Consider the following 134,998-nt stretch of genomic DNA (forward strand, 5'->3'; position numbering starts at 1 on the left):
ACACCACACACACCATGCACACCACGCACACTCACACACCACACACACTCACACACCACACACACTCACACACCACACACACACCACACACGCCATGCACACCACACACACACACCACATACACCATGCACACCACACACACACACCACACACACTCACACCACACACCATGCACACCACACACACACACGCCACACACACACACCACATACACCATGCACACCACACACCACACACAGTTGCACACCACACACACCACACACCATGCACACCACACACACACCACACACACCATGCACACCACACACACACACCACATACACTCACACACCACGCACACTCACACACCACACACACCATGCACACCACGCACACACACACCACACACACTCACACACCACTCACACCATGCACACCACACACACCACACACACACACCACACACACACACCATGCACTCTCACACACCATGCACACTCACACACCATGCACACTTACACGCCACACACACCATGCACACCACGCACACTCACACACCACACACACCACACACACTCACACACCACACACACACACCATGCACACTCACACACCGTGCACACTCACATGCCACACACACTTACACGCCACACACACCATGCACACCACGCACACTCACACACCACTCACACCATGCACACCACACACACACCACACACACTTGCACACCACACACACCACACACACTCACACACCACACACCACACACACTTGCACACCACACACACCACACACACACACCACACACCATGCACACCACACACACACCACACACACCATGCACACCACACACACACACCACACACCATGCACACCACACACACTCACACACCACACACACTCACACACCACGCACACTCACACACCGCACACACACCATGCACACTCACACACCACATACACCACACACACTCACACACCACACACACTAGCACACCACACACACTCACACACCACACACCATGCACACCACACACACGCACCACACACACCACACACACCATGCACACTCACACACCACACACACCATGCACAGCACGCACACTCACACACCACACACACACACCACTCACACCATGCACAGCACGCACACTCACACACCACACACACACACCACTCACACCATGCACACCATGCACACTCACACACCACACACACTCGCACACCACACACACTCGCACACCACACACACACCACACACACTCGCACACCACACACCATGCACACCACACACACCACACACACACCACACACCATGCACACCACACACACCACACACCACACACACACACCACACACACTCACACATCACACACACTCACACACCACACACACTCGCACACCACACACACCACACACACTTGCACACCACACACACCACGCACACTCACACATCACACACCATGCACACCACACACACCACACACACTCACACACCACACACTCAGACACCACACACACTCACACACCACACACACCACACACACACACCACACACACTCGCACACCACACACACCACACACACTTGCACACCACACACACCACACACACACACCACACACCATGCACACCACACACACACCACACACACTCACACACCACACACACCACACACACTCACACACCACGCACACCATGCACACCACAGACACACACACCACACACACACCATGCACACTCACACACCACACACACTCACACAACACAGCCACTCCTACAACCCCACCCCACCACTGAAGCATTGCCAGACTCCCCCTTCCCATGGACTGGTGCCATCGAGCTGGCAGCAGTGTCTGTGGGAAGGGCCCAACTCTAACTGGGAATGGGAAGGCTTCTCCAGCAGGGCTTACACTGGATTGGGGGCTCCCCAAGGCCCTCACCTTCAGCTCCGAGAGTTTCCCCCAGACCTGCCCACCCGACGGGCCTCAGCACCGGCACCCTGCCTCCACCAGGTCACAGGTGAGCAGCAGCTCTACAGTCCATGGTGGCCATGGAGTGTCTACGGCCCTTCCAGGGCAGCAGCAAAGTGGAAGGGAGCCAGAGACGTTGACTTGCTTTCTTTCCTCTGACACGGAGAACTCGGGCACAGGTGGAGCCCCAGACCTGAAAACGGAGAACTCACAATTGGCTGTGTTGCTACATGCAGGCCACCCCCAGACTTACTCACTGGCCGACCACTCTCTGGGGCTCATGGAGCACGATGGCCCCAGTTGGGACGTGTGAGGAGCTTCTTCATTTGAAGAGGGTTGGGGGCTTGGTCACGTGGGACTGCCCAGGAGGGGCTGCGAATGTCAGTGTGAGTATGCTCACATAGGGTCAGCCCGAGTCAGTAGAATCACCTACAAAAACTCCCCGAGGAACTGCTGCCCCCCGCCCCTGTCTGGCCATGCCCAACACAGGGATGAGCAAGACACACCCCTGCCCTCCAGCTGCTCCCACCTAGGGGACACTTTGAGCTGGTACTGAGGATTTAGCAGAGTTGAGGGAGGGCAGCTGCCTCGAAAGGACCACATGGCAGCCAAGAGAGCGGGCAGCATGTGCCAGTCAGTGACCAGCTTGCACCGGGACAGCCTGTGGCTCTCTCAGGCACAGTGAGGACTACTCGTCTGGCTCCTGGGGGCTTATGGAAAGGGCAGGAGACCAGGAACTGGGTTTGGAATGCTGGAATTCCCCCAGGGCTTCCAAAACCAGAGCAGAGGCCAAGAGCAGGGACAGGCCAGCCAGCATGCTGCCGCCACCACCTGGGTCCAGGCCTCCAGCCACCCCTGTCCAGGCAACTCAGGTTCAGATTCAGAGACCCAGGACAAGGCATTTGATTAGCCAAGCCCAAGTCATATGCCCACCCCCTAGGTGGGCCCAGGCAGAAAGAAAAGAGCTGGTCCCTGTGCCTTCAATGGTGCGACAGGGCCCTACTTGCCACCAAAATTGCAAACAGTGAGGGATCCTCCCAAAATCCCTAAGAGAACTAAGAGGAAGGGCCACTGCATTCTGCGTAGCCAACAACAGCGGGTCCAGAGGAACTGCCAGGCCTACGGCACTATCCCATGATTGGTCTGGGGAGGGCTGGAGAACCAGGCTAGGAGGCTTTGCAGAGAGGAATGAGGTTCCAAACCCCACGAGTGCTGAGCAGGGGAGGGCTCCCCTGTGGCTCCCACCCACAACTGAGTGGGCACAGATACTGTGGGACTCAGGGTGCTGCCACAAGAACCGTGGTCATATAGCTTGGATATTTGTCTCCGCCCAAATCTCATGTGGAATTGTAATCCCCAATGTTGGGGGTGAGGCCTGGTGGGAGGTGTTTGGGTCATGGGCACAGATCCCTCATGAATGGCTTGGACTATCCCCTTGCTGATGAGTGAGCTTTCGCTCTGAATTCACAAGATCTGCTCAGTTAAAAGTGTGTGGCACCTCCTCCCCTGCTCACTCTCTCGCGCACTCTCTCTCTCTGTCTCTCTCTGCCTCTCTCTCTCTCTGTCTCTGTGTGTGTGTGTGTGTGTGCGTGTATGTGTCTGGCACGCTCGCTCGCTCGCTCCTGTTTTCACCATGTGAAGTGCCTGCTCCCTCTCCCCCTTCCACCGTGAGTAAAAGCTTCCTGAGGCCTCCCCAGAAGCAAATGCTTGTACCATGCTTCCTGTACAGCCTGCATTTAAACCTCTTTTCTTTATAAATTACCCAGTCTCAGGTATTTCCTTATGGCCATGCAAGAGTGGCCTAATGCAGCCATCACTGATCCACTGAATCTGTGGCCCGTGCTTCTTCCCACCTTGGGCCTCAGACTCAGTGGGCAGTGGGTGCATCTGATTGGTGGAGCCCAGGTCATGCACCAAAGCCCTCGCTGCAGGAGAAGCTGGGAGAATACAGACTTGGCATTTTCTGCTCCTCGTGAGAGGCCTAAATCGGCCAACAGCATCCTACTGCCCTGAGAATTAAACCTGACTCCTCCCCATCCCCACAGGACCCCAAACAGTCTCTTCCTCCTCACCCTATTTCCTCAATTTTCAGCACAAAAATGCCAAGCTCCAGCCCTTCTAGGGGCCAGGGTATGTGCCATGCCCTTGACCTTGTTAAAAAGAAATGTAATTAGACCAAAAGGCTGGGACAGCTCCCATGCCCTGGATTCCTACACAGGCAAACTTAAGCCCAACGTAAACAGTAAAGCAAAACACAAGTTTGGCCAAGGAGAAACTGCCATCTAACCTCTAACTAGGGACCTCCCACCATATCCCACCCAAGTGAGGCAAACGCCTCACTGCAGCTGATTCAGGAACTCCTTTCTCTGCCTCCACATTCCTCCTCCCGCTCTTTACACAGCTGCAGTACAGCTCTCTGAACTCCCCATCACCAATGCTGCCTGATCCGTGAACCCTTTCATGCTCAAATAAACTTTATTAAATGTATTGCATCTAAAGTTTTTCTTTGAACAGACTGCCAGTCTTTGCCCACTCGCAGCCTCCAGCTCTCAGCCTGAGTCTCACCACTTTGGAGAGCACCCGGGCTCCTGCAGGTCCCCCCTTCATTCTGCGCCTGCCTTGCCTCTCCTCTTCCTGGATAGCACATCTCCCGTCTCAGGTGGAGGTCGGATGAATGTTTGCACCCATCCTCCCGGAAGCCCCACTAGGCTCTAGAGATTTGAAGCTGCTCATTATTGTTCCATAGTGACATTTTCAAATTTTAGGATATCTCAAGTTTTAAAACATTTGGGGGTTTTAGGAAACCCCTGTAACTCTAATACTGGCTTTCTCATTGTGGGTGCTATTGACCTTGTGGACAGGACTGATCTTTCTTGCATGGCCTCAGAAACACGTGACCCACGTTCAGAAGTCCTGAACCCTAAGGACAGAATGCCAGTGGCAACTTCCCCCGAATCAAGTAAACAACCAGCATCATTCCCACACATTTTTAAAAGCTGCAGGGAACAGGACACCACCAATCTAAGCACTAATGAAACCCCAAAACTTGACAATTCACCTATAAAATATAAGAAAAGCCCTTGCCATGCCCTCGCATGCTGGTCAAAGTGCTCTCACTTACACTCTTTTTGGAGATGTTCCCCAGGGGTGCTGGGCAGGAATATGTTTTCTCTCCTCCATGCCCACCCCATCCCCAGCCAATCCCCCTTCCCTAGTTTCCCACAGCAGAAGCGAGAGCGGCTGGAACACGGAATGAAATTTATTGAAGAGAAACATATACTGAAACTATTGAAGAGAAGGAAACCACAATACAGAGAGAAACTGCAAACAGCCACCACAGGCCACAGGTCCCGGGCCCCCTCCTCCTTGGGTTCCTGGCAAGGCGCCTCATCTGCTCCCCCTCCCGCTGCTGCCCCCGCTGCCACCTCCCTCCTTCCCGAGGGCCCCAGGGTCTGCCTTTTGCCAGGACAGTGGACTCTGGCAGTGTCCACTGGCTTCAGGGAGCCCCCTCCTGAGCCCATCCCTACGGCCCTCACAGGACAGTCACAGAACACTGGGAAACACCAGGGAACGCCCCAACAGGCTGAGGAAACTGAGTCACAAGTAACAACAGGGGTGAAACGCCAAAGCATAGTCCCTGTGGAGCCTCACGCAGTCCCACTCTGCCCCGGGTCCAGTTCTTCTTCCCGCAGTCACGGTCACCATCGTGGTCACAGGGTGAGCGTCCGCCATGCCCTGGTACCTCCTTCCCGCCATCTCCTGGGACTGCGCTGGGGGCCTCCAGGGAGAAGCTGCTCAGAGAAGAACACACACAGCTCCACGAGAACAAGCAGCCCCTGGTCTAGATCTACGCCAGGAAAGCAGAGGTGGTGCTCACAATGCAGGACAGCAGCGAGCAGAGCCTGGGCTCGCAGGAAGCTCACAGCAAGTGCCCCGGGCCCAGAGGTGGCCGCCTGCATGGGCGCACAGTACAGGACTTTTCGCAGGAATGATGGCTAGCAGTGGGTGGGCGTCTGCTGGGTGCGTGGGTCACACAGGTGAGGGTGAGCTTCCCGGAACAGGGGGCAGCCTGCCCTGGAGATGGCAAGTGGGCTGACCCCTCTTGAGAGACCCAGGCAGCTGGCAACCTTGAGAGGGCCTCTTTCCCCCTGTCTCTCCCAACTCAGGGCCTGGGATGGGGGCAGACATCTTCAGGTGCCCCCACCCAGGCCACAGCTGGCCACTCAGGGCTCCCTCCAGGCCAGCCCCCCATGGTGGCAGGGTTTGGGGCTGGGGCTGGGTGTGCTGGGTGCAAGGGAAGGAGGGACGGGCGCCTCTCCCCACCCCATTTTGTATCAAACGTGGTCATCTGGGTCACAGGGAAGGAATGGGGGTGGTGGCCAGAGCCCCTTGGGGGAGGTGGGGGCCCTTACTCCTGATGTGGGGTGAGGGACTGGCCCTGGCCTGGCCTCCATCTGCCTCCAAGGCACTGCTGCCTGAGAGGAGAGAAGGCCCCGGGGCCCTAGGAGCCTATTTGCCCTGGGAGGACTTGGGCCGGCCCGCCTCCCCGGCCCCGTCCTCATCCTCGTTTTCAGGCTCCTCCAAGATGGTCTGGAGCCCCTCCAGTGGGGGTTTCCTGGCTTCCTGGCCTCTCACCTGGATGAGGCCCTCCGGACCCCAGCTAAGACCTCCTGGGAACACCCAGACAGCACTGCTTATCCGGGCTGGGGAGGAGCCCCAGGGGACCTCTATGGGCCTTGCCTGACCTAGGCCTTTGGGGCCTGCAGGGGCACTTTCACCTTCCCCAGCGGCAGGGGCTCCCCTTGCAGCCTCTTTGGTGGCAGAAGCAGCCTCAGCAGCATCTTCTGCTCCGGGACCAGCCTCGCTGGCATCCCCCTGGGCTGGGGAGGCCTGGGCAGCAGCTGGGTCTTCACTCTCCACTGGGGCCACTGCCCAGGCCACACCCTGCCGGCTCCTCGCTGGGGAGGCTGCCCACGCCTCCATCTCCCGGATGAGCCGGAGCAGCCTCAGGAAGCCAGGTGGCCTCCTCTCCAGCTGCATCCCTCTCAGGGTATCCCGGAGTGCCTCGCTGGGGCGGGCCCGAAACAGCACCTGCTGTAGTCGCAGGTAATTGGCCAAGGCTGGGCAGACGGCCCCCTTCTCCACAGCCCTCTGCAGCAGGCCTTCCAGGCGCACCACGAAGGCAAACAGCCCCTCCTGGGGCCCCTGTGTGCAGGTCAGGAACTTCAGCCTCGAAGTCATTCGAGTGTCCTGGTTCCTAAATATCTGCCCCAGTGCCGCCAGGCAGTCCAGCGCGGACAAGTTGGTATCTTCCTCCAGGAGGCCGCTCACAACTTCCAGGGCCGGGCCACCCAAGCTCTCCAGCAGCCACCTCTTTTTCTCCCTTTCCGATGCATGGTACCACAGCTGCAGCATATCCTTGGCGTGCTCCACCCAGCTCTCAAAGGACTCTTCCTCGCAGCCTGGCTGCTCCCTCCCGGAAAAGGGTCTCAATTCCCGGTAGGCCCTGTTTTCCAGCACAGCCTGCAGGGTGCAGCGCCAAGTCTGGACCCAGGCTTTTGTTACATTTGTCCCTCCTGCCTCACCCACAGCTCCTGCCTCACCTGCAGCTCCTGCCTCACCCGCAGCTCCTGCCTCACCCGCAGCTCCTGCCTCACCCGCAGCTCCTGCCTCACCTGCAGCTCCTGTATCACCTGCGGCTCCCTCATCTGACTCTCTTGCCTCTTCTGCAACTCTCAACTCATCTTCAGCTCCTCCCTCACCTGTGCCTCCTGCCTCACGTGCTGCTCCTCCCTCACGTGTGCCTCCTGCCTCACCTGCGCCTCCTGCCTCACCTGCTGCTCCTCCCTCACCTGCGCCTCCTGCCTCACCTGCTGCTCCTCCCTCACCTGCTGCTCCTCCCTCACCTGCTGCTCCTCCCTCACCTGCGCCTCCTGCCTCACCTGCTGCTCCTGCCTCACCTGCTGCTCCTCCCTCACCTGCGCCTCCTGCCTCACCTGCTGCTCCTCCCTCACCTGCTGCTCCTGCCTCACCTGCACCTCCTGCCTCACCTGCGCCTCCTGCCAAACCTGCGTCTCCTGCCTCACCTGCTGCTCCTGCCTCACCTGCTGCTCCTCCCTCACCTGCACCTCCTGCCTCACCTGCGCCTCCTGCATCACCTGCGCCTCCTGCATCACCTGCGCCTCCTGCCTTACCTGCAGCTTTTGCTACTGCTTGACCCTGGGGCTGTGCAGGAAAACTGGGCATATCCTGAAACTCAACATCAGGTACTTGGGGCAGGAAAATCACTTTCCAGGGCCCCCCATTGCCTGATATTTGATGGGGAATCAAGCTTCGGTTTAAATACTCAGCGAACTCCACCAAGGCTGCCTTGGCCCCGAGCTCCTTTCTGAAGTGCTTGGTGAGTACTCGGTACCTGCCCAGGGGCGACAGGGCAGCCCGCATGGCCTCCTGGAACTCATGTTCCTTGCAGTCATCAGGGATACCCAGGATGAGCAGGGAGCGCTCTGCGTTCGCACCCATCCACCTGCACCAGTCCCGAAGCATTGCCAGAGCCATCGCAGAGGACTTGAGGGAGGGAGCCTGATCAGACAGGAATGTGTGCTGACTGTTGCAGTCTCTGACACAGCCTGTGAGCGCAAAGAGAGAAGCTTGTTTGTGCCAAACACTCACTCCCACCACTCATCTGCCCCTACATGTGTGGGGGTGGGGGGGCAGGGCTGGAGCTCCTCTGCCTCCTTGTTTTGTCTCTTTGATTTTAGTGAAATTTTGATGGCAAAATTAAATTTATTTGCAAGATACAGGGCTAGTCACATTTTCTATGTTACTTGGTGCCATTTGTAGTAAGTTACTTTTTTCCCCCACAAAGGAATTGGGAAGCTTATCTAAGTTTTCAAAACTTTTGATAAAAACTTGTTCACAATATTCCCTCTTTATCTTTTTAATGTCTATATGATCTGTAGTAATATCCTGTCCTTCATTCTTGACATTGATTAGTGTTCATTCTCTCTTGTGTGTGTTGTGTGTGTGTGTGTGTGTTGTTTTTTGTTTGTTTGTTTTTTGAGACAGGGTTTCACTCTGTCACCCAGGCTGGAGTGCAGCAGCTCGATCTCGGCTCAGTGCAGCCTCGACCTCCTGAGCTCAAGCGATCCTCCCACCTCAGCCTCCTGAGTAGCTGGGACTACTGGCACACACTAACACACGTGGTTAATTTTTTGTACTTTTTGTAGAGAAGGGGTCTCACTATGTCACCTAGGCTGGCCTTGAACTCCTGGGCTCAGGCAATCCTCCCGCCTTAGCCTCTCAAAGTGCTGGGATTACAGGCATAAACCACTGTGCCTAGCCCCCTCTCATCTTAATTAGTCTTACTAGGGTTCATTAATTTTGGTACTCTTTAAAAAGCCCAATGTCGGGGTTTACTGATTGTCTTTTTTATCTCTGTTATTTCTTTATTTGACTCATTCTGCGTTTACTTTTGCTTTTGTTCGAGCTTCTTTAAATGGACTGTTCGGCCATTGATTTTATGTTCTTTCTTTCTGTTATGAGCACTGAAAGCAAGAAATTTTCCTCTGACCACTTCCTTCCTTCCAAATGGCTAGTAATTTGGGTAAGTTGAATGTTTTGTGCAGTTTGAAATATCTTGTAAGTTCCTTGGTGATTTCATCTTTGACCCATGGATTTCAAAATATCTAGACATATGTTATTGTTATTAATTTCAAATAAAATTCCACTGTGATCAGAGAACTTACGAAAACGTGCGATCCTTTTCAGTTTCTGAAGATTTTTAAATGGCTCGACATATGGTCTATCTAAGTGAATGTACAATTTGCCCTTGTCATGAATCCGTATTTTCTACAGAGGCCAAGGTCTGCCCCCTTCAACCACTGCAACTCCTGTCGCCATTCCCCACGAAGAGGCGACCTGAAGCCTTTCCAATTCCACCTGTAGGGGGCCAGGCTCCTCAAGGCACTGCCACGTCCGACAGCCTCCAGGGGGCGCTCACCATCGCCTGTGCCACGGGCCGCCAGGCAGCCTCCGGCTCCGCACCCCGTGCACCCTTAGGCATTGGCCCTCCTTCCAGCCCATCCCCCACCGCGCACCAGGGACAGTCCCTTCCTGCCCCCAACGTGCCCTTCCACACCGGGCGCCCCCTACGCCCAGCTGGCAGCACTCCAGTCTAGCCCCGGGCAGCAGGGCGTCCCGCGTGCTTAGACATGAGCCTCCCTCCGTGGCCTCCCCACAGCCAGGGGCCCGACAATCCCGCCCCACACCCCCAAGTCAGGAGCCCCCATAGCCCACAGAGGCAGGGCGCCCTCCACTCTGGTCAGCCCTCCACCGGGCTTAGGAATCACCTCTGCCCTCACCCACCCAGCCCTAGGACCTGACCACGGCACCCTCCAGGAGCCCTCCCATCTCGCTCCTCAGACCCAGGCTGGGCCACCCTCCGTCCCACCCCACGCTTGGAGCCCGCCAGCCTGCTCTCCCACGTGGCGCCCCCCAGCCCCCTTGCCCTCCCACTCCAGGGAGCCCCCTCCCGACCCCCAGCCCCGCAGCCGGAAGCCCTCGACACCCCCTCACCCCAGCACTGGGCGAGTCGCCCTCCCTCTTGCCTCCTCTACCCCGCGTGCTCGGCGACCCTCTCCGCCCAGGGACCCAGGGGTCCTCCTGTGGCCACCCCGCCCTGGGGAACCCCTCCCTCAGCCCTCCTTCCAACTGCCCTCCCGAGGGGGTCTTCCTTGGTGGGAAGCCCACGGTGACAGCCACGCTGCACCTAAACCAGGCCAGACAGGACCGCCGACCCCCAGCTCCGCAGCCGGCTCCTCACGGCCTGCCACACCACCCGCCCCCCTACACCCCAGGAACCACCTGGGCCGCCATCCTGAGCTCCGGCAACACCTCCCGGGCCTGGGTCCTGGCAAACCCCCACGGTCTACTCACTTTTTCAAACTCTGGGCAATTCCGGGTCTCTCAGTGGGAAGTCAGATATCTGGGTCTCTCCGAAGGGTCTGAAGAGATCACCTCAGCTCCGCAGCGTGGAAGCGTGTGGCTCTCTGAGGCACTTGGCGCCAACAGCCACCCGGGCTCCCAGAAACCCCTGGTTCTCCCGGAAGCCACAGGGAGTTCCGAAAGAAAGTTCCAGGCCGGTGTCGCTATGCAAGGCAAATGATTGGATAGGGAGAGCACGAGAGAGGAGCACGTGGGAATGCACTGTTGTTACCATGACGACTACACGTGAATCAAAAGGTGGAAAGGCTCGAAGCCCAGAAGCGGCAGGCACACCGATTGACCCTCCGCCAATGGAAAGGCCTGCCCACGAGGATCGGGGGAGTACATTTGCAAAGCGAAAGTTCATTACGGTAAATCGGTCCAATTTTTTCCACTGTTTGCTTTCCAATGTGCTTGGTAATGTCATAAAGAGATCCCATGTTTTGTTTTGTTTTGTTTTTTGTTTTGTTTTGTTTTGTTTTGTTTTTTGTTTGGTTTTTGCTTTGTTTTTGTTTTTGTTTTTGTTTTTTTAGACTGAGTCTTGCTCTGTCACCAGGCTGGATTTTTTTTTTTTTGAGACTCGCTCTGTTGCCAGGCTGCAGTGGCGCAATTTCGGCTCACTGCAACCTCTGCCTCCCGGGTACAAGCGATTCTCCTGCCTCAGCCTCCCGAGTAGCTGGGACTACAGGCGTGCACTACCACGCCCAGCTAATTTTGGTATTTTTAGTAGAGACGGGGTTTCACCATGTTGGCCAGGATGGTCTCCATCTCTTGACTTTGTGATCCGCCCGCCTCGGCCTCCCAAAGTGCTGGGATTACAGGCCCTATGTTTTTATTGATCCCTTTTCTAGTAGTAACAATGACTGGGGCAGGAGTGTTAAAATCTCCAATTATAATTGTGAAGATGCCGATTTCTGTCTTTATTCTGTCAACTTTTGTTTTATGTATTTTGAAGCTCTGAAGCTCTGTTATTGGGTGCAAACATATGTATGAATTCGATGTGTTCCTGATTGATTCTTGTATCATTATTACCTTTTATTTTACCTTTTCAGCAATAATATTTTGCATTGTTTTCTAGTGGTTGCTCTAGGGATTCCTACATAAATCCTTTACTTTTCACTCTCTACTTACAGTTTACATTGTACCACATCACCTAAATTTAAGACCATTTTCATTATATAGATTACTCCCCCCTGCAGCCCGTCCTTTGTGCTATAGTTGTCATATATATATCTACATGTTATAAACGCTACATTATTTATAATTTTACCTTAAACTGTCATGTGTATTATAAATAACTTATAAAGATAAAATAAATATTCCTTAATATTTACCCACATATTTTGTTATTCATTTCTACCCAAAGTTCGAGATTTCCTTTTTTTCCTTAAGATCAAAAGTCTTTCTGTAGCGTTTATTTTAATGCAAGTCTGTTGATGAATTCTCTTAGCTTTCATGTATCTCAAAACACCCTTATTTCACCTTCATTTTTGAGGAGTATTTTCCCTGGATATAGATACAGAGTTCTGAGTTGAAAGGATTGTTTTTTTTCTCTCACCACTTTAAAGATCCTGTTCCATTTTCTCCTGGTTTCCTTTACTTCTGATGAGAATTCAGTAGAACTTGTGAATGTTCTCTTCTTTTTTGAGTTGCATTTTACTGTTTTCACAATTCACTCATTACTCTTTGTTTTCGGTACTTTGACTGCAATGTGCCTACACATGTTTTTTCTTTGTATTTATCTTCCTTGGAATTCACTGAGATCCTTGAATCTGTAAATTATGTCTATCTCCAAATTTTGGAAATTTCAGTCATTATTTCTTCGAGTAGTTTTTCTTCCCCATTCTCTCCCTTCTCTCCTAGGAGTCCATATACACATTCATTAGACCTCTATATATTGTCCCACAGCTCACTGAGGTGCCCTTTTCATTTTTTCCTCTTGGTTTTTCAGAAAGGATTATTTCTATTTATCTGTAAGTTTGCAACTCACCTGTCTTCTACAATGTTATTAAGATCATCCAGTGAAGATTTTACTTCCGATGTTGTTTTTCAGTTCAGAACTTACACTTGGTTCTTTACTTACACTTACAACTTACACAGTCCTTGATTTATGATGGTTTGACTTATGATTTTTCAACTTTACACTGGCTTTACTGGTACATCACCCCAACCCAAGTCAAGGAGCATCTGGGTTTATCGGGATATTAAACGCATTTTCAAATTACCATATTTTTGACTTACTACTGGTTTGTCAGGACTTAACCACAGTAAGTCAAGGAACATCTATAGTTTCTATTTCTCTTCTGAAATTTCCTATTTTAAAAAATTCATAATCAGTGAGCAATGAGATGGGTTTAAAAAAAAAAATGTTAGGTGACTGGACATGGTGGCTCACACCTGTAATCCCAGCACTTTGGGAGGCTGAAGCGAGCAGATCGCTTGAGGTCAGGAGTTTGAGATCAGCCTGGGAAACATGGAGAAACCCCATCTCTACAAAAAAATACAAAAATCAGCTGGATGTGGTGGCACATGCCTGTAATCCCAGCTACCTGGGAGGCTGAGATGGGAGGATTGCTTGAGCCTGGGAGGTGGAGGTTACAGTGAGCCATGATCACACCACTGCACTCCAGCCTGAGTAACAGAGCAAAACTCTGCCTCAAAATAAATAAATTAATAAAGTATTAGGAGCATGCTTCTTCTTTTTTTTTTTTTTTACACAGTGTCACTCTGTTGCCCAGGCTGGAGTGCAATGGTGTGATTATGCCTCATTGCAACCTCCACCTCCCAGGCTCAAGCAATCCTCCCACCTCAGCCTCCCAGGTAGCTGGGACTACAGGTGCATGTCACAATGCCCAGCTGAATTTTTTGTATGTTTTGTAGAGACAGAGTTTCACCATGTTGCCCGGGCTGGCCTCAAACTCCTAGGCTCAAGCAATCCACCCACCTCAGCCTCCCAAAGTGCTGGGATTACAGGCAGAAGTGTGCTTTATCTCCTTAAGAATATATATATTTTTTAATATTGTGAATTACTAGGGTCATCTCAGGGGCTGGATTCTCTTGAATGCTTTTTTCCTTGAGTATCAGGACAATTCTTGTTTCTTTTAGTAATCTAGCATTATATCCTAGACACTGTCCATAATGAGTTCTAGTAGATTTGGCTTCTTGGTTTCTATTTCTCCAAAGATGGGTCATTGTTTGTTATTGTTGTTGTTGTGGTGGTGGTGGTGGTGGTGGTGGTGGTGGTTTGTTGTCTTAGTAGACAACTAACCTAGCTAAACTCACACAGAGTCTCCCCTGTATTGGGTACCAACTGCAATCTCCAGACTCCGTTTCCACGGTATTGGGCATCAGCCGAAACCTCTGCTCAGTTCTTTTCTTGGACTCTGCCTCATGTATTAATAGCTCTGGGGTCAGCCAGAGATTTGGGCAGAGTGTACAGGCCAAACACGGGGCTCCTCCACATGGTGCTTCTCTGCTCCCAAGTGATACTCCTCCTGCTTTCCCTCTCCCGTGGCCATCCCAAAGTCTACTCTCTGAGTCTCTGAGTTTTGGTCATCCAGCACGGCGTCCTCTGTGGCCCATGCCACATGCAAGAAACTCACCTAGTGCCGGTCACTAGTGTCTCTTCTTCGAGGTGTTAACCCCCTGTGGTTTCTGCCTCTACTGCTTAGTCCCTCATGCCATCAGAAGGTTTTGTTGTTAGTATTTAATCCTGGTTTCGTAGATGTCATCTATGGGAGGGTTGGTCTGATAGGAGTGACTCCACCATTACTGAAGGCAGAACCTGACTTAAGTTTTAACAAGATCCCTGGGGCCAACACTATGGCAAGTTTTAACAAGATGCCCCGGATGACAGTTTCACTGTCGCCTCGTGAGTGACCCTAAGCCGGAACCTCCCAGCTAAGCCACCAGGACTAATTTGTTATGTAATGATAGATAACTAAGACTCTAACCCCCACTTTGCTTCAAGTGTTGTCGCCTCTCCAACCCGTCCTCTCATTCATGGGACCTGATGCAGTTATCATAGGTGACTAAAAAGAGGATTTGAAGAATACGTTCACAAACTCTGTGATACTCCCCTTTCAAGAGGTGTAGCTGGATCCCTCTCCCTTTGAGTGGAGTCTAGACTTAGTAACAGATAGAGTTCAGCAGAATCTGTGGGCTGTAACTGGCAAGCATGGCTTCTCAGAGAAGGCAGCGTGTGTCTTGGGTGCTCTCTCTTACCTTCTTGCACTTGTTTCCCCTTTCTCCTTTCCTCCCGTGCCCTTTCCTCCCTCCTTTTCCCTTTCCCCACCCTTCACTCTGTCTCCCCACACACACATAGATCCCCCTGCCTCTCTCACTCTCTCTCTCACCCCCCAAAATAGATCACTGTTTTGCAGGAAGCCCTGCTATGAGCAGCCCTATGGAGAGGCCCACGTGCTGAGGAACTGAGCTACTTGCCAACAGCCACGTAGCCACGTGAGTAAGCCTGGAAGTGGATCCCTCAGCCCCAATTAAGTCTCAGAAGCTGCTGCCCTGGATGACAGTTTTACTGTTGCCTCGTGAGTGACCCTAAGCCAGAACCCCTCAGCTAACCCATTGGGAGTAATTTGTTATATAACAATAGATAACTAAGACTCTAATATCCCCTTAATGCCCAGCAGTCTATAGTGGCACGGTGAGATTTCCTCCAAGCCTACTCTTCTGAGCAGCATTGTCTTAGTAAATGGCACCAAAAGTCACCCAGGGAGGCATTGCCGGGTGGGTCATCAATCCCACAAGTAATATAAAGCCTCTAAATATTCATAACCGTGAACAGACACCAATCTTAGAGGAAAGATGAAGTAAGAAGAGTCAAAAAAGGACTCTGCAGAGAGCTGCTCAAGTTCTGAGAAGCAAACCAAGGGCCAGTGGCATCCTGAGCCCGGGGAGGGGAGCATTTAAAGACTTAAACGTTAGACCTAAAACCATAAAAACCCTAGAAGAAAACCTAGGCATTACCATTCAGGACATAAGCATCGGCAAGGACTTCATGTCTAAAACACCAAAAGCAATGGCAACAAAAGCCAAAATTGACAAACAGGATCTAATTAAACTAAAGAGCTTCTGCACAGCAAAAGAAACTACCACCAGAGTGAACAGGCAACCTACAGAATGGGAGAAAATTTTCGCAACCTACTCATCTGACAAAGGGCTAATATCCAGAATCTACAATGAACTCAAACAAATTTACAAGAAAAAAACAAACAACCCCATCAAAAAGTGGGCAAAGGATATGAACAGACACTTCTCAAAAGAAGACATTTATGCAGCCAAAAGACACATGAAAAAATGCTCATCATCACCGGCCATCAGAGAAATGCAAATCAAAACCACGATGAGATACCATCTCACACCAGTTAGAATGGCAATCATTAAAAAGTCAGGAAACAACAGGTGCTGGAGAGGATGTGGAGAAATAGGAACACTTTTACACTGTTGGTGGGACTGTAAACTAGTTCAACCATTGTGGAAGTCAGTGTGGCGATTCCTCAGGGATCTAGAACTAGAAATACCATTTGACCCAGCCATCCCATTACTGGGTATATACCCAAAGGACTATAAATCATGCTGCTATAAAGACACATGCATACGTATGTTTATTGCGGCAGTATTCACAATAGCAAAGACTTGGAACCAAGCCAAATGTCCAACAATGATAGACTGGATTAAGAAAATGTGGCACATATACACCATGGAATACTATGCAGCCATAAAAAAGGATGAGTTCATGTCCTTTGTAGGGACATGGATGAAATTGGAAATCATCATTCTCAGTAAACTATCGCAAGGACAAAAAACCAAACACTGCATGTTCTCACTCATAGATGGGAATTGAACAATGAGAACACATGGACACAGGAAGGGGAACATCACACTCTGGGGACTGTTGTGGGGTGGGGGGAGGGGGGAGGGATAGCATTAGGAGATATACCCAATGCTAAATGGCGAGTTAATGGGTGCAGCACACCAGCATGGCACATGTATACATATGTAACTAACCTGCACATTGTGCACATGTACCCTAAAACTTAAAGTATAATAATAATTTAAAAAATTAAAAAAATAAAAATAAAAATAAAAAAATAAAGCAGTGGGAGATTCAAAGGCATCGGTGGAGAGCTAGTCCCTCAGGGTTCTTAGTTGCACACAACAGGAACAGACTGGCTGATGGAAGCCCAGGGAAAACCAGCTAGAGGGTATCCCACAGGTGTACCTTGGGCCTCACACTCAGTGGGTAGTGGGTGTATCTGATTGGTAGAGCCTGGGTTAGGTGACCATGCCATAGCTACAAGGGAAGCTGGGAAAGCCCAGACATTTTCCACTCCCCTTTTGGGAGGGAAGCTCCCCATCAGGTGAGAGAATTGCATGTGCAAAGTTCCTGGAGCTGGAAGGGACATGGAGAGTATTGGGCTGAAAGGTCGGTGTGACTGCAGGGTTGGGGATGCCACGCAGCAATACTGTGGAGGCCAGACAGTGCAGGCCTCATGGACCTCAGAGGGGTTTCATCTTCATCCTGAAAAAGCTGAGAACTCACTGACAGATGTGAAGCCAGTGCTGCACATGCACGCACAGACAGGTATTTGTGTGAGTGACACGAACTCATTGCATTCTAAAGAGTTATCTCTGGTTTATTTGTGGAGAAAGTATTTGGAGAGCAGAGTGGATGCAGTAAGACTAGCTAAGGGTGGCTGGAGTTGTCCTGTGAGAGATGACTAGCCTAGATGACATCAAGGGCAGTGTCATGGAGCAGACAGACAGGGTCCGTTTAACGACCTAAAACGTGCAGAGAACTAACCAGACACCGTGAATGACGGGAGGTGGAGGGTGGGCAAAGGATGTATCCCCACTTTCTGGCCTTTGACACGGGCGTGTTCCATTCACTGCAGCTGGGGACTTGGTAAGAGCGCTAGCCCTGGCACGAGATCACAAGCTCAGTTTTGGATGTGTGCATTGGCGCATCCAAGTGCAAATACCAAAAAAGCAGGTGCATCCAGGTGGGGACATGCCAGGCACTGAGGCTGGGGAGGCCAGCCAAGAGGCCAGGCACAGCCACGCTCCAGCTCAGCCTCCAGGCCAGTAGATGGCTAAGCCTTCTCCTCTGCCAGGAAGTCTTGGCAAGGCTGGGTGACTCTTCAGCTCCTTACCCTTGGTGACCCTCCCGGCTTTGGTCCCTATCACCTGAAGGAATGTCTGGAGACTAGACACTGCTGGCTGCCCTCCCAGCAGCCATTCCCCCTCTTTTTTCCTCAGTGGACTCTTGCTTGTTTTAGAGTCCGGGTCTCTCTCTGCTGCCCAGGCTGGCATGCAATGGGGCCATAATAGCTCACTGCAGCCTCAAACTCCTGGGTTCCAGTGATCTTCCCACTTCAGCTTCCCAAGTAGCTTGGACTACAGGTGCATGCCACTGTTCCCAGCTAAAACTTCTTTACGTTTTGTAGAGATGGGGCCTCACCATGTTGCCCAGGCTGGTCTCAAACTCCTGATCTCAAGCAGTCCTCCTGCCTCAGCCTCCCAAAGTGGTGAGATTACAGGCATGAGCCACCATGCCCGGCTAGAAGCCCCTTTTTGTTCCAGCCTCTGTCCCTCCCCCACGTGGCTCAGGGCATGGTGACTCCCATCCCCAAATCAACAGGTGGCTCCTGATTGATTCAAATGCAGCTGCACATGTGTTCCTGGGGCAACTGTTAGTGATCCCAGCAGTCCATGGCCCAAATGGCCCAGTCAGACCAAAGGGAAGTTTTCAGATTTTATCCACAGAGGAGGGGCCTCTCTTTCCTTGAGCAGGAACAAGGAAGCACGTGATCCCAGCGGACACTGACAGACATTCTCTAGCACACAGGCAGCAACCTGAAGCCAGAGCCAAGACTTGAGGTTGGAAAGAGGCTGTGGCCTGGGTGACAGCTCAGGACAGTGAAGCCACTAGAGGGGGCACAACAGGGATAGCTGTGGCCACACTGGGAGGGATAGTTGAGAAGCAGTTGTGATCAGACTGGAAGTGTCAGTGAAGGGAGAGGGAGGCCGTCCTGGGGGGGACAGTGAGAACGGCAGTGGCCACACTGAAGAGGATCAGCAGAGGGCCAGTGGTGGCTCCCCTCTGGGACATTCAGGAACCGGAGCCACAGCTGCAGCCATGAGAGAAGCTGCCACTCAGGCAGTGGACGGCCACCTCCTGGGGCAGGTGCCCAGCTAAGCTGCAGGCCCTCAGGCTTCTGAAGGCCAAGACGGCCTGCCCTGAGGCCTGGGCATTGCTCCCTCCTGGCACCCAGGCCTGACACTATTGCCCCTACCGGCCTCACCCTGAGAGTCCCATCAAGCCTCAGGGGTCCCAGGGTTGGACAAACTGGCCCACATGACACAAGGCATTCTCCATGCCATGAACCATGCAGTACTCCGACCCTTCTGCAGGGTCAAGGAGCAACCTGTGTGACCTGAGGCATTGCCGCGTGCATTCCATCCCCTGCTTTCCCCAGAGCCACTGTCTCCTGGGACTGCAGCCTGGAAGTCCCCTCCTCCACTCACTGGCTGCACCCCATCTACAGCACTTTTCTGGCAGGGGGGCGGAGGCAGGAGTTGACCAAAAACAGCTCATCCAGTCCAGACACACATCCTGTCCCCACAGGAGCTCATAGTCGCTATCGCCCTCAATGGCATATTCCCAAGGCTCTGCATGCAGCCCAAGACCACCTCCCTCCAAGGGCGCTCCAGCAGAGCAGTCAGCCACAGCTCAGCTGACCCCTGGGAGAGGTGCCGCCCTGACCCCTGCCCTGCTGTGAAGGTGGCTTACAGCCCCCTTTGGCCTGGCCTTCCCCCACTTGCTCGCTCACTTCCCACAGAGAGCTTGGCTTCACCCTGGACCTCCCTGCTGGGCTCCTGGGCACCTGCTGTGGCTTGGGAGACCGGCTGCCAACCTGCCCCCAGGAGGGGGCTGCCTGTGGCCTGGCGGGTGCCCACGGCACAGTGGGCAGCACCACAGCTGTGGGAAAGCGCCCACTCCCCTGTCCCCCGGCTACCTCACCTGCCCGTCCTGGGCCAGCCTAGGACAAGGGGAGAATGGGAGACCAGAGCTGGGGAGCAGCCAGGCCAGCCGGACTGTGAGAGGGCTAGGCGTGGTGGGAACCCAGGGAGGAGAGGGGACCTCCCCACTTCCAGACCCCAACTCTTCTTCCCCAGGTTCTGAATCCGGGTTTGCTGCCCGGGAGCCCCTGCCCCTGCCTAAAGCAGGGATGGAGATACCTCTCTCAGGAGGCCCCAGGCCTTAGGGCCGCAATAAGGGGAGTGGAGAGGAGGAGGGAGGGCCGTGTGAGGACCGCCGGCGGGGCCGGTGCTCCCTGTCATCCTCTCTAGGTTGGGCGTGTGTTTGCAATTCTTTACAGTAAAAAACTGAAAACATGCTGGAAGGGAGATTGATCTCCCGACAGGATCGTGGGCTTGTCAATGTCGTCGTCACTTGCTCTAGGCGTCGTGCTCTTCAACTGACCGTGCTGCCGCCTCCACCACCAATGTGTCCGTACACACAGTGCAGGCAATGGTGCACACGGTGGCCCCTGCTCCCCCATTTCTAGGCTTGTGTGGGACCCGCAGCCCAGTGCACATGGCCCTTTCTCTTGCACTCCCAGGGGCAAGCGGGGTGCACTCCCAGGGGCCCCCTTCCCCTGCCCGAGGCACACACTCCCCAGCCTCTATGAAGGTTGGCCGCTCACACTCTCTGGAAATGAGCCAAGGACAACAAGAGCTGCCTTCCCAAGGTCGCCCCAGTCCCCACCAGGTTACTGGATGATGCGGGTGCAAAGGTCCCCCCGCCCTCCACCTCCATGGCCCAGGAGGACTCTGGGCTCAGCCTATTCCGTCGTGTCGGAGTGGCCTGGGCTGCCGCAGCAAATGACCACAAACCGCTTGGCTTCAGCCAACAGGAATTGACTCTCCCAGTTCTGGAGGCTGGAGTCCAGAATCCAGCGTTTCCTCCGGTGGCTCTGGGGGAGGATCCTCCCACCTCTTCCAGCTTCTGGGGGCCCTGGGCACTCCCCACCTTCGCCTCCACATGGCCTTTTCTGTGTCTGTCTCTCCTGTCTCTTCTAAGGAAACTGTCCTTGGATTTGGGGCCCCCTGGATCATCTAGGTTGCTCTCATCTCCACATCCTCAATTTAATGACATCTGCAGACACCCTTTTTTTGCATACAAGGCCCTGTTGACAGGGCCTGGGTGTTAAGATATGGACATATCTTTCAGGGGGCACCAACCAGTCACCCCACAACATCTCAACAGCCCAGGCCCCAGCCTGCCCAGCCAGAGCCCCGGTGAAGGGACAAGCTTGGGCACCAGGACACACAGCCGAGGGCCACCGGGAGCCTCCCTGCCTCTGCTTCGGGAAAGGGGCTCCGAAGCTGTCCCTGCACTGGGCCCCCTGGGGGCCCTCCTCCCTGCAACCGGAGGTTCCCTGAGCAGCGTCCTCGCCCTTCCCCTAGGCCCCGGATGGACGACTTTCCTTCTGGGAGCACAGGCTTGCCGAGGGCTCCTTGCTGCGGGCTAAGTGCTCCTGGCCAGGGCCCAGGGTCTCTGAAGAAAAGAAACCCCTGAGCTCTGGTTCAGAGGCCAAGGGGGCTCCCGCCTCGTGCTCAGTTCCCAGTGGCCGGGGCTGGGATATGTGATGCGGCTGATTTTTCCCTGCTGCTTTTCTTTTACGGTCTTTTTCATACGCGTCACTATTTGTCAAAGATCTCACAATTGTCATCAGAGCAATATCCCAACCAACCCTGGACTTCAATCCCTGCTCTACCACGTGGAGTATGACCCGTTGGAAAATGACAAACTCCAGGTGCGATCCCCTCTGGTAACCTGAGGGAAAGCCAGATACACCCAGGTCTTGGCTTCTTGCACTTCCCTGACCTCCTTTTTCCCCTCCTCGCGTCTCCACACCATCCTTCCTGAGTCACCTTTCACCTCTTCCCCGCTTTCTGATCCTTGCCATCCTGGGTCACTCCTTTACTGAGTGACCATGGCCAGGGTACTTGGTGCTAGCTGCCCTGCAGAGGTCCCGGGGACCCCAGCGAGATGAATAACTGAATGAATGGACGTAATAATGCCCAGGGGTCTAGCCCATGGGAGGTGTTCTGCCAACGCGGGTCCCTACCCTGTCCCCTTCAGGAACCGCGGTGCGCTGACCACTTCGACCCCAGCCTTCAGAGCAACCCAGACAGAAAGCGGAAGTGCCTCGGGGCGCGTGGGGAGCCAGGCCAGACGCCCCTGTGGGGCGGGCGCGGGGCGGGCCGCCATCCCTCTGCGCCGCGCATGCTCCATGCCCCCCCCCCACGCGCCCCGTTCCCACGCTGCCGCCGCCCCGGCCCCGCCCGCTCCCGGCCCGCTCGTCGTCGGCGCACCAGACTGAGACTCCCTTTCAGGACGCTGTTCGCGAGCGGTACCCAGAGGCGAAGTAGAGACAAGCCCAGGAGCCCCCACCCCCCGCCCGCGTTTCCCCGGGACGCGGCCTCGGAGGGCTTCTCGGAGGAGGCGGCGGCCTTGGCCTCGGCCGGCCAGGGCAGGAAGGGAGGCCGCGGCCGCCCGCCGAGCCCAGGTAGGAGGGCCGAGCTGGGCCGCAGGGGTGCGGGTAAGCGGGTAAGGGGCCCGTCTCGGCAGGGTGCAGGTGGCGAGGGGGACGAGGGAGCTGCGGCGGCGGCGACAAGCAGGGACGCCCTGGGAGGCGGGCTAGCACTGAGTGGCCGGACCAGCCCTCGGGGCCGCCCCGTACCAGGGGCGCCGTGGGAGAAGAGCCATCCAGGGCTGGGCGCTGGGAGCCGCGGCCCATGTTTGTCAATTTCTCTCCTGATTGGTTTCCAGCCACGGGTCCCGAGGCTGGCTAAAGAGCATCCTGTCGCTGATCTGCCTGGTGAGTTTGGATTTTGCACCTCTGGGTGTGAGAGTGCTGGGCAGACTGGCATTGTGAGGTTGTGGCACTGCTGCCCAGGCACCGGCCCTGAGGGTTTCCAGATGGGGGCAGGATGCCCAAAATTGTGCTCCAGAGGGTATCAGGTGGGGGATGGTGCCTCGCGGTGGTGCGGGATGTTAACCAGGTGACTGGCATGCCACGGAAAAGCATAAGCTTAGCCAAGCCAAGGAGGAAGCGAAGGGCCAATGGAAGTGCTGGGCAAGAGTGAGAGAAGGAGCCAGCCGAGCTGGGCAGAAAGCGGCGCCCAGCGCTTCCCTACAGGGCTAATTGTGACTGATTCAATCCCACACATACCTCCTGAGCAAGCATTTGAGATCTGCCAGGGACACGGCGGTAGTAAGCCCTGCCCTGTGGTTCTCGTTCTAGTGGCTGAGCGCAGACAATAAGCAGAAAATGTTTTCCATTGGTAATTACAGAGTCTGTTAAAAGACAGTAAGAGCCGGGGAAGGGAGGTCTGGTTGCCAGTTAAGGTGGTGTGGTTAGAATAAGTCTCATTTCAAAGGCAACATTTCTACCAAAACTTGAAGGTGGTCAAAGAGCGAGGCATGTGGTTATGGTTTTGGAAGAGCATTCGAGGCACAAGGAATCCCCTGTACAAAGGCCCTGAGGCAGGAGTGGCCTGGCTCAAGGGAGCAAGAGTGTGGCAGGAGCAGAGGGAGGTGCAGAGGTGGGAGGAGGGTTCGGCAAGGTCAGGAATGGTTGTGTGAGTTTACTCCGAGTGACACGGGCATCCCAGGGATAACTGTGAGCAGAGAAGGACAGGACCCGACCCGCCTCTTAGAAGGATCCCTCAGCGAGCAGCCTGGGTGGCCCCCTTTTGGCTAGGTTAGCCTCTGCCCCCAGAGGGCAAGGCCTGCCCAGCTGCAAGGAAGCTCCTCAGAGGACTTTTTCAGGCTAGGCTGCATGGAGGGCCCCGGTCGCCCCATACAGCACCCAGGTCGGGCCTTGGCTCTGGGTTTCTCCAGTTTCCTTCTCCAGCCGTTCTGCCAGGTGGGCAGCAGGTGACTAGGGCCTCAGGCCGAGGAAAGCTGGTGGGGCTGAGAGAAGCAAGATCCCCCAGGACGGAAGAAACCCAACCAAAGTGGCGATGCCTGTCCCTTGTTGTGGATGAAAAAGCCCAAATTCCTGCTCCCACCGAGTGGGACTGCTAGATGCTTTTCTGATTGTTGTTTGTTTGTGTGGGTTCTTTTTTCTTTTTCTTGGAATATCTCCCCATCTAGTGGTCGTCTTAAGGCATCCTGCTAGAGCCGGGTCTCCCCTTGGTTGGCCAGGCTTCCTTGCAGGCAGTGGCCCTGCTCTCATCCCCTTCCCGGCCCTCCCCGCGTGGAGCACCCCGCATACTCAGTTCCACCCATAGGCTAAGGTCCACAAGCAGGGGTCCCGGGTCCGAGGCCCCTCGCAGAGGTGGAGCAGCCCTGGAGGGGCTGGCAGTGGCACCGGTCACCCAGGTTGATGGGCCTTTCTGGCTCCTTACCTGAGGCGCCGAGGTCTGGTGGATTCTCACCTGCGTGCCCAATGCTGTGCCTCGGGGAAGCCTGGCTTCAGAGCCCAGGATTATCCTTCTGCTTGGCCTCTGCTCTGCTGGTCCCCAAAGGTCACAGGGTCTTGCCGGTCCAGCTGGAAGAAGCTGCTCTCTAGTTCCGCCAGGCGCCTTCCAGGTGCTTCTGTCCTCAGATGCACGGAGTAGTGCCCACCTGGATGTTATTTGAGTTCTATGTGCACAGGGTTTGTCATGTCTTTCTTTCCAGGAGTTGAAATTGTAGATGATTTTCGGGAACTAGCTCTCAAGGACAGGCACTGCTCTGGGTGACGGCTTGGTGTGGCCAGCACCTCCGCTGGGTCTTCCGATGCTGCACTTGAGTGCGGGTCTCCGTCTCTGGGCGGACTCCCGCCGATGGGGTGTTCACTCAGGGGGTCACCACTCAACAGTGCTCTGCTCCCTTGGGGCTCAGACCTGCCTCAGTAATCTTGGGGTGGAGGGACTAGAGATAACTCCTCCCCCTTTCAACTTGTCCAAAATGGGTAATGAACTTTCAGTACTGTTATGGTAGGGAAAAAAATGAGCTTATGCTGCTTTTCAAAACAATAATTTTATACTAGTCTGAAAGCACTGGCAAATTATCAGTAATACCTCCCCACGCACCTTTAGTTTTGCAGGGCTCCCAGTGACTGACAGTGTGTTATAATGAAATGAGGTGTGGCCTGCGGACATTAGAATGATTTTACCTACAGGAAAATTTCTTTCCACTCCTTTTTGATTGAGGTGAGATTCACACAACATAAAAATTAATTTTTTGAGACAGAGTCTAGCTCTGTCGCCCAGGCTGGAGTGCAGTGGTGCAATCACGGCTTGCTGCAACCTCAACCTTCCCAGTTCAAGCCATCACCCCACCTCAGCCTCCCAAGTATCTGGGACTACAGACACGCGCCACCACACCCAGCTAATTTTATGTATTTTTTGTAGAGATGGGAATCTCACTATGTTGGCCAGGCTGGTCTCCAACTCCTGAGCTCAAGTGATCCACCCACCGCGGCCTCCCAAAGTGCTGGGATTACAGGTGTGAGCCACCACACCCGGCCAAATTAACCATTTTAAAGAGAACAATTCAGAGGCCATGTAGTACATTCACCATGTTGTGCAGTCACCACCTCTATCTGGCTCCAGAACATTCTCATCGCCCCATAAGGAAACCTGTAGACCCATTAGCAGTCACTCCCCATCCCCCCAGCCCCAGGCACCCACCAATCTGCCTTCTGACATGATGGATTTACCTGTTCTGGACAGACATGTTTTATGAGAGTTAAAGGTTCTTTGGATGACAGGACCCTGGGATAGATGAAAGGCACAGCTTTTTGTTCTGTATAGCTCTGAACGAGAGAAGGCTGCCAGGCAGGGCCACACAGGGGTTAGACCCAGGGACAGGGAAACAGCAGCTGGGGCCGGAAGGGGCCAGCAGAGGCGGGTGGCTAGGTTTCTCCGGCTTCCTTTGGATTGATTGAGTTGCATAAGTTTTCAGGCTCCAGGGCATAGGGGCTGTCCCTACTTGTCTGGTGCCTGGCCCCAGAGTGTGGGGGCCCAATGAGGCAGGGGCCGTTGGAGTGTATGTTTGGTGGCCCTAGAGAGAGGGAAATTGTAAGAAAAGTGGTGGGAGTGGGGACTTAGCAAACTGCCCTCGAAGGGCATAGTGATGACAGGTTTTAGCCACTATTTCAAAACTAGGTCAAGACGGCTCTTGGGAAATGTGATTAACATCACAAAATGGAATCATACAATATGTGACCTTTCAAGTCTGCATCTGGCTTCTTTCACTGAGCAGTGTCCTCAGGGTTCATCCACATGGTAGCATGTGTCAGAATTTCCTTTCTTTCTATGGCCAAATACTTTTCCATTGTATATATAGGCTCATGGTGTTGGTCCATCCATCCATCGATGGACATCTGGGCTTCTTCCACCTTTCGGCTGTAGTGATTAATGCTGCTGTGAACACGGGTGCACAAGGGTTTGTGTGAACCACCTGTTTTCAATTCTTTGGGGGTATATACCCAGAAGTGGAACTGCCAGGTCATATGATAACTATGTTTAACTCATTGACAAGCCACCAGTCTATTTTCCATAGTTTTTTTTCTTTTTAATCACCATCTTGCCTTTTTTGTGTTAGCTTTTCTCTCTTTCTCTTTGTGAAAGGTTTTAAAGTAAGTTGCATTCCAGTCCCTCCCCCAAATGCTTCAATATGCATTTCTTTAAAAGGGACATTTTCTTCCATGACCCAGTGCCACTATCCATCCAACACACGAGCAGTAATGATCCCCTACTTTCTTCCGAGGGCCACCCCATAGTCACCCCCTCCCAATGATCCCTAATCCCTTTGATGACTCTCTCATTTACGCCAGCGTCTCATTGACGACCCCTCTTGCAGTTGGGTGTTGGGCCCCTTAAATCTCTTTTCATCTAGAACAGCCTCTCTCCCCAGTCTCCTTTCTCCCCCCCATGACACTGATTTGCAGAGGATACTGGACCCGTTGCTCTATGGAACAGCCCACTTTCTGGGTCGGGCAGGTTGCTTCCTTGTGGTGTCATCTATTCCCAAGGGCCTCTGGACACTGGACATTGAGTGCCAAGGCTGCGTTCAAATCCAGTCATATGGCTTTGGTAGGATACCTTCCTACTGCATCCTGGCAGCAGGACTGTCCCACCCTATGTCCCACTGCTAAGTTACATTACTCTCTCGCAGCCCTCAAATAATCACAGGATGGCATTTTGATATGTGATACCCCTTTCTCTCTCAAGTCTTTAACCTAGTGGTTTAGCATCCATTCCACCTTCAGGGATTCAGAACATCAGCTTATGTATCTTGGACCAATGTTGGCTGGCAGGTCATCATGGATGATAAGGGACTTTGGAGCAATTTAAATGCCAGGCAAATACTATGGCTGTCCTTCTCTATGCTCCTGGGACCCTGTCCCCTCTCCCTCTCTCCTGTGGCGTTGTTGGCACAAACAAACTGTAGTCACCCATTGGAACATCAATAAAAGCTTGGAGACCAACAAAACGGAAATCCCAGGCAGAGAAGCAGAGAAACCAGGAAGTAGCTGGTGGGGGCGTGTGCTGAGAAAGGAACAATCTTTTACCCCCCTGTCTTAGTCCTCCTGTGTTGCTGTACAGGAATACCAGAGGCTGGGTAATTTATAAAGAGAAAAGGTTTCTTTAGCTCAGGATTTTGCTGGGTGGAAAGTTCAAGACTGGGCGTCTGCATCTAGTGAGAGCCTCAAGCTGCTTCCATTCAGGGTAGGAGTCGAAGGGGAGCTGGTGGCGCACGGCATGTGCAGAGATCACGTGGCCAGAGGGGGCACAAGATGATGGGAGGAGCCAGGCTCTTTGTAACAACCAGCTCTCACAGAGCAAGGACTCACTCACCCCTGAGGGAGGGCATTAATCTGTTCATGAGGGACTCACCCCCATGACCCAAACAACTCCCATGAGGCCCCACCTCCAACATTGGGGATCAAATTGCAACGTGACGTTTGGAGACTCAGATATCCAACCCACAGCACTGACTGCCATCTGGCATTGAGAACTGATGTGGAGAAGTCCTGAGGCCGAGGTGAATTTTGTCCACTTTGTCAATTTCATGTTCCCTACTCTTAGCCTGAAACTCAACTTCCTACTGTCCCTCCAAGGTCCCACATGGCGTCATCCTCTGCGCCTGTTCCCTAATTTTCAGCACCACGAATGCCAAATGCAGGACCATCTGAGGGCCAGGGTATGTGCTGTGCCGTTGGCTGGCTACTCTCTTTGCCACTTGCAGCCTCCAGCTCTCTGCCTGAATGTCACCCCTTCAGAGAGCACCCCCACTACTGTAGGTCCCCCTTGATTCTGCACTGCCCTCACCTCTCTTCTCTTAATTTTTCAAAGGGAGGTCGTGCATGTGCATTTGGAGTTTCCTTAAGAATCCCAACCTGAGGGAAGGGGATTGGCAGTGGAGCTTCCAGGAATGGCTGGAAAGTTGGGGTCAGGGGACGCTGGCCACATGGGGAGAGAGCTAAGAAAAGCAGCAAAAGAAGAAAAGAAAGGAAAGAAGGAACGAGCTCCCTCGAAAGCCTGGTCAGGCAAGCGCCAGTATGGAAGTGGGCATGGCAGCTCAGTTGCAGAAAGTGTCCTGGGTTTGAATGGTGCCCCCCGAAAAGACATATTGAAGTCTCAACTCCTGGTATCTGTGACTGTGACCTCATTTGGAAAGGGAGTCTTCGCAGCTGTAATCAAGGTAAGATGAGGTCATACTGTAGGAGCAGGGTGGGCCCTAATCCAGTGACACACAGAGAGAGGATGGCCACACGAAGACAGGGGCCGAGAAGGATTGCTGGAAACCACCAGAAGCTGAAAGAGGCGAGAAAGGGGCTTCAGTGGAGCGGGAGCCTGCCAGCACCTGAATCTCGGACTTCTGGCCTCCAGAACCAGGAGAGAAAAATGTGTGTTGCTTGAAGGCCCCGATTTGTAGTACTTGTTACGGCCGCCCCAGGAAGCCATACAGAAGGTCTGATGGTGAGGGGCCCTTGGTGAAGCTGCAGGAGTGAGACCACCACAGGTGGCCGCTGTGCTTATTTCACAAGAAAAACTAAGCAGGGTCTTCAAGCAGGTCGCAGATTGGCTGCTCCAAGCTGGCCTGGGCTCACAGGGGGCTCTTTGCATTTCCCTTAGCTCCTCTGCGCCCTGGTGATGGCAGCCATTCTCCTGACCACGAGACCCAAGGTGAGTGGTGGCCCCTCTCCCTGGCCTTTCCCCCTGGCAGCCCCCGTCTGCTGCCTCCTCATGCCCAGGCCTCTCCAGCTGGGCTGAGCTTAGGCTGCCCTTAGCATTGTTTTCCTTTCCTGAGGCGCACAATCCGGGGCTCCCCGCCTCTGTCGGCTGTGCTGCCTGTTTTTCTGTCTTACAACTCGTGCAACCTGAGTCTTTCCACCTGCTGAGCCTTCCAGGGCTCCCCCCACCCCACATTTTGTTTCTGTCAGCTCCTCCAGGGGCCCAGGGGGTTGAATTCCCCTGTGGCCACAAGAATGTCTTATTTTAGGTGCCAGTGTCTTTTGAGGATGTGTCCGTGTACTTCACAAAGACAGAGTGGAAGCTTCTGGACCTCAGACAAAAGGTCCTCTACAAGCGGGTGATGCTGGAGAACTATAGCCATTTGGTGTCACTGGGTAAGTGGTCCCTCCACGACATACACACACCCAGTCCCACCTACTCTGTCTCTGGGCTCAGTTTATTTCCGAGATTCCTGTTTGTTGGTTGCTATGAGCCCAAGAATAAATGTGTTTCTCCATCAGACCAGTAATGCCAGTAATCTCAGTAGGATGGTTTTTAGCTAAGTGATCTAGACCTGTAAATGTTTTAGGTAAATGCGTTGGCCTGTAAGTTTCAGTACCAGATTTATCTTGTGTATAAAATCGTGGATCGACTAAAGGTCTTTCTACTCAAAAGAGAGATGCAAATTCTACTGGAATATTTATGTGCACTCTTTCAGACTTAATTCATTTCTATGACGGCTGCATTTTGCATCCGTTCCACTTTATAAAATTTAGCAACATCTTTTCCTTCCATTGCCCACGGAGGTCCCACATAAGGACAAAGTGTAGACTTGGATTTCAAGCCTTGAGAAGTCCCGGGAGGAGCTGGGGCAGCTTGGAGCACACTGCTCTCCCCCTTCCATGCCAGTGCACACCCACTGCGGAAGGGGCAGCAATTTTGCCAATTAAAGGGCAAAAGCAGGATTCACAGGCTAGATGGATGGGGGCCGGAGCACTCAGGAAGGTTTTCAGGTGGGGTGAAGAACCTCTGAGGGTGCCAGTGACTTGCCCCCGCCTCACGCAGCTGATGAGAGATGCATGCGTGAAACAGAGTGGGACCGGGCCTCTGGCCTTTCTCCCAGTGTGCCCAGCAAGGTTGGCTGCTGCAGCTAAGCTCAGACACTCCACTTCCCAGTGGAAATGGAAACACTCCATTTCCCCACGCCGCTGGAGGGGAAATCCAGAGGGTCTTCAACATTGCACCCTACTGCCTTTGGGGTTGTGGGGATCTGACTCCACAGATTTTGCCTCTGTAATCTAGCCCCATAGACGGAAAGCAACTTCATCCCCTGGATTCCTTCTGACACTCACCAGGCAGACCTGGGGTTCCAGGGAGGGGTCTGGGATCCTCAGTGGAGTTGGATGATGAAACAGGGCAATTCAGCTTTTGGGACACATGGCTGTCGGCCTCCCAATAGTCCCTGGGGCTTGCAAGCCCTTCTTCTGTCCCTCAGGGTGCCCACACACATCCCCGATTTCTCATGAGCTTCTCAGCCTCCCTGCAGGCCAGGTGACAAGCACAGTTGTCCTCATGGCCCAAATCGCCAGCTACTGAAGATCTCAGTGCCCACCTGGTCCTGGGCGCGCAGGAGCCGTTGCCCTCGTAGAGGGACTTGGCCCTTTCTCTGAGCCTTCCCAGTAGTGCCTTTTAGAGAGTTCTTTATTCTCTGTTACCTGAAGATATTGAGAATTACCTGAGTTCAGGAGCGACCCTGCCCTTAGCCATAGTGGTCCTGACCTGCTTCATATTCCACGCCCAGGATTTTCCTTCTCCAAGCCTCACCTGATCTCCCAATTGGAACGAGGGGAAGGACCCTGGGTAGCAGACATCCCCAGAACCTGGGCCACGGCAGGATTGCACACAGGTGAGTGAGAGGTGCTCAACCAGCTCCCCATCGGGGGGAAAAGGAATAGCAGTGGCAAAGGGGGCGGGGGGAGGGTACCCGGCCGCTTTGGGTGGGAAATCCTCTTTGGAGGCAGATGTCAATCCCCAGGTATCACAGCAGCCCCGCTATCTCCAGCCCATCCTCCCGCCCCTTCATCTCTCCTGTCTGCCTGTGTGATGGCTTTCTGTTCTGTGGTCACCTTGCTCCATCCCATGTTCTCACCTCCTGCTCGTTCATCTCTCTGACTTGGCATGAGGGTGACACTGCCTGGTGCTCTGTCTTTCCAGGTGACAGAACACAGAGCAAGACGTCGACTTCAACGCAGAAGCATTCTGGACGACAACTCCCCGGGCCCGATCCACAAGGTGGCAAGGAGGGGCAGGCGGCGAGGTCGTCTGTGCTCCAGAGAGGTGCCCAGGGCTTGGGGCAGAGCTCGGCTGCGGGGCCGCAGGGCCCCAAAGGCGCGGAGAAGCGGTACCTGTGCCAGCAGTGCGGGAAGGCCTTCAGCCGCAGCTCCAACCTCATCAAGCACCGCATCATCCACAGTGGCGAGAAGCCTTACGCGTGCCCCGAGTGCGGCAAGCTGTTTCGCCGCAGCTTCGCGCTCCTGGAGCACCAGCGCATCCACAGCGGCGAGAAGCCCTACGCCTGCCCCGAGTGCAGCAAGACCTTCACGCGCAGCTCCAACCTCATCAAGCACCAGGTCATCCACAGCGGCGAGCGGCCCTTCGCCTGCGGCGACTGCGGCAAACTGTTCCGCCGCAGCTTCGCGCTCCTGGAGCACGCGCGCGTGCACAGCGGCGAGCGGCCCTACGCGTGCCCAGAGTGCGGCAAGGCCTTCAGCCGCAGCTCCAACCTCATCGAGCACCAGCGCACGCACCGCGGCGAGAAGCCCTACGCCTGCGGCCAGTGCGCCAAGGCCTTCAAGGGCGTCTCGCAGCTCATCCACCACCAGCGCAGCCACAGCGGCGAGCGGCCCTTCGCGTGCCGCGAGTGCGGCAAGGCCTTCCGTGGCCGTTCGGGCCTCAGCCAGCACCGGCGCGTGCACAGCGGTGAGAAGCCCTACGAGTGCAGCGACTGCGGCAAGGCTTTCGGCCGGCGCGCCAACCTATTCAAGCACCAGGCAGTGCACGGCGCCAGGCGCCCTGCGAAGGCGGAGACGGCGCGACGGCGAGCGGGCCCTGGGAGCGCCGGCCCTGGGAGCACGGTGGTGGCCACCAGCCCCCCGCGGCCGAGCGCGGCCGCCAGGCCTTCCAGGCCCAGCCGCCGCTGACTCCCCGCCAGCGCACCCAGGGCGCGGCCGGTCTGCGTGGGGGGCCTTCCTAGGGACGTCGAGGCTCAGCCCCCTTCAGGTGGGAAGACTGCCCTCCCAGGGCCTCGATTGCGGCCACAGCCCTGACCTCTTTGCCCATCAGAAGACCCCAGGCAGAGCCTCACCCTGAGGCTGAGAAACGCAGGAAGGACTCAGAGCCGAGGACTGCCGCCTGCCCTGGCTCCTCCATCAACGGCAGTGTGGGCTGGGAATGGAGGCCCTCTACTCCCTCCTGAGTCCTGGGCCTTGCAACTGAGTCATAGAGACGGCACCTGGGCCACTCGCCCCTGAGCCACAGGTACTATCGTGTGTGCACAGGCGTGTGTGGAGGGGATGCATGAACCATCCCTCGGATTTGCATCAGAATCGCCTGCTGCGGGTAGGGAGGAGGCCGCATGAGGCCAGTAAGGCCAGCCAGCGGGGGCACGCTGGCTTTGAGTTACAGAAGAGTGGTGCATTTCCTCCCTGGGGGTCGTTCCCCTTGCCCTAAGAGTTGTTAGTGTTCCCAAGTAGAAGATACTGAAAGCACTTTAATCCTTTAAGCGCTTATATTGCAGGTGGGGGAGGCGCTAAAGTTAGCACAGAGGCAAGAGGCTCCCTGAATGTTGGCATAGGATGGGGGGCTGTGCCGGGAAACTCCCGCCTTGTCTGGGTGCCCCCAGCTGCTTCTGGGAGGAGGAGCAGCGCCCAGGCCCCATCATCCCTGAGCACCAGTGGTTCTAGGAATGGCTAGCCCAGGCCCTGCAGAGAGGATAAGACCCTTCAGGTCACTCACAACTGGACATTCGTAGTAGCCACCCTGCTGGCTTTGCTTTCCCCCCTGCCCGCCCACTGCCTTCTGCTCCCCAGACCCCACTAGCAAAGGCCACCCTGGCCTCTCTGTCCCCTGTCCCCCTGCCCCACCCCACCACCAGTGCCTAAAGCTTCGCACTTACCTGCTCCTCCCCATCAGGCAGCCTCTCTTGCGGCTGGTGACGATTAGGAGGAAAGCCAGACGGGTTAGGAATTTGCACTTAGGCAACAGAGCAAGCCCAGGAACGAATCTTTCATCGAATGTCTTTTGCGTGACATTTTGTAGAATATTGGACGTTCCGTTGCTTTGATTGTTTTTGTATTCAGGGGTAATGTACATTGAAAATAGAGATTTTGCCATATCAGAGTATCAGGGATTCACTCCCTAAATAAGAGTCCCCCCCCAGCCCTCTGAGAAGACCTCAGGCAGGAGAAAGGGGGCCACCCCAGGCCTGCCCCCAGATGAGTGTGGTGGCAAGCCTGGCCCCTCTTCTCCCTACAACGATGCAGTCCACCCCTCTTTCCCGTAGCCCTGCAGAAACAGGGCAGACCCTTCAAATGGCACTTTACTGAAAGCCAAGGGGAATTCTCAAGGAAAAGTCTCGGGGCTGGCAGAAGCAGCTGCTGGCGGGACTTATCCTAGTTCCCCAGCGCTGTCCCCAGAGCTGGGCTCAGGAGCTCTGCCCCTTGGTGCTCTCAGCCCAGCGTCCTGGTCAGCGGCCACCTCCTTCCAGCCCTGTCCCCTCCCAGGGGAGAGGGGGTTTGTCATCCACAAGGCCTGAGGGCAGGTGGGTGGTAGGCGTGGTGGAGGGGGGAGGTTCAAAGACAGCTGGCTCCTATCAAGAGAGTGTGGGAAGACCCGAACATACAGGATTCCCTCAGAGAATGCTGCTTGGAGTGCCAGTCACTAGGACAACTCCAGAAATGTTACACACACACACACACATACACACACAATATATATAGTTTTATGAAAACTTCTAGAGTTCTTGTAAGTTGCACTTACACTGTAGCCTCCTTCAGTGGGTCCCTATCCCCCATCCTGTGATTGCGTTCTTGTCTGCAAACCGGTCTCATAAGCCCACAAGTGTGTGTCATGCCTGTCCCCATGTCCTTGATGCCAAGCCCGGTGCTGGTAATCAGTAAGCATGAGTGAAATGGGTCTTGCACTCCTAGCACCTGAGACTCAGGCTTGGGACCATCGTCGGCTCCAGACTTGCCTCCAGGCAATCCGAAGCATCTACGACTCTGGGTTTTCCAGAAAAAGAAGTATTAGGAATGGTGTATTTGAAGTCCCTGATGAGGCCATTGGGAAGTCTGGGTTTTTCTGCTGTGCAGACAGTCTTTGTAAGGGCTGGCATGGGTCCAGGAACGCAATCCTCATGCAGAGTAGGTGCCTGTGGCAGGAGGCCATGCAACTGGGCTCTAGTCTTACTTTATTCAACTGAACCAGGAAAGAAACAGATCCATGCACTCTGATAGCCATTTCCGTTGTTCTAGGAGGTAAATGATTTCGTTCCTACAAGCCAGACAGTAGCCAGCTTTCACTAAAGAAGAGTCGACTCCTTAGTGTCTTGTCATGCCGTTGGTTCTGATGCATAAGTGAACTCTGTTTTTAACGGAAGCTCCTTTTTTTTTTCACCTCGGGACCTACCCAAGACTGACTAGATACAGGCAGGACAAGGTACAGGAGTTTTCAGCAGGAAGTGGAGTTGCCAGGAGAGATGCTGGGCACTTGCACTGTGACTTTGGAGTGCCGGGAAAAGTTCCAAGGTCCCCAGTGCTTACTTAGATAAATGGCATTTAAAATAGTGCAGCCTTCTATCATTGCTTAGTCTAATTTAGCTCCCCTTAATGACATTCTCACTGCAAGGTAGTCATTGCTATCATTTTCTTTTGGGTGTGGCAGTTAAGTATGCCACGTGAGCTGAACGGGTTTCACATGGAATCAAAGTCAGAATGTTCGAAAAGGACATTTGTGTTTTTCCTTCAATGGTGCCTTGAAATTGGGCTCCCTCCCTCTTGCTGTGTGGGGAACTGGGAGGGTATAGCCCACGCTTGCTTTGTGATGGACAGCTAGAATGTAAAAGCTTAAACTATGGGGAAAGTCTTGCCTGTTTTCCAAGGCTTCCTCCACCCCGCCACCCAAGAACTTTCCTGGATGCCAACCTGGGACCCCTTTGCCTTTGGGCTTTTGCCCTTTGAAACTGTGAATGCTTCAAGAGCCACATAAATGCTCTGGCAGTGTCCCCATGTAACTAGTAACTTGTCCTGGCTGGATTCGTTGTGAAATGGAATTGTCCCGTTTACTTTGGTTGCAAATAACGAAGATCTATGAGTATCGGCCTGGAAATGAGCCCTCTAGTGTAGAGAGCCTATTCTGAGGGTTTAAACTACATGGATAGACCTTGGGTTCAAGGTTACAGGAAAGGCTGTAAGCCTGAGATTGTGGGGAATGGCCAGAGCTGGGCTTTGGGTGTTCCTTGGGGAGTCCCTGTGAAGGTAAGACAGAAAGGCCTCGTGGGTGAGCTGCCTCGGGTCAGCCCAGGGGTGCAGGCTCCTCTGACTGGGACCACAGGCAGCCACTCGAGGCCACTCAGACGCTGTGACTCTGAGACCAGAGGGAAGGGAGGCTGGACCTGGTCCCCTGTGTTTCCCAGCAAAGTGCCACATCAGTCTCCTGAGAACACAGCTGTGTGTTCTTTCCAGTCGCTTCTGTTCCCAGACTTCAGGCAACATGGCAGCTCCCACACTTGCCAGGGTAGTTGCAACGGCAGCTCTGGAGACAGGAAGTGGAGGTAGAGGGAAAGGAAGGGAGTCCTTGGCTGGGAACTGCTTGGGTTGGGACAGGCAGGGAAGAAGGGAAAGTATGAGGTGTGTTCAGGGAAGCTTAGAAGGGCAGAGAGGTTTCGGTAGGACATGTATGGGCTAAAGGGTCAGTTAGAACCAGAGTGTGGAGAGTCTGGGATGCCATATACAAAAGTCTGGGCTCTAACAGGCTCCTGATGAGGAGCAATTTTCCAAAACATGAAAGAATTATCCTAAGAATGACAAAGGGAAGTTAATATAAATCATGACTACCACAGGGTTTGAATTTACACACTGACCACCACAAATTTTATAACTGTAGTCATCTCGATGGTTGTGATGCCCATGAGGTGTTGGGCTGGGGGCATGATGAGGCTGAGGCAACATGAGAGGGGACGTCTTTGACACAAGGGCCCCAGCCACGTGTCTCAGGGGCTCCCACTTGCCATGGGACTCGCAGCTGGTTCCATCTGATGCCAGCCCCAGTGCATCTATCACTGTCTTCGCAAAACGGGTCCTCCAGGAGTTCTGGACAGCTGCTCTGCAGATTCTTATATACCTTTAATTGAAGGCCTTGGACTTTTGAGAGGAGCGCAGTGCCCTCCTTTTGTGTTCACGAAGGCCAAACTAGAGCCTTCTCCACTGCCGGGGAATATTCATGTGGGAAATGGAGGCCTGCTGCAGACCTGAAGGTCAATGATTGTTTAATCTTTCTTTGACAGCATTATGAAGGTATAATGGGCATACAAGAAACTGCACGTCTTTAAAGTGTACAGTTGGAGGGTTTTTGGCATGTGTGGACACCCACGAAACCTCCCCCATAATCGAGACAGTGAATTGATCCGCCACTCCCAGAAGTGGCCTTGCGCCTCCAGCAACCCCTCTTTCCTGCTCCTCACTGTCCCCCATCCCCACCGCCACTGCTTGGCTTGCTGTCACTGTAGATTAATTTCCATGTTCTAGAATTCCATAGAAATGGACTCATACAGTGTATGTCTGGCCTCTTTCACTCAGCACAATTATTTTCTCATCAGGTGTTTTTGTGCATATCAGTACTTCATTTTTTTTATTGTTGGTAGGATCCCATTGTATGGGTGGACCACAATACCTGTTGAATACCTGTTGATGGACATTTGGGTTGTTACCAGGTTTTGGCCATGACAAATAAAGCTGCTGTGAACATTTGTGTACCAGTTTCTGCGTGGACATATGTTTTTATTTCTCTTGGATATACGGCTAGGAGTGGAATTGTTGGGTCATGTGGTAACTCTGTGTTCAACTGTGTGAGGAACTGCCAAGCTTTTCCATAGCAGCTGCACCATCTTATGTTCCCACTAGCAGTGTACAAGCATTTTAATTTCTCCATATCCTCACCAACTGATATAGTTTGGATCTGTGACCCCGCCCAAATCTCATGTTGAATTGTAATCTCCAATGTTGGAGGTGGGGCCTGGTGGGAGGTTACTGGATCATGGGGACAGGGTTCTCATGAATGGTTTAGTACCATCCTCTTGGTGTTGTCCTCATGATAGTGATTGAGTTCTCCCAAGAGATGGTCCTTTAAAGGCGTGTGGCACTTCCCCCTTCTCTCTCTTGCTCCTGCTCTGGCAGCGTGATGTGCCTGCTCCTGCTTTGCGTTCCACCATGAGTAAAAGCCCCTGAGGCTTCCCCAGAAGCAGATGCTGCCATGCTTCCTGTACAGCCTGAAAAACCATGAGCCAATTAAACATCTTTTCTTTATAAATTACCCAATCTCAGGTATTTCTTCATAGTAATGCAAGAACAGACTAATACGCTAACACTTGTTATTGTCTGCCTTTTCATTATAGCCATCCCAGTGGGTGTGGGGTGGTATTTCATTGTGGTTTTGATTTGCATTTCCCTGATAACTAATGATGTTGAGCATCTTTTCATGTGTCCATTGGCCATTCATATGTCTTCTTTGAGGAAGTATCTGTTCAAGTCTTTTGCCCATTTTTAAATGAGGTTGTTTGTCTTCTTATTAAGTTGTAAGAACTCTAGACACAAGTCCTTTGTCAGATATGTATTTTGCAATATTTTTCTTCCAAACTCTGGCTTGCCTTTCCATTTGCATAACAGTGCATTTTAAAGAGCAGAAGTTGCGTTATGTTGATGGAGTCTAAGGTATGGACTTTTAAATTTTATAGTTTGTGCTTTTTGTGTCATAGTTAAGAAATCTTTGCAAAACTCGAGTCACTAAGTCTTTATCCAGTGTCTTCTTATAAAAACATAGACCCGTTTCCTTATAGAAGTTGTATAATCTTAGCTCTTATATTTAGGTCTATGATCCATTTTGTGTGTGGTGTGAGGCAAATTCACAATTCATTTTTTTATATATGGATATCCAGTTTTTCTAGCACCATTTGTTGAAAAGATTATCTTTTCTCCAGTTGAGTTACCTTAGCCCCTTTGTGGAAAATCAGTTGGCCACATGTGTGTGAGTCTACTTCTGGACTCTTCATGGTACCTCATCAGTCAGCACTATGGACTGAATGTTTGTGCCCCCTGAAAATTCATATGTGGAAGCCCTGATCCCCAGTGGGATGGTGTATTAATCCATTTTCACGCTGCTAATAAAGACATATCGAGACTGGGTAACTTATAAAGAAAAAGAAGTTTAATTGACTCACAGGGCCACGTGGTGAGGGAGGCCTCACAATCATGGTGGGAGGCAAGGAGGAGCAAAGTCACATCTTACATGGTGGCAGGGAAGAGAGAACTTGTGCAGGGGAACTGCCCATTATAAAACCATCAGATCTTGTGAGACTTACTATCACGAGAACAGCACAGGAAAGACCCACCCCCATGATTCAGTTACCTCCCACTGGGTCCCTCATAGGACAAATGGAAATTGTGGGAGCCACAATTCAAGATGAGATTTGGGTAGGAACACAGCCAAACCATATCACATGGCATTAGGAGTTGGGGCCTTTGGGAGCTGATTAGGTTTAGATGAGGTCATGAGGGTGGGACTCTCATGATGGGATTGGTTCCCAACAACAAGAGGAAGAGACACTAGAGCTTCCTTTCTCCACTGTGTGTGAGGATACAGCAAGAAAGCAGCTGTGTCCAAGCCAAAGAGAACTGTTACCAAGAACCAAATCTGCTGACACCTTGACGTTAGACTTTTGGCCTCCAGAACTGTGAGAAATAAATGTCTGTTGTTTAAGCCACCCAGTCTGTGGTATTTTGTTATAGCAGCCCAAGCAAACTGAGACAATGTCTATCTCAATGCCAATGCCACACTCTCTTGACTACTGTAGCTTTGTAACACGTCTTGAAATCAGGTAATGTGAGTTCTCCAATGCTGTTCTTTATTTTCAAAATTGTTTTGTCTTTTCAAAGTTTGTCACATTTCACATGAGTTTTAGAATACCTTGCCAATTTCTACGGGGGGAAAAAGGCTACTGGGGTTTTGATTGGATTGCATTGAATCTATAAACCATTTGAGGGAGGATTGATATCTTTAACAATATTAAGCCTTTCAATCTATGAACATGATGTATCTCTCCATGTTGGGAGCCTTCTTTAATTTCTCTCAACAATGGGTTGTAGTTTCAATGTTTAGACCTTGGATATGGGTTGCTAGAGAACCTACTAGAGTGGATTAAATAATTAGTAGATCCCTACATATGGTTATTGAGTTTACGGTATTGTTTCAACCATTCCTAGTAACCCTGCATTCTCATTTAGTCCTTCATTTATCTAACAGATATAGACTGAACATTTAACTGTGTGCTGCGATATGAGGATGAGTATGACAGAATTAGGTGTTTTTTTTGTTCCTATGATGTTTTTGTTAAGCCCAGCCCATATTTGACAGCAGCCTTGACCATAATATAAGACAGAGCTATTTTTTGTTTCTTTGTCCGTTTGTTTGTTTCTTTGTGTGTTTGTTTGTTTTGGAAACAGAGTCTCGCTCTATCCCTCAGGCTGGAGTGCAGTGGTGCGATCTTGGCTCACTGCAACCTCCACCTCCTGGGTTCAAGCGATTCTCATGCCTCAGCCTCCTGAGTAGCTGGGATTACAGGTGCCTGCCACCACATCCAGCTAATTTTTGTATTTTTAGTAGAGACAGTGTTTTGCCATGTTGGCCAGGCTGGTCTCAAACTCCTGGCCTCAGGTGATCTGCCCACCTTAGCTTCCCAGAGTGCTGGGATTAAAGAAGTGAGCCACCACGCCTGGCCAGAGGTTTTTTTGTTTGTTTGTTTGTCTTGTTTTGTTTTGTTTTTCTTTTTGACAGAGTCTAGCTTTGTCACCAGGCTGGAGTACAGTGGTGCAATCTCGGCTCACTGTAACCTCCACCTCCCAGGTTCAAGCAATTCTCCTGCCTCAGCCTCCCGAGTAGCTGGGATTACAGGCACGCACTGCCATGTCCAGCTAATTTTTGTATTTTTTTTTTTTTTTTTAAGTAGAGATGGGGTTTCACCATGTTAGCCAGGTTGGTCTCGATCTCCTGACCTTGTGACCTGCCCACCTCAGCCTCCCAAAGTGCTGGGATTACAGGTGTGAGCCACCGTGCCCAACCCAGAGTTGTGTTTTATATTATGTGTGTCCGTGTGTCCAAGATTTTTTAGCTGTGTCCAATTTTTTTTTTTTTTTTTGAGATAGAGTCTTGCTCTGTTGCCTAGACTGGAGTGCAGTGGTTTAGTCATGGCTCACTGCAATCTTGCCCTCCTGGACTCAAGCGATCCTCCTGCCTCCACCTTCACCTCTTAAGTAGCTGGGACTACAGGCATGTGCCACCACATCTGGCTAATTTTTTTTTTTTTTTTAGATGAGTCTCGCTCTGTCACCCAGGCTGGAGTGCAGTGGCGCGATCTTGGCTCATTGCAACCTCCACCTCTTGGGTTCAAGCAATTCTCCTGCCTCAGCCTCCCGTGTAGCTGGGACTACAGGTGCCTGCCACCACACCCGGCTAATTTTGTATTTTTAGTAGAGACGGGATTTCACCATATTGCTCAGGCTGGTCTCAAACTCCCGACCTGATGTGATCCACCTGCCTCAGCCTCCCAAAGTTCTGGGATTACAGGCGTGAGCCACCTTGCCCGGCCACCTGGCTAATTTTTAAATTTTTTTTTATAGAGATGAGGTCTCATTATGTTGCCCAGGCTCCAGGATTTTTTAAGTACCATTTTCTGGAAAGGGCTTCTGACAGAACCTCACCAAGAACCAGATCTGCTGGCACCCTGACGTTAGACTTTTAGCCTCCAGAACTGTGAGAGCTCAAATCAAATCAAAATAAGAAAGTAAGAATTAAATTTTTTTCATTTTTTTCAATGAAAATATTCCTCACATACTATATAATGTATTCTAGCTGGTTACATGAGAACAAGGTGAGAGGAGGTAGAGAAGGACAAAGGAGGAAAGAGGAAAGCACAGGTGAGAAGGAGAGCAGCTTGACTGCAGTGACTGAACACTCAGATCACAGGGTCTCCTCCGGTTATGGGAATGGGATGCAGGAAGAAACACAGTATATCAGTGAGGAAAGTGGCCACAAGTAGTAGAAAACCTGACTATGGTGGATTAAAGAATTAGACGCTTTGTTTTCTCACCTAAGGACTCTGGGGTAGCTTTCTGGCATCGGTTCAGCAGCAGAGATTTTGGCAGTACCCAGCATCTTTCTGATTTGCTTGGCGTTGCTGCATAATCACAAAATGGCTGCTGAAGCTCCAGCCATCACACATGCATTAGACAGAAGGAGGAGGGGGCAGAGACAGACACTCTGTCCTCTTTTATCAAGGAAGCAACAGTTTTCCTAGAAACTTGCCTGGCAGACTTCCACTTAGATCTCAGGAGCCAGAACTGGATCATGTGGCCACCCTTAACCTCAAGAGAGGCTGAGAAAGTTGGGAATGGGATGGATTTTCATGACCTATCACCTGGGGCTGAGCCCACTGATGCCTTGAACAAAGTTGGGGTCTTATTCCCAGAGAAAAAGGTTAGGATGCAGATTGGGTGGTGTTATGAGTCAAATTGTATCCCCCAAAAAGGTAGGTTGAAGTCCTAACCCCCAGTACCTCAGAATGTGATCATATTTGGAAGTAGGGTCATTGTCGATGTAAATATTTAAAATAAGGTCACACAGGAGTAGGGCGCACCCTTAATCCAATATGGCTGCTGTCCTTACAAAGAGAGGAGAATGCCATGCAAAGGACATTAATCTATTAATAATTAAAGACACACAGGGAGAAGGCCATGTGAAGACAGAGAAAGGGATAGAAGTGATGAGGCCACGAGCCAAGGAACACCTGGGGCCATCAGAAGCTGCAAGAGGCAGAAGGACCCTTCCCTAGAGCCTCTGGAGGGAGCGCAGCCCTGCCCACACCTAGATATCAACCCGAGGGCCCTCAGCTCTTTATGCCTGAACCCTGGGAGGCTGGGGGTGAGGGAGAGGAGGCCAGCCTTGCTCAAGCCCCTCCCACTGGCCAGCAGCCTGACTACCATTTACAGATGTGAAAACTGACGCTTAGAGATGGGAAGGAATTGTCTGGAGACTCAACACTAGGAAGCAGCGACAGATTCGTGCCCAAGTTCCGGGACTCCAGCATTGCTGCTCACTCCAGCCAACCAGGGAGAGCAGCTGTGTGAAGTCTGCCCCCAAACTAGAGGGAATCCGGTCGCCTTTACCATTTTCCTGACTTTGCCCATTTGGGGGGATGATTCCATAAGTTGGCCATAACCAAACATAAAAATCATTTGATTTTCTGGAAAAGATTGTACAAAAGGAAAGAAGCCAAAGGTTAAATCCTGCCTTGGAATTGGGAAAGCATTTGGTCATCCCCCTCCCCGCCCCTGCACCATCTAGGTTCTCAGCTGGTGAGACTCTCAGGAGCGCTGGGGTTGTGGGCCTTGGAGCCCTGCCACCTGCACTTTCTTCCATCCCTTACCCACAATTGCTCACTCCGGATGCCATGCACCTTCGTTTCCTTTCTGTAAGACTGAGGGGGCCAGATGTGGTGGCTCACGTGTGTAATCCCAGCACTTTGGGAGGCTGAGGCATGTGAATTGCCTGAGGTCGGGAGTTCAAGACTAGCCTGCAACATGGTGAAACCCCGTTTCTACTAAAAATACAAAAATTAGCCGGGTGTGGTGGCGCATGCCTGTAGTCCCAGCTACTTGGGAAGTTGAGGCAGGAGAATCGCTTGAACCCAGGAGACGGAGGTTTCAGTGAGCCAAGATCATGCCACTGCACTCCAGCCTGGGAAACAGTGTGAGACTCCATCTCAAAAAAACAAACAAACAAACAAACAAAAAAAAAACAGATGGAGGGGACCCACAGCTCCCTGTTGTGACGAAGATGAAAAGAGCCTCCTTCCATCTTCTCATTCAGTGAATTCATGCTGGGGTACTGCTCCATGCCAGCCCCTGGGCTGGTGCTGGGGAGCAGTGAGCAAGACCAAGTCCTGCCCTCACAGAGCTGGCCTTTTTCCCAATGAAGGGACATACACCAAGAGGAAGGAGAGACAGTGTGAGTGGAGGGCCACCTGCTGTGTGGGTAGAAGCGAGGCAGTGGTCAGACAGGGTCTCTCTTGGGGAAGGGGACACTAGAGCAGAGACCCAGCTGAGGTGGATGTCAGAAGCAATGTAGTCCGGGTGGAGACACAGCCAGTGCAATGGCCCTGAGGCAGTGGGTTCGTTTCCTGTGTTGGTTTCCTGCCGTAACAAAGTGCCACAAACTGGGCCGGATGGGGTGACTCACGCCTGTAATCCCAGAACTTTGGGAGGCCAAGGCCAGAGAATCACTTTAGGTCAGGAGTTTGAGACCAGCCTAGGCAACATGGCAAAAACCCCTCTCTACTAAAAATGCAAAAATTAGCCGGGTGTGGTGGTGCATGCCTGTAAGTCCCAGCTACTCAGGAGGCTGAGGCAGAAGAATCCCTTGAACCCGGGAGGCAGAGGTTGCAGTGAGCTGAGATCGCGCCATTGCATTCCAGCCTGGGCGACAGAGCAAGACTCCGTCAAAAAAAAAGAAAAAAGAAAGAAAAAAAGAAAGGAGAGAGGGAGAGAAAAAGAGAGGAAGGAAGGGAGAGAGGGAGGGAGGGAAGGAGGGAGGGAGGGAAGGAAGAAAGGAGGGAAGGAAGGAAGGGAGGGAGGGAGGGAGGGAGGGAGGGAAAGGCACCACAAACCAGGTGGCTTAAAACACCAGAAATTTACTTTCTTACTGTTGAAGAGCCAGAAGACCCCTCCCTCGCCTTTTCCAGCCACTGGTGGCCCCGGACTTCCCTGGGTTGTGGCTGCATCGCTGCAATCCCGGCCTCAGTCTTCAAGTGGCCTCGTCCTGCCACTGTGTGCCTCCACTCTGCGTCTCTCCTAAGGACACTTGTCAATGGATTTAGGGCACACCGCGGTAATCCAGGATGATCCTGTCTCAAGATCTTTAATGTAATTACATCTTCAAAGACCCTTTCTCCAAATAAGGTCACACTAAAGGGGGCAGAGATTAGGACATGAACACATCTTTTGGGGGCTGCCTTCAACCCAGCACAGGCAGGAACAGGCTTGGTGTGTTTGAGGCCTGTGTGGCTGGAGGCCAGTGGGCCTCCCAGGGGCAGTGGGGAGGGATGAGGGTGGCAGGGCCAGGGACAGCCATATAGGGCTCGGAGGGCATGACAAGAAGTGCAAGGGCTCAGACATAACAGGAGCTGTCACCGTAGCTGACATGCACTGCACATGTGCTATGTGCCGGGCCCCAGGCATGACCCACCCTCCCAAGATCACTGTATTGTTTCCATTTTACAGAGGAGGAAACTGAGGCCATGCTGTCAGGTCATTTCTGCCAGCCACAGGGTTGGGCAGTTGGGGGGTGAGGCCTAGCACCCAGGCTGTCACCACTAGCTGAGGCCCCCTCCCAACGGCTTGGGTCCCTTTCAGCCCTGGACCTCAAGGGAGGGAACCACAAATGCTGAGTCCTCCTCTCCGCCCCAGGGGACCTGGGAAAGGCCAAGGGTTCTTTTGCAGGGCTTCCGGGTTCCCTGGCAAGAGGGAGAATGCTGCACGTGCTGGATTTCCAGGTTGGAAGGAGACTTTGTAAACCTTTTCAATACAGCTCCTGCCAGGCTTAGGGCCCAGGGAGGTGTGTCTGCAGGGCCCGGACACATCTCTCTGAAATGCAAACATAAAGCTAGCGCCCCTAGCTCCCTGCCTCCCTGGGCACTTAGCCTAGGTCCTGGCTTCAAGCCCTAACCACCAAGAGAAAGCTTTTGTTTTCCTTTGGATACAGGCAACTCACTACCGCAGAATGGCCAGCTGCTGACCAGGTGCACTCACGATGGATGAGGACATGCAGCAGGGCATCTTGAGATGGCATCTGCTGACTAGATCAAAGGGTAGCTGACATGCACTGCGCAAAGGATGAGGTTTCCTTCTCGGCCTGTGATGCCCATTGCAGCTGAGCTCACCTTTGCCTTCTTTCCCGCATTGTGGAGAGGGCTCCCCGGGCTGGCAGGACCTCCAGTCTTCCCAGTACACTGCAGGGGTGGAGTGCCCAGGGTGGGGAGCAGGGTCCAGAGGTGGGAGGGGCTGAGTGGAGGCCATGGATCCGGGGCCCGGGGCGAGGATCGGCATCCACCTACCCGGAATGCTCTGGGCCCGTGGAGGTACCTGGGTGACTGACAACCCAGGAGGCTGGGGCTTCCGCTGGGACTGTGGCGACTATCACACCTCACGCCACTTAAGGGGTTGCCGCTGCTTCTATAAATCCAGCTAGAAACAAAAAGATGGAAATTGGGAGGATGCTGGCCAGCAGACAAGAAGTGAGGAGCAGGGGCAGAGGACAGACGGGTCAGCCCTTGACTGAAGAAGGCCTCCCAGAGGAGGCAAAGGCCCGTCTCCACCTCAGGAGGGCTAGCTGAGCTCCACTCCAAACCGGATTGTCATGGACCTGGGCTTTGCCTGACAAACATTCCCAAGCTCCCAAGACAGCAGGAGCATCTCAGAAGCTTCCAAACAGAAAGAACCAGCAATAGCAGAAACGGATCAGAGTGGGCCAGCTTCCCTGTGCGACTCTGGCAGCCCGTGGATCCTCATCCCAGCCAAGCACCACTCACCCAGCAGGGAAGGAAAGCAAGAATCCTTGTGACCAAGCAGGGTAGCTTCAAAATGCATTTTGATACTTGGGAGGCTGAGGCAGGAGAATGGCGTGAACCCGGGAGGCGGAGCTTGCAGTGAGCAGAAATCGCGCCACTGCACTCCAGCCTGGGAGACTGAGTGAGATTCCGTCTCAAAAAAAAAAAAAAAAAAAATGCATTTTGAAACTTCTTCTTTCCTTTTTTGCTTTCAGCCTTAATGTACTTTGAAACTCCTTGTTTCCCTCCCTTCCCTACCAGACACTCCCTTGCACTGCTCACTTACCTAATTTTGTGCTTACTTGGTAGTTCCAGGGGGCTAATCTTGAGACAAACCAAGCACGGAAATCCAGCTTTGAAATTCCAGGCGGTCAGTCTACAACCCGGCCATTGTAGAGAGAATGCCAGCCCGTGCTCCCGGTGGACCATGACTCAAGATAGCCAAGGAAACAAGGCACACAGACCTTGTGCCCAGTGCCCTGCCTGCATGTCTCCCATTCCAAGCTCCCTTTTACCCCTCTCGCCCACATAAAGCTTGAGATGGTTCCTCTGAGGCTTGAGCCTGGCCAGCCTGGCCATTCTCCCAGCTGCTAGCACTCGAGTAAAAGCTGCTTTCGGCCAGGAGTGGTGGCTCACGCCTGTAATCGCAGCACCTTGGGAGGCCAAGTTGGGTGGATCATTTGAGGTCAGGAGTTTGAGGCCAGCCTATTCAACATGGCGAAACCCTGTCTCTACAAAAAATACAAAAATTAGCCAGGCATGGTAGTGCGAGCCTGTAATCCCAGCTCCTCAGGAGGCTGAGGAAGGAGAATCACCTGAACCCAGGAGGCAGAGGTTGCAGTGAGCCGAGATTGTGCTACTGCACTCCAGCCTGGGTGACAGAACAAGATTCTGCCAAAAAAGCAAAAAAAAACAAAAACTGCTTTCCTTTCACCACACCTTGCTTCTTGTATTCTGGCCTCCAAACAGCAAGCGGCCAGACTTGAGTCGGTTACATTCTGCAAACATCTGCTCACTGCAAAGCTGCAAGACCAAACAACCCCTGCAACAGAACAGAGGCCTCAGAGAGGAAGGGGTGGTGGGCAGCCACCTCTCAAAGTGTGCGCTCAATTGAAATAAGTGACGACAGAGGGGCTGGCTGGGCTGGCTGTAAGGATCAAGTACAGATTCGTGGGTGTTACACAGGAAGAAAATTCCAGAGAACAAAGACCAGACTGTGCTATAGTGACTGGGAAGGTAAAGTTTATGCATCAACCTGGCCAGTCTACAGTACCCAGTTTTGGTCAAACACCAGTCTAGATGTGGCTGTGAGGGTGTTTTTAAATAAAATTAGTATTTAAATGAGAAGAGTGAGTACAGCAGATTGTCCTCCATGCTGTGGGCGGGCCTCATCCCATCAGTTGAAGGGCTTAAGAGAAAATGACTGACATTACCCAAAGAGGAAGGGATTCTGCCTCCAACTCGAGCCTTTGGACTCAAACTAAACTCTTCCCTGAGTCTCCAGTGACTTGCCAACCTGCATGTCACGTGAGCTGATTCCTTAAAATCTCCCTCTCTCTCTACGTGCACACACACACACACACACACACACACACACACACACACGATATGATATATATCATATACATGGTGTGGATATAATGTGTATTTTTGGTGTGGTTTTTTGGGATTTTTTTTTCTTTTTTGAGACTGAGTCTTGCTCTGTTGCCCAGGCTCACCACCACACCCGGCTAATTTTTGTTACATTTAGTAGAGACAGGGTTTCACCATGTTGACCAGGCTGGTCTCGAACTCTTAGCCTCAAGTGTTCTGCCTGCCTCAGCCTCCCAAAGTGCTGGGATTACAGGCATGAGCCACAGTGCCTGGCTATAATATGTATCAAGTATTTGTCAGTATATATGTGTCATGAGTATATGTGTGTTAGAGCTCTAATACAGTCATAATGCAGTAAGCACAAACACAAAGTAACTAAATGCATAAAGAAAAATGACTAGACATGAAGGAAGACTTCAAGAAAATGCAATTACAGTGGAATGTTCTAATATATTGTCATTAAATCAGACAGATATAGTCAACAAAAAAACAAGTAAAAATGTAAAGAAAATTGAATAGTACAGTTGTCAACTAGATTTTAGAGATATATAGAAAAGCCTGCATCTCTGAAGGAGATGCATTTTTCAGAGTCTATAACATTTTTTACAGTTATTTATGTATTCGGCCTCTGTTATCCATTGAATTGTGTCTGCCTCCCTCCTCCCCCTAAAAAAAAGATATATTACAGCCCAAACCCCCAGTACCTCAGAATGGAGCCTTATTTGGGGATCTTCACAGAGGTAATCAAGTTAAAATGAGGTCATTAGGGTGGGCTGTAATCCAATATGACTGTGTCATTATAAAAAGAAGAAATGTGGACACAGCGCCTTGTATGCAGGGAGAAAGAGAGCTGTGTGAAGATGAAGGCAGAGATTGGGGAGAGGCTGCCACAAATCAAGGAACACCAAAGATGGCCAGCAAAGTCCCGGAAGCTGGGGGAGGGCCTGGAATAGATTCTCCCTCAGGGCCCCCAGGAAGAACCTTGCCCTGCCAACACCTTGATCTCTGACTTCTGGCCTCCAGAACCGAGAAACAGTCCATTTCTGCTGTTGAAGCCCCTTAGCTTATGGAACTTTGTTATGGCATCCCTAGAGAACTCAAGCAGCCCCCAAACTACCTTAATTTGAAAAGGTGATATTTTAAGCAACATATCCTCAGATTATTATCCAATACAACTAAAATACACAACAAAACAGGATTGGCTGGGTGTGGTAGCTCATGCCTATAATCCCAGCCCTTTGGGAGGCCGAGGAGGGTTGATCACTTGAGCTCAGGAGTTCGAGACCAGAGGGCAACATGGCAAAACCCCATCTCTACAATAAATACAAAAATTGGCAGGCTGTGGTGGCGCATGCCTGTAGTCCTAGCTATTTGGGAGAATGAGGTGGAAAGATCCTTTGAGCCCGGGAGGCGGAAGTTGCAGTGAGCCAAGATCGCGACAGTGCATTCCAGCCTGGGTGACAATGAGACCCTGTCTCAAAAAAAAAAAAGATCATGAAATCATAATTACTCAGAAATTAAGATAAACTGCAGTATATAAGCATGAGATCAAGAAGGGAATGGAAAGCAAAATTACAAGCTATCCCTAAAGCAAAGCAAAGAAGAATGTTTAATAGCAAACCTATAGGACACAGTAAAATCTGCATTTAGTGATAATAAAGTGTCAAGCTTATTGATAGATACAATTTCAACACCAAATGCATCACTGGCCATAATGTTTAGGGTACGGATTGAATACACACTTTAATTTAAAATACCCGAATCACTCAAAAGATACTAATAAATCAAAGTTTTAAAAGATTCAGCTGGGCACAGTGGCTCACACCTGTAATCCCAGCATTTTGGGAGGTCAAAGCGGGCAGATCACCTGAGGTCAGGAGTTCGGGACCAGCCTGGCTAACATTTGGCAAAACCCTGTCTCTACTAAATATACAAAAATTAGCTGGGCATGGTGGCATGCGCCTGTAATCCCAGCTACTCGGGAGGCTGAGGCAGGAGAATCGCTTGAACCCAGGAGGCGGAGGTTGCAGTGAGCCAAGATCGTGCCATTGCATTCCACCCTGGGTGACCAGAGCGAAACTCCATCTCAAAAAAAAAAAAAAAAAAAAGATTGGACACTTCTCTTTAAACATATAAATAATTACCTTTAAAAACTATCTATCTGTAGCTTTGGAATATGAAAGTATGAAATTGTATTCACCCAGCCAATGCTATGCCCACATATACTGCTGCTCCCTATTGAAATAGGAATGTAGTCAGTGGGTGATATTTGTAATTTTAAAAGTTCTACACATGGAAAACAATTTGGCTCTTCTAATGGGCATAGAAAGCAGCTCTCTTCCTCACCACGCAGAGATCTACCAGGCTGATGTACAACTGGATACCCCCAGAGGATATATTTTGAATGACCTTATCCAGTGACCCATGGGTGTCATTTAACGCATGAGGCTCCCTGGAGCAGGAACTGACATGCCTGCTTCCAGAGCTTTTCAGCCCTGAACGTGCACTGCAAAAGCATAAAAGTGGCACTAGCACCATTGTAAGAGCTCCCTCAAGTGTCAGCCAATGCAAATTCAGACCACCAGTAGAACATCAGATCCTTTTAGAAAAACTATGGAGAAACTGCGTTTCTCTTACAAGTTAGTTCCCATATCAAAAAGAATGCCACAGGGTGTGTCTGTAAAGTAAAAAACCCACACTCACTGCCAGCTGCCGTCACCTCAGGTTCTTGTTCTTCCTCGGCATCTTCATCGTCTTCCTCTTCAGCCTCCAGATACCCCTCTTCCCAGCCTCCCTCAGTCTGGTCTTCCATTTCTGCCTCTTCAGTGATGGGCCAGGTAAATGAAGCTCCTGAGGATCAACATCTGTACACTCTTGACTTTCTGAAATCTTAAAGAAATTATCTGAAACTGTATTAAATTTATTTTTCAAAAGTTTTCAAAACTTCATAAAACCTTAACTTATCTATCATGGAAGATATTGCTGATATCAATAATAACACACCAATTTTACTCCAAAAACCCAAAAGATATACTGGATAAATTTTAAAGATTAGAAAAAAAATCCATGCACAAAATATATACACAGACACACATATGCTGTCTTCCTCAGTATTTTGATTGAAATGCCGTGCTGTAAATGGATTCATGTCTATGCTGCAACTTAAAATAATTTATGTTCAGCATGATACCAAGTATAAAAGGCAATTAAAGAACATGATTTTGATTCCAAAAAAATCTACATTTAGAGGGAAATTGCAGCCTTTGAGTGCCTTATGCCAAATCATAAGTGAGTGTGTGGGAGTGGCATGTGTGTGTCAGGGGAGTGTGTGTGGCACAAGTGTAAATGTGTGTGTGTGCATGTATAGGTTGTGGGTGTGCATGTATAGGTTGTGGGGGTGGGGGTATGTGATGTGTGAGTGGGGGGTGCATGTGTATGTGGTGGGGGGAGTGGGGACTTGCATGTGTACCCCCAAAATTCATGTTAAAACTGAATCACCAAGGTGACGGTAGTAGGAGATGGGGCATTTAGAAGGTGAGTAGGTCACGAGGGCTGCACCACCATGAATGAGATTAGTGCCCTTACAGGAGACCCTGTGAGCCAGCTAGTCCTTTCCACAATTTGAGGAACCAGCCCTCGCCAGACTCTGAACCTGCCGGTGCCTTGATCGTGGCCTTCCCGGACTCGAGAACTGTGAGCAATAACTGTTTGCTGTTTATAAGCCACCCAGTCTAAAGTATTTTTGTTATAGCAGCCCACAGGGACTAAGACAAAATGCAAGTAACACTCCCCAGGTTCTTGTCCTAGCTGAATCCCTTAGGAGAGGTTGATGCTCAAGAGACATTAAATGGCAAATACAAGTCTAGAATGGATTGACACAGTGTGTACAAGTGTGTGCGAGAGTGTCTGAGTGTATGTGCAAGTGTTTGTGCATGTGTGTGGTTGTGTGTGCAACTGTGTGCAGGTGTGTGAGTGTGCTAGTGTGTGCGAGTGTGTGTGGGTGTACTAATGTGTGCAAATATGTGTGCAGGTGTGTGCGTGCTTGAGTGTGGTTGTGTGTGAGTGTGTGTGTGGACAAGTGTGTGGGTGTGCAAGAGTGAGTGAGCATGTGTGTGGGTGTATGCAAGTGTGTGTGCAGGTGGGCACACATGTAATGTGTGTGCAAGTGTGCAGATGTGTACAAGAGTGTGTGTTCACGGGTGTGTGTGCAAGTGTGCATGTGAGTGTGTGCACACACGTGTGCACAAGTGTGTGCATGTACGTGAGTGTGTGTGTGCGTGCAAGTGTGTGTGCATGCAAGTGTGTGAGTGTACACATCTGTGAGTGGGAGGTGTGTGTTCACAAGCTGAGCTGCAGGAAAGCAGTGTCCCCACAATGCTGATACTCTTCCTGGAGGTCCCCTACATGAAACCTCCACAGCTGACACTCATCAATGCTGCTTGACTTCTTTGCAACAGGCAGGGGGCAGATATCATTTACAAGAAATGCAGACGTCCCGCTGTGGTCCCGTGGCACTCCCCAACCTTCTGCTGCGGCGTTCAGCGTGCTCCCCGCGTTGTCTTCTGCACAAAGACAAACTGGAAATGTTATGGCCTTTGATTTTAGTATTCATCCCTCTCCATAGTGAATTCCATTTTCAATAGGCTTATGTCACATGTCCCCCAGGTACACTCCTGTGATCACCGCTGTCTCCCCACTGGCAGACACCCCTGGTGGCCTGATGGGGCTCATCAGTCAGTGATGCAGCTTGATGAGGGGCAGGCAGCTGGCCAGGGGGGCGAGCTGGAGCAGTGGGGTCAGTTCGCTCTTGGCTCCGCAGCATCACCTTGAGTCCCATGCAAATGAGCTTGCACATTGGGAGCTCACTTCTTCCTGCTAAGTAGTATTCCGTGGTGTGGACGCACTGCGGCATGTCTAACCACTCACCTGATGATGAACATTTGGGCTGTTTCCTGTTTGGAGCTATTATGAAAAAGCTGCTGTGAACATTGGAGTATGAGTCTTTGTATGGTTACATCAATCCCTTTGTCTTGGGTAAATATCTAGGAGTGGAATTGTTGGCTGATGTGGTAGGTGCATGTTTAACATTTTCGGACACTGCCGAAGTGTTTTCCCAAGTGGCTGCCCCATTTTCCCTTCCCACCAGAAACGCACAGGCACCCCTGGTGCTCCACATCTCCTCCGTGTTAAACCAACACTTGGTGTGGTCAGTGGTTTTTGTTTTACCCATTCTAATAGATGTTAAACGCCCAGGAATTTTGAGAGCTAAACAAACGCTATCATTATTAAAAGTTAAATTATGTAAACTGACAAATTATATGAAAAATAAAGGAGATACTCAAAACTCACGTCTTCATTATTCGAGCATGCTTTACTGTTGCTGTGTGTTGACATCTGTCAGATGTGTGTGGTGGAAATCCTGGAATCTCTTCCCAAGGTCACCTTCAGTGACTTCATGTTGGTAGCTTAAGACTGGCCAAGTAGAAGTATTATACCGCAGAGTACAGCATGCCAGGGCTTGATGTATTACTGCTTTGTTGATTGCCTAGACTTTAGAAAGAGGTGAAGAAAATGCTAATATTGCAGATTAAACTGAAGAATGCTGGGTCTGTGGCCATTACATTATAAATAGCAAAAGTAAATAAATAAATAAACATTTTCGGTATTTGAAAACTATCATCCAATTAAGCAAAGAAGTTGCTCATCTTTGCTGCTTCATGTTTATCTTACTCATTAAAATAAATGAAAACATCAGCCAACATGTATGTGGGAACCACACCTGTCCATCCATTGCAATCAAGTACTGAGTACAGATAACAAGAACTCAGTAAAAGTCAATGAAGGTATTTTGTGAGTATTCATTGGCCATGTGGAATTTACAGTGAAGAGTATATTGTATATTTTGTTGCATATTTTATATATATTGTGGATTTTATTATTTGTAAATTGTGTGTTCATGTATATGTATGCATGTGCCTGTGTGTATATAGACAAAGAGGGGAGGAAGGGAGAGAGATCCATGCCTACATACATACGTGTACATTTCCTTTCCTGGAAAGCTGGTTGTTAACCATTTATAAGCACATTGCTGCTTTGAGGCAGCAGAGAGGCAAGTCACAGCCTGTCTGTGCAGCATGGTACACAAGACGCCTGGCCTGGCCAGTCTCAACATGGACTCGGGGAGGGCGCCTGAGGCCAGGCCACTGTGAGGCCAGGGGAGCCCAGAGTGATGAGAGGCACCTCAGCCCAAGACAGGTGAGAGGGCCCAAAACCAGAGACCCCTCCACAGAGGCGGCAGCAGCCAAAATCAGGCTGTCACCTGCTTGTCTGTCCCATCCTGGGGTTGAGACCCTTCTAGCATGCCCAATGAGAAGGGCCCCACTTGGTGTCACCTACCCAGCAGGTCAGTGGCAAGACCAGGGTTTTTTTCTTGTTTTTTGATTTGGAGCGGGGGTCTCACTGTCACCCAGGCTGGAGTGCAGTGGTGCCATCATGGCTCACTGCAGCCTCACTTTCCCAGGCTCAAGTGATCCTCTGGCCCTCGGCCTCCTGAGTAGCTGGGACTACAGATGTGTGTCTCCACTCCTAATTTTTCTTTTCAATTTTTGTAGAGATAGGATCTTGCTATGTTGCCCAGGTCAGTCTCAAAACTCCTGGGCTCAAGCAATCCGCCTGCCTTGGCCTCCCAAAGTGCTGAGATTATAGGCGTAAGCCACCGTGCCCAACCAAGGCCAGGGTTTTAAGGGTAACACCTGCTGGATTCAGCTGCCCAGCTGGAGTCTGGCCAGTAAGATAAACAGAAGCAGGCCCTGTCTTGGCACCAGGGGATCTGGGGGCTCAGTGTCTCCTACCCCAGCTTCTGTAGGGCCAGCCCAGGGCTTGTGACACTCTCCCAGGTGATGCTCTCCTCGGGAAGCTTGGCTGTGACAAGATCTTCTGGTTACTAACCACATTCCCAAACTAGGTCCTGTGGGGCTTCCCCAGACCGTGCCCCCTCCCCTCCCCTCCCCCGCTACCACTGTCCTTGGCCAGGCCCATGGCTCTCCCTCCCTCCACCAAAGCCCTCCATGCTCTGCTTCTGCCCGCCTTGCCGTCGCTGTCCTCTCCAGCCCATTCTCCATGCAGCAGCCTGATGTGGTTTGGACGTTCGTCCCCTCCAAATCTCAGTTTGAAATGTAACCCCCAATGTTGGAGGTGGGGCCTTGCTGGGAGGCGTTTGGGTCATGGGGTTGGATCCCTCATGAATGGCTTGGTGCCGTCCTCACCTCCGCCAAGGAGTTGAATTCTCGCTATGAGTTCACCTCCCCGCCTCTCTCTTGCTCCCCCTTTGCCTTCTGCCATAAGTGGAAGCTTCCTGAGGCCCCACCAGTAACAGATGCCAGTGCTGCTGAGCCAAAATAAACCCGCTGTCTTTGTAAATGACCCAACCTCAAGTATTTCTTCCCAGCAACTCGAGAACAGCTCGGCACGCAGCCCAAGCAGCATGTGGCAGAAGCCTACACCAGAATTTTCCCCTCTCCTGCTCACGACCCTCCACGGCTCCCCACTGCCCTCAGGGTCAGGCCTGGCCCAGGCCACAAGGAAGGTTATGAGGTGGTCACTGCTTGTGCTCTGGCCTCACCGTCCTACCATGCTGCAAAGGCTCCAGTCATTGTGACCTACTTAGGGCTTCCCAGATTGTCCAGCTCACTGGAGGCTCAGGCTTTGCTCGTGTGAGTCACTCTTAGGCGCGGCCACCCCATCCCTTCTTACCTGACCCAGCGTTGGTGACAGGTCTCTCCCCACCCATGAGGCCTCCCCACAAGACTGGGAGTGCCTCAGGGTGGGGCCCCTGAGGCAGGTTAGCAGGGAACCCGAAGCACGGTGCAGTGGCCAGAAGCTGCCCTCCCACCGAGCAGCCTCCTGGCCCTACAGGGACACAGGGTGCAGGATAGGCTCCCTTCCAGTGTCACCCTCACAGCGCCAGCCACCCCACCTCTGCTCCGTGCACCGTCAGGGCCCTTAGCATGTACATGTACACGTGCATGACCGCATGTGGGGGCGCCTCCCTTTGCCCCAGCACCCCGTTTCTTAACATTTCACCCTATTACCACTTCACAGAGCAGGGCCAGAGACTCCAGATTCCACGGCGGGCGAGCGCTGCAGCTGAGCTTTGTGCCCAGGCAGGCGGCCGGCTCTGTGGGCTTAAGGCCCACTCATGTCTTCTTTGGGCCTCTGGGGTGACAATGCGGATGGGCGGCACTCAGCCCACGGCCACAACCCATCAGCCCTTAGACCAACCCAAGAGTTTGATGTCTCCGTACCCAGCCGCCCATGGTCCTCACCGCGGGGAGAGGCCATGGGGGGCGGCCCTGGAGGTCTTGTGCTGGACCCTGGCATGGCTCACCGCCTGGCCCTGCTCAGCAGGGGGTCGAGGAAGTCCAGCCCCTAGTATCTGGCCAGAGAGTCAGAGGGTGAGTAGTTGGCCATGTTTATTGGGAAACAGCAAACTCTGCTGGGCACGCAGGCTGGCCGGGAGAGCACGGCCCTGGAAGCGGGACCTGGAGGGGAATCCAGGGCTATATGGCTGGTCAGGCAGCCAGGAAAGGCCTCGCAGGTGTACGGACCTGAGGCTGCCCAGATAGGAGGAGCCGGGGGTGGTAGAGGCCAGCTGAACGGTGGAGGCTGGCACTGTCCGTGGCACAGGAGGTGGCCCTGGTGCTCAGGCCTCCAGGCTGGGGTCATCAGGCGGCAAGTACATGGGCTCGATGTGGGCCCACCCGCAGGCCTGCTCATCTGCCCAGGCGAGCAGCTCTGCGGCACGGTGCAGGAAGATCAGGAGCAGGGTGTGCACGTCGCCCTCGGCTGAGTGGGCCGCGCTTGGCTCTGCCCGGAAGTAGCGGTGGAAGAGGCTGCCGAGGCTGTAACCCTGGCGGCCCCGGGCCCGGGTGCCGTGGCTGTGGGCGCGGTCCAGGCCCCGCAGGGCCGGCAGCGTGTCCAGGCAGACAGTGTCCCGGGGCAGGCGGGCACCCAGGCGCCGCAGCTCGGCACACAGCAGGGGGAAATCATAATCAAAGCCATTGTGGGCCACAAGGCAGATGGGCCCTGCCTGGCGGCTCAGGAAGGCCTGCAGCGTCCGCACCACGGCGCCATCAAAGCCAGACTTCCGGCATCGCGCCAGGCCCTCGCTGCTCAGGCCGGTGATCTCGCTGGCCTTGGCGGTGAAGGGGCGCTCTGGGCACATGCACAGCGTGAGCTTGTCCAGGACCCGGGGCAGTACTAGGGCACCAGACTCGTCGCGCTCCGGGTTCTCCAGGGAGGAGCGGTGGACAGCAAAGAGGGACAGCTCAGCAATCTCGGGCTCCACGCTGGGGAGCCCAGTGGCTTCCAGGTCCAGGAAGACAAAGGTCTCGGCCCGGGGTGGCTCGGACATGGTGATGTTCCCACGGGGATAGCAAGTCCTCAGACTGCCAGAGCGAGAGGCGCAAACCCTGAGGTCTGGAGAGAGGGGTTCGCCCGGGCCCTGCTGTGTACCACCCTCCCCCTAGCCAAAGCTCTGACCCTTCTGGGGCTCACTTCCTGCCACCCCCGACCACAGCACCTGTGACCTTTGGCTCTGGAAGCATCAGCCCCACTTCTGTCACCTACTGAACAGAAAAGGCAGGCCTTAGAGCGCTCTACTGCCTGCCTCCAGCCACAGTCCCCAGCAGGGATTGGGAGAGGCAGAGGCAGCTCAGGGACCGCACCTCGGTGGGGTCCAGCCCCTTCACCGGAATGCCTTGGCTGGGAACCTGAGGCATAGCCCTGGAACCAGCTGCCGGGAAGCAGGCAAGCAGCCACCCCAAAGAGCTCATGCAGTGCGCCCAGCTCCCCCTGGGCTCGACCTCCCCAGCCTTGTCCCTGGCACACAGGTGCTGGCCCCAAGCTGGCCCCGAGCTGGCCTCTGCCTGCTTGCCCCCAGGCTCCCGGGGAGACTGTCCTTGCCAACCCCACCGCACCAGCTTACCTGGGGCGGGCACTGACCGGCTTCCTGGGCTTCTGGGCACCTGTTGCCGCACAGGCTGCTCCAGGCGGCCTTTAATCAGCGGCCACAGCCCGCCCCCAGCTGCCTGTTGGCCAACAGTGAGGCCTGGGGCCTCAGGACCTGTGCAGCCGGCTCGCTCGCCGCCCCCTCGCTAGCTCACAGCCACTGAGACGCACGCCCCATGTTTACAGACTAGGAAGCAGGCCCCGAGCTCTTCGCAGGCACAGGGAGGAAGCCAGAGCGGTGTGGAAGGCAGTAACCTCCGCCCAGCCAGGCTGTGGCTGCCAGGCCTGGCAGGCCTGGGGTCAATGCCTCCCCCACGCTGGGACCAGTTACACAAAGGCAACAGGTCCTCTTTGCCAGGCCTCAGTCTCCCCTGTCACTGGAGATCAGGTGCCACTCGTGGGGATGAAGCGAGCTCTGGAGTGTGACCAAGGTGCCCACACATGCCGTGCTCAGCCTCCAAAGGGGAAGGGGTGCTCCCCCAAAACCTAGGGATGGGGCAGCCCACGCGCTGCCCACCCCAGCTCACACTGCTTGCGGGCTCATTTCCCACTGCGAAGGGGAGATGCTATCTGCTTTAAGGACGTCGCTTCATCAGGTCTACCGTGCACCTAACAGCGGCTGCTGGGGAAGGAAGGGAGGTGGGCCTGGCCCGGGAGCTGTGCGGGCTGCAGCTGAGCTAATGCTTCCTCCACCACAGACAAGCAACGTTAGGGGGTGGGCCAGGAGCGCCGGGACTACAGGAGGAGTGAAGCCCAGCCCCTCGGACCCCAGGCTCAGGGACCTGCCCTGCCCATCCCGCTCCAGGCAAAGAGCGCCAGGTCCTTCCCGGTCCTGCGAGCAGTGGCGCCCTGAAGACCTCAAAAGACACCAGCCCTTGATGGTGGGTGCACTGCAGGGCCAGCCCCATGCTGGAGGCACAGAGAGGTGACCAAGAGGAGTCCCTTGGCCTGCAAATCAGGTGGTGCACCTGTACCATGGTGACCACAGGCCTGCCTGGCCTCCCACCTCTCAGTGGTGACTGGGGGATGCCTCAGGCGACTGGGATGGAGGGGTTCTGGCACCCAGCTCCTCCTGGCCTCCTTGCCTTGTGTGCCCACAGGGACCTTGGGGAAGCAAAGGAGATGGTGCCGGGAGGGAGCAGGGTGGGGTGGGCAGCAGCAGGTACAACAATGGCCCCAAGGAGGCAGAGGCCCCACCAGTCACGCCTGTTCTGGTACTCGCAGGGAGGGAGGCAGCTGTGACAGGCACACTGCTCAGGGAGATACTGGGTCACCCTGGGAAGCCCAGACAGCATCTTCCTGGACAACCAGTCAGGCTGAATTCCCCAGCCCAGAGCTGAGCGCCCAGCCAGGGAGGAGCAGGAAACTGGTACCCCGCGTGGGATCCAGGGGCACTCGAGGGCGGCTGAGGGGTGCGTCTCACACAGGACCCTGAGGCCAGCCGGGGGAGGCAGCAGTGGGGTCTCTGCTTGCAAGTGGCTGGCAGCAGCAGGGAGGACTGAAGCCACAGGAAGAGGACGCAGCCCAGGCCCGCCAAGATGACAGGAGGGCTGCCGCCAGCCTGCCCAGACCTGGGCCACCTGAGCAGCTCAGGACAAGGGGAAGGAGAGAGACGCAGAGCTGCAGAAGCAGAAAGCAGGCTGGAGGCAACTGCTTAGAAACCAAGGCTTTCTTTGTGTCCAAGTCAAACCGCCCGTCTGTCTCTCCCTCCCCAAAGGGGCCAAAGGTCCCTGCCTAGAGCACAATGTGGGGCTGCAACGGCTTCTGCTGCCACAATCATCCGTCCTCGGCCAACTCGATCTTGGGAGAGGGCTTCCTGCCCCCCCACTATCCTGTGCTTTCGCGTAGGCCATCACTGAAGACTTTATGTTTCTCCATTAGTTCATTCATCTTGGTAGCTGCAGAGGAAAGAAAAGAAACCAAAAGGATGGTGGGAGTGTAAACTAGTTCAACCATTGTGGAAGACAGTGTGGCGATTCCTCAGGGATCTAGAACTAGAAATACCATTTGACCCAGCCATCCCATTACTGGGTATATACCCAAAGGAATATAAATCATGCTGCTATAAAGACACATGCACACGTATGTTTATTGCAGCACTATTCACAATAGCAAAGACTTGGAACCAACCCAAATGTCCAACAATGATAGACTGGATTAAGAAAATGTGGCACATATACACCATGGAATACTATGCAGCCATAAAAAATGATGAGTTCATGTCCTTTGCAGGGAAATGGATGAAGCTGGAAATCATCATTCTCAGCAAACTATCGCAAGAACAAAAAACCAAACACCGCATGTTCTCACTCATAGGTGGGAATTGAACAATGAGAACACTTGGACACAGGAAGGGGAACATCACACTTCGGGGACTGTTGTGGGGTGGGGTGAGGGGGGAGGGATGGCATTAGGAGAAATACCTAATGTAAATGATGAGTTAATGGGTGCAGCACGCCAACATGGCACATGTATACATATGTAACTTACCTGCACATTGTGCACATGTACCCTAGAACTTAAAGTATAATAAAAATATATATATAAAAAATCAATCAATCAATCAATAAAATAAAATAAACAAATAAATAAATAGAAAAAAAAACAACAGGAAAGCGAGCCTGGCGCAAGAGGCGAGGTGCCTCCTGCCCGCCACCCAAGGCACATGTCCTCAGCTGATCCTCCTTGAGCCCCAGGCACCACCACAACGGCTGCGAAGGGACAGGCACTGCCGAGCTGGGAGCTGTTCAGGCTCTGTGGGGACCAGGCCAGCAGCTTGGAAGCCCTGGGCTGGGTCACACCGACTGCAGCACAGTTTCGAGACCCAGGCCAGGGTCTGGTGACCCGGCTGTGCCCCCGCCCACCTGCCCCCTGCCCCCTGCCCCCCGAGCCCCAGGGGCAGCACATGGCACACAGTGAGGAGGCAGGGGCTGTCCTGACATCAGTGGCACGTTCAGTATTAACCAGATGGATAACACTGCACACACAACAAACCCAATCACACAGACAGCCCTAAGGCCTTGGCTGCCCAGCCCAGTGGTGGCCGTGGTGGCTGCGCTGCACCTTATCTGCCATAACCACATCTGCCTCTCAGTTGCCAACCCTAGACCATGGCCATCACCCCCCTCCCCCAGCAGACAGAGGAGGACACAGCCCCTCACCTGCCCTGCCTGTCCGCTCCCCATCCATGGCCCCACTGTCAGCTACACTTTGCCTTTTACATGTTGAAGTCATTAGCATTGATATTAAGTGCTGTGAACCCTGAATTTGTCATCCTCTGCCCATCCCAAGGGTGACTCTGAAGCTCAGGAATCACGGGGTATGCCTCGGGGTGACACCGAGCTGGGGAATGTGCTCAGCCCGCCTGGAATTGCGCCCCAGGACCCTCTCCGCTCACCATCAGCTTCCAGTGGCATCCCAGCAGAGGGGCTTCCTGCCGCAATGCGCACTGCTCTAGACTGTTTTCCTAGGCTCTGGACTGTGTCCCTCGTGTGGCATCTGCCCTTATCAAATCATCTAGACCTCCATCCCGGCCTTCCTGCTCTGCCCTCACTCTTGGTGCAGGGCTTGGCAGGGTCCAGAGCCCAAGGCCGGGTGTGCAGGGCCCTCAGTGCTTGTAAGGCATCCTGGCTGTTCCTCTGAGGCCACAGGCTGTCTCTCTCGTAGCTTTGGCCCCAGCCCTTGGCCCCTGTACTCCAGATGGCAGGAGGTGGGTTGCATCCACCCTGTGCTCGGCGCCTGCACTCACCTGGCTTGTTCTGTGTGCTTGCCTCCTCCGGAGCCCTGCCCTTCATCTCCCCCTGCCCCCTGCCCTGGAGACCCTGTGCCTGGCTGGGGCCTGCGCGACGCTGATCTTCGTGCTGGTTTTTCTGCCTCTTTGCTCTCTTCTTAGAGATCCCAGCCTCATTTCGTTTCTAGTCTCTTTGTGGCTGGGTTTTCACAGCTGTCCAGGCACGTCTGGATGTTGCACTGAGTGTATTCAGTGGTGTCGGAAAGTCGTTCAGGTCAGATTTCCTGCTCATCCAGGGCTTCCTTCTCTCCTGCATGGGGCTGCTTTTCGAGCCGCCGGGGCTGGGTGGAGGATCTGGGTAGCTGCCACTCCCCCTGGTCTGCTGTGGTAGAGCTGTTGCCTGTGGGGTCTCTCTCTGGAGGACAGTTTGGAAGAGTTCCATGGAGGCAAGGCAGGGGTCAGCTCTTGCCCCATGGACCCTCAGAGCCTGCAAAAAGGTAGGCTTCACCCGGGCTGCCGCCAGCCACATCAGCCACATCAAGAGCCGAGCTGGGAGCCGCTCAGGCTCTGTGGGAGCCAGGCCACCGGCTTGGGAGCTGGTTTCCTCATTCATTTCCATCACTTTCTTCACAGAAGAACAGGCTAGGGTCTCGCCGGGGCCACCACCCCGTGGAGGTGGCCCTCTCCAGACCTGCTTCACCTGTGCCCTCTGCTTCCATCTGCTCACCACTGCTCTGTCCCCGGCACCCCGCTGCCCCTTGGGCTGTCCTCTCGGCTGCCGCCTTTCCCACCCACTGAGCCCATCACCACTTCCGGGGTCGGTGGCATCTCTCTATTGTTGGTACCCTCAACTCTCTTGCCCCATTCTTGCACTGACAGCATTGCTTCGGTGTCTAAATACACTGATGTTTTCATGGCAGTGAGGTTTCAGGAAGCCTGGGGGACGACTCCTGGTGTGTGGTGCTGACCCACAGTGCCAAGGCCCTCCCAACTCACATGAGGCCATGCCCCCAGAAAGAGCCCAGAAGGCACACCGGCTGCTCCTCACTTCATAGGTGGTGCCGCACCTCCAACAGAGCCTGGCTGCGGGCATGCAGATCGCTGGGAGGTGAAACAGCACAGAAAGACAGGCCTTCCACAGCGGGAGGAGGGCCATCGAGACCACGGCCCTCAAGGGGTCAGATGGGAAACGGGACAAGTAAAGAACTGTCCCGAGTGGCCTTTGGCGTGGATTTGATGCTGACCCTTTCTCTGGTGTGTCCAGACACTAAGAATTCATCTCAAGCCAAATCAGGATGCTGAACTGATGGGAGCTGAGTTGAGAGCCCCAAGAGAGGCCGATGCCCACCCTGGGCCTGCTCCCCTGGCGTCTCTCCAGACCCCCAAAGTGGCTGGGGCTCAAGGGTGAACAGACACTTCGCTGTACACAACACCGCCCAGTTCACACAGCCTGGACGTAAAGGGTGCCTTTCTGGTAAGAACAGATACTACACTTGATCTTAGCCAAGAAGCGATAAGGGGCCTTTCTGAAAGGCAAGACCTACCACCAGTCCTATGGTGCCACAGTCACAGGTGAGATGGCACACTGTTGAGAATACCAATGATCATTATAAGAATGATGGCATAGATTATAAGCAGTTTACTAAGAGCAATTATAAAAACTGGGAAGAGAGTCATAGTGACAGTGGTGATTAGGATAAACGCTATAATACATTTTAAAGTGGAGGGTTCTGTTGCAGTTCAATTGGCAAGAAGAGGCTCCTCAGTGCCTGGTATACATGGGGTAGTTATGTGCCGAGGCCAAGAGCAGTGAGAAGCCTGGCTCTCCGAGGAGAACAGCTGGCCAGAGGGTTCATCCAAAGACAGTCTCCAAAACTAGGGCTCAGAGGCTATGGACCTGAAACCACTGCTTGGGGTTGCAACAGCGGAAAACATTTACAGCAAATGCTTTAGCTGCTGCTGCCTGAGGCAGTGCATAATAGCTGGGGCAAACAAGAGACTAAACAAGAAGCTCAGAAGGAGAGGCTGGAAAATCAGATGTCCACAAAGGCTCTGGAAAGCTCTGGCACAGTCCTGGGAATCTGGAAGACCATGGGTGTGTGCCGGGCTGTGAAAATCCCAGAGAGAGAGACCTGAGAAGGCCCTGATCTCTCACCTCTGGCTGACCTTGAGGCTCTGAGCAAGCAAGATGTGAAGGAGAAAGAACTGTCAACTGCCTGGCTGAGTGTTGATGAAAAACATGAATGACACATCTACAAAGCTCAAAAAGCTCCCAGTGGAATAAATTCACAGTGATTCACACGAAGACACATTATAATCAAACTGTCCAAAGCCAGGGACCAACAGAATTTTGAAAAGAAAGTGAAGAGACTCATCATATACCAGCTGGCTTCGCATCAGAAGCTTTGGCAGCCAGAGGACACTGAAATGACACATTCAAAGTACAAAAGAATTCTATATTCAGCAAAACTATCCTTCAAAGATGAAGGAGAAATGAAGACATTCCCACATAAAAAAATGAGGGAGTTCATCACTAGTGAGCCTTCCCTACAGGAAATACTAAGGGTAGGCCTCCGGGATGGATGGCATGAAAGGACACTAGACAGTAACACAAATCCACATGAAGAAATAAAGAACTCCAACAAAGGTAACAACATCGATAAATATAAAAATGTGTACCAATGTACACATTTAATACAGCTTCATTCTAATGGGCAAAGTTTTTGTACACAACTGAAATTAGTTTGGTAATACACTGTTTTCAGTTAGGATGCTAAATGCAATTCTAAGGACAACCACTTAAAAATAACTTTTAAAAAAAGTGTTAAAGAAACAACAAGGGAATTAAAATGGTGTACCCAAAAATATCTAACACTAATATATTTTGCTTTAATAGGAGACAGTTTTTGTATACTATTGAAATTAATTTGGTACTAGACTGTTTTCAGTTAGGATGCTAACTGTAATTCTAAAGGCAACCACTTAACAAATAACTTTAAAAAACAGAGTTAAAGAGGCTGGGCGCGATGGCTCATACCTATAATCCCAGTACTTTGGGAGGCCGAGACAGGTGGATCACCTGAGGTCAGTAGTTCGAGACCAGCCTGGCCAACATGGCAAAACCCCGTCTCTACTTAAAAATACAAAAATTAGTCGGGCGTGGTGGTGGGTGCCTGTAATCCCAGCTACTCGGGAGGCTGAGGCAGAATTGCTTCAACCCAGGAGGTGGAGGTTGCAGTGAGCTGAGACTGCACTCCAGCCTGGGTGACAGAGCGAGACTCCGTCTCAAAAAGAAAAAGAAAAATACGTTCACACAAAAGACTTACAATGTACACAGCCAAAAAGTAGAAACCCACATCTACCAACTACAACAAAATGTGGTATATCCACACAATCAAATATTATTCAACCACGAAAAGGAATGAACTACATGGATAACCCTTACAAAACTTTATGCTCAGTGAAAGACACCAGTCACAGAAGGCCACACATTGTTATTCCATTTATAGGAAATGTCCAGCACAGGCAAATCCATAGAGACAGACAGCGTCTCTATGACTGTGGTTGCCAGGAGTTGAGGCTAGGGAGGGATGGGGAATGGCTGCTAATCATATGGGGTTTCTTCTGGGGGTGATAAAAATGTTCTGGACTCAGATAGTGATGAGAGGATGGTTACACAACTCTGTGAATATCCTAAAGACCATGAAATTGTACACTTTTAAAAGGGTAAATTTTATGTTATATGAATTTGAATTCAGTAGAGCTGTTATTTAAAAAATAAATTAGAAAAGGTAGAAAACTGGCTTTACCTTCTTTCTTTGGGTTTATTTTGCTGTTTATTTTCTAGCCCCCTGAAATGTGGTATTAGTGCAGGAATAGCAAAAAGAAAAAAAAAAAGGAATAGAATGGAACAGAGGAGAACCCAGAAACCCACACATAACGTATGGATACTTAATAATTACCAAGAGTGATGGCATCGTAGATCAATGAGAGAAAGAGTGATTTCCAGTCAATGGTGCTGCGACAAATGTGTATCCATATAGGATATGAGGAAACTGGATCCCCACCTCACTCCATATGCAAAAATCAACTCTGGGAAGATGGCCCTCATTATAAGTATTTTCCCATTTTCCTTAAGTAACTTTTTTTTTTTTTTTTTTTTTTTAAAGACAGGGTCTGGCTGTCACCCAGGCTGGAGTACTGTGGCATGACCTCAGCTCACTGCAACTTCCCTCTCGTGGCCTCAAGTGATCCTCCCACCTCAGCCTCCCAAGTAGCTGAGACTGCAGGTACATGCCACCATGCCTAGCTAGTTTCTGTATTTTAGTAGAAACGTGGTTTTGCCATGTTGCCTAGGCTGATCTCTATGCTCAAAGTGGTTCATCCTCCTCTGCTTCCCAAAGTGCTGGGATTACAGGCATGAGCCACCACGCCTGGCCCAAGTTACATTTTTAATTGTCAAATACTATTCCATTCAGACATTTGCTATCATTTGCTTCACATTTTCTATTACTGAGTTATCTCAATTTTCTACGATGAGTGTTTTCATTTGAATATCCACTGAAAGCATTTTTTCAAGTGAAGGAAAACATGCATTAGAAAATGAAAAACAAAAGAAGGGGCTGGTCCCCAAATGCTCCTCCAGGGCTAGTGGAGCACAGAAAAGGGGGCCTGCGCATGGGGCAGCCCCAGGCAGAGGGCCAGGTGGGCAGCCACATACCTAGACTCATGACGGAGCTGCTGCCGCCCCAGCAGATCTGCTCGCCTTGCTGCTTCTTCACGGTCTCCACAGCTTTCGCAGAGGTGGCAGCAACTGCCATGACCACTTGCAGCAGCTGGGGAGGGAGGGAGGGAGGGAGCAAGCGAGTGAGCAGGCACTAATGCCGCTGGTCTCACCTAGCGATGGGATCTCCTGCTTCCCACCCCCGTTCACACTGATCAGGTGGCACTCACCCGAAAGACAGCCAAGGGTGAGGGACAGAACTCCCAGCGGGGAAGTCACCCATCAGCATTCTCGGACCTAAGTCCCCTCTGCCTGGCCCAGTGGGGATGCCACACTCTCATGTCGCTCTGGCAACACTCGATGCCGAGGGACATGCCAGCCAGCACTGCGTGTCCTCCCAGCCCCAGCAATTGGCAAGGGGTGAAAATAAATGTCCCAAGAAAAATGGACAGGAGAGGGCTGTGGCCTCACCATCCCCGATCAAGGAGTCTCACAGGACCAGCCAGTCAGTGGTTGGAAGGCTTAGAGCCTCTCGGTTAAAAAACCAAAATAAACATCACGGAATCCTTGAGCCAAGGGCAGAGTTGCGCATATGGCAACTGTAGTCATCATAACTAAAGCCGGCTTTTTAGGTTGGCCTCTGGGCATCTCACATGTGGAACAACGAAACAAGCAAACATTGACGAGCCCACTTCCTCTCATCCTGTCTGAGCAGGCTCGTGGGCAGACAGGCAGGCGTTTGTCTGCCTGTCTGGCACAGTTCTTGGTCATACACAAGAATGAATGGACCTTGCTATTTTGGAGCATAACGTGAAAACAGTGAGGCCAACACAGGGACGGCACCTGGAGGCTGGGACACGCAGGACCCCACACCGGATCTGGGCCTAGCTAGTGCCCGCTGAGGTGGGCAGGTCCACGGACCACTGAGGGGCCCAGAGCCCTGCCACGCCACTGGCCCGCAGGGAGTCCAGCCCAGCCCAGCCCAGCCCAGCCCCTCCCAGCCCCTGGTCCCGCCCTGTGGTCCCTTGTCAGGGGCTGCTGAGGCCCCTGAGCCCAAGCAGGATATAAGCTCTCAGTCTGAGTGAACAGGGGAGGGGGCGGTTAGAGGGGAGGGCAAGGGCACCCTTACTTGGCTGTAGGAAGTCAGATTCTGGTGCGTGGCCTGGATGATGGGACCGCACGGGTGGAGGTCAGGGCCTAGGCGCTGGCAGCACTCGCCCAGCTCGTCGTCGTAGACTTGGAGAAAAGCCAAGATTAGCTGGTGGAAGTCGGAGGTGACCAGACGCAGCTTCTGGTCTAGGGTGCTGATGTCGGCTGCGCCTGCAGCGGCCCCTTGCTCGTGCTGTGCAAAGTACTGCAAAGCCAGAGGCAGAGTCCCTTGAGACTGCCCTGCCCGCCAGCCAGGCTGCCACCAGCCCTCACCTCAGACACTGCACAGTCAGGGCAAGGAAGAAAGCTTTCAGAAACAGGGAGACAGGGGAGCTGTACCGAGCGACTCAGGCCAGAGCAAGACCTTCTGGCTCGCAGCCTCAGCCCCCTCGCTCACTCTCCTGTGGGCCCCGGTCTCCTCCGCAATCAAACAGAGGCCAGGCCAAGGGCTGCCAGGAGGACCACGTGCGGCAAGGCACATGGCAATGTGCTCAGGGGTGGGCACCGCCCACTACCTGAGGCTGATCCCTTCCCCCAGCCACGGGACCCGACTCTCACCTCCCCGCGGACTGAGCACCACGGTATTCTAGAACATGTCAGGCCCAGTGCACAAGCAACCTCACTTAAGCCTCACGTGCTGAGGGAAGTGACAAAGCACAGCCTTGCCTCCAAGCAACCCCCTCCCAGGAGCTAGCACCTTTACCTCCGTTCTAAGCGTGTGCAACTTGGCAGCGCTCTCCTGCAGCTGCCTGGCAAGCTCTGCCAGCTGCTCCTCCTCCTCGGACTTGGCAGAGGCACTGGCCCTGCAGGGAGAGAAAGGGGACACTTGCAACTCACCGCTGCCAGGGGTGTCTGCAGTAAAAGAACCAAGCAGCCTGGGGCTGGGACAGGAGGCCAGGGTGCTGCCGCTGAGGCCTCCAGGAGCACGTACCACTGCCAGTCATCACTCTGCTTGTTGAGGAGGGGCTGCATGTCCAGGGTCCACGGGTCACACTCTGGATTCAGGAGCATCTGCAGCTGGGGGCTGGAGAAGAGCTCCCCCAGCAAGGCCTCGTTCTTCTCCCTGGTGTCCTCGAAGTGCTCCATCAGGCTGCAAAGGCAGCCCCCAGGGCCACACCGTCACAGGCCAGAGCACTGGCCCAGCAGGCCCTCAGCCCCACAGGGAAGGCCCCAGAAGCACATCGGGGCCAGGCACAGAGGCCAGGACAAGCCCCACCACGCAGAATCCTGCCCCACCTGTCTGCCCTGGCTCCTCCATTTTTGCCCGCCTACCTACCCACCCACGGAGCACCCTAGGTGCTCACCCTCCTCTGTGCCTGGCCCGTCTGCTCTGAGCCCCAATCCCACCTTCACAGTCACCCCTGGGGCCCCGGGCAACAGCCAGCACCCTTGGGACACAGCCACCCCTTGCCCGTACGCTGCCCGGCCCCTGATTGGCCAGCCAGATCCCCAAGGGGGGTGTCCCACCCCAGCCAGCATCAGAGGGGGAGTGACACCCCAGCTCCTACCAGCTCTAGAACTAGGACCAAGAGAAGCCCATCAATACTGCCCACCTGGGCCATCCACACCTTTACCTCGAGCAACTGGAGCACCCAATGGTCAGGCTCCGGATGACATCGAGCAACTGGTCCATGAAGTGTAGCTGCTTCTGGGAGCAGGCACAGCCCTGGGCAAGGAAGACCATAGGCATTCACTGGCTCCATCTAAGCCAGGCCAAGGCCAGCTGTCCCCAGTGCCCATGCCCCCACATGCCACCCATGCCAGGAGCCAGTGGAAAGGAGGGGCCTGGCCCATCAACAACCCTGTGCCTGCCCGGCAATGTCTTGGACTAGCAAGTGCTCCCTGCCTGTCCCCGCCTCGGGCTGTAATGATGCTAGGACCACACGCCGGAACGGGCTGAGCACTGCAGAAACATATGGGAGCATATGTGTCTGTCGTGCAGCCGACAGCATGGCTTGCTGGGTGGGTGGGCAGCACACAGCAGGGCCTGCTGTGACAGAACACAGCCCACAGGGACACCTCCAGGACAAGGCCTGTTCTCCTCCAAGGATCGCCGTCCCAGCTGGGAACAGATGAAGCCGACAGGATGGGGCTGAGAGGTGGCCTGCTTTCCAGCCAGGGGACTGATGTTCCAGCCCGGAAGGCCCAGGCTCCAGGAGCAGCAGCTCCTGGGGGCCTAAATTAGTCCCCCACTCGCCGGAAAGGTGAGTGAGATACCCATGGGAGCCATCCAGCCAGGAGCTCAAGGCTTCTGGAAGCACAGCTCTTTCCTCCTTCCAGAAAAGGGAAGAAGATCGCTGAGGACCCCCAGGACCTGAGAGGCTACGCCTGCTCCAGAAAGCCCCCAGCCAGGCCCACTTCTTGAGCTCTGAACACCCTAACCACATCAAAAGGGTCAACTCCACGGGGCGTGAAATGCCACCGGGAGTGCCTTGGCCCTTTCACTGTGGCCTGTGCCTTCAGCGCCAACTTGTCACACAAATGCTCCTTGTGGGGCTTGGTGAAGCTGCCAGAGCAGCTGGCTGAGCCGGTCCATTCGGGTGCATTCCTCAGAAGAGTGTGTGGCAGGCGGGGGCAATGATAAGGTAAAATTGGCAACACTGTCAATAGCATAGATCCTGGGCATCACCATGACATCCAACTGAGGCAGATTCAGGAGCACAGGTGCGAGAAGCTCAGGGCACCCAGGACAGGGGCGATGGCACTGGGGGGTGCTCACTGCCTGCATGGTGGTGCTGACCACAATCATGTGCTCCAAGGTGATCTGGGGGCAGCGGGCTGCCACGTCCCCACAGCACTGACCTGGCCTATCTAGGTGCTGCACAGCAATGGAATCATACACTACCCAGCATGAGGCTGGCGAGGATCACGCGTGTCCTAGCGCAGATCAGTAGTTGATTTCCTTTTTATTGCTAGTTAGTTTATACATTCACCAGCTGATGGACATTTGGGCTCTTTCCACTTTCGGGCCATTAAGAATAACACTTCTATGGACGTTCAGATACAGGATTTTGTGTGCATGTGTATTTTCACTTCTCCTGGGTGGACAGCTGGGAGTGGAACTGCTGGGTCATGGGGTAACTGTGTTGACATCTTTCAGGAACTGCCAGACTTTTCCATAACAGCTGCACCATTTTATATTCCTACAGCAATGCAGGAGGGTTCCAATCTCTCCTCATCCTGGCCAACACTGGGATTTTCCTTTTTTTTCTTAAACAACAGGGTCTTGCTCTGTCGCTCAGGCTGGAGTGCAATGGCACCATCATAGCTCACTGAAGCCTTGAACTCTTGGGCTCTATGTGATCCTCCCGCCTCAGCTTCCCAAGTAGCTGGGACTACAGCAGTGTGCCATCATGTCTGGCTAATTTTTTACTTTTTGTAGAGACGGGGTCTTACGATGTTGTCCGGGCAGGTCTTAAACTCCTGAGCTCAAGCGATCCTCCTGCCTCGGCCTCCCAAAGTGCTGGGATTACAGGCATGAGCCACCAGGCCTGGCCTCCTTTTCTTTTTTGATTCTAGCCATCCTAGTGTGTGTGAAGTGGCATCTCATGATGGTTTTGCTTTGTGTTCCTCTAATGGCCCGTGATGCTGGCCATCTTTGCATGTGCTTCTTGGCCATCTGTTCATCTTCTTTGGAGAAACGTCTGTTCAGACACTTTGTCCATTTTTGAACTGGGTTTTCTGTCTTTCTTATTGAGATGTGAGGGCTGCTAATAGATTCAGGACACAAGTCCCTCATCAGTCATGTGATTTACAACTATTTCCCGCCTTTCTGTAGGCTTTTCTGTTTCTTCACTTTCTTCATGGTGTCCTCTGGTGGACCAAAGTGTTTCATTTTAATGAAGTCCAATTGATCTGTTTTTTCTTTTGTTGCTTATGTTTTTAGTGTCAAATTGATGACTTTATACAATATCACTATGAACACCTGGATTTGGGCGTACGTGAAGGGTGCCTGTCTACTGCAGCCCCTATGCTTACGAGGCTCCCACTGGCCCCTCTCGGACTATTGCTAGTTGGCTCTTGAGTCCCTCGGACGTGACCCAAGTCTTGAGTGACTGCTGCTTTCTGTGTTTCCGCCTGCATTACGGCCGGGGTGTCATTGTTCTAGGCATTTTCAGGACACAAGATAAGGAAATACATATATATCCCTTAACGTAAAAATATATGAGAAGGACGGGCACAGTGGCTCACGCCTGTCATCCCAGCACTTTGGGAGGCTAAAGTGGGAGGATCGCCTGAGCCCAGGAGTTCGAGACCAGCTTGGGCAACATGGCAAGACCTCCTCTCTAGAAAAATTTTAAAAATTAGCTGAGTGTGGTGGCACATGCCTGTGACCCCAGCTACTCAGAGGGCTGAGGTGGGAGGATCGCTTGAAGCCCGGGGGCTCATGCTGATATTCCCAATTAAAACTCAGGACTACAAGGGTTGACCCTACCTAATGATCTTAAATCTGTATCTCCTTTCTCCCTCCTCCAACTCCCAGGTCTCAATAATGCCAATGGAATAATTCTCCAATTCCTTTGATTGTTTATCCATAACAAGGAATGCAATCCTGCTACATGCTGCTGCAACATGGACAAACCTTGAAAACCTTGTGCTCAGTGAGGAAGCCAGGCACCAAAGGCCACATATTCCAGCATTCCACTCCAATGACATATAGACAGATGGTAACTCAGTGGCTGCCAAGGCCTGTGGGGAATGGGGAGTGGCTACTCAGTGGTTCAGGGTCTTTTGGGGGTGATGAAAATGTTGTGGAACTGGATAGAGGTGGTGGTCATACAACATTGTGAATGTACTAAAGACCACTAAATTGTATGCTTTAACGCAGCTTAAAAATTGAGGACGAAGTTTCAGTTTGGGAAGATGAACAAGTTCTGCGGCTGGATGGTGGTGATGGCTGCACAGCACCGTGAATGTGCTTCTGCCCCTGGACCGCACACTTAAAAATGGTGAACGTGGTACAATTTAGGTGATGTGTATTTTACCATAATTTTTTAAATTAAAAAAAAAAAAAAAAAGAAGAAGCAAGCTCCCACAGGGCCTGTTAGGAAATTGTTTTCCATGGCTGACATGGTAGATTTTACGTAAAGTGCATTTTGCCACAATGCCAATGTGGAAACATAAAGCAAGCGCAGTGCTCCCGTGGCTGGGCAGAACGTATGGGGCAGGTGCTCGCAGGCTCTGAGAAGCGAATGTCAGCAGGTGGGTCAGGGAGGTACGAAGATTCCGAGTTCTCCTGCAGACTGGCAGGGAGCTGGCCGTGCCACCACCATCACGGAAGCGGTGGTTTATGTCTGGAGGACAGAAAAAGGGAGCCCCAGGGAACTAGACAGTATCCAAGAGACAGTGGAGAGGAAACAGCTCAAGAAAGTGACCCCACAAATCTGTTTACAATGCCTGGGCTCAGGCCCACCTGTACACAAGTGGATCCGATCTTGGTGAGCCCAGCAAAGTCTCCCAGGCTGACCACTGGGTGGCGCACACACAGGGGGGACCCGAAGAGCCATGCAAAGGCTGCAGAAACAGAGCTGATGCTGGAAGGAACGGCAGGCAAGAGGCGGGAGGCGGCTGAACTTGCTGCTTAAACCTAAGCAGGTCAAGTGCCTGCTAAAGCACAAATGTTTATACAAATATAAATTGTGTGGAGAATACATTTTCCCAGAGCCAAAGTAATAGGCAAAATGTCCAGAGAACTACTTGGCACATGAGGAACCACGGACTCTGAACCACAGGAGAGAAGACTCACTGGATATGGACTTTGGGTGACAATGTGTCCATGCTGGTTCATGGACTGTGACAAAGGGGCCACCGTGTGCAGGGTGTCCATGGCGGGAGGGGCAGGGGGCCTGTGGAGACTCTCTGTGCTTTCTGCTCAATTTTGCTGTGAACCTAAAACTACCCTAACTTATTAAGTCTACTAATTAAGAAACAAAACAAAACAAAACAAAACAAAAAAACCTCACTGGACAAGTGACCCAATTAAACAGTGGGCAAAGGACATGAATATGGAAATTTTTCCAAAGCGTATACAGAAATGGCCAACAAGCTCACAAAAAGACGCTCCGTATCACTGGTCATGGGGAAATGCAAATCAAAACCATAATGAGATGCCACCCCACACCGAGCAGGGTGGCTAGAATCAACAAGACGGATGCCAGCAAGTGCCAGCGAAGATGAGGAGAAACTGGAGCTCTCCCGCGCTGCTGCTGGAAAAGGAAGATGGTGCCACCGCACTGGAAAACAGTTTGGTGGCTCCTCGAAAAGTTAAGCAGAGTGACCCTGTGACCCAGCAATTCCACTCTCAGCTATACACCCAAGAGGACGGAAAACACGTGTTCAACCAGCCAATGTACATCTCACGTGGATTCACTGACGTCTTATGTCTCCCTAAATTGTAGAAAACCAAGCTGTAGCCCAACCACCTTGCATACATGTTCTCAGGACCTCCTGGGGCTGTGTCATAGGCCATTGGTCACATGAATAAAATCTCTTCAGATATAAAAAAAAGAACGTGTTCAGTCAAAAATCATATGCAAGAATGTTTATAGTAGCGTTACTCATAATCATCGAGTGAAAACAATTATTTCAAAATTTAGCAACGATAAGGTGGGTGCTGGAGTTTCTTTGACCTACCACAGGGTAGATGAGGGACCTCGGGAGAAACTCTCAGGCCACACGGGCTTGGGAGCCACACGCCGGGATGAATGAAGAATGAAGTCATCAACCAAGGACAGGACACTTTCCATCCCATTGGTCATCAGAAGCCAGAGATCTGCCCCTACCTGCACAGCTGCCCTCTCCCCTGTGCCCCAGGGACAACCAGGTTCTACCCAGGAGAATCCCAGCAGTTCTGGCCCCAGGGATGGCTAGAGAAGCAGCCTGCCCGGGCACCCAGCCGACCCCAGGGCCTGAGGAACCTCAAAGGCAATAGGGGAGGAAAATCCTCCCACCTCAGCCAGCACCATGAGGTTCCCTGCCCAGGGCAGAAAGCGTGCGTGTCGTCTACAGGGCAGACAGGGGCCCTCTTACCTTGAGGAGCTCCTGGTCATCTGGCGCACACAGCATCAGCTCATGGCCCAGCTTCGTCATTTCTGTTGAAACACAAAGAGCCCATCACGGCAGGCACCTGCCCAGACAGCAGGGGACAGCAGACACCCAGGAAGCCCAGCACCCACAGACGGGACTGGGCACAGGAGACCAGGGTGGGCCAGGAGGCAGGCACCCAGGTGCCAGCGCTGCCTCTTGCTGAGTGGCCCCACCCTTCTCTGGGCATCAGCTTCCTCGTCTGAAAATTAGGAGTTGTACCCAATGCTCTCCCAGGTTTGGGGTCACTCACTCTGGCTTTGAGCAGAAGCCAGCAGCTGCCTGAGGAGTGGACAGGGGTCAGTGAACCTCTACAGTGCACTGTCTGCCACTCTCTCCAAGACCTCACAAGCCCAAAGCAAATGGAATCACCGCTCCCATCTGGCCATATCCTAAAGGACCTTCATGCCATCATCTGCTATCACCCTGCCAGCAGCCCTGGGGGTGGCAAGCCTTGTTCCATTTCATGCATGGAGAACCTGGCACCGTGCACACTGCAGACCGTCCAGCTGCATCTGCCAGGGTGCCCGGCGCATTTTCTGAGTAACTTGGAGCCAGAAAGCCTGGGGCCGATGCCAGACCTGTTCCTCCACCTAGCCCTGGAGGGTTTGTTGCAAGAAGTAAGCAGAGAGTCTGTGGGGAAGCACTCAGTAACCCCAGAACCACCACACAAATGCCAATTGCACGCCTAGGCAAGCCTGTTCCACCACTGCCCTTAACCCCACACCCTCAAGTCCTCCCTGACCCCTCTCTTCCTCTCAGCGAGTCCAGCCAACTCTATAAATCCAGATCTGGCCAGCGCTGCCTCCTGCACTGCCTCTCCAAACTTTCACCTGGACCACTCACTGCAAGAGCCCCACGCCGTTCTCCCTGCCTCTTCCCTGGGCGCCCTGTTCCCAGCACAGTGGGCCAGGGGTGTCGTTACAGCCAAGAGCAGAACTCGGCCTTCCTTGGAGTCAAAGCCCACGTCCTTCCGTGGCCCACATGGCTTGGCCCGATCTGGCCTGTCCCCTCCCAACCTCACTCCTTGCCCCGCCCTGCACTCCAGCCACACCAGCCTCCTTGTTGTGCCTCCAAGCTGCCAGGCACAGCCCACCTGGGGCCCTGTGCGCATGCTCTTCCTCTCCACACATGACGCGCTGGCTTCCGCCCCTCCTGCCGTCTTATGTCAAGACAGCACCACCCTTCCCCCAAGCCCTGCAGGACCCTCAGCCCTCAGCTGGCTGTTCCCAGTGCTTCTCGCTGGCAGGTGCATGGACAATTCTGCCACCCTCTGGCCCTGTCTCTCCCAGCTAGCACGCAAGCACCACGAGGGCAGTGGAACTCACTGCTGCACCCCAGCACCAGAAACAGCGCCTCGCATGTGGTGGGTGCTCCTTAACCATTTGTTGGATGAATTCCTGAACTATCCTCACACCCTACTGGTCCCGGTCTCTCCCACCTGCCCTCTGACAAGCCTGACACTCAGTATATTCCCATGAGGTAGGCAAGGCTGGGTTTCATCCCCACTTGACAGGAGAGGAAACAGGCTGGGAATGGCGGTGTCAGGGCTAAGGCTGGGCTGGGTCGGGTCGCACATGTGTTGGCGTGGGTCACAGAATCTGGAATGTACCAGCCACGGCAGCTCCGAGGAGAAGGGCAGTGCCTCTGTGTGGCCCAGGCCAGCCCACCGGCTGCTCTAAAACAACACCTCATTCTTCTGGCCCACCTCAGCACAGGAAGAACTGGCCCCAGATAACTCATGTGGCAATGCCAGCTGGGGCACGGATCAGGACTACAGGGTCCAGCTTATCTACCCTGGAGTGGCCAGGACACAGGCCCGTGAAAAATTTGACCTTTGACATTCCACCAACTTCTAGAGAGATCACCATGAAGGTGAAAAGTTAGCCACCAACTTGGGGACTGCAGTTTTGCTCACCTTTATCCAACGTTCATTACCGGGCTAAGTACAGTTTCTACCAAGAAATGATGGAAAGGAGGTTATAAGGCAAGCTCCACTGGAGAGCAGCAGGTGCCCCTAGAAATGCCACCTGTAGACAGCGTGTCACACACCACTGACACAGAGAGACGGAACCACTGCTGGCATCGGCAAGAATCTCTGTCTCTGGCCACCAGCGCTGCAGGGACTGACGTGCTCTAGGTCCCTGCGAGAGGAGTTCTCCCACCTGCCATGCCTAGGGAAGGGTGGGGCTCAAGAAGGCTCTAGCAACATCCACACAACGTGCACCACCTAAAAGAAAACGTCGGTCCAATGGAACATGCACCACCACTCCATAAGGAGGCCGTGAACAAGCTCAGAATGGACCAAGATTCCACCTACCTTGGATCTTCACCTCTGTTGGGACCCCTTTCAGTGAGCTGAACCTGTCCTGCAGTGAGGGCCAGACCCTGCAGGGAAAGAGAAGAGCTGGTCAGGCCGGAGACAGCCAGAGAATCCCCCTGGGCCCTCTATACGCGCTGGAAAAAGTGAATTCCTGTGCATGTGCTCGATGCCACGGAACGGCTCACTTGAAAATGGTTACTTCTGTGTCAAGTGGATTTCATTTCCATTAATTATTAGGGAAAGAATATTCCAGGAAGTTTACCTCGGAAATGTGAATCTGGATACTGAAATAAAAATACTTCTCAAGACCAAAAAAAAAAAATGGCTACAGCAGAGGCAGAGAGGGAAGCCGCCAGCACTCGGGGCTCTTTCTCAAAATGGCGGAGCGGGTGGGTTTTGAGGGCTGGCCCCGGGCTCCTGGCACCCTCCCCGGCCTCACCTGGGTCGGCATCAACTGCTCCAGGGTGGAGAACTTTCTTCCCACCCGGCCCTCTGCAGAAAAGGCTTGTGAGGCCTCTGCTTTCAGTCATGGGGGCTCCTGCTGCAGCAGAGTCTGTGCTCACAATCAAGGCTCATCACCTTGGGCACGGTGAAGGCTTGACCTTGACTGCAGCACACAGGGGCCGCTCAGAAGCATGTCACCTTAAAAGCCATCTGGTGGGCAAAACCAGATCCACATGCACAGCGCATGGAAGGCAGGAAGTCCCACGACACCCAGACATGCGCCACAGGTGACACATGGCTCAGCCCTCCACTGGGTCTCCTCCTTCAGGGGAGCACGGCCCAAGCACTGCATCCCCAGTCCCAAGCCCCACGCCCCAAGTCCGGTATGACACTGAGGCCCAGAAACATCACTCCGGCCGCTGGCTCTTACCAGGGAGCCCCAGGCGCCTGCCACCACAGCAGCCTTTCATAAACAAGAAGGAGTCGCTTTCCACCAGGCTGCCGGAGCCTGGCTACATCTCACCATTGCCATCACTCTAGGAGCCTGCTGACTCGTGTGGTGGGAAAGGGCTGGTGGCTGTTCCCTGGAGAGGCCACACTTGCCCCAGAACTGCAACAGAGATCGGGCTGGGCTTGGCTGCGTCCACAGCACCACCCACCTCGGTGACTTACTAAGACAACCGCGGGTTCTGCGCAAGCGGGGTTGGGGAAGGAAGGGGGAGGCCAGCAGGCTGGGCTCTGCCAGCGGGGTTGCTGAGAACATCTCTGAGCACAAGGCTCAGAGGAACAGAGGGCACTCCACCCAGCACTGTGCAAGGCCGGGCACAGTAAACCCTGAACACACTCAAAATCCACGCTGCAGAAGCCCCAGCAGCCAGACTCAGTAAGGGCTGTCATTCAAGTCACCGCACCGTCACAGCAGAGGGCAGAGCAGGAACAGAAAATGCTGGAGGCCTTGGAGGCCCCAAGGAAAGCCACAGGGCCTTGACCTCCACAATCCAGGGGGCTCCATGAGCTCTGCCCCAACCCACACCAAGGACCAACACTAGGTGCAGCTTCCAGGTTCTACTGGGAGGAGATGAAAAGGCGGCCCTAAATGGGGCTGACAGGGTGCGGTCACGTACAAAGAAAGGCAATGGGAAATTCACAGGAAAACTCCCATCCATCTGATTCTCCTGTAGGACCCTCAAAAGGCCTAAGGAATTCTCGCCAACCTGAAATCAGACAATGTCATCGTATGCTCCCTGGCGGCTTTTTCAAAGGATTCGGTTTCTGGTATTTACAGAAGTACTACAGGTCGAATATCCCTAATCTGAAAATCTGAAACGCTCCAAAATCCTCAACTTTTTGACTGCCGACATGACGCTCAAAGGAGATGCTCATTGGAGCATTTGAGATTTCGGATTTTCAGATTAGGGACACTCAACCAGTATAACGCAAATATTCCAAAATCCGAAGAAATCGAAATCTGAAACACTTCTGGCCCCCAGACATTTTGGATATGGGACACTCAACCTGTAGAAGCATCTGAGGGCCGTGGCTTTGGCCTCCTACCCGTCCCTCTCTGGCCAGATGACCCCAGTTCCCCGAGTGCCCCCAGCTTCCACCTGAGTCAGGCAAATCTGCGCCCCCTCCCACAAGAGCCTCCTCCTGGGAGCTCGCTCAAGACCCTCACACTCCACCCAGCCATCTCCAGTCCTGCCTCACCTCCCAGCCTCCCAGGTTCCCAGGCCAGGGGCTGGTCCCTCCAGGGCCACTCAGTGCAGGGCTCCTGTCTTTCCCCGGAGTATTGGTCTCCCTGCCTGCAGCCACTGCCCTCCAAATCCATCTGCCACATAGCACCCTGAGTCACCTTACCAAAATGCCAATCTCAGCATGTCGCTCCCCAGGTCCCATGCCTGCCCTGCCCAGAACATAAAGCTCAAAGGCCTTGGCACAGCATGCAAGGCCCTGAGGGAGCTGCCCTGAGCTGCCATTCCAGCTGCTGCTGCCCAGCTCTCTCTCCCACACCTCAACTCCCTGCTCCTGTCCAAACGAGCACCCCGCTGTTACCATCCCCCTCCCAGATCAAATGCCACCTCCTCCCTGCCAACATCCACAGCACCCAGCTCAGACTGCAGTGCTGTGCATCATTTCTGCCGAACCCCAGGATTTGTACCCACTAAATACCCAGCTCCTGAGGACACCCAGTCACGTCTGCAGCGTGTGGAATGGCACACAGGTGCAGCCTGGAGAACCCCCCGACTGCATGGCCACACCATGCTGCGGCTCCCATACTAAAGAGCCAGAAATGATAGCAGGCCAAGAGTGCACCCACAGGTTGAGGGCTCCAGCAGGGGCAGGGTGTGCTCAAAAGGCTGTGGGCATCCAGAGGGAAGCGGAATACGTTCTGCCCTGGGAACAGGAAACATTTTAAAAGGAGACAGGACATGTGAGTTGGGTCTTTGCAGGCTGTACAGGAGTTCGTACGACATGCAGAGACGAGAAGGGCATTTCCAGGAGGGGGAACAATGTGAGCAAGAGCAAAAGGTTATGAAGCAAGAAGCTGGTGTGCTGAGCCCTGGGGAGAGGCCTGAGGAAGGGCCTAGAAGGCAGAGGCAGGAGACGCCTCTGGAACGGCAAGGGCTCAAACACAAAAACGCCTCCTCCCTCCTCTGGGGGCCTGTATCCAGCTGGGCGTCCTGCTGATGTCCCTGGTCCTGGCAGGCCAGACCGGCTGGATACAGGTTGGCACCCCACTGCTCTACTGCCAGGCTCCCGCCCAGGCCCCTTCCTCAAGCAGCAAGGGTAGGCAGGCCGCAGGCTGAGGAGGGGGAGGCCCAGGCCTGGACTCACGAGAGGCTCCTGTACCAACAGACCACAGCTGTTCCTGAGCATGGCCTGGGCACACACTCAATCCCACAGGAGCCTGTGCTCTGTGGGAGGCGGGGCAAGCCTTCTCCACTCACAGCTGTGAGGCAGTGAGACAGACCCTCAGCTCAGGGACTACATCACCAGGGGAAGGATGTCTGCCCCGGGCATGGGACACTCTGGATCATTTCCTCCACCATCACTCAGGAAGTCACCCTGTCACCATGGGCTTCGTCGGGTGCCAGGCACACATCATGCTACACCCTGGCCCAAAGGCACCAGAGGACTGGGAAACGGGTCACGGCACCAGAAGCTGACAAGAGGTGACACTGCATGAGGACCACTTGGCCAGCTGAGACCCAGCCAGGAGCCCACGCCCTGGCCCTGCTTGTCACTCCTCCACTGGGAGACCAGAGACAGTTCATGACTCCAGCCTGACCCTTGGCTTCCAGGTCTGACAATGAAAGGACTGGAATGGAGCATTTCTCAGGTGCCTGCCAGCCCTGAACCTCCAAACTCGTAAGGCAAGGCAAACGCTGAGGCCAAGTTCAGCACTACAGCAAAGGCGTGGCTGGACTAGCCCAGCACCGCCAGGGGCCACTTTGCCCCCAGTTTGATCATGCCTGTCACCAGTACTCCTTACCCACACAGCTGTTCTCACGGGGGTCCAGGCTAGGGGGTGGAGCCCTCTGGGAAGACAGCTACTCACAGTAACCACAAACCCCATCTTCCCCAGGTGGGGCTGGCCGGCGCCCATGCATACCCCAGGTGGGAAGAGGAGGAAACTGATGCATTACCGGGTACACATCCACTCTAGGATCTCCAAGCGGTACTTTGAGGGGCTGCACAGCAGTTCCTGAATTGTCTTTGGCTCTGTGATATACAGACCCTCGAGGAAGGGGCAGTTTAGGTCCTAAGCAAGGAAAAGGAAAGCAACATTCACTGAAAGTCCCAGTGTACATCATTTCATTTATTTATTTATTTATTTATTTATTTATTTATTTATTTATTTTTGAGACGGAGTCTCACTCTGTCGCCCAGCCTGGATGGAGTGCAGTGGCATGATCTCGGCTCACTGCAGCCTCCACCTCCTGGGTTCCAGCGATTCTCCTGCCTCAGCTCCCAGGGTAGCTGGGGGATTACAGGCATGTGCCACCACGCCCGGACAATTTTTGTATTTTTAATAGAGACGTAGTTTCACCATGTTGGCCAGGCTGGTGTCAAACTCCTGACCTCAGGTGATCTGCCCACCTCAGCCTCCCAAAGTGGCGGGATTACAGGCGTGGGCCACCGCACCCAGCCCTCAGTGTACATCTGCAAGCTCCCAGGACCCTTTTCTTTACCCACGTCCTGCCATCTTGCCAAGAGTTCAAGTCCCCCCATTCTTAACCCCACATCTCCCGCGGCATGCAGACCCCAGCTCTTTCAAGTACTCCCACTCTGAGCTCTTGTGGCAGCAGGACCTAGGAGCAACGCCTGAGACTAAGACTTAAGAGAGAGTCCTAGGTTTCGGGACTGAGGGAAAGGGGAGAGGGAGAGGGACCACTGAGCCAGTCGTGGACAGGATGGGGGAGTGGCTGGGGTGAGGAGCGAGCGGGCCGAGGGGACCTGGGACAGCTCCCTGACCTCGTGGGCCAGCTTTCCTCACTGCTGCAGTGAGGGCTCTGTCCTGTGGGGCTGTAGAGGGCTTCTGGAGGCTATCACCCCTAGCATCTGACACCAACTGACACCAAGCCCTAGTGTCGCTGACTTGACAGAGTGGCACGAGGCTCTGCCCATCTGTCCCCTCAGACCCCGCAAGATCCCAGCGCGGGTACTGCAGTTCCATAGGCGGTGCTGGCCCCAACTACCAGGCACGGGCCGTGGAGACAGCAAGAACGAAGGCCTGGGGCACCCCAAAGGGCAAAGATGAATGATCCACAAGCACCCCCTGCTGCGGGGGAACAGGGCGCAGCCGGAACCGGCGACGGTGGCCGCGTGGTGCCGCGGACTTCCGCAGCAAGCCGTCCCAGGCCTCGGGCAGGGCCCTCCCCGGTCCCCCGCCCTGGAGTGGCTTTCTGGGCCAGCAGCACCTTCAGCTTCCCGAACACCTCCACAGCCGCCCTGAACACGCTGCTGTCGCCCTCGTCCTCTGAGTAGTCGTCGCCGCCGCGGCCGCAGCCAGCGTCCTGCCCCGCCATGTTTCGCGCTCCGAGCCGCGCCCCGCCCACGCCCTGGCTTCACTGGCCGGCAAGACCGCCAATCAAGCTCCAGCGTTCTTCCCGCCCACCCGCCTGAGCCCACCCCCTTCCCCACCGACCCTTCCCATTGGGCGGCGGCTCCGCCTGCGCGGGCCCCGGGCTCCCACCCCGGCCCCGGCACCACCCAGAGGCAGGACCACAGTGAAGCGGGCACGGAGCGGGGGACGCAGGGAAGGGGGCGGGGCGGACACCGGGAAGAGGGCGGGGCGGACACCGGGAAGAGGGCGGGGCGGACACCGGGAAGGAGGCGGGGCGGACACCGGGAAGGGGGCGGGGCGGACACCGGGAAGGGGCGGGGCGAACAGGCCAAGCTGGCTCTGAGTCGCTGGCCTTGCTGGCGTCGCCCCTGCTGCCGGCCGGGCATGATGACGCGTCGAAGCGAGGCTCTTCCAGGAGGGGGCGCTCCTGCCTTGGTCGGGTTCTCCTGGGCCACCACCACTAAGGGGCACCCTGGTTCCCAGGAGGACCAAGGGGAGCCTTGGGTGCAGAATGGAACTCGGACTGAAGCGTTCCTCTCCCAGCACGGGGTTCCGTCTTCTCTTCACCGTGCTTACGCTATAGTTAGAGGGAAATTTCTTGTCACTCACCAGCTGTGTGCCTTTGAGCCAGTTACCTAACCTCTCTGTGCCTCTTTGCCCTCACCTGATGGAGCTAATGAGAGCACCTTACCCACTGGGTTGCTAATGAGGATGGCAGGCGGTAATAACTCCTATGGAATCCCTAGAACAGTGCCCGGCGCATGCGAAGCACCATGTAAATGCTCACTATTATAATACACGCTGGGCCCTGCTCCCCTCACGGCTCCTGGGGCTACCTGCGGCTCCTTCCTATCCTGTCTACTTAACGAATTTTTCTACATCCCTCAGGCCCCTCAAACTCAATGCGTCTGTAATGAAATATGTCAGTCCCTCCTCCCCCAGACCTGCAAAGCCCCCAGTTCACTGAATGCCCCTTACCCTGGGACCTGCTGACTGGGCAAGGCAGGAAGGAGTTGGAAGGTGGCTTGTGCCCAGTAGCCAGGAGACAGCAGCAGGCAGCTGCCACTGTGCCCTCCTCTGTACCCTACCCTGCCATCTCATGGAGGGTGGGATCAGGGGGCAAGTCTAGAGTCAGGGAGACCCAGGGACCTGCTGGGAGGCAACTGCAGTCATCCAAGTGACAGGAGGGGACTTCACTCTGTCCTGGCAGGAGGGGGCGGGCAGGAGTCCGGGGGTCACAGGAAGGGACCTCAGCCTGGGAGGCCCCGACACAGGCCCAGCAAAGTGCCTCAAGGTCGCTCTCTACCCTTCCACGTGGCTGCTGCCTCAGGCCCTTCTGGTAGCTGAGGGCTGTCAGGGGCTTTGGGATTTTTTTTTAAGCTTTTTTTCCCCTCTTTTTTGTTTTTGTTTTTCTTTCTTTCTTTTTAGAAAATTTCATCTCAATCACAGCCCCAGCTCAGACATTCAAATTCTTGTGGGTTTTTCTGTGGATCTTTCCTAGGACTGGGGAATTTGGCGGAAGAAACCACGGTAGTGTGGCAGCCTCCCCCAACCCTCCCCATATCCTCTGCTCCTGAGGACCGGGAAGAAACCAGCTCCTGTGTACTCTGGAAGAAAATCTCCCTCCTCCACCCAGCTCCACGGATCCAGTGTGCTAAACAGGCCTCCCCAACCTCAGCAGTTCAGTCTATGGGACCCTGAGGAACTGGCAGGGCTTTGAGAGGCGAAGATCATCTTGAGAGGTTATGGAGGCCATCCCCCTGCATGGAGAACCTGTTGGCCAGCCCTCAGCCCATGGAGATGGTAGCTGAAGACTCAGCAGCAGGCTGCAGCTTCCCTGCCCACGCCACCCCACCACCCACCACCCACCACCTGCCACCCACCACCCGCCACCAGAATCATAGCACCTCCCAGGCATCTTCCTCCGGAAAAGCTGGAGGCTGGGGAGGGAACAGAGAGGCTGCTGGGCCTCTCAGGAAGGGGGAAAGAAGGGGCCCAGAGGTAGAAGCTTCTGGAAATGTGGACTCAAGTTCAATGCAAGAAAGCACTCCTCCCAGAAAGCACTGTCTGAACACCAGCTGGCTGCCAGGAGAGGAAGGGAGCTCCCAGTCCTAGGAGGTCTACAAGCCCAGGGAGGTGGGTGGGCAGGGATGTGGAGGGTTGAGTCCTACCATGGGGGAGGGAGGGGGCACATCTCTAAGGGGCATTCCAACCCAGAGACCCCAGGTTCTGTGAGGGGGGCCTGGGTGGGTCAGGAGCCAAAAATGTGGCTGAAGGACCCATTGACCTGGAGGAGGGATGTTGGGGGGAACCTGTGGATGTGGCGGGGAAGCTGGGGAGTCCTGGTCATAGAGGCAAGTTGGCCATGCGTCCCAGCAGGGCCTTAGCCGTGTCAGTGCTTGGAAAACAGGTTGGAAAATGAGACTGGTTGACAGGCACTGGCCCCGCTGTGCCAGAGATGGGCTGGTGGGTGCTGGTGGCATTTGAGACCTCTCAGTTTGTGTGGTGGGCCCAGAGATATATGGCCCAACAGTTGAGCTCACCAAGTGGGCAGCCTCCGTGACCTGTGGAGGGTATTGAAAAAGTCCTCAGAGCATCTGGGCTCTGCTCTTCATATGACCTTTAGGGCAGACCCCAGGGTGCAGTGGGCATCAACCAGGCACCCTCCCAATCCCCCAAAGACACCGCGAATCAAAGGAAGCTGAAGTGCAAGGGCTTTCCTCTCTGCAGAGGCGGGTCTGCTTCTGGCAGGGGCTGGAGTTAGACCTGAGGGGGAGCCACCCCACCTGGGGGCGCCTAGGCCCTAGAATGCTGTCAGAGCTAAAGCCCTAGAAGGCCTTGCTCCACGGGGCCACTTCGACTCCCGACCCTGAACCAGGGAACCTGGGGAGGAGGCTTTGAGGGACTGAAGTGTCCTCCATCACCCCCGACCCCTGGCCGCTAAAGTTCCTCAGTAAGGGTGGAGAGCACCAAATGCAAGCTGTTGAAGACAAGGCAAGTGTGTGCGCGTGTGTGTGTGTGTGTGATGTTTTGGGGGAGAGTTCAAGTCTAAGATGAGAAGCTGATCACACCCATGGGAGAAGCAAGTGGCGAGCCCTGGCATTGGGTTTGAGGGAGAAATGCGACAGAGTAATGAGGTCAGGCTCAGGACGGTCTGAGAGTGAGGCTCTCCGCAGGCAAGGCAAAGCCAGGGTGCTGCCTCTGCCTCCCCTCCTCTCCCTCCCCCTCCTGTCCTCCTCTCCCTCTTCCTTCTCCTCATCTCCTCCCTGTCTTCCTGGGACCTCTCTGCTGCTAAGCTGCCAGACTGAGCTGTTGGTCACCCATCCACCCCGCATCCTGGCATGCAGGCTCAGTACCCAGGTCTCGCGGGCAGCCCACGCCATCTGCGCCAGCCAGGAGCCCACCCGAAACCCAGCCCTATCCTCGAAGATGGGGGAAGGGATGGAGAACATGAAAGCAGGGGTGGGGGCCTTGCAAATGAGACAAGGAAGTGGCTGTAAGCTTGGGGGAGCCCTGCGGCCTGTGGCCCTAGCTCTGGAGGGAACACACTGTCAACCTGGGAGCTGCCTGAAGACTCGACTCTAGAATGTTCTCCTCCTAGGCCTCTGTGTTCATCTTTGGAGTCTACTGGCATATGAGAATGGAGAGGCTGCCTTGGGACCTTGGCTTCCTCTTCCTGTCACTTCTCGTCCCTATGCTGGGCCTCCTGCTTTAGGGCCCCACCCTCACCGCCTGCAGTTGAGGGGCCCTCACCTGCCCCATCCTGCCCCCAGGCCACCAGCTCCTGCAAGAGCACATCCTGCAGCGCAGTCGGCATGGTACCACCATTGCCATCACCATCGCCTCCTGTGGGCCTGGAGGTGCTACCATCACCTACCCCGCCCTGTCCCCCAGGCCACAGGCTCCTGCAAGAGGGCACGGCCTGCGACCCGGGGCGACACTTGCTCTGAGGCCAGAGGCAGTTGTAGGGGGTGTGGACAGAGTCTGGCTGGCAGGGAGGCAGTGGCCCAGCGGTCCATCTTTGTCCTCCTGCCCCAGGTCCCAAAAATGGGAGGGATGGTCTGGGGCCCTGGGGACCTTTGGGTTTCCCGCTTCTGCCCTCGAACTGCCTGTTTGCAGTGGACGCAATGGGCGAGGCGGCGGCGGGGGCGCGGGCGCGGGCGCGGGCGCGGGATGGGCGAGCGGCTGCGCGTGCACGCGGCTCGCGGGAGGTGGCGGGCGGGGGCGAGCGCTGCTGCACGTGCGCGGGGCGCAGCAGCCCAGGCGGCGGCAAAGGAAACGGCGGCGGGCGGGATCGCCCCCTCCGCGAGGAGACGCTCGGGTCTAGACGGCTTGGCAAGGCCGGCGGGGCTGAGTCACATGCGTCTGGAGCGGGAGGCGAGGGCGCCAGGACGGGAACACGAACGTGCCCGCTCGGAGGGCCGGCCGGGGGAGGGGGCGCCCGCCTCGCCTTCTTGCTTTGCCCGACCTCCCCCGCCGGGCCTGAGCTCCAGCTTCTGCCTAACCTCCGCTCCCTGCCGAGGTCCTCGAAGCCCACCGGAGGGGGTGGGGCGGGGCCGCTTTCACACGGAGTCCAGCGATCCAGCGAAGCCACGCCATGGGCGGGAATGAACTCGAATTTCACACGGGCAAGGAGGGTGGGAAACTGGCCCCTACTCTGCCCCCATCCCGACCACGGCCCTGCTCCCTATGGGCTGGTCCCTGCTGCGTGCCACCCTCTGCAGTCCCCCTCCACTGGCACCCTCCACCCCATCCGCAGCCACCCTTGTCCCATTTGGGGTCCTGTGTTCCCCTTCACTCCTGTTTCTTCTCCAGCCCCACCCCCTAGCAGGCTCTCTCGCTCAGGATCACCAGGTCTCAAGCATTTAGTGCTCACCAAAGCATCTGCAAGGAAAGTCATTTAATTGGGACCAGATCCTCTGAGGTTTCAGTGGCATTAAAATAAGATGGGTTTCCTCTAGGGAAGAGTTGCGGGCAACAGGAAGAGGGCATGGAAAGTGGGGCTTTTTTCTTCTCCAAGCTTTAAGGGGGAAAGGCCCCATATTGTTACTGACATATAAGATAGCTGCAGGAGCATGTCCCCAGAGAATCCCACCCATGTGCCACACACTGCTGTCGTTTTCACTCAGACAACATGTGGAAAGCTCAAGAATGGGCCTGTTCCCTTTCTCTGGGGGTCACCGCAAGGCTGTGTCTCTGGCTGCCCTGGGCCCTGGGAAAAGGACAGGCATGTGGTAGGTGCTCCTGCAGAGAGCAGGAGAGCAGGAACAGCCCCCAGACCTTGACCCTGGGGCCCACATGCTCCTGACCCCACCCGCTCCTCCTCGCAACCCCGCCTCCACCCTGGGCCAGCCACTATCACCTGGCCCCTGGCGGGCTCAGCTGCTGCACGCTGGCTCCCACCTCCTACCCTTATGCCCCCAGTACATCTGCTCGTGTTCCACCCCACAGCCTGAGGGGGCCGAATCCTGTGACTCCTCTGCTTAGCAGTCCAAGGTGGCTCCCTGATTCTTTCAAGGACAAAGGCAAGCCAGCCCACCCCCACAGACACCTTCCCACGGCTCACTCAGCCTGCTCCACCACATTGCTGTCGTTGCCAATGCTCAAATTGGGCCCAACCGTTTCCCACCTGGGGCCTTTGCACTGGCCATCCCTCTTTTTCGGAGGGCTCTTTCTGCGGCTTTCTGCACGGCCATGGCCTCTTCACTCACGCCTCTGCCCAAATATCACTTTCTCACAGTCCTCACCTGATCCCCTGTCAGTGAGCAAAGAATCCACTCTCCAATCCTCGTTGATGACAGCCTTGAGGGACAAACAGCATTGCTTTGGCATCCTCCAGACTACCAATCTGAGTCCCAGCTTGTAGAGGGTCCCAGCCTGTATGTGTGTGCATGAGTGTGTGAAGAGTGGGCTACAGGGAAGGGAAGGGGGAGGAGGACAAGCGACAGGAGTCCCTTCCTTGACCTTAGAATCCTGGGATTGTACAACTAGAAGCGACCTTGATCATGTAATCCAGCTTCTCTAGGCCCCTTCTGGCTCTCAGATTCTAGAACTTTCTAAGGAGCCTGTTTCCACCATACTGAGATGAGGAGACTGGGGCACTGAGGAGGGAAGCTTGTTCCTGACGTCACATGGCCAGTCCGTCCATGGCAGAACCGGGAGCCCAGAGCTCTTTCCAGCAACCCTCGGGCTGCATCCCTGGTTCCTGGAAAATCCCAACAGCCCTCCCACCCTCTGCTCCAGACACCGGGCTCAGGATTACTGTTGGCTTGGGGCCTGCCTGTCTCAGCACAAGTCCATCAGTGAGCTCTTGGGCGGCGGGGAGGGCAAGGCAGAAACTTGCCAGGAGCCTCTGGCTCTGCTGAGCCCCTGAAGGCTGGCTCTGCTCCATGGGGGTTCCTTCAAGGTCCCCACAATGGCCGGGTCCTGGGACTGGACAGAGTGGGCAGCAGGAGTACCACTCCCCAGGGGCCCACCCAGGTCAGCCACCAGGCTCCCAACCAGGGGAAGGGCAGCGAGGCCAGGCGTCCATGGGAGCTGGGAACTGAGAGCACCCCAGGCCTCACCCTTTCCTGCCTAGGTGGGTAGGAGCGGAGTCCCTCCCTCCTCCGGGCTGGCTGTGCCAGAGAAACCTGGGAGCAGGCTTCCCCCACCCCCAGCCCAGCTAATGGGAACCAGATGGCAGGATGTTTAGTCAGCGCCTGGGGAGCCGCGCAAACAGGGGAAATGGGTAGGGGGCCAGGATTCCAGAATCCATCCCCAGGCAGGGGGAGGGGCGGAGCCGGGGTTCCCATCACCGTCCAGTCTCCCGACCCCAGGTGCTAGGCTCACCTCAGGCAGGGACCTACCCCGTTTCTCAGGCGATGCCTGGACCAGGAGGCAGGAGGACTGGCCTCTGGTATCGAGACTTGGGTGAGCCCCACTCCTTCTCTGTTCCTTCTCTGTAAAATCGGGGGTCGACTGTGCTCTGTCTTGCAGGATCCTGGGGCAAGCTTCACTTAGTCTCGGCAGCATACTTCAAGTCTGCCGTGCCCCAGTGCTACCCTGTCCCAGCTTCGGCAGCTGCCCCCAGGCAGAACACTGGCCTACAACCATCCTGTGTCACCCACAGGACGCACAAGGAGATGGTGGCCTCATCCCTGACTCCAGAGGCATTTGCTGACTCCCCAGATGGTCCCTGTCTCTGGTCTGTACGTGGCAGGGTCCAAATTCAGGTCGGAAACCAGAGCCCTAGACGGCGAGGGTGCCCTGGATATAGCAGAGGACCCCGTGTGGCTCCTACAGGGCTGTTAGCTGGAGTGGCAGCTCCTCAAGGAGCCCAGTGAAGACCCAGTTGCCAGGCCTCCTCCCCACCTTGACCAGCCCTGCACCCCTCTGGATCTCACACATTGCCCCGTTGCCCCAGGATGGAGACTCCTGCCTCATGGCCCTTGCCGGCCCCTGCCCCCCCTCCACTGCTTCCCTTCTCCCCTCCACCCAAGCCTTGCCCACAATTAACTCATTTCTTAAGATCGCTTCCAAACCGAAGTCAACGCTGGACAGGGCTGTAGGAAAAGCTTCCTCAATACTGGCCCTGAAGAGCCGAGCCAGCGGTGAGATCAGTCCTCTCTGCCAGCCCCCGCCTGCCTGCCCCCCCAAACCCTGGCTCCCACAGCAGAACCCGGGGTTGGGGCTGCAGGGACACCCGGGTTGGAGCAGGGACTTCCGGCCGCCCTCTGAAGGTGGTGGGCTCTAGGAACTGGAGCCAGACACCCCCTTATTTGCCCCTCACTCCACCACATGCCCCTGTGGCCCCCCCCAGCAGTCCCCTCATGGAGCCCAGCCTATTTTCCACCTCATGTCATCCTGACCCACAGGTGCCCCTCTGACCAAGAGGATGCGTGCAGCTTAGGCACATCAGAGACCCCAGACTGTTGGCCAAGAAGTCTGGGGGGGCCCGGTGACATGGCTTCACCCAGGCAGTGCCTGGAACACCCATGCTCCTCTGTAGGGAGTCAGGACAGCCACAGAACGTCAACTCTGCCCCCTACCCCATTTTACAGAGGAGAAGGTAGAGACCTGGAGGGCAAGCAGAGGAACCAGGAGCCAGCCCAGCCCGAGGCACACCCACGCCCAAGCAGCACTGGGGTCTCAGGCGCGGGAGGCATACCCTGCACTGTGCCCACAAATTCTATTTCCTCTGGAACCTGGAGGCCTCCACACTGCTGCCCACGGCAGAAGCCCACGGCCTTGGCACCCACCCCCTCTCCCTTCACAGCCATGGATGCGGTGCCCAGCAGCTTGCGGTGGCCGACCCGCTCTGTGGTGGGCCTCTCAGGCCTGCCACGTGTGAGACAGAAGCCCCATTCATGGAGGCCACTGGGCCAGAGCCAGCGGAGAATCAATGCCGGCCTCACAGCAAAAGGGCAGGACCGCCCGGTCTGAGGAAAGGGCAATCTGTCTTTCTCTTCAGGTGGGAGCAGTGCACGTTGTGGGGAGTTGGGGGCAAGGTCTGGGGAGGCGTTCGCTGGACAGAAGGGGGGCCTTCCCAGGGCAGGGCTGGGGTGGGCAGGGAAGGCTCCAAGTGCCGCAGCCAGGGCCAGGAGCTCAGGGAGCGAGACCAACTTGTGCCGTCCGCCATTGTCCTGCCGTGGCCACCACCGTACCTCTCCCAGCTCTCCTTCCCTCCATGGCGGCCAAGAGGAGTGTGTGCTGCTCCCCATCCCGGCACTGTGGGCGGGGTGCTGCTCAGGAGGGGCCCCACCAACCCCCATGGGCTTGGCTACCCTGCAGCTGCTGCCCAGCCCTCCAGGGGCCCCCGACGGTGAGTAGCTGGCACCAGCAGGAAGAAGACTGCCGCAGGCTGCCCACCTCAGGCCCACTTTGGGTACTCAGGCAGGGCTGCAAAGGGCCCATGGCCCTGAGAGAGCCCTCCCTGGAGGGCGAGGGGTGCGTGCAGAGTCTAGGGGCGAGGGAGGGAACAGGCCTTCCTAGGAGCGGGCGCTACAGTGAGGCTGAGAGTGGGTCGGGGTGTGCTGGGGAGGAGTTGCTGTGGCTGCCCCAGTGCCTCCTGAGACAGGAAGAATCTCTGGAGGCTGGAAATATAGGGCTTGGGGGTGAAGTGGGGTCGCTGGCAGCGAGGGGCTCGAGGGGCCCGAGGACACGGGCTATGAGTGTGGCCTTTGTCTTATAGGCCAGTGGTTGTAGCCACACTTGGTGGCCCTGCCCCAGGCTTGGGGGTAGGGCAGGAGGGGCCAGGCGGGTGGGTATGGCCCCCACCCCTGCAGACAGAGCGGTGCCCCCCATGGTTGGCCCTGGTTAAGGAGGAGCTGCTCCATAGAGGACGGGAGGCATTGGGGTTATCAACATTCCTCCAAAGTGGCTGACAGACCCCTTGAGGTGGCCCCCGGGCTTGCCTAATCCCCAACAAACCCCCTGTAGCAGACACTGGGGCTTTCACCTCTAAAAGCAAATTGTGCCAGGTAGCAGCGACCCCTTCATCTCCCCAGAAGCTGTCCCTAGGAAGCACGTGTGAGGTCCTTGCTCACCAATGGGTATGGGGCAAAGGGGATGCTGGGGAAACGCCCTACCCCCCACCCTTGGGACACACTGGGGAAGTGAGGGGAGGTGGGACCCAAGGTCCCTTGAGCAGCCCAAGGCTTTCTACCCAGGGCTGCTGAAGCTCCCCTGGGCCCAACCCCTGGGCCCAACCTATAGGCCCAGCCCCTTAGTTCTAATGGGCCTAGAGCGCGCCCCCGCAGTGGGGAGCTGTGTAAGTTCTGAGAGGCAGTCTGGGTTACTGGCCCCAGGGGCTGCTGGCCTGCTGCTGACGGTGGGGACACACTGTTCTCTCACCAGTGCTCCTCAGGAGGTAAGGGAAAGGCGGGGGGAGGCCTGGGTAAAGAGGAAGGGCGATGGGCTGGCTAGCAGCTGGCAGCCCCTTGGGGAAAGGAGGCAAGGCCCCCAGCCCACACTGGCTCCTTCCGCAGGTCAGCTGCAGCCCATCCCTGGCATCGGCCACCCAGACAAGCCTGAGGCCGGGAAGCTGGACCAGCTGCGGTCTCAGCCCACCCCGAAGCAGGGAGCTCAAGGAACACCCACCCAGTCCCCCTCCACTGGCTGGAAAGCGCCTCCCAGGCCAGGGCTGGCCCTGAGGAAGGAGTCACCCCCAGTGACCTCGGAGCAGGAGCAGGGTCACAACAAGGGCCTGGTCACTGAGTGGGCTCAGCCCCAGGCCACAGCTGCCATGAGGGCTGAGGCAGGGAAGCCCGGGGCCCTGAAGCTCAGGCCCTGGCAGGCCGGCAGGGACCCTCAAGCTCAAGAGGGGGCAGCAGTCACCGAGGAGGACCAGGGCCAGAGGACAGGAAGCCGGGAAGACAAGGGAAGGGGCCTGAAACCCAGGAGGCCCCCTAAAGGTGAGAACTGGCCAGGACAGGCGGCCTTCAGGTGAGGCCTGGGGCCTGCTGGGGCTGACAGGACCACGCATGAGTTTGGCCACCCAGACACTGCCCCGTTCCCAGTGCCCTCGTGTGCGGAGTGGGAGGGAAGCCCTCCAAAGTCACGTCCCCTCCCCAGCCTCAGAGTCCCCATTTGGGCCTTTGCCCTTGGTGCCAAGGGGAGGGGTCCCAGTAACCTGTCGCTCCAACCCAGTCTGGCTGAGTCACTGGCAGGCCCTGGGAGCCTCAGGCAAGCCCCTGTTCCTCAGTAGGCCCCTGTTGCTTGTGACCCAGCAGGGGCTGTCTCTCTTCCTCCAGGGACCTCCCATCAACCTGGGCCGAGGATCCGGCGCCCACAGAAGGACCGCAGCCGAGGCCGGGATGGCGGCGGCAGCACCTCCAAGACCCCAGGCCGTGGGTGGAAAAGACCAGGAAGCACACATGGGCACAGGCACAGGCACGCAGACCTGGGCACCACCCAGCAGGCCATGCCCTCTCTGCCAGCCTCGTGCCTCCTGGCCCAGGCAGTCATCACCTGTGGCAATGTCAAGATGAAGCATGTCCCTGCCCTGACCGACCCTGGTCTGACCACACGCTACGTGGCAGGTGGGTGGCCTCCTCCCCCCACACCCACCCCTGCGGCAGGGGTGAGAAGGCCGAGACCTGGGCTCCCACCCTGGCTCCCCTGAGCAGCCCTGTCTGGTGTGGGAGGTACAGAGTGGTAGCGGGCAGGGGGCAGAGAATATGTCTGCCCCGTGTGCGCACAGAGAATGAAATTGTCAAGATCCCAGCCCACACGTTCCTGGGGCTGCCCAACCTGGAGTGGCTGGATCTCAGCAAGAACAAGCTGGACCCCCGAGGCCTGCACCCCCATGCCTTCAAGGTATGCTGTGGCCCATTCACCTGCTTCCGGGGGGCCGGGGCTGGGGCTGGGGCTGGCAGGTCCCAGATGACCCGAGGCATCCATTCACTGCAGGGTGGAGCTGCTTAGGGGGTAAGGCCTGGAGGAGGCACTGCAGAGAGCACCCAGTATGGTGGGCTTCCACAATTTGGTGTGATGTGTTCCATCGCTGGGAGTAGGGGGAGCAGCACAGGCCCGCAGGCCCTGTATAGGAGCAAACATAAACCTTCCCAGACAGGCCCGGATTCAGTGGGAACTAGGAAGCCATGATGCCACCAACAGAGTGCCCTTGGTCAGGATGGGCCCAAAGCCATGTCCAGGAAGGCCTGTGCCCCGACCAGCAGGCCCCCAACCCCAGCCCACTTATTCCCCACGACCCCCCAGAATCTGATGCGGCTGAAGCGGCTGAACCTGGATGGGAACTCGCTGACCACAGTCCCGGCCCTACCTGCCTCCCTGCAGGAGCTCAAACTCAACGACAACCTCCTGCAGGGCCTGCAACGCAGCAGCTTCCGTGGTGCGGGCGAGTTCCAGGGGCAGGGACCGAGGGGGCCAGGCCTGGGCAGGTGCTCCCCCCAGGACAGGGGCTGGCAAGGGGTGGGTCTGCCCTCTAGGAGGCACACTCGGGAGAGTGCCCAGGGCAGCCTGGCCGGAACACAGAGGAGACTGCCAGCCTGGGTAAGGGGCCCTGGCCTCTAGGGGCAGCCAGGGGTTCTGGAGCTACCGCGAGGAGCTCTGCAATGGCTCGCCGCACCCCTCTGCCCGCCTGCAGGGCTCAGCCAGCTGCTGACGCCGGAGGTGGAAGGGAACCAGCTGCGTGACAGGGACATCTCCCCCTGGCCTTCCAGCCCCTCTGCAGCCTGCTCTATCTGAGGCTGGACCGGAACCGGCTGCGGACCATCCCACGCGGCCTGCCGTCCTCCCTGCAGTCACGCAGCCTGCCGTCCTCCCTGCAGTTGAGCTGGAGCCCCCAGGATGGGGAGGCAACACTGTTACCGTCAAACAACCCCGCCTCTGTTTCTGCTGAGGGGGCGTGGAGCAGCCCATAGGCTTCAGGCCTCTCCTCAGCTTGACCTAACCTTCCAGAAGCCCACAGTGGGACCTCCTGGATGGCTCTGCACCCTTTGGGGTCTCTGAGTAAGGCCCATACCCTCTCTCTGGACCATACAGTCCCCTGAAAATCCACCCCTGCCATGGGCCTGAGAGTGGCAGAGACTGGCACCTGAGTTGCACAGACATGGCTGGGTGGAAGGGGGCAGTGCTGGCAGAGAATGGGGACAGCCAGAGTTGGAGCCTGACCAGGTGGCCAACAACTGGCAGGTGGGCCCCTCACCCCGACCCCTGACCCCGACCCTAGGAGCTGCACCTGGGCACCAACCTCATCGAGGAGCTGGCGGAGGGCGCACTGAGCCACATCCACAGTCTCAGCGTGCTGGTGCTCAGCCACAACCGGCTTCAAGAGCACCGGCTGGCACCCCGAGCCCGGATCCATCTCCCGTGAGTGGCAGCCCTAGAGCTTCGCCCCAGTGGGCATTCGGAAGCAGAGAGCAAGGATGGCCCAGAGCAGCCCCGAGAGGCAGGTGGGGAAGGCGGAGAGGGCAATGCTGAGCCACGGAGCCCCAGAGAGGGCCAGGAGGCAGGGGGCTCCAGGGGAGGACTTGTTCCTTGGGCCTGGTCTTCAGTGGGTCACTGGGGTCACCTCCCTCCCTGCTTAGGTTAGCCTGGGCCCTCAGTCACCACAGACTCTTCCAAGATATTGCTTGCAAGCTTGCAAGGCCTTCCTTCTGTCCCTGCCACGCAGCAGAATCCCCCTTGCCCTCCCGTGCCTAGGCCTGCCCTGCCGGCCCCCAGGAAGCTCACCTGGGAGGTGCCACGGGCCTGGATGGAGGGCAGCAGTGGTGGGGAGAGCTGGCCCGACGATGGGTGCAGTTAGGAGGTGACAGGGGCAGGAAGAAGCACGGAAGGGCTGGGGGCACAGGAAAGTGGGGAAGAGAAGTGCATGCATGTCCTGGGGCTGCCATCACTGAGTGCCACAAACTGAGTGGCACTTCAAACAACAGAAATAAACTCTCTCACTTGCAGACGCCAGAAGTCTGCAATCTAGATGTTAGGGGGCCGCGCTCCCTCCGGAGGCCTAGGATGGGATCCTTCCTGCCTCTCCCGGCTTCAGAGGGCTCCAGGTGTTCCTGGGCTTGTGGCTGCACGTGGCCGTCTCGCCTGCATGTCTCTCTCTGTCTCGTCTTCTCTCTTCTGTCTCTCAAAAGCACACCTGTCATGGGAGCGGGGCCCACCCGGGGAACCCAGATGAGCTCAACTCGACATCCTCCCCTGCAATCCTTACATCTGCAAATAAGGCCACATTCACAGGTTCTGGTGGACATAGGTTCTGGGGGCCACTCTTCACCTCATTCCAAGAAAAGGGCAATTCCCTGGATCTGGTTGGGACAGCTAGGTAGGGATGCTGGCACACAGGCCACTCACGGAGACCAGATGCTGTAGGGCTGTGGGAGTCGGGCTAGGGAGTCAGGACACGGTCCTGGGAACAGCGGGGAGGGCTGGCGGAGGCCGGGTGCCAGGCGAGAGGCTGAGGAGGGCCTGATGACCACCAAGGCAGGGTGGGGCCTCAGTGGGGAGGGAGGCAGGGGTCGACAGACAGTCTGACCCGCCATTCCAGGGACCAGAGCTTCCCGCCCTGCATCCTCGCGTTCCAGGAAAAAGTTACCAGGACGTTTGGGTTTAATTATTCCTTTTTCCTCTCCCCCACTTGCCAAGGGGGCAAAGGAAAGCAGACAGCAGCCTGGGAGGGGCTGCCCGGCCGCTGTTCCCCTCCCGCCGCGAGGCCTGGGCAGGGGGCTGGCGGCCAGTCAAGCCCCAGCTGCCTCAGCCCCGGCCTCTCCTGGACTCTGGCGCCGCCCATCTCTTTTCGGGCTGGTGGAAAAGGAGGGGACCGAGAGGCACAGGAGCAGCCCAAAAGGCTGACCCTAGCCACGGGGGCTGAGGGTGTTGCCAAGAGAAGCCTTCCCTGTTCCCTCTCTCCATGTTCTTACCCATTCCAGAAGCCTCACCACCCTCTGCCCTTGCACACCTGCATGGCCACAGGGACCAGGGGTTCCTGCTGCTGGGGTCAGGGCCTCAAGGAGTCAGGTGTCCACCATGGAGCGACCGGGGGCTCCCAGCTGAAGGTGGCAGCCTGAACGCCACTATCGGACAGCGAGGGCTGTGTGACCTCCCAGGGTCCCCCAGCCCTAACCCTTGTGGAGCCTGATCTTTTTCTCCCTACACATCTAGCTTCTACACATCTGAGAATAAGACTGGGAGAGGCAGGATGAGGGCAAGAGAGTGGCAGGGACAGAGGAGAGGGCTTCGAGGCTGAGGACCGGCAGGGGCAGAGAGTTCCCCTGCCCCACTTTTCCCCTAGATTTTAGGCGTCACCCGCTGAGCTCTGTCAGGTGTCAGTATTAGGAGACAGGAGACCCTGAGGCAACACCTGGAGGGAAGGAAGTGAGTGGGAGGACAGTTCCTCGGCCTCCACAATGACAGCAGGCATCGCTAGCCCTGCAGGGAGCAAGGAAGGCCCCCACCCAGATCCTCTAATCCCTGGGCCTTGGGGGACAGAGGAGGACATAAACCCACACAGGGCCTGGCCTGACTCACACAGGAGTTGCGAGAGTCCCAGCTGTTGAGAGTTCGGGTTGCGGCTGCCATCTTGGAGTGAATCCCCACGCTCGTCTTGGGAGTGTGGGGCTGCAGCCCCTGGAGCTCCCCTCTAGGAGTTGCCAGCCGTCAGCTCCCTCTGCCCCTGTGTGCCCCGCCCCACAGGAAGCTGGAGACCCTTGACCTGTCCTACAACCGGCTGGTGCACGTGCCCTCCTTCCTGCCGCGGGGCCTGAGGCGCCTGACGCTGCACCACAACCACATCGAGCGCATCCCTGGCTACGCGTTCGCGCACATGAAGCCAGGCCTAGAGTTCCTGCACCTGTCCCACAACAGGCTGCAGGCTGACGGCATCCACAGCGTGTCCTTCCTGGGCCTGCGCGCCTCGCTGGCAGAGCTGCTCCTGGATCATAACCAGCTGCAGGCCATCCCACGCGGCCTCCTGGGCCTCAAGGGACTGCAGGTGCCGGGCCTGAGCCACAACAGGATCAGGTAGGGCCCCCCTCCTCGTCCCCACACCTGCGGCCGTCTCCACCCCCGCACCCCTGCCAGCACACAGAGGAAGAGGTACCCTGAGGCCAGGAGGCCCTGCCTTCTGGCTGGGCTAGGACAGGCTGGCCTTTGGGCTCCTTACCCACAGGCTGCAGAGGCCGAGGGCAGGAGTCGGGGTTCATCCACCCTCCCCCAATCCAGCCATCCACCCATCTTGGTTGCCATGATGGAGGCTGTGCCCAGTGGCTGGCAGGCCTGGAAAGCCAAGGGCAGGCAGTGGCCGGATGCTGGCAGGGCTCCAGCCCGGAGCGACAAGGGCTGGGACTGGGGGCCTGGCACTGAGCCTCGAGTTGGGAGGGGGCCAGGAGGCCGCAGTGGTCTCTGAAGCTCGCCATCACTCCTCCACAGTTCCGACTTTGTGGCTCGGTCTTACTGCTTCTCTCAGGGCAGGGGTCTCTGTCTCTTCTTGAATGATGCCTACCCCTTCTTTCCGGGGTCTCCTCTCCCCTGCTCTGCCCCACTCCTCCCTTGCAGACAAGTGCCCTTGAATTCCATCTGTGACACGCGCGTGGCCCAGGACTCCAACCTTATCTCCACACACCTGGAGAACAACCTCATTGACCGGCACCGCATCCCGCCCACTGCCTTCTCCTGCATCCGAGCCTATCACAGCGTGGTCCTCCAGCCCCAGCGGGGGGAGGAGAAGGGCTCCTAGCCCCGCCTGCCGCCTTCCTCCAGCACACACTCTGCTTCTCGAGGGGGTGGAGGGGCAGGCTGAGCTGTGCTTGGCCTTTGCACCACTGGGAGAAAGGTCTAGAAGACCCCACTGCTTCCAGTGCACCCACTTCCCATTGACCGGTGAGGCCCTTTCACTTAGCAAATGGCCCAGGGGCGAAAGGTGGCACTGGTTTGTACTTGAAGATAATAAATGCAGCTTGGGCAGGCTCGCCAGCTAGCCTCCCTCCCTCCAGGAGCTACGCTGCATGTCCTGGCTATGCCATGTCCGTGCGGTTCCTGGGCCGCACCTGAGACTGTCAGCAAAGAGATTCAGAGGGCTTGGGTCCCACAGCTTCTCTGAGAGCCTCCCCATCCCCACCCGGCCTCACCAGGGTCCTGAAGTCCTTGCTCGGTCCCAAGCCATCAAGGGGCCAGGCTCCCTGCCCTTGCTTGGGGCAGCATCTGCACCTGATCCCTCTCATCCCTGTCCTGGGCCTGGACCCAAAGAGGTGGGCTTGGCTGGCAGAGCAGGAGGGTGTAGAGGTTCAGGGCACGTGCCATTGGTTCTAGAGCCACCCACACCTGCACTGAGGCCTGGGGCAGGGGCTGGTGACCACCGCACAGTGGCACCTCTCGGGAAGCCCCTTCGCCTCTCCCTTGACACCTCCCCCCCATCCCTGGCCCCAGAACCCTCATCCCAGCACCCAACATGGACACCCACCTGCAAGAGAGGTCCCCAGGGCCCCACCCTCAGCTCACAGATGAGTAACTTGCCCAGGGATGTATGGCTGGCTCACTGTAAGACCAGGCTGTGCCCCTCTCTGACCTGGTGCCAGGGAAGGGTGGGGAGTGAGCATGTGGTCTGCGCAAAGCCAAGCCCCGCCCTGAGCACTGGGCAGGGACCACCCCTGGCCAGAGTTTCTGACTGTCTGCCTGAGCGAGGCCAGCCCTCCATGTTGACCTCCCCATGTGCCAGGAGTCCCTGGGAAGTGACAACTCAGCCCTGCCGAGCCCTGAAGACAGACTGGCCAGATATGCTGGTGGAGACACTGGGTCTGTGGAGCCCTTGAAAGCCACTGAGGCCATTGCCCCATTGGCCTGCCTGAGCGAGGGGGCCCCTGGGAACCGGATGGGGCTCCTGGGACAGCCTCCACAGCTCTCTAGGCCTCCAGGCCCTGTGCCGGGAAGGGATAGGGACAAAGGGTCACAACCAGCAGGGAACACGACAGCCACTGCCCTGGGGTGGGGCTCACAGAGACAGCCAGGTGACAGGCCTGGAGGATGCCGCAGGAGAGGGCCCAGCAGAGACACAGCCCAGCCCCAAGGAGCGCATGGCTCCGTCCCTGCCCTCTGTCCCTCTAACTTGCGAGCCTCCAGCATGCCCCTCTGGCCCTCGCTATCCCACCCCATCACCTCAGCATCCCCATCTCGATCTGGGCACGGCCTTCCTATCCCCCGGCCTTCCTCCACCCTGGCGGGGCCACCCCTCTCCTTGCCCTCTGCCTCCGGGCTGCTGGATGTGGGTGGAGCAGAGGAGGAAGGGTACAGGGTGTCCGCTGCAAGGACCTCGCCCCGCCATCAGCTCTGCCTAGGACCGGGGCCTGGGAACTGAGTGTCGCCTTGCTCCCGTTCCGTGGCCGATTCCCCCTACCCCTGCCCCCACCCCTGAGTTCTCAGTGGAGAAAGCGCCAGACTGTGGCGGGGGCGGGAGAGGCCTGGGAAGCTGTGGGCTGTTTGCTTTGGACTCATCCCGGCATTCCTTCTCCTCCAGCTGGCCCCTCAGATATGGCACTTCCTGTATGGGCTGGGTCAGAGGTCAGCAGCCCTCGAGGCGCTGGCCCCACTCTCCCAGCTCTCACGACCCCTCCTCCCCGCCTGGCCGCCCTAGTCCCTGCGCCTCTTGCTCAGGTCATCCTGCAGCCCCCACCTTCTCGCAGTCCCAGAGGTCAGGCCCGGGAAGCACAGGAAGTGCAGGCTGGGTGAGTCCCCAACATCTCCTGCCCACTTCTTACCACTGCCCAACAGATGAAGCAAGTGGGGAGGAGAAGGGGAGGGGCCCCTCAGCTGCAGGAGGGCAGGGGCCGGGCGAGCCACCCACAAGTGGTTAATTCCACTTCTCAGAGCCTCGGCGGGGGCTGATCCTCCTGTGACCTTCCCGACTGGGGAGGCAGGGGACTCGCATTCGGGAGATGTACCTGCGGGCTCTTGGGGTCGTCACCTGGCCAAGGGAGAAGCTGGGCTGCAGCCGACCCCACAGGCCCGGCCAGGCCTCAGCCAGCCTGCATTCCTAGATGGGGCAAAGGGACTGGGCCTTTATTTCCCCCTCATGACTGGGACAAGGGTGCTGTTTTCAGCCCAGGGGATTCCCCAGAGGGCCAGGAGTTCAGGGCTGGGGGCTTCACTCCTTGGGGCTGTGGGAGGGCTGGTCAGAGTCTAGCTGGCACCGCAAGGGAATCTCTAGACAGAGCCCCAGCCCAAGAGCAAGGGCAGTCCAGCCGTGGCCCTGTACCTACCCCTCCTTCAGCACGGGCCAAGCTCCGACACCTACTCGCTCCCACCTTTGCTGTGATTACTGTGCTTCTCTTCGGGGTGGCTGCTGGCTCCATCTGAGGGTACAGCAGTGGGTGCAGCCCAGTCGGTGACCCCAAAGTGCTGGGCATCTGAGGGGACATTGTAGTGACAATTGCAATAGTGATGGCAACAGGGTAGGTGTGACCAGGGTCAGAAGGGAGGCGCTCATCAGTCCTCAGATGGGGATGGGGATGCTGAGGTGATGGGGTGGGACTGAGGGTAAGGACAGTGGGGACAGCTCACAATTCAGAAGGGTGGAGAATGGGGCGAGGAGCCATGCCCTCCCTGGGGCTGGGCCTGTGTTTCTGGCCTGAGACCTGGGTGGGACCTTGCACCTCTGCTCCGCCTCTGCCAGCTGCAGTCCCAGAAAACTGCCCATCAGCTTCCAAATTCTTCTCCAACTGCCCCTCGCCGGCCCCCCACGGGCCCACCCCTCACCTTCGCCACATTCTGTTCTGAGCCCTCCCTCCGGCCTAACACCCCCATTCACAAGCATCTCGCCTACTGTGCCACCCTCCACCCCCTACCCCCATAGTAGCTGCCACCATGGCCACACGGGGACAGTCTGGGAGATGCTAAGCTGTCTGGCCCTCAGGCCAGGTGCTATCCCACCCCATCTTCTGAGCATCTGAGCCAAAGACTGCTCCGAGCTAAAGTCAGGGCTTGGGACAGGGCCCAGCCCCTTCCCACTCCCACCAGAGCCTCCCGGTGCTGCTCCTGGGCTCTGGCCTCCCTGAGGGAAGACCACAGGGGTCCTAGGGTGCCCCTGGCCTCTGGCTCCCGGACTTCGGCTTCCAAGGCAACCCATCTTCCATCCTGTGGCCACGCCCCAGACCATGCCTCTCTAAAGATAGCTAGACGCAGGCCGGGCCTCCCCAGAGCCCCCACACAGGCCCTGAAATTACAGCCCTGGTGGCCCGGAGGGGAGAGATGCTGTGTGATTATGTCCTCAGAGGAAGGTCAAAAAAAGCTCCTGGCATGGAGAGTGCCAGCTTTCACCAGCCACACCTCAGCCATCCAGCACTGGGAAGCTTCCAGATAGTGGAGGCTCCGCTCACTCAGCACCAGCTCGCCTGCCCCGGGGCATGTTGGCACAAGCCTCCTCCATAACTGCCCCACCCCCTGAACCCAGAGGTCCCCGCGGAGCATCAGCTTCATGCCGCTTCGAGGCTGCAGGTCATCCAGAGACCCTTGAGTGGTGGCGGGGTTGCCCACTGGTGTCTGCCCCCGAGGGTGCCGACACTGGGAATGGACGAAGCCCACAGGCTAGGAGTGAGGCCCACTCAAGGCCACAAACTTGGGGCCGCTCTGGGCAGGGTCACTTGCTCAAGAGGTAACCTCGATGTGCGAGTGACATGTCCCTGGATGGGAATTTGTCCTGGAAGCTGAGGCTCCGCAAGAGCTACTCCCCAGTGACAGAGAGGCGGCCTCAGGGCACTGCCTCCTCCTCTAGAAGCTCTCCCTGCCCCCCAGTCTTGTACAGGCACATAGCATTTGTCACCTCCTTGCTTCTTGAGGGTCTTGCTGATGGTCCGGGGGTAGGAGTGCTGCCTGTCTGCCTCGCCCACTGCAGCTCTCTGTCCCAGCTCTCTCAGCTCTCCCTCTGTCTCTCTGTCCCATCCCCAAGACAGGCATGGGCCCTTCTGTTCACACCATCAGGATGGAACGGTGGGGAGGTTCGTGTCCAGGCAGAAGGGTTCAAGAAGCAGACACCCACAGAGAAGAGGGCCCACTGGACACACTTGGGGAGCAGGGCAGAGGGAGCCCAGGGCCCAGTTCTTGTTTCCAGACCCTGGAGAATCACGGAACAAGCAGCCCGCCTCTGTAGGGGACCCCTGCATAAAAGACCACCTCCCAGGCTCCTAGGCTCTGCCCTCTAGGACTCACACCACCCGCCAGTATTTCATGCCCAAATGGGACCACAGGGCTCACAGCCTGCCCTCTGGGCGCCCCCGCCCCACTTCTCTCCTGGGCCTCCCTGCTGTAGCGTTGAAGACAGGGCACAAACAGCTGCAAGCCAGCTGTGGGGGACAGGCTGCAGCTGACTCCAGGTCCTCTTCCCCACACTGGCCAAGGAGATGGCAGCTGGCTTAGATCCCTGCGCCCTGCCTCCCCTCCTCCCAGCCCCCTTCCTCCGTGGCCCTCTCCCTCCCTCAGACATGTCCTTGTCCCATCCTTCCGTTCCATGGCTGCCGCCCCACCTGCTACCTTCCAGCAGCTGTCCTGGGCGCTGTCCCGGGCAGGCTGGGGTGGCAGCTGCCTGATGAGGCCTAGACCAGAGTTAGGCTCAGAGCAGGGAGACCACAGTGTGGCCTGGGGCCCTGTGCAGGGGCAACTGCCAGGGCAGGACAGCTTTCCCTGGAAGCCTGAGCAGGCTGCCCAGGGCTGCCCTCCCCACGCAGCTGAGGGGGTCAGGCTCCTTGTCAGGTGAAGAGAGCTGAGCTCTCGGCTCCATCCGGCAGGAGAAGGGGTCCACCCGGCTGAGATGCAAGGCAAGGCTGGTGCCAGCAAGACTTTCCGGCCCTCTACAGCCTTTTGGGGGAAGTATCCCAGCTAGGGCCTAGGAGGGTCACATACAAGCCGTGCTGGAAGGGGCCGGGTTCTGTTTCCCCCACCTCCTGCGCCCTGTCTGCCGCTGGTTCCTGGGGAGCTAAGACAGCTGTGCGTCTGCCTCCTCCCCAGGAGCCCTGAGGGCCTCAGGAAATGCCTGTTCTTCCTTCCTGCCTTGCGCCCCCCGTGCCTGCCTTCCCCCTGCTTCCCCCTGCCTCCTCCCAGCCCTGAGAGGCCAGAAGGGCAGAAGGCTGCCCACCCGCCAGCTCTGCTCGCTAGCGAGGAAGCACTGTTCCTAGAGCACTTCAGCTGGGATCAAAGTACCTTCTGCGCTGCAGAGAGAGCCCAGGCCTGAGGAAGGGGGAGTGGGAGGGGGAGCAGAAGGGGAGGCCCTAGGACTGAGGTACTGCCTGGCTGGTCTGGGAGTGGCCCCCAAATTAGAGGGCCAGGCCGAGTGACTCAGTGGCCCCCGGGCCGGGCGTGCAGTTATGGCTTATTGCAGACTGCAAACCACAGATACAAGAACCTTCCAGGCACAAGGACCGTATTTATATGAGTATTGCCCCCAGAAGCAGCCCCCAACTTCAGGTAAGAGCTGCAAGGTGCATGCATAATGTGTCTCCCCCAAGCAGGGTGTCGCCTCATCGCCACTTCCAAGCCCCCTCCAGGAACATGCCTGGCTGAGACCTGAGGGTGAGGTCGGTGCAGGGCCGGACTGCAGCGCCGCCTGGCTCCCCTGTGTCTCCCCACACCCCCCGCACGTGTGCTCTTCCTTCCACCGGCAACTTCCCTCTTCCCCACTGGTCTGCTCCAGGTCACCTCCTCCAGGTAGCCCTCCCGAGCCTCTGGCACTGCGCATGGCCCTGCGCCCCCACGGTATTCAGAGCTGTTTCACCCCCACTGGGACTCCTGGAGGCTGGGGCCCTGAGTGACAGCTCCTGGGTTCTCAGTCCCCAAGCAGCGCAGGAAGGTACTGGTTACCAGCACCTTGGGCAGCAAGCATGCCTTGAGTGAGTTTCTCCTTTTTTCTGAAACGGTTTTACTGAGAGTGACTGTGCTTACTACACGATTTGCGCATTGAGCACGTACAAGGCAAGGGCTTTTATATGGTCTGTTCACAGAACTGTGCAACCATCACTCAGTCGATTGTAGAACATTTGCATCACCTCAAAAAGAAAACCCATACCTTTAGCTACCACCCCCCTAGCACCCACTGCCCACAAATCCACTTTCTGTCCCCACAGATGAGCCTATTGTGGACGTTTCAAATGAATGGAACCAGACGCTCTGCAGCCTTTTGCGACTGGCTGCTGTCACTGAGTGGAATGTTTCCAAATGCTTCTCTCTCCACCCAGACTGCTAGTCAGGCTTCACTGCCTGTCCCGCTCTCTACCGACATATTTCTCCACGAATGAGTTGGCAGTGGGGGAGGGAAAGAGGGTGGGACAAAGATGAGACCAGGCCGCCATGAGTCGGACGCTGAGGCTGGGCAAAAGGTAAAACACACAAACCTGCCGAAAGACAAGCCAGCCCCTTTGTCTGGAAAGGGCATATGTGGTCTCCAATCTCCTCATTCCAACCACGAAATCAAGAGAGAACCAGGGTTACCAGCCTGGCCCCTGGTTTCCCACATCTCTCTTCTCCCTGGCCCAGTCTAGAAGCTTCTTGCAGGCAGGTACCCCAGTTTGGTCAAGGTGCCATGTGTCCCAGGACCTGGCCAGGCCCTGAGCTGCCACTGGTGAACAGGTAGAGCTCCCCTGGGAGCATGCTCCCTAGCCTGGGACCTCCCAGACCCCACCCCCCGGCTGAGTGATGGCACTGCCAGGGGTTGAAGACCCTCAGCCCTCCACATTGTCCCCTCTCCATTGGATGCGGCCTCTCTCTAGCCACCCCTCTCCCCCTCTCTGCCCCTTCGAGCTTTTTCTCTCAATATGCAATTTTCTCTTTTGGTCTTCCGCACTCCTGGCCCCCAATTCTATTGCAGATCTGTTTCTCACTCCATCTAAACCCTTACCCCTGTGTCTCAGGAGCTGCTCTTGCTGAGGGAAGAAGGGGACACTACGGGACAGGGGGGCAGTGTTGTACTAAGGACCTGGGCTCTAGACACTGGAGGAATTGGACTCATTTGGGCCCTCAGGAAGTGGCCGAGGCTTGGTGGGGTAACCCAGTTAGCCCCGGTAAGTGACCAGCACAGGATTGAGCCCAGAGGAAGTGGCCACCCACAGAGTGGTTCTCATGTCCGAGGGGACCTGCAGGGATTGAGCAAGAAGACTGACTCGCTGGATCCTTCGTCTCTGAATCAGCTCAGGGCAGGCAAGCGGGGGAGGCCCCTGCCCCGTCCTGCCACCACCAGACGGATAGGGCCCTCTTTTTAAGGGAAGAAAGTCTGGAGTGGAAGGGAGGGTACAGGGCGCCAGGAGCCTACATGAAGTCCTTCCAGAAATCCACAACAGCTACCTCTCTGATCCTGGAGAAACCACCTCCTTGCTTAGGCCCAAGCAGGTTCCCGGCAGGCTCAGGACCAAATTCCAGGGGCCACTCACGGGCCTAGCAGCCCAAGGCCGCCTCCCCCTCGTCTTTCTTCCATCTCTCTTTCCTCTGCCTGGCGAGATGCCAGCCAGCACCTCAGTGTCCCCATCTGGGCAGTGGAAAGTTTGACTCTCTGGGTCCTTGTTTGAGTGAGTGTGAGTGTGTCCGTTCCTTTGCTGTCTGCCCCAGGCGGGGGAGGGAGGGTGGGGAGGTGGTGGGGGCGAGGGGCGGGGGCCCAGCTAGTCCAGCCGTCTACGAGAAAATTGCTCCCTTTGAAGCTGCCAGGGGGGCCGGGAAGCCTGCCCCCTCCTGCCCGCCCGCCCTCTCCGCCCCACCAGCCCCCTCCCTCCTTTCCTCCCTCCCCGCCCTCTCCCCGCCGTCCCCTCCCCGTCGGCCCGCCTGCCCAGCCTTTAGCCTCCCTCCCGCCGCCTCTGTCTCCCTCTCTCCACAAACTGCCCAGGAGTGAGTAGCTGCTTTCGGTCCGCCGGACAGACCGGACAGATAGACGTGCGGACGGCCCACCACCCCAGCCCGCCAACTAGCCAGCCTGCGCCTGGCGCCTCCCCTCTCCAGGTAGGGCTGGCTTCAAGCTGCCTCCTCAGCAACCCAGAGATGCCTCTGGCTCTGCTGCCTCCGCTGTCCCAAGCCCTGGTCCTGCTGTCCCCAGTGCCCCGAGGGTGTCCACAGATTTCCCCAGTGCTTTCTGTAGGCTGCTGATCCATGCCCCTTCATCGCCACCCTGCGGTCCCCTTGGTCCCTGTCAGGCTTCTGCCTCATCTCGCCGTCCTCCAGGCACCTTTCCCTCACCCCTTCCTCTCCCTCTCCCTTCTGACCTTGCTCTGCTTCATCCAGCTCTTGCCTCTCTGCCTCCCACTTGGGGTCCGTCTTCTTGGCTGCCACCCTAGAGCGTGGCTGGGTGACTGGCACCCCAGCTTTGCCAACAGCCCTGTTTCATCATTGCAAGTCCCAGGCGCATGCTCCACTCCCTCAGCCTCGCTCTGCCCAGGCGCCTCCTTGCTCCAGGGCTTGGCGCCTGGCCCGGGTTGGGTCGGGTCGGGGAGGACCGCCCAGCGCCCACCGAGCTCAGCACCCAGGAGCAGTCCTCCGCTGCACTGCCCGAGGCCAGTCCTTGGCATGGGCTGAAAGACTTAGTTTCCCAGGCACGCCCCAGGCACCCTGCCCAGATATTCCTCGCTCACTCACCCCCAGGTTAATGCTCTGCCTCTACGTCCTCTGTGAGAAGTCTGGGTCCTGGGAGCCCTGGCTGCAAGGGCCCTGACTGGGGGTGCCTGGGTGGCTCAGCCCTGTCTGTTTCCAGGACCCCCTTGGACTGGGACTCAGAATGGGTGGGGAGCGGAAGGAGAGAAAATCAGGCAACTATGCCATGTTCCCCAGGGCGGACCTGGCTTGGGGTCCCAGAGGGGCCTGCCAAGGGACCCAGGAGAGGGAGCAAGAGAGTGCCCTGGAAGGCCCACGGAGGGAAGCGCCCCCTCACTGCTCCATGGGCGGGGCTGGGTGCCTGAGCGCCTGCTGAGCAGAGCAGTGGGCCCAGGGATCTGCAGGGCACAGAGCACATCAGTCTCCAGTGGTCTGTGTTGGTAGGCAGGCCTCTCTCCTGCTGTCCTGGCTGCCAGACTGCTCAAGTTCCATCCTCAGGGGGTCCTGTTTCTGTGCCCTCGCCCCTCCCTGGCCTGCCAGCTCTCTGCCCTATAGCAACTAATTGGAACTGAGACAAGCTGGAGATGCTCAGCCCCCCGCCCCCGTGCCAGAAAGGCTCCTGGGGACCAGCGCCCAGGGGTGCGGGTGAGCACCTCCTAGTGACACCCAGCTGCCGGTGCCAGCTGCACCCCAGGAGAGCTGATGTATGAGCATGGGTGTCTTGGTGCGGAGCGTGCCCATGTATGGCCACTGTGGGCCAGCATGGTGAGCCTTTGCGGGCAAGCCCATGTGGGTATATTGAAAGGAAGATGCAGGGCTGCCTCCAAGCCACCAGGGCTGGGCGGTGGGAGCAGGTTGTGAGCCAGGGAGCAGACAGGGCTCCCATGGCAAGCTGGCCAGCTGTGGGTGGCAGCCCTCGCCTCCCTGGCCCACCTTCAAGCCCCAAGGACCCAGGTGGCAGTGGGCATTAACCCTACCAACGCATAGATGGGGAGTCTGGGAAAGGAAGGGGGGTGTTTCCAAGGCAAGAATGAGTTTCCTGTCTTTAGCAACATTCCAGAGTCACTCAAACAAAGCTATAGCGTGTCCCTTCCAGTGACAGCGCCAAGTCTCCAGAGGAGGGGTTTGTAATGAGTTCACACTTGACAGTTAGCACTCAGAGCCTTCAGCAAGGGCTTCTGAGTCCTTGCCACCCTGTATAGAGGCGGGATGGGGACCTCCCCTCTGCCGTCTCCTGTGCTTCCCGGGGCAACCCCCCACCATCTCCAGCCTGCCGGGGAGTCCCCTGTCCTCGGCCCACAGAATCCCCAGCACACGCCCCACCCACAGGCCTAGCCCCAGCTCTGGGGTCCCTGGCACCCCACCTGCCAGGACCCGTCCCCTGCCTTGCTCACCCCCCAACACCCCTGATTGTTGGAAAGGTCTTCCCATGCCCACCAAGACCCCCTCCCACTCATCTGTGGGCGGGAGAGCTTGGTCCCTGCCCCACGTTGCCCCCCCTAGCATCCAGGCCCACCACCGAGCCCCCGACAGGCCTGGGAACCCCACTGGTGGGTGAGGACACACCAGCTGGGGGTCTTGCTCACACCGAGGGGCTGGGGGTGGCGGTGCCTTTCCCAGGGCACCCTGCCTTGGGCTGCAGGCCGCTGGGTGGGCACCGGCTCCCTCGGAAGGCAGCCCAACCCGGGATCCTGCCGGCCCTGGCCCCTACCCTGCCGGCCGGGGCCTGGGGTGATCAGTACCCCAGCTCCTGTCCTCTTCTGCTCAGATGCTGGGCTGGGAGATCAGGGGCCACAGCTCGGCCACTCAGAGCCCTTTCTGCAAGTGTTAGAGGGACCAGTTGCGGGGGGTGTGCAGAGGGGCTGCGCTGTGGGGAGGGCGCATGGCTCAGTCCTCCTGGCCTGAGGCCCGCCTAGCCTAAGTGGCCTCCAGGACCCATGGCCAGGCCCTTCTCCAGCCTTCCAGAAAGAACCAGCTTCCCAGGGTTCCCTGGGGAAGGCCTGGGGCCACCTCCTCTGGAGGGGTGGGGCCTGTGCTTCATTCCTCCTTCCCCAGGTCCCCTTCCAGGCCAGAAGGTCCCCTCCACCACTTGAATCCCACAGCCAGAAGCCCCTTCTGGGACTCTAGACTCCTGGGAACCACCCCAGCTGCCCCCTCTGCCGTTTGCCTTCTTCCCCCGCCCCGTCATGGCTCTAGGTGAGAGCAGCCTCTGGGGTGGCTATGGAGGGGCCACCAGCCTTGGCTCTTCCGAGGACTGCAGAACCCTCCCACTCCCAGCTTCCCACCTGCGCAGCTCTGATCCCAGCCAGCCCGAGGGGCAGGGGCAGGTCCCGGCTCCCTGGCAGGCCTGGTGAAGGTGCTGCCCGTTCCCATGGGGCTCATCTCTGAGGCTTAGAGGCCTGGGGCTCTAGCCAGCCTTCTTGCATGGAACTCTCCTGGTCCACTGCATCTTAAGCCTGAGCTCCACTTAAACACTGGCCTGAGATGAGCTGGAGGACCAGGGGCCCAACAGACTCTGTAGGCCTCTTGAACTTGCCTCTGCTGGGCATCCCAGTCCTGTTTGGTCCCTGAGGTGTTCAGATGGGCCAAGGGGAGCATAGTGGGCAGACTCCTGGGTGGCCACAAGATTAGAAGGCAGCCCTGTCCCTGGAGGCAGGGGAAGTCTGGGAAGCCAGTGTGACTTCTATCCTCTGGAAGTCTGAGTCCCTGCTTGGCCTTGACTGCCATCCCATGGTTCTTGGAGGCTGCCCTCATGCAAAGAGACACACACCCATGGGAGCCCAGCAGTCCCAGGAGCCTGAAGCTAAGCAGGCTGTGGGCCGCCCTGGCTGGCTGAAGGAGGCTAATCCCAGCCCAGCCTGAGCCCCTGGCAGAGAGCGGGTTGCGGCAGGGAGGGGCTGCAGGAAACCCTCCCCTCCCCTCCCCTCCTGGCCTTGGTGGGCCTGTACCAGGGAGGGAGGGAGGGAGGCAGGGCCCCAGGCTCTGGGGGGCAGGCCGGGAACATCTTGCCTGGGGCCCTGAAGTGCTCGCCTGGGGAGACGACGGCTTTTCCAGGAGACTGCCTGCAGACAGAGGCAGAGGTGAGAGGCTGGGCGGGGGTTGCCCTGCTGGCTGTGTTGGGGCTGAGGAGGGGCTTCCGGATCTGTGAGCCATAGGGAGCTACTGATGGTGGCATCCAGAGAGAAGGGCCATGCTTCCAGGGGAGCCCCCTGCACAGCCCCGAGAGAGTGAGGCGTGTCAGCTTTGGGGCCTGTGGCACTGTGTGCAGTGGGAGAGGGTGGGTCCAGACATGTGGGCAAGGACACAGACGGACAGACAGACAGTGTGTGCAGTCCCAGCTCTGCTGTTTCCTCACCGTGTGGCCTTGGGCAAGAGTTTGGGGCCAACTCCCTGAGTCTCAGTTTACCCCTTCATCAAGTCCTAAGAGCATTGCTTCCTTCTTATAGTCAATGGGGGACGGCAGGGGGCTAAGTAAAGAAATCACGTGAGTCCCCTGCTCTGCCTCTGAGAGGTGACAGCATCCTCCCTTTTCCTTGGAGACTCTAGCAGGAGGCCCCGGATCTCTTCGGGGAGTGGGAGGGGGCAGCAGTAGTCCGTGTGCAGAGGACCAGGAGCGCACGGTGGCAAGGGCTGAGTCCTGCACTCTGCCGACTGTGGGGACAGGCTGGACCTTGACATGGGCACCACAGGCTGCAAAGGGCTGGCACAGAGAGGTGGGAGGTGGCTGGGCGCATCAAGGGAGAACTCCACCCTTGTCGCCACCCTGCCAGAAAACCTCTGGAAAGGATTTGAGCAGCAGATGAGCCGGGGTTTCCCAGCCCCTCCACACGTGGCTGCAAGGGGAGCAGACGCCCAAGCGTGGCTGCCTGAAGGGCATGCTGCGGCAATGGCAGGGGCTTGCAATGTGGCACAAGGTCCACCCCTCCTCACTCCAGCCCCCAGCCCCTCAGGCAGCCACTCCCACAGATGAACGCACACGCCGGGCTTTGGCAAGGCCATGGAGGGTACACATCCCCTCTCTGGTTGATGCCCAAGTACAGGCTGGAGCCATTGGCGGGGAGGGACTGGTGGACTGGGGCCTGGGAGAGTGGCGGGGGGCAGGCCGGGTGTCAGCCGGGGCACAAGCACCAGGCTGCTGGTTGAAACTGGGCCCAAAAGGCTTTGGCAGCCAGAGGGGAGGAAGGACACAGTCCCGGGGACCCCGCAGGGCTGCGTGGAAGGTGGCACATGTGTCAGAGTTCAGGTCGGGTTGCTCAGGGGGGCTGCGGAGACAGCATCCGGCGTCTGCCACTTGGCAGCTGTGAGCCACACCATCTGCAGGCGAGCTCCCAGGACCCGCCAGACCTCAAGCCCTGCTCCCGCCGCCCTTGGCCTGGCCTGAATGCCTGGCACGGACCCTCCATGTTCTCAGAGGCTGCCAACGCATCTTGTTTGGCTGTGACCTCGAGCAATCCAGTGCAGAGGACTGCGCTAGCTTTCAGAGGGGCAGACAAGGAGGGCCCTATTGGGGTGGTGGCGGAGGCTCCAGGAAGCCCAGCCTCCTCCCTCACTCACACCTGCGGTCGCCGAACCTGGGGCTTATGCCATTGCCGCTCCTGTCCTTTGCTCTAAAGAGATGGCATCCAGGGAGCTCAGGGCACATTTTGGTGGGGCTTGAAACCCTCCCTGAAGTCCCTGAGGACACACCCAGGGAGGCCAATGAAGGGAAACTGAGGCCCAGAGGCCTCAGTTGTGGTGATGGAGAGTTGAGGACTGGAGAGACTTGCTGTGGGTCTCACAGGATCTGACTATGGGGTATTCCTGCTTCCTGGGCTGGGGTCCCCGCCTGCCTTATCTGTGTGTGGATATATGTGTATGTATGTGTGTACGTGTGTATGTATACACATGTATATGTGAATGTGTATGCGTGTGTGTATAGATGTGTGCATGTATGTGTGTACATATGTGTATATGTGTATACGTGTGTATGTGTGCAGGTGTGTATGTATGTGTGCATGTGTGCATGTATGCATGTGCGTATGTGTGTACGTGTGGATAAGTGTGTATGTGTGCGTGTGTGTGTGCGTGTGTGTACGTGTGCATGTGTGTATGTGCGCATGCATGTGTGCATGTGGGTGTACATGTGCATGTATGTGTATAGATGTGTGCATGAGTATGTGCGCATCTATGTATATATGTGTGTACATGTGTATCATATGTGTATGTGTATAGATGTGTGCATGAGTGCGCATCTGTGTATATATGTGTGTACATGTATATCATATGTGTATACATGGGTATGCATGTGTGTGTGCCTAGGTGTGTGCATGTATATGTGTGTACATGTGTGCCTAGGTGTGTGTATGTATATGTGTACATGTGTGTATAGGTGTGTGCACGTATATGGGTGTGGATGTGTGCATGTGTGTGGATGTGTGTACGTGTGTGTTGTATAGGTGTGTGCATGTGTGTGTGCACGTGTGTGTGTATATGAGCATGTATGTGTATGTGTGCATCTGTGTGTGTGTGTTTGTGTGTGTGTGTGTGTATGTGTGTACGTGTGTGTGTGCATGTTCTGGCAGGAGGGAGGGGCTCAGTGTGAGGTGGTGGGGAGAAGGCAGGGGCCAGGCTTTGGGAGGACAGCTGAGCCTATACTGCCAGGACCTCCCAAACTGCCACCCCCAGTCTCAGGCATTCAGGCTCTCACAGGCCCAGAGGCATGGCTGGAGCCCTGTGGCTGAGGAGCACAGCTGAGAGCTCAGGCACGGCCTGGAGGCGCCAAAGCCGAGTTCCAAGTCAGGCTGAGCGACTTGGGAGAAATCAGAGCCTCTCTCTCGGCCTTAGCTTTTGTGTCCATGAAATGGGGACACTCATCATGCCAGCTCTAGGGGACCCTAGCCTTCCCCCCAGGCTCCCCTGGCTCCCTCTGACTTCATGGGCCCCTTGCTGCCTCCTGTGGGCTCAGACACGGAGCCTGCCCCTTCCTCGGGAGAGGCCTGTTTTGTGCCAGTGCTTTGAGGGGAAATGAGGGATGTGCCGGGAAGCCTGCCCGGCCCCCACCCCTCCAGCCTGCCCACTGCTTGGGCACAGCCATGAGCCATGGAAAACCAGCCAAACCTTGTCGTTCTGCCTCTGTCACGGGGCCCGGGTGTATGGGCCTCCCAGCCCTCGGCCTCCCTCCCTGCTCCGAGGGAACCTCTTCCCCTTGCCCCTATCTCAGTCTCTTGGAGACCCCCCGGACATCCTACTATATCAGGCAGCCTGCCTCCAGAGCCCTCGCTGCCCCACAGCTGGTCCCGGGCACCCACCTGAGACCCCGATGGCCAGTCTTGCCGTGACTGGCCTGCCCTGCGCCTGTGCCCCCTGCCCTGGCAGAGGGCCCGATTCCCTAACAGGAGGGCCTGCAGGGAAGTCCCAGCTCCTGGGGAGACCCCTGGCCCCAGGGCAGGAGTCCCTGTAGAGTCCTCCTCCAGGCCAATGCATGGGTCCTGGGGGGCTCCAAGCTGGCCATGGTCAGATGGTCCTCTGTCCCCTCAGCCTTCCCCAGCCCCTCCCCACAGCCTCCAGTAGGCCCAGCCAGACCACCCCAACCCTACCTGTCCAGGTGGACTGCCCACCCTGGAGCCTTCCAGGGCTCTGGCGGGGTGTTCCAGCCCTGACTCACTCTCCCTGGGAGGTAGCGGCTTTGGCAGGGGCATCGGCAAGGAGGGGCAGGGCAGTCTCCTCCCTCCCCCACTCCATCGTGCTCTCCTGCTTCCATCCTGTCCTTGCTGCTCTCTCCCACTGCTCCTCCTCCTCCCCCTCCTCCTCCTTCTGCCCCCGGGTGTCCAGTGGCACTGGGAGAGGGTCCTACAGCGGCAGCAGGCATCGGAGGCCCTGCCCTGCCCGGGAGGAAGGGAAACACCATCCAGGTAGGTGAGTGTTGAGCCTTCTCCCTACCTGGGGGCCAAGACCCTCCGGGCGGTTCCCCTAGGTCCTGCTGGGCCGGCCTGGGGCTGGCAGGCCCTGGGCTGCAACTGTGGGATCTCAAGGCTCAAAAGAATGAGGGAGGCTCGGTGCTGCCCCAGCAGGGGCCTCCTGGTGACCCCAGGGGTCAGCATGAAGTCCAGCTCCACATGAGGGGGAAGCTGAGCTAAGCCTCGGGCTCCGACTCCCACTTTGCAGTGTGGGCTCGGGAGGGCTCTGGGGCCGGCTGCGGAAAGGCCACTCCGCAGGCCTGGCAGCCGCTATAGCCACAGCCTCACCACAGGCCCCTCTGTCCACAGGCGTGGGAGGGGGCATGGGTGGCTTCCAGGGGGCATGCCAATGCAGGGGGGACGCGTGCCAGCAGATGCTCCCTGGAGCACCCGAGGAGCTGCATGGGGGCGACAGGACAGGCCTCCATCCTGACCCTCTCCTGGGCTTCATGGAACTGGAGGCACAGTGCTTGTGCTCAGACCCAACGTGGCCCCGAAGTGGCCTCAGGTCCCCGGCCCCCTGGTAGCAAGGACTCCAAAGCGGCAGCCCCTGGCAGCCAGCCCAGCCCCCAGGGCAACTGGGGAAGCATCGGGCAGGGCGGGGCTGCTCATAGGGTGCTGGCCTAGGGGGCAGAGCTCCCACCTCCCCACGGCCTCCTTAAACCCCTGCAACCAGCAGCTGGGCTTAGGGGGCTCACCTCGCTCTGCTGGATCCCCAGACAGCCCCTCCTCAGCTAGTACTGGCCCTAAGTGAGGGTCTCCTGGGCGTGTGACTGCTTCAGGTCTGCCAGAGGCCCTTGCTGCCCAGCTGGGCTCCCCATCTCCAGATGCACCAAGGGCCACCCCAGGCTGGGTGGCGAGCAGGGCAGGCATGTTTATTCCCACTTAACAGATGGGGAAGGTGAGGCTGGGGTGAGACCTGGGCCTTTGCTGGGGAGTCAGGGTAGATGGAGTGGTAAGAGAGGCAGGGCTCCAGCCTCTTCCTGTAGGGCACATTCCCGGCTGCCTCTGGACGGGAGACCGTGTCTGATGAGGAGGAAGGAGGCGAGCAGAGGTGGGTGCTGGGGGCAGGCTCGGGCAGGGCTGCTTCCCCTCCACTCCCACCCGCCGCCTCGGCCTGGGGGGCCTCAGGCAAGCCTGACCCTGCCCTGCCACCCTGGCGGGAGCCTGCTCCCCTGGGGGGCCTCTCTGGGCTGCCGAGGCTGTGGGCAGGGAGGAAGAGTGGGAGCAGATCTGGGAGCTCCAGGGCTGTTTGGGCCAAGGCGGTGTGGGCGGGGGGCTGGGGCGGGTGGTCCAGAGGAGGAAGCCAAGGCCCAGGGGCAGTGTTGGGGGCGCCATGGCCTCCACCTCTGGGGCCTCCACTCAGTGCTGCCTCAGCCAACTTTGCCCATGGCCTCAAAGGACACCCCCTCTTTCTCCACCCTGCCTCCCTACCTTGGCCTTAGAGGGTCTCTGAGAGACGTGAGCAGGGTGGAAGCGGGGCTCAGGAGGTAGGAAGCAACTCAGAGTTGCCAAACTCAACTAACTGCATCCACACTGCCTGGTAGGAGGCCACGGTGATGTCCCCAAAAGTGAATTCTTCAAAGCCCTTGAGGGCCAATGGCTAGGATTCCTCCTCCACCTCCTCCACGCAGCCTCACGGATGCCCCCGCCCTAAAGCAGGCTTCTGGCAGACTCAGAGGCGTGGGGGCCTGCAGACTTGCTAATGAGGAGACATTTCATCGCCTGATTAAGCCAAGCCCTGTCCGGGATAGGGAGGGGAGTAGTGGAAGCGGTGAAGGGGGTGGAGTGGAAGGGGCACCCTCCTTGCCAGCAGCATCCACTCCCTTCCTGCCTGGAGCCCTCTGCCCACACTCCGCCCTCTCCGCCTCCCGCTCCAGGGTCTGGCTGTCCCTGGTGAGGGATGGGAACGCAGTGCCACCACACACACGGAACACCAGCCCCTGGCTTGGAGAAGACGGGTGGGTGCTGGTGCTGATGATCCCCTCGCCTCTTCCCCCAGGCCCATCCGCCATGTGGTCCCTGTGGCGCCTCGTGTCTCTGCTGGCCCTGAGCCAGGCCCTGCCCTTTGAGCAGAGAGGCTTCTGGGACTTCACCCTGGACGATGGGCCATTCATGATGAACGATGAGGAAGCTTCGGGCGCTGACACCTCGGGCGTCCTGGACCCGGACTCTGTCACACCCACCTACAGCGCCATGTGTCCTTTCGGCTGCCACTGCCACCTGCGGGTGGTTCAGTGCTCCGACCTGGGTTTGTCCCTGAGTGATGGGGAGCGGGGTGTGCAGGGAGGCACAGGCGCAGCCTGAGAGCCCCTTCTGAACGGGGCACATGCCGGTCCTGTGGGATGGTGGCGAGCATGATGTGAGTGTAGGAGGGGTCCAGCCGTCTGGCTGTGAGCTGTGCAATTTGTGCCCACTTGTGGTGGCATCCCCGTGTGCCCGTCGGTGTCCCTGTGTGTGTGTGTCCCCGGTCCTCCCTACCAGTGGGGCTAGTCGGCTGGATGGCTCCAAGTTCATGCTGGTGATGGTCTCAAGTTCATGCTGGTGATGGGGGTGGGGCCCCTAGGTCTGAAGTCTGTGCCCAAAGAGATCTCCCCTGACACCACGCTGCTGGACCTACAGAACAACGACATCTCCGAGCTCCGCAAGGATGACTTCAAGGGTCTCCAGCACCTCTACGTAAGGAGCTGGGAGGAACCAGCAGGCCTACAGCAGAGGGCAGGGGTCCGGGTGGGTGCATGTGCATGGACGTGTGGGGTATGAGAGGGGTTCAGGGACCCGTAGGCTTCAGGGTGAAGCCTGGAGCCAGCCGTGATGGGAGCTCCCGGGCTTGCAGCTCACTCATGTGGGTTTGAGCAACCGCAGCTGCAGGACCGGATCACTGAGCTCGGCTCCCTTCGTGGCTGAAAACGTTTCATCACATCCACTCCTCCAAGCAACAGAGGAGAACGGATTTCACTGTAGCCAGTGTGCGTGTGAGGAAACTGAGGCTTGGAGCGGCAAGGCAGTGGTGGCACTGCTGGGGCTCAGGACCGGGCCTGGGTGCTGCCTCCTGCCCTGCACTCTGCTCACAAGCACGGACTGACCTCCTCAAGGCCCAGTGGGCTGGGGAGGCACAGGAAGGCAGGAGAGAGGGGCTGGTGGGGCGGGGAGTCCATGCCTTCACCTCCTCCGCCCGCCCTGCTTCAGGCCCTCGTCCTGGTGAACAACAAGATCTCCAAGATCCACGAGAAAGCCTTCAGCCCACTGCGGAAGCTGCAGAAGCTCTACATCTCCAAGAACCACCTGGTGGAGATCCCGCCCAACTTACCCAGCTCCCTGGTGGAGCTCCGCATCCACGACAACCGCATCCGCAAGGTGCCCAAGGGCGTGTTCAGCGGGCTCCGGAACATGAACTGCATTGGTGAGCTGAGGGCCTCCCAGAACATTCCAGAGCCTTGTCTCGAGGCGTGGGGAAGGGAGACCAAGGGATACCTTTAGAGGCTCAGTTCAAGAAAGAGTATGGTGAGAACAGTCAAAAGAAAATCCATGGATTTCTTGGCAAATCCTCCACGCAGGCGATCACCATGGCTAAAGAGAAGACTGGGCCAGAGGGGCCGGGTGGCTTCTGCGAGCCCCATCTTCATCTCTGGCGCTCCTCCCCTTTCCTCTTGCTCCCCCTGGAGCTAGCAGTCCTGGGGCTAGCAGTCCTGAACAGCTAGGAGTTTGCAATTAGGCCGGTAAATTAGCAGAACTGCTTTCAGGAGATGGGAGCAGCCGGCAGTTAGCAGGGCCCACCACACTGGCCCGGAAATGACAGGACCCGGGGCTGTGCAGGGACCACCAGGCTCCCGGGCTAATGAGGTCTCTCCCCTAGAGATGGGCGGGAACCCACTGGAGAACAGTGGCTTTGAACCTGGAGCCTTTGATGGCCTGAAGCTCAACTACCTGCGCATCTCAGAGGCCAAGCTGACTGGCATCCCCAAAGGTAGGAAGCCCACTCTTCCTGCACGCCTGCCTGCCTCACCCCCAACGGCACAAATGGCCAGGGTGGGGGCTCTGGATAGCCCCGATCTACTCAGGGAAAGGCTCAACAGTCCCCTCCCGCCACCTGGGGCAGAGCTAGGGCCCCTGCCCTCGGCACCTGCATGCTCCCCCGTGCCCTCTTCTCCTGGCAGACCTCCCCGAGACCCTGAATGAGCTCCACCTGGACCACAACAAAATCCAGGCCATCGAACTGGAGGACCTGCTCCGCTACTCCAAGCTGTACAGGTGAAGCCAGCAGGGCACCGCCCAAGGGTGATGCCAGAGTCCCTCAGTGCTGTGGGGCCCCTCGTGCCCAGCCCCCCATCCTTCTCTCCAGCCTTTGAGTCCGTGTCATTCTCCCACTCACAGGCTGGGCCTGGGCCACAACCAGATCCGGATGATCGAGAACGGGAGCTTGAGCTTCCTGCCCACCCTCCGGGAGCTCCACTTGGACAACAACAAGCTGGCCGGGGTGCCCTCGGGGCTCCCAGACCTCAAGCTCCTCCAGGTGAGAGCTGGGCGTGCACAGCCAGGTTCCCTAAGGCTGGGCTGGGGGCTGGGGGAGGGGTGTGTGTCCCCGGGCAGTCCCTCAGTCCCGTGGCCCTCCTTCCCGACTGGCTCTGGGCATCTGCAAGGGAGTGGTCCTGATGCTCCCAGCTGGTGCTGAGGGGGCAGGGAGCAGGGGCTCCATGGTGGATACCGAGCAAGGCAGCCTGGTAGCTCTTGGACCTGAGGGTCTCCAGGTGGGTCAGACACCGGAAAGATGTGGCAGAGTCCAGGGAGTCGAGAAACTGTGGGCGTGGGAGTGCACAGATCTGTGCCAAGACAGTGACAGCCCAGGGCAGGAAGTAGGCTGAAGAGGGGGAGCAAGGTCTTGCCTGGGATTCTATTGGGAGCTTCCATCCCTGGCCTGGCCCCCAACCAGGTGGGTGATCTTGGTCTTGCCCAGCCCTGCTCCATCCACAAGTGTTTGGAGCACCCCCATCCGCACCAGCTGCGAGCCAGCACTGCGCAGGCCATGCCCCTGCTGGGCCGAGTGCGCCCTCTAGTGGCCATTGTCATGTTCGCCAGCACTGGGCTCCCAGCCCAACCCACCAGGCGCCTCGCCTACCCACCTCTGCTCCTCCCAGAGACAGCAAGACGGTGGCTCCAGAGAGTTGAAGGGGCTGCTAGAGGGCGAGCTCCTCTGCTGACTGGAAGAAACAGGAGGGCATCCCAAGGGCTCTTTCTCCTCTCATGCCCCATGGAGTGTGAGGGTGCTCCCCCGAGGGTCAGGCCACCTTTCCTTCACCTCACACCACCTAACACATCACTACCCCAGCCCCACCCCCACATGTCCTCAACCTGACCCACCTGAGACCCTCATCCTGGTCCCTGGTCACATCCAGTGCCTTAATCCTGGCTGACACCGACACCAAGAACACGCCCATGCCTTGGTTTGCTCCTCCCAACAACGGGGAGCCTCTGGTGTGGCCCTTGAAGTAGGGTGCAGAGGCAACAGCAAAATGCCTCCTGGAGGCAGCAGGCTTGGTGTGGAGGGAGGGAGGCCTGCCGTGACCCGGCCTCTCTGCCTTCAGGTGGTCTATCTGCACTCCAACAACATCACCAAAGTGGGTGTCAACGACTTCTGTCCCGTGGGCTTCGGGGTGAAGCGGGCCTACTACAACGGCATCAGCCTCTTCAACAACCCCGTGCCCTACTGGGAGGTGCAGCCGGCCACTTTCCGCTGCGTCACTGACCGCCTGGCCATCCAGTTTGGCAACTACAAAAAGTAGAGGCAGCTGCAGCCACCGCGGGGCCTCGGTGGGGGTCTCTGGGGAACACAGCCAGACATCCTGATCGGGAGGCAGAGCCAGGAAGCTAAGCCAGGGCCCAGCTGCGTCCAACCCAGCCCCTCACCTCGGGTCCCTGACCCCAGCTCGCTGCCCCATCACGGCCTCTCCCTGGCTCCCAAGGGTGCAGGTGGGCGCAAGGCCCGGCCCCCATCACATGTTCCCTCAGCCTCAGAGCTGCCCCTGCTCTCCCACCACAGCCACCCAGAGGCACCCCATGAAGTTTTTTTCTCATTCACTCCCAAACCCAAGTGTCCAAGGCTCCAGTCCTAGGAGAACAGTCCCTGGGTCAGCAGCCAGGAGGCGGTCCATAAGAGTGGGGACAGTGGGCTCTGCCAGGGCTGCCGCACCTGTCCTGACACGCATGTTCTGTTCCTCCTCCTCATGCATTTCCAGCCTTTCAACCCTCCCCCACTCTGCGGCTCCCCTCAGCCCCCTTGCAAGTTCATGGCCTGTCCCTCCCAGACCCCTGCTCCACTGGCCCTTCGACCAGTCCTCCCTTCTGTTCTCTCTTTCCCCTTCCTCCTTCTCTCTCTCTCTCTCTCTCTGTGTGTGTCTTGTGCTTCCTCAGACCTTTCTCGCTTCTGAGCTTGGTGGCCTGTTCCCTCCATCTCTCCGAACCTGGCTTCGCCTGTCCCTTTCACTCCACACCCTCTGGCCTTCTGCCTTGAACTGGGTCTGCTTTCTGTCTGTCCGGCCTGCACCCAGCCCCTGCCCACAAAACCCCAGGGACAGTGGTCTCCCCAGCCTGCCCTGCTCAGGCCTTGCCCCCAAACCTGTACAGTCCTGGAGGAGGTTGGGAGGTGGAGGCCCAGCATCCCGCTCAGATGACACCATCAAGGGGGGAGCCCTAGGCCTGTCAGGCCCTGGCCCTTCTGCCCCAAAGAGAGGAGAGGCCCCACATCCTGCCAGAGTCCCAGACACCGGTTTTCATAGAACGCCCTCACCCCCACTGGTGGCTAGGTCTCCCCTTATCCTTCTGGTCCAGCGCAAGGAGGGGCTGCTTCTGAGGTCGGTGGCTGTCTTTCCATTAAAGAAACACTGTGCAACGTGGCTCCGTGCGCTGCTCCTGTGGCGGCCTGGCCTCTCCGTGCCCCTCCTAGCCCTTGGGCTCCTTGCCCTCAGAAGAGGGGCCCTGTCACCCTCAGATCTGGGCTAGCCCGTTTCCCCTCCCTTCTAGACACTTCCATGGCCCCAGCTGTCCTGAGAGGCGGCTCCAGAATCCAACCAGGCCTGAATGGCACCTGCCCTCTCAGCGTGGAGCGTTTGCCAAGAGCATGCCGACTGCAGGGCACCAGGCTAGAGCCTGGAAATCTAAGCGGGGCCTGGCCTGCCCAGCTTCATGGAGTCTAGGGTTCACAACGAGGCACCGCCAAAACCCAGGGGGTGACACAGGAGGGAAGGGGCCCCATGGAGCCAGGGCAGGGTGCTGTGTGCACCCACTTGCACTGGCCTGGTCTTGGCTCCCCAGCCAGCCCCCTGGCAGGTGACACTGTGTGCGGGAAGAGCCGAGCCTGGACTGCAAGGCATTGGTGTCAGCTGCACACTCACACACACACAGCATCCAGAGAGAGGATCCAGGTCAGGGCCGGGAAAGCCTGCATGCTGGGGACACAGGTCGTCCTGGAAAGGACAGCTTGGAGGGGGACAGTCCCCAGAGCAACGCTACTGCCTGTGACTTTCCTTCAGCCCTGCATGAAGAGCCTCAGAGCAGGTGGCGGGACCTGGGGCTTCCCTGGGCAGCCCCAGGCTCCCAACAGAAATAGAGTGGGCAGGGCCTGCGTGAGTGGCAGCCTGGCACTGCGTGTTGGCTCCTTACACATAACTGCGTCTTTACGGCTGGACTGGCACTGGCGCACTGGCGTCCCCAGGTTTCTCCTTTCTGGGATAAGAGGTGCCATGCAGTGTGGTGGCCCAGTGATAGAATGTCACCATCAGCATCATAGCACTATTCTGGGCCATGTGCTCCATGGCCCGGCAATGTCTGCTGAGCTGGGCAGGTGTGGTGCAAGGGAGCTGGGCAGGTGTGGTGCAAGGGAACTGGGCCGGGGCCAGGAGTCAAGGCTTCGGGCAAGTCCCCTCGCTGGCTGGGAGGAGGGGCAGCCAGCACCACGGCCTGGCAGAGATGGAAAGATGGGGCTTCCGCCCATTCATCTGTGAGTGGGTCTTGGGGCATTGGCTCTGTGTTCAGTGGGACCAACACAGCCCCCGTGAATCTGTCCGCTCTTCCTGCCTCCCTCCCATCCTGCCTGTGCCTCCTCTCCTCTCCATCTCCCTCTCATTCCATGCACCTTCATCACACCTGTCCTCTGCGTGGCCCAGCTCAGGGATGCAGTGTGGGTGGAGGACAAGCTAGTGGGATGAGTGTGATATGGGTGGTCAGTGCAGAGGAAGGCATCCTGCAGGCTGCGTGCTTAGCCCACACAGCAGGGGGTGCCCTGCAGGCAGCACACCACTCTGCCTGGACTGGCGTGCCAAGCCCCCCAGGCAGGAGCCCAGAGCTGTGAGCTCCATCCTCAAAGCAGTTGGTCCTGACCACAGTGTGAAGATGAATCACGTAGCCTCACTCTACCGCCAAGTGTAGTAAAAACTATTAGATAATACTAGCCAAGGTGAGACTGATTGGGGCTTAAAAAAGAAAACGGCTAGGCATGGTGGCTCACGGCTGTCATCACGGCTTCCTACTTTGGGAGGCCAAGGCAGGAAGATTGCTTGAGGCCAGGAGTCCAAGACCAGCCTGGGCAACATAGTGAGACCCCATCTCTAAAAAAGAAAAAACTAAAAAATTAGCTAGGCATTGTGGCACACGCCAGTGGTCCCAGCTGCTCAGAAGGCTGAGGCTGGAAGATCACTTGTGCCGGGGAGGTTCTCCCAGCAAGCTGCCAATCTCCCACATTTACTTGCAAGTGGCTTGGAAAGTAGGACTGTGCTCAGGGCCCCAGCTGTGGCACAGGAAGGCCTAGGGTGGACAACGGCTGGGCTGCAAGTTCCAGCCGATCTTTGCTTGAGTAGGATCCCCTGAACTTGGGGACAGATTGGGTGTAGTGTGAAAACGGGGTTGGTTGTGATGCTCCGTGGCCTGGAGAGGGGAAGGGGACCCTGAGGACCACCACCTGACCGCCAGGAGCATCCCAGAGCTGTTGGAAGGCAGCAGGCGTGGGCTTACACACGTACACACACACACGCACGAACACACGTGCACACGCACACAAATGCATACACACGCACACATGCACTCTTGAACACACAAACAAAAGCACACAGAAACACAAACATATGCCGCACAAACACATGTGCACACAAACACACACAGCAATGAAGATCACAAAGCCACTTCCTTGGGGAGTGGCTGTGGAGGGCACAGGGCCGCAGTGGGGCGGGCCGTTTCCCCGCATTTGCTGCAGGTCAGGTGCCTTCTGGGCACAGCAGGGCCCAGCGGGAGCCTAAGCCGAATCCACTGCTAAGGTTTAGACGAGTCCGGGCTTGTCAAAGGGGCAGTGAGCCAGACCTTGGCAGGCTGGGCCCATGATGCGGGCAGGACCCCTGAGGAACACGACCCCTCCTTGGAGGGCTGCAGGGGCAGGTGGCAGGCCTGGGAGCCAAGTCAGAGGTGCTGCCCTGAGGACTTGGCAGTGGCCTAGTCTCCAGGCTCTGCTCCCACAGGCTCCAGCTCTAGTCTCAGGAGGCAGGGACCACAGGAAGAGGCCAAGCCCCTGCCTGCCACTCTGAACAGGCAGGGCAGGGCACCATCGCCAGCAGAGAAACCTTGTCTCCCTCAGCTTCTGGGAGGGCACAGCCTCTCTGGCGCCCTGGAGAACCCTGGGCAGCCTGGGTGCTGAAAGACCCTGCTGCCTGCTGCACAGGGGCAGCCAGGCCCCAGGCAGGAGTGCCCAGGGGACTGTGCTGGAGCTGCACTGGCAGGAGTCATGCCCAAAGAGCCATCTCTGTCTCTCTCTCTCACACACACACAGACATACTCTCACACTCACATACTCTCACACAACACTCACACACACTTGCACTCACACACACACTCCCACTCACACATGCTTGCACTCACACACACTCAAACTCACATACTCACACTCACTCACACTCACACACTCATACTCACACTCACAATCACAAACACACACACTTGCTCTCACACACACACTCATGCTCTCACACACCCACATACGTGGTCACACACACACTCACACACACTCACACACACTCTCACGCACACACAAACACACCTTGCACTCACACACATGCTGGCACTCACACACAAACTCACATACTCACACTCACACACGCAGTCACACTCACACACTCACACACACTTGCTCTCGCACACTCACACCCCCACACTCTCTCACACTCACGCTCTCACACACCCACACATGTGCTCACACACAGTCACACTCATACACTGACACCCCACACACTCGCACTCACACACACTCACACATACACTCACACACTTGCTCTTACACACACCCCACACACTCACTCTCACACACACACTCCCACTCACACACACTCTCACACACACTCACTCTCACACACACACTCCCACTCACACACACACACCCCCACTCACATACACAGTCTCACACTCACACACACTCACACCCCCACACACTCACACACACTGCATCGCCAGCCAGAGCTTTCCAGAACCACCAGGCGTGGGTGTACTCAAGCCAAGCAGCCCAAGAAGCCTGAGTTGTGCTGTGGACAGGGCTCTGCCGAGCTGGAGCTCCTCGGTGGCCCAGCTGAGGCTTGGATGAGTGGCCCGAGGCCACTGTCATGGATAACCACAAACCGGGTGGCTCACCACAGAGGACGTGGACCCTCTCCCAGTCCTGGAGGCCAGAAGTCCAAATCCAGGTGTCTCAGGGCCACACTCCCCCCAGAAGCTCTAGGGAAGGCTTCTTCCTGCCTCTCCCAGCTCCGGAAGACTCCAGGCTTCCTGGGCTTGTGGCCACCTCACTCCACTTTGCCTCTGCAATCACATGGCTTCTTGTGTGTGGGGGGGTGCATGTGTGTGTATATGTGCAATGTGTGTGTTTCTGTGAGTATGTGTGTGTATGCGTGTGCGTGTGTGTGTATGTGTGTGCGTGTGTATGAGCATGTTTGTGTGTATGTGTGGGTGACTGTGTGTATGTGTGGGGTGTCTGCATGTGTGTGTATGTGTGCAATGTGTGTGTATGTGTTTGTGTGTATGAGTGTGTCTTGTGTGTGCATGTGTATGACTGTGTGCATACGTGAATGTGTGTCTGTGTCTGACTGTGTGTGTGTATGTGTATGTGGGGGGTGTGCATATGTGTGCGTGTGTGTGTGTTTCTGTGTGTGTATGTGTGTCTCTGTGCATGGATGTGAGTGTGAGCATGTGTGTGTGTGTGTAATCTCCCCTTTATAAGGACACTTGTCACTGCATGCAGGGCCTGCCTGGATAACCCAGGATAACCCCACATCTCAAGATTCTTCACTTGATCACATCTGCAAAGACCCTATTTCCAAATAAGGTTGCATTGCAGTTCCAGGGGTTGGGACATGGACACATCTGTGGGGACATTTTTAGCCTGCCCCTGGGCTGCAAATGGACATGGGCTTGGCCCCTGAGGCCTTGGGGAAGGGGCTGGGACCTCAGCCAGGGAGCCAGTGGGCATGAGAAGACGGGACGGGGGGCCCAGGCCCAGCCAAAGGGGTCCTCACTTCAGAGCTGGCCAAGGAGTTGCTGTCCCGACAGTGGCAGGAGGGACCTGGGCAAGGAGGGGGCATGGCCCAGAGGCCTGGGAGAGGAGGGGCCTGGTGACCGGGTAGGGACCAAGGAGCCAGGAGAGAAAGCAGTTGTGGGAGGGGAGCGGGGACTGAAGGGGCTGGAGGCAGGTGGAGAGAGAGAGGGGTGAGAGTGGGGATGAGGCGGCCAGGTAGGGTGGTGGGCAGCCGCTGAGAGCAGGGTGCTCTCTGTGGCTTTTGTTTCCCAGGCAGTCATCGGCAATGTGGGAGAGTGGGGTGGGGACGGAGGCCTGGCATGCCCTAAGGAGGCAGGTCCAGGGCATGGTGGGACAGGCTGGCTTGGGACCTGGGAGGGAGCTGGGAAGCAGAGTGGTCTGGGCCTCCCTGGGTTAGGCTCCCTAAGTACTCCCAGTGCAGAGGACAGGACTTGGTGTATGGGAGAACTTTCTAGCAAAACTCCCACCTCTTTACTGATGGAGGACCCAAGAGGGGCTGGCCGGTGAGCAAGGATCACCAGTGACACTGGCAGCATTTGCCTGGCACTCAGGTGTCCTCATTCCCAGGCCTGGGCCCTCCCTCTCAGCCTCAGGGCTCTGGGCTGGGAACCAACAGACACAAACCACAGAGAAAGGACCATCCCCTTACCTGGCCATTAGCTGTTTAGGGGCCACAATTTGCTGAGGACTAGTGACTTCCATGACACTTTGTTCCTTGGCCATCTGACCTTGGCCTCAGTGGAACTCATCACAAAGGTATGCACCATGGCCAACTCTTGGCTGGATTAGCCATGAGCAGTGCCCTGGGGGCCCGGGGGAGGAGGCAAAGTGGTGGGGCAGGTAACCCCTGCCTCGGATTTTCTGCCCTGAACTTGCTTCTTCCCCCTGGCCAGAGAGGGCCTGTGCAGAGTCTGGGGTCAGAGAATAGGGAGGGGAGATGCATAAACACGCAACCCAGGCAGCAGCTGCTCCAAGCTCAGGGAGATTCCCCCATGTGGATAGCAGCCATCAGTTAAATGAACAGCCTCCATCCCCCAGGGGTGCTCAGTATGTTCCCTGGTCCCCGAGGGAAGACAGTGACGCAGCCCAAAGGGACTCTTCTCTCTGCTTGTCAGCTCTCACAGCCACTCCTAAGCCTTTAAGTGTGGGTCTCCCCAGCCCCACACCTGCCCTCCCAGAGCTGCCCACACATGTCTGCTAAGAGGTGCTTGTCTTCAGCCAGGACCCACCCCTTGCCCAAGGGATGCTCCTGCTGGGGGCCATCAAAGGAGGCCAGCTCAGCAGCCTGCCTCTGCCTTTGCTCACTCCAGAGCAGGGCCCTCGGGCCTGGGACGGAAGGACATGACCCCAGGGAGCCTGCCACAGTGTGGGAGGCCAAGAAGGAACTTGGCCTGAATGTGCTGGGGAAAGGAGGCCACGGGCCCTCAGGAGGCGCTCCTGTGCTCGCAGCTCCTCTGCCCTCCTGTGGTGCCTGGGGGCATGGGGGCAGCTGGTCTCCCGGCCAGGGGCCAAAGTCCAGCTTACAACCTGCTCCAGGTGGGATCCAGTGCCCTCTGGGCCTCCACTTCCACATCTGGAATGTGGGGTAGTAAGAGGAACGACTCCAAGATGGCAGGGCTCTCGCAAAATGGCCAGAACTTAGCTCATGATAAGTTTCCAGCATCACTGGGGCTTGCTTCAGTCTTGATTTTCCCCATTCGGTACCATGGGAAGTCACAGGCTATGTGTGTGTGAGAGGAGAGTGTCCCCAAGGCGGCTCTGGGCCCTGAGGAGCACATGCGCCAGGCTCAGGAAAAGCTGCCTCAGAGTTGGAGTGGAAGGGGACTGCGTGAGTGTGCAAATGAATATGTGTGAGAGTGTGAGTGTGGATGCAAACCGAGTGGGGAGGGTGTGTGTGAGTGCGACTGTGAGTAACCGTGTGTGAGTGTGTGTGTGTATGTATGTGCCCATGTGTGTGCTCACTGGGTGAGTGTGTGAGTTGTGTAGGTGTGAGAGCATGTAACTATGTGTGAATCATTGTGTAACTGTGTGGGCCACCGAGCTTGTGTGGGTGAGGGTGAGTGAGCACATATGACTGTGAGGATGCGTCTGCGTGAGATTGTGTGTGCATGAGTGTGTGAGTGTGTTTGTGTAAGTAGGTGAGTGAGCAGGAGTTCATGCATATGAGCAGGTGTGAGTATGTGTGCGTGCATGTGAGTGGGTGTGAGTAAGCATGTGTGAGCGCACACGTGACCAGGTGTACGTGTGTGTGTGTGTGCGCGCGCGCGAACCTCAGCCCACACTGAGAGGTGCCAGGGGCTTGGCCCTGGCTCTGGAATGCCAGATCTAGATCACTGGCTTTCCACGGAACCAGCTGCTTCCTGTGGAAGGGAGGGGCAGTCTGTGGGGGTTGTGACAGTTCCCTGGTCGCAGGGGCAGCAGAACCTTCCTGCCCTTTTGGTCCCTAGCACAGTGGTGCCTCCTCAAAGAGGCCTTCCCTGAGCCGCCAGCAGCCTCTTTCATGACTCCCCATCAATGGGGTTCCATAGCTCTGACCGCAGCGGCGTGAGCACATTTGCCATCTGACGGCCACTCCCTGCTCTGTGGTCCCTGCTGTGTCCCCAGTGTTCAGCTCTGGTCTGGCACACAGCATGTCCGGGGCCCTCTTTCTCCAAGGCAAGAAAGAATTCGAGGCTGCGTCCAGGCCTCTTGCACCTGCCTCAGGCTCCCGCCCAGATCCTCTACCTGTGCCCCAGCGAGCATTCTCTGCTCGCTGCTCAGAATGCTGGCAAAGGCCGGCCCTGGGGTCAGAGGCCTCCACTGCCCCTGGAGCTGGGAAGCCTGGGGATCCACCGGCAGGCACGGGGGTCTCTTTCCAGGTAGGTTGGGAACGCGTGCTTGTGGGTGTGGACAGGTATCTGCACTGGGGTTTGTCTGTGTGTCTGTCTCCACTCACACCGGGGATGTATGTGCCCCTGCGTGTCTGTCTCTGGTGCCCACCTGTGTGCAGTCTCTGTGTCCTGCCTAATGGTGTTCCCGTGATAACCGACGGTGAGGCTCTCCGGTAAGCGCGAAGATCTCTGGATCTTCCTCTGGGAAGACGCATTTGGACGCCCGTACTCTCAACAGGTAGTGGAGTTTGCAGGAGACCACCAATGCCTTGGAGCCCACCGAGGCAAGACCCAAGGACCCCACACTACACATCAGCCACCCGGCTCTGTGCCCCATTTTACTGTTGGGGAGACGCACCTAGAGGGCAGGGGTCTGGAGAGGTCGTGGCAGCCTAGAGCCCCAGTCGCAAGCTCAGGGTGCTCTCTCTGCACTCACAGGTGCCATGGTCCCCCAGTTTCCATCCCCACCCACCCCCACTCGGCCAGTGCCCTTTGGGGGCAATGCCAGGCCAGAAAGGGCGGACACCCTCGCGCGTCCTGGGGACAGAAGGGCGCGCAACGGGCGCGTAGCTCCGGAGCCCCGAGGCCCCTGCGCCGCGCACCGCCCCCCGCGCCCGCTCCCTCCTCCCTCCCTCCTCCTCACCCAGCGCCCTCCCCCTCCCCCCTCCCTCCCTCCGCGCTCAGAGCTGCGGTTGGAGCCGAGCGCGCCGCGTCGCCCGCCGCCGATGCAGAGCGTGGGGAGCACTCGGCCGCAGCCCTCGCCCGCCGCAGAGGGTCGCGTCCCGCGCCGCCGGCCAGGCCGCCCCGTGCCCGGGCCTTTCCATCCTTGGAGAGGATCGTTGCCCGCCTGACGCCCGCCCGCAGCGACAGCGCCCGCCGGAGCCGAGGCCGCGGCGGCGGCCGTGCCCATGCCAGGGTAAGTGGTGCTCGGGGCGCGCGGGCGCCGCCGGGGTGGGCGCGGGCGCGGCGCGGGCACAGGCGCGGGTGGGGATGGGAGGATGACCCGGCAGGTGGTGCAGCGGCAGGTAGGGGGACACGGGTCCCCCCGCCCGAGGCACCTGAGCCCCGCGCCGGGCCTGCGTGTCCTTGCGGCACTGCGGCCGCGCGTCACCCTGGGGCCCCAGGCCGGCGGGCAGCGCCCCGCAGCCTGCACCCTGCGCCCCGCATCGCGCGCGCACGCGCATCCGTGCCTGAGGAACAAGGCCGTTGGGGGCTGCGGGCCGGGGCTCAGGGTGGGCCCAGCCGGGGGCGCGGGATCTGGGCCGGGAGCCCGCCAGTGCGCACGCACCTTCCCGGAGCCTCGGGCACCCCCTCCCCCCCCGCGCCCTCACACTGTATCATCCTTCCCCTCTCGCGTTCCCACACCGTTCCCCGCACGCCCACGCGGCTGCCCGGCAGACCCCACCGCGGTCACGGGCAGTGCCCACGAGAAGCCGCCCGGGGCCGCACTTAGGTAACTTCTCCATCCCTCCAGGAACAACTGTCTCCCCCTCCTCGCCTGTGTGACCTTGGCCAGCCAGCTTTTCCTGTGGCCGCCTCCGTTTTCTCACGGGTGAAAGCTCTGGCTTTAAGATTCTGGAATTTGGAATGGCAGGTGCCGCATCTCCCAGAGCCTGAGACGATGGGCTTCTCTCTCTATGACCTGGTGTCCTTCCTTCTGCTGGCCCTTCTGGGGGTTGGTGGCTCAGCCAGCCGGCTGAGGAGGGGTGGGAGGCAGGGCGGGGGCATGGCGCCCGGGCAGGTCAGGACTGGAGGGAGTCTTGGAGAGCCCCCGGGGTGAGGGTTCCATGAGGGTTTAGGAGAGACTGTGGAAATGCTCCTTCGCTCACTCAAGGGGCAGGGAAGGGACCAGAATTCTTCAACTAGATGCTTGCCATTTCCTGGCGAGGTCATATAATTTTCAAAGATGAAGCCCCAGGGCCTCCGACCTCAAGGGAGTCCCTGCCTGCTGAAGGATCAAGTCCAGCCTGTCCCCAACTGGCCCCCATCCTGAATTCCGCTGGCACCCTAAAAGTCAGCCGACTTCCCCTGGCTGACTGGGGCACCAGTCTGGCAGGCACCCCCTGCACCTCCTCCCCTCCTTTGCCCACTAGGATCTGTGCCCTCACCCCCTGCCATCGCCCCTCACTAGTCAGTGACCATCTTAAGGCAAGAACTGGCTCTTCATTTGCACAGGCCTGGCACAGAGTGGGCACCTGGTTTCTGCATGGCATATTCATGACTTTGACCTCACTGAATCTGCAGACTCGCTGAACAGGAGAGGCAAGGTCTGGATTTTTGTCCCCATTTTTCAGATGGGATCACTGAGGCCCCCAAGAGGAGAAGGGATTCAGCCCTGAATTGAGGCCCCTTCCTTCATGAGCAGATGGCTGGGGACATTCCTATGAACCTGGTGGGGCAGGGAGGCGGGGAGAGGTTATCGTAATAATCAAAGACCAGCCCCGGTTCCTGAGCTCCATCTGAGTCTCACATCCACCACAGGAGTGAACGGCTGTTTTCATCCCCAACCCCCACCCCCCGCCACCACTTCTCACAGATGAGGAAACCGAAGCCATGTGGCTCATGAAAGGGGGGCTGGGATGCCGAGGAGAGGGCTGGGGATGCCTGGGCCCCTGTGGGACACAGCTGAGACCCAGCAGAGGGTCCCAGGGTGAGGTCAGCCCCTCAAGTCTGCGCCATCGGAAGGGGCTGGGAACTTGTGGTCCCGGGCCATTGATTGTCACTGCTGCAGGCCCCGAGGCGGGGGAGAGCCAAGGACACAGCCAGTCTCCATCAGCTCCACCTGGGCCGTGCCCAGCACGGCCAGGTGGTTTGAGTGCAGGAGTAGGCATGCTCTCACACAGCAGGGGGTAACAGGCAGATGGAAGTGGGGCGGGCGTGGGAGGGGGCCTTGCACAGCGCCAGAAGGAGAGCCGGTCCCTTGAGGAAGGAAGCCCCTAAGGCTAGGAGCATGCCAGGGGACAGCCACAATGCCAGGTGATGGAGATGCCCCAAACGGCCCCCGGAGGGCAAGGAAGGGGCCAGAGGAGGCTCGTGTGGGCGTCTGGGGCTTCAGCGACAGCAGCCCCATACCTGATGGTCTTTGTGACCTTGGCCAAGTCCCTTCTCCATTCCAGATCCAGGGTGGGGGTGGGCCTGGGCGAGCTGGAGCTTCAGAGGTTGAATCATTCACTAGCGGGAGAAGCCAAGCCTGTGAGTCAGTGAGTGCTCTCCATCCCAGAACGTCTGCTCCCAGCCCAGGGATGCAGCCACGGAGCGCTGGGGTCAGCTGTGGAGGACCCTCTGAGAATGTCTTGTGGAAAGGGGCGCCTTGCCTGCCCAGTAGACAGGATGAGGGCACCCCAGAGCCCCAGGGGCTTCTGAGAGCTGAGTACTCTCTGGGCCTCTTGCAGCCAGCAGAGCCAGGCAGAGCTTCCTCTGGCCTTTTCACCTCCTCCCCCACCTCACAGAGCAAGTCATCAGCACATATGAAGTCCCTTCTGATTTTAAATTGATGGCTTGTGTATTTCACCAACGGCTACTGTCTCCATCAGCGGTCAGTAGCACATCAAGTAATGTCAGCAATGATAATAGTTATAATGGCAGTCACTTTATGTCAGACACTGAGTGCTGCACAGACATTTCCTTGCCCACTTAATTGAAACAACAACAAATGATTGCAAGTGCTGTTATCCCCATTTTGCATTGAGGCTGAGGCCCAGAGAGGCTAGGTAACTTGCCCAAGGTCACACAGCCAGTAGGTAGCAAATCCAGGGCTGGAATGTAGTCCATCAGGCTCCGGAGTCTGGTCTGTGCTTGTAGCCATTAGTTACTGTATCTCCAGAAGTGTGTGCGGAAGTCAGCAGAATAGAGTGTGGTTCGTGTGAACTCACTGTCTCGGGTACTCCCAGCCTTGTGGGCTGAAGCCGGGGATTCTTGGGAAGACCTTGCAGCTCAGAAGCTGAGCCACCTGCACCTCTGCCCCATCTACCCACTGAGAGAAATGGACAATAGGTGGATTTATATCAATCTCCAGCAACTCAGGGACCGGTTTGCTTCGCATTCATGGCCCCTTCAGGGCACCCGGAAGCACTGGTAGTGCACGTAAATGGCAGCTGATAGATGGAGACCTGTGCCATGGTACTGAAGGCAAACACTTCCATCTAAGCACGTGTGAGCCTCACCAGTGCCATCTCTGAGATGGGCCGAGGCACTGGGCTCTTGCTGTGACTTTGCAGCAAGCTCCCCAGCAACGCCCTGGGCTGGGTATGCCAGGCAGAGACCTGGAGCATGCACAGGGCTCCTCCCTTCCCCACCCTGGCTAAGCTGGCAGAAGCCAGGCTAAGCAGCGCCCGGCTGGAAAGCCCTCCCCTGCCTGGGCTCCTTCTGTTGGGTGGGCGGTGCTGGCAGTGGGCCTGGGAGCCGGCGGAGAAGGATCAGAGCCACGCGTCACTGGGGCAGAGGGAAGCAGGCTCTCAAATGCAGGGGAATTCGGGCATCCTGGACTGCCCAAGGTTGGGAAGGGGACAAGTCCAAGGTCACATGGCTGAGTAGGTGGCAGGACTTGAGTCAGAGCAACAAGGCAAGGGTGGAAATGCCAATGGTTGGGGAATCTTGGGACTGGCAGGACTCTTTTAGAGCACAAGGAGGTTTCCGGAGTCTTGGTTCCAAATCAAAGTTGTGCAAAGCGAGTATGTCCGTGTCCTTGAAGAGCACCTTATTTAAAGGGGTCCTGAGCCAGCCTCTCTTGTTCTGTAGGTGGGTCTCTCAGTAAGCGAGCAGCCATTTTATTCCAGTGAGAAGTTCTCCCCTGAGGCCACGGACTCGAGGCACTTTCTCCAGCTGCACTGTCCAAGCAGCGATTTTATTAGAATGCACTTCCTCAGGTGCACCAGCCACATTTCAAGGGCTCAGGAGCCACCCAAGGCTGGTGGCTACCGTCACAGACAGTGCAGAGAGAGAACATTTCCATCACTCCTGAATGTTCTGTCACACAGAGCTGCTTTACAGGAAATGGAAACCCGAGTCCTCACATGGACCCTGAAGCCACCTCCCACACCCACTCCTGGTGGCACAAGGCCACTAATGCAGCAGCTTGGGCTCCCCCAGAGAACCATCCTGAAGAGAAGCCCCAAAGAGGGCTGACTGCTCACAGATATTTGAAGAGGTGTTCTGTGATGGGACAGGCTCCAGTCTGAGAGCTTAACAGGTAGGGACGGAGAGTGCCAGGCTGGGCTTGAGCGGGTCGTTCCTCAGAATGGATGAGTGCATTCTATTGTCAGAATGGCGCCAGCTATGCCAGGGGGCCAAATCTTATTGATGTGATGGGCATGAGGGACACTGCCCTGGTTCATTGTGTGCCAGGCTCTGTGTTTGCTTCAGGGGAGACGACGGAAAGCAAAAAGCAAACGCAATGCCCTTCCTGCCCTCCTGGAGCCTTTGTGCTTTGCTAAGTGTTCACCAAAGTAAGAGTGCAAACCTGGCTGGGGCCGGGAGGATGGACCGAGGCCAGCCGGTATCTCCCAGGGCTCGGGTCCACAACCTGAGTCCCCGCCCATCCTGCCCTGACCCCGCCTCCTCCGCAGCCACACGTGGCTGGTGGCTACCACATGGGACAGTGCAGAGACTCCGGGATGTACCGTCACACAGAGCTGCTTTACAGCAAATGGAGACCCGAGTCCTCACATGGACCTAGACACCCCCCGCCAAGCCCACTGCCCCATGGCTCCTTGGAAGGGAGTGGCCAAGCATGTACTCTCCAGGGGCTGCGCAGATACCTAGACAAACACAGACCAGGGAGGAGGGAAAGGGCCTCTGTCCCAGCAGCTCACCGTGCCGTGGGGGATGCCCAGACCTCGCCTCGTGCTGACTCCAGTGGCCCTAGCACACCCAGCATGGGGCAAAAACCAGATCCGGCCACCGCCTGGTCCTTATTAGGCCCCACCATGTGCCCAGAGCGCTGCATGTGCGCAGGAAACAGCAGGGAGGAGTCGTGGGTTTTTTTTTTTTTTTAACTGATTTCTTCCTATTTAAAAACAATACTCTTAATATGCGCTCTATAGGAAACGTATAAAACACAGAGAAGTCAAAGATGTAGTAAAGCCATCCTATCATGCAAATGTAAATCCAACATCTCCATTTGATTCATTTCACATTGCTGTCATTATACCATGGGCTCAATTGTGTAATCTGTTTTTTACTTCACATAAGCATTTTCTTTATTAATATAATCCCTTCCTAAATGAATGGTTTTTTCAAAATGGTTATAGTTTAATTTTTTTAAGATTATAAAAGCAGTAAGTGCTTATTGCAAAAATAAAGAATGATCTTGAGCCATGCAAAGAAGAAATTTGATCATTCAACAGTTATTTACCAAGCACCCGGGATGTATCAGGCGGCCTTCAGTAATTACAATTTTTAATG

The 134,998-nt window shown here is 56.4% G+C and overlaps 5 protein-coding genes across 6 annotated transcripts; 2 read left to right on the top strand and 3 right to left on the bottom strand.

The window, feature by feature from the left end:
* Positions 1–5,195: 5,195 nt before the first annotated feature.
* On the bottom strand, positions 5,196–8,508 carry LOC112131058 (paraneoplastic antigen Ma6E). The gene has a single exon (XM_054545218.1). It carries the CDS (start codon positions 8,506–8,508, stop codon positions 6,460–6,462), a length of 2,049 nt encoding a protein of 682 aa, XP_054401193.1. The 3' UTR covers positions 5,196–6,459.
* Positions 8,509–22,228: 13,720 nt separating this feature from the next.
* ZFP92 (ZFP92 zinc finger protein) lies at positions 22,229–37,228 on the top strand. Its single transcript, XM_009235398.3, has 6 exons — positions 22,229–22,529; positions 28,315–28,663; positions 29,098–29,148; positions 29,465–29,591; positions 30,998–31,102; positions 31,411–37,228. The coding sequence occupies exons 2-6, from the start codon at positions 28,394–28,396 to the stop codon at positions 32,394–32,396; spliced, it is 1,539 nt and encodes a 512-aa protein (XP_009233673.2). The 5' UTR covers positions 22,229–22,529; positions 28,315–28,393; the 3' UTR covers positions 32,397–37,228.
* Positions 37,229–56,170: 18,942 nt separating this feature from the next.
* TREX2 (three prime repair exonuclease 2) lies at positions 56,171–57,128 on the bottom strand. The gene has a single exon (XM_054545233.2). The coding sequence runs from the start codon at positions 57,126–57,128 to the stop codon at positions 56,418–56,420; it is 711 nt and encodes a 236-aa protein (XP_054401208.1). The 3' UTR covers positions 56,171–56,417.
* HAUS7 (HAUS augmin like complex subunit 7) lies at positions 56,171–107,080 on the bottom strand. 2 transcript variants are annotated; one of them, XM_024240594.3, is made up of 10 exons: positions 106,907–107,080; positions 80,824–80,939; positions 76,730–76,797; positions 74,356–74,417; positions 68,901–68,992; positions 68,258–68,416; positions 68,030–68,129; positions 67,307–67,531; positions 66,175–66,289; positions 56,171–59,622 (listed from the first exon to the last, which is right to left on the bottom strand). In XM_024240594.3, exons 1-10 carry the CDS (start codon positions 106,919–106,921, stop codon positions 59,552–59,554), a joined length of 1,023 nt encoding a protein of 340 aa, XP_024096362.1. In that variant the 5' UTR covers positions 106,922–107,080; the 3' UTR covers positions 56,171–59,551. The 2 variants fall into 2 exon arrangements, with proteins under 2 accessions (XP_024096362.1, XP_024096361.1); XM_024240593.3 differs by lacking the exon at positions 106,907–107,080 and adding an exon at positions 82,099–82,310.
* On the top strand, positions 106,511–121,057 carry BGN (biglycan). Its single transcript, NM_001132116.1, is given in 8 exon segments — positions 106,511–106,646; positions 116,169–116,417; positions 116,733–116,845; positions 117,356–117,569; positions 118,023–118,133; positions 118,324–118,417; positions 118,541–118,679; positions 119,749–121,057. Coding segments are annotated over 7 exon segments (1,107 nt in total). The 5' UTR covers positions 106,511–106,646; positions 116,169–116,179; the 3' UTR covers positions 119,947–121,057.
* Positions 121,058–134,998: the final 13,941 nt, after the last annotated feature.

Source organism: Pongo abelii, chromosome X (assembly GCF_028885655.2).
Source record: "Pongo abelii isolate AG06213 chromosome X, NHGRI_mPonAbe1-v2.0_pri, whole genome shotgun sequence".
Taxonomy (NCBI): Eukaryota; Metazoa; Chordata; class Mammalia; order Primates; family Hominidae; genus Pongo; species Pongo abelii.

Bases quoted from the DNA above. Each gene is read 5' to 3' on its own strand.
- LOC112131058 (XM_054545218.1), bottom strand. From the start codon at position 8,508: ATGGCTCTGGCAATGCTTCGGGACTGGTGCAGGTGGATGGGTGCGAAC.
- HAUS7 (XM_024240593.3), bottom strand. From the start codon at position 82,206: ATGGCGGGGCAGGACGCTGGCTGCGGCCGCGGCGGCGACGACTACTCA. The intron at 80,940-82,098 runs GTGCTGCTGGCC...TTCCTTGCTTAG, and splicing joins AGGTGTTCGGGAAGCTGAAG to GACCTAAACTGCCCCTTCCT. The intron at 68,993-74,355 runs GTAAGAGGGCCC...TTCCTTGCCCAG, and splicing joins ATGACCAGGAGCTCCTCAAG to GGCTGTGCCTGCTCCCAGAA.
- ZFP92 (XM_009235398.3), top strand. From the start codon at position 28,394: ATGGCTGGAAAGTTGGGGTCAGGGGACGCTGGCCACATGGGGAGAGAG. The intron at 29,149-29,464 runs GTGAGTGGTGGC...GTCTTATTTTAG, and splicing joins TCCTGACCACGAGACCCAAG to GTGCCAGTGTCTTTTGAGGA. The intron at 31,103-31,410 runs GTGAGTGAGAGG...CTGTCTTTCCAG, and splicing joins CACGGCAGGATTGCACACAG to GTGACAGAACACAGAGCAAG.
- TREX2 (XM_054545233.2), bottom strand. From the start codon at position 57,128: ATGTCCGAGCCACCCCGGGCCGAGACCTTTGTCTTCCTGGACCTGGAA.